At 39.6% G+C, this 112,611-nt stretch overlaps 18 protein-coding genes across 25 annotated transcripts; 12 read left to right on the forward strand and 6 right to left on the reverse strand.

The window, feature by feature from the left end:
- Positions 1 to 631: 631 nt before the first annotated feature.
- Positions 632 to 24,319, reverse strand: LOC145912713 (uncharacterized). 2 transcript variants are annotated; one of them, XM_083000272.1, is made up of 15 exons: positions 24,183 to 24,319; positions 22,823 to 22,920; positions 21,884 to 21,987; positions 11,440 to 11,504; positions 11,003 to 11,193; positions 10,476 to 10,541; positions 9,615 to 9,800; positions 8,877 to 8,994; positions 7,583 to 7,734; positions 6,847 to 7,194; positions 6,226 to 6,451; positions 5,442 to 5,556; positions 4,903 to 5,098; positions 3,192 to 4,188; positions 632 to 3,030 (listed from the first exon to the last, which is right to left on the reverse strand). In XM_083000272.1, exons 1-15 carry the CDS (start codon positions 24,243 to 24,245, stop codon positions 2,167 to 2,169), a joined length of 3,789 nt encoding a protein of 1,262 aa, XP_082856398.1. In that variant the 5' UTR covers positions 24,246 to 24,319; the 3' UTR covers positions 632 to 2,166. The 2 variants fall into 2 exon arrangements, with proteins under 2 accessions (XP_082856398.1, XP_082856399.1); XM_083000273.1 differs by lacking the exons at positions 21,884 to 21,987; positions 22,823 to 22,920; positions 24,183 to 24,319 and adding an exon at positions 15,091 to 15,456.
- Positions 24,320 to 24,857: 538 nt separating this feature from the next.
- On the forward strand, positions 24,858 to 26,934 carry LOC145910319 (small ribosomal subunit protein eS6-like). The gene is made up of 7 exons (XM_082997391.1): positions 24,858 to 24,906; positions 25,083 to 25,214; positions 25,274 to 25,372; positions 25,549 to 25,660; positions 25,873 to 26,022; positions 26,340 to 26,497; positions 26,817 to 26,934. Exons 1-7 carry the CDS (start codon positions 24,901 to 24,903, stop codon positions 26,904 to 26,906), a joined length of 747 nt encoding a protein of 248 aa, XP_082853517.1. The 5' UTR covers positions 24,858 to 24,900; the 3' UTR covers positions 26,907 to 26,934.
- Positions 26,935 to 27,278: 344 nt separating this feature from the next.
- On the forward strand, positions 27,279 to 29,317 carry LOC145911319 (ATP-dependent RNA helicase DHX33-like). The gene has a single exon (XM_082998626.1). It carries the CDS (start codon positions 27,350 to 27,352, stop codon positions 29,315 to 29,317), a length of 1,968 nt encoding a protein of 655 aa, XP_082854752.1. The 5' UTR covers positions 27,279 to 27,349.
- A 41-nt stretch (positions 29,318 to 29,358) lies between these two features.
- LOC145910864 (deubiquitinating protein VCPIP1-like) lies at positions 29,359 to 34,506 on the reverse strand. 2 transcript variants are annotated; one of them, XM_082998076.1, is made up of 12 exons: positions 34,477 to 34,506; positions 33,933 to 34,167; positions 33,747 to 33,869; positions 33,450 to 33,583; positions 33,147 to 33,301; positions 32,883 to 33,058; positions 32,600 to 32,764; positions 32,130 to 32,407; positions 31,862 to 32,045; positions 31,562 to 31,725; positions 31,169 to 31,400; positions 29,359 to 30,889 (listed from the first exon to the last, which is right to left on the reverse strand). In XM_082998076.1, exons 2-12 carry the CDS (start codon positions 33,996 to 33,998, stop codon positions 29,687 to 29,689), a joined length of 2,880 nt encoding a protein of 959 aa, XP_082854202.1. In that variant the 5' UTR covers positions 33,999 to 34,167; positions 34,477 to 34,506; the 3' UTR covers positions 29,359 to 29,686. The 2 variants fall into 2 exon arrangements, with proteins under 2 accessions (XP_082854202.1, XP_082854203.1); XM_082998077.1 differs by lacking the exon at positions 34,477 to 34,506 and having other exon boundaries at positions 33,933 to 34,082; positions 34,141 to 34,163.
- Positions 34,507 to 37,615: 3,109 nt separating this feature from the next.
- LOC145911084 (uncharacterized) lies at positions 37,616 to 41,311 on the forward strand. The gene has a single exon (XM_082998327.1). The coding sequence runs from the start codon at positions 37,819 to 37,821 to the stop codon at positions 41,176 to 41,178; it is 3,360 nt and encodes a 1,119-aa protein (XP_082854453.1). The 5' UTR covers positions 37,616 to 37,818; the 3' UTR covers positions 41,179 to 41,311.
- Positions 41,312 to 45,314: 4,003 nt separating this feature from the next.
- LOC145911222 (uncharacterized) lies at positions 45,315 to 49,569 on the forward strand. Of its 3 annotated transcripts, XM_082998492.1 has the most exons (3): positions 45,315 to 45,408; positions 46,123 to 47,560; positions 47,848 to 47,956. In XM_082998492.1, exons 2-3 carry the CDS (start codon positions 46,139 to 46,141, stop codon positions 47,854 to 47,856), a joined length of 1,431 nt encoding a protein of 476 aa, XP_082854618.1. In that variant the 5' UTR covers positions 45,315 to 45,408; positions 46,123 to 46,138; the 3' UTR covers positions 47,857 to 47,956. The 3 variants fall into 3 exon arrangements, with proteins under 3 accessions (XP_082854618.1, XP_082854616.1, XP_082854617.1); XM_082998490.1 differs by having other exon boundaries at positions 46,123 to 49,569; XM_082998491.1 differs by lacking the exon at positions 45,315 to 45,408 and having other exon boundaries at positions 46,879 to 47,057; positions 47,125 to 49,569.
- A 2,444-nt stretch (positions 49,570 to 52,013) lies between these two features.
- LOC145912469 (anaphase-promoting complex subunit 10-like) lies at positions 52,014 to 53,285 on the forward strand. The gene is made up of 6 exons (XM_082999942.1): positions 52,014 to 52,078; positions 52,366 to 52,542; positions 52,602 to 52,692; positions 52,753 to 52,873; positions 52,933 to 53,037; positions 53,122 to 53,285. Exons 2-6 carry the CDS (start codon positions 52,401 to 52,403, stop codon positions 53,266 to 53,268), a joined length of 606 nt encoding a protein of 201 aa, XP_082856068.1. The 5' UTR covers positions 52,014 to 52,078; positions 52,366 to 52,400; the 3' UTR covers positions 53,269 to 53,285.
- Positions 53,286 to 53,470: 185 nt separating this feature from the next.
- Positions 53,471 to 54,524, forward strand: LOC145912468 (coiled-coil domain-containing protein 134-like). The gene is made up of 5 exons (XM_082999941.1): positions 53,471 to 53,701; positions 53,770 to 53,851; positions 53,908 to 54,089; positions 54,147 to 54,221; positions 54,273 to 54,524. Exons 1-5 carry the CDS (start codon positions 53,471 to 53,473, stop codon positions 54,390 to 54,392), a joined length of 690 nt encoding a protein of 229 aa, XP_082856067.1. The 3' UTR covers positions 54,393 to 54,524.
- Positions 54,516 to 57,399, reverse strand: LOC145912467 (lariat debranching enzyme B-like). The gene is made up of 10 exons (XM_082999940.1): positions 57,069 to 57,399; positions 56,488 to 56,690; positions 56,294 to 56,406; positions 56,020 to 56,174; positions 55,873 to 55,966; positions 55,660 to 55,805; positions 55,416 to 55,595; positions 55,215 to 55,347; positions 55,032 to 55,152; positions 54,516 to 54,952 (listed from the first exon to the last, which is right to left on the reverse strand). Exons 1-10 carry the CDS (start codon positions 57,342 to 57,344, stop codon positions 54,673 to 54,675), a joined length of 1,701 nt encoding a protein of 566 aa, XP_082856066.1. The 5' UTR covers positions 57,345 to 57,399; the 3' UTR covers positions 54,516 to 54,672.
- Positions 57,400 to 57,605: 206 nt separating this feature from the next.
- Positions 57,606 to 63,715, reverse strand: LOC145912425 (ribonucleoside-diphosphate reductase large subunit-like). The gene is made up of 20 exons (XM_082999883.1): positions 63,458 to 63,715; positions 63,241 to 63,329; positions 62,665 to 62,842; positions 62,413 to 62,513; positions 62,284 to 62,343; positions 62,091 to 62,207; positions 61,934 to 62,019; positions 61,437 to 61,578; positions 61,288 to 61,371; positions 61,144 to 61,222; positions 60,900 to 61,062; positions 60,549 to 60,750; positions 60,235 to 60,384; positions 59,921 to 60,142; positions 58,966 to 59,042; positions 58,763 to 58,898; positions 58,595 to 58,690; positions 58,055 to 58,243; positions 57,830 to 57,943; positions 57,606 to 57,771 (listed from the first exon to the last, which is right to left on the reverse strand). Exons 1-20 carry the CDS (start codon positions 63,474 to 63,476, stop codon positions 57,697 to 57,699), a joined length of 2,379 nt encoding a protein of 792 aa, XP_082856009.1. The 5' UTR covers positions 63,477 to 63,715; the 3' UTR covers positions 57,606 to 57,696.
- A 1,364-nt stretch (positions 63,716 to 65,079) lies between these two features.
- LOC145910946 (lysocardiolipin acyltransferase 1-like) lies at positions 65,080 to 69,112 on the forward strand. The gene is made up of 7 exons (XM_082998173.1): positions 65,080 to 65,303; positions 65,401 to 65,410; positions 65,475 to 65,663; positions 65,728 to 65,859; positions 66,077 to 66,208; positions 66,659 to 66,792; positions 67,487 to 69,112. The coding sequence occupies exons 1-7, from the start codon at positions 65,127 to 65,129 to the stop codon at positions 67,916 to 67,918; spliced, it is 1,206 nt and encodes a 401-aa protein (XP_082854299.1). The 5' UTR covers positions 65,080 to 65,126; the 3' UTR covers positions 67,919 to 69,112.
- A 989-nt stretch (positions 69,113 to 70,101) lies between these two features.
- On the forward strand, positions 70,102 to 74,782 carry LOC145910935 (uncharacterized). The gene is made up of 11 exons (XM_082998161.1): positions 70,102 to 70,228; positions 70,354 to 70,447; positions 70,903 to 71,081; positions 71,186 to 71,293; positions 71,488 to 71,649; positions 71,721 to 71,840; positions 72,128 to 72,296; positions 72,615 to 72,766; positions 73,007 to 73,174; positions 73,600 to 73,790; positions 74,296 to 74,782. The coding sequence occupies exons 1-11, from the start codon at positions 70,163 to 70,165 to the stop codon at positions 74,780 to 74,782; spliced, it is 1,896 nt and encodes a 631-aa protein (XP_082854287.1). The 5' UTR covers positions 70,102 to 70,162.
- Positions 74,783 to 75,065: 283 nt separating this feature from the next.
- Positions 75,066 to 77,941, reverse strand: LOC145911202 (amino acid transporter heavy chain SLC3A2-like). Its single transcript, XM_082998466.1, has 11 exons — positions 77,707 to 77,941; positions 77,341 to 77,541; positions 77,118 to 77,258; positions 76,921 to 77,057; positions 76,734 to 76,853; positions 76,529 to 76,668; positions 76,104 to 76,296; positions 75,888 to 76,040; positions 75,693 to 75,831; positions 75,451 to 75,602; positions 75,066 to 75,383 (listed from the first exon to the last, which is right to left on the reverse strand). The coding sequence occupies exons 1-11, from the start codon at positions 77,864 to 77,866 to the stop codon at positions 75,285 to 75,287; spliced, it is 1,635 nt and encodes a 544-aa protein (XP_082854592.1). The 5' UTR covers positions 77,867 to 77,941; the 3' UTR covers positions 75,066 to 75,284.
- Positions 77,942 to 78,791: 850 nt separating this feature from the next.
- Positions 78,792 to 81,445, forward strand: LOC145910142 (ADP-ribosylation factor-like protein 2). The gene is made up of 6 exons (XM_082997165.1): positions 78,792 to 78,942; positions 79,263 to 79,373; positions 79,622 to 79,784; positions 79,904 to 79,984; positions 80,112 to 80,512; positions 81,037 to 81,445. Exons 1-5 carry the CDS (start codon positions 78,878 to 78,880, stop codon positions 80,244 to 80,246), a joined length of 555 nt encoding a protein of 184 aa, XP_082853291.1. The 5' UTR covers positions 78,792 to 78,877; the 3' UTR covers positions 80,247 to 80,512; positions 81,037 to 81,445.
- Positions 81,446 to 81,790: 345 nt separating this feature from the next.
- LOC145910937 (uncharacterized) lies at positions 81,791 to 84,597 on the forward strand. The gene is made up of 7 exons (XM_082998163.1): positions 81,791 to 81,811; positions 82,678 to 82,743; positions 83,005 to 83,026; positions 83,422 to 83,651; positions 83,922 to 84,056; positions 84,236 to 84,376; positions 84,465 to 84,597. Exons 1-7 carry the CDS (start codon positions 81,791 to 81,793, stop codon positions 84,468 to 84,470), a joined length of 621 nt encoding a protein of 206 aa, XP_082854289.1. The 3' UTR covers positions 84,471 to 84,597.
- A 1,978-nt stretch (positions 84,598 to 86,575) lies between these two features.
- Positions 86,576 to 93,375, forward strand: LOC145910435 (uncharacterized). Of its 2 annotated transcripts, XM_082997561.1 has the most exons (23): positions 86,576 to 86,658; positions 86,797 to 86,857; positions 86,953 to 87,001; positions 87,070 to 87,148; positions 87,423 to 87,598; positions 87,662 to 87,715; positions 88,080 to 88,309; positions 88,580 to 88,714; positions 88,894 to 89,034; positions 89,158 to 89,232; positions 89,292 to 89,457; positions 89,528 to 89,760; positions 89,825 to 89,959; positions 90,124 to 90,339; positions 90,608 to 90,652; positions 90,723 to 90,961; positions 91,032 to 91,194; positions 91,433 to 91,589; positions 91,934 to 92,019; positions 92,336 to 92,431; positions 92,689 to 92,800; positions 92,884 to 92,981; positions 93,046 to 93,375. In XM_082997561.1, exons 1-23 carry the CDS (start codon positions 86,621 to 86,623, stop codon positions 93,136 to 93,138), a joined length of 2,877 nt encoding a protein of 958 aa, XP_082853687.1. In that variant the 5' UTR covers positions 86,576 to 86,620; the 3' UTR covers positions 93,139 to 93,375. The 2 variants fall into 2 exon arrangements, 1 of the variants encoding a protein (XP_082853687.1); XR_014403207.1 differs by lacking the exons at positions 91,934 to 92,019; positions 93,046 to 93,375 and having other exon boundaries at positions 92,884 to 92,912.
- On the reverse strand, positions 93,355 to 104,428 carry LOC145910434 (leucine-rich repeat-containing protein 9-like). 3 transcript variants are annotated; one of them, XM_082997560.1, is made up of 34 exons: positions 104,212 to 104,428; positions 103,738 to 103,956; positions 103,393 to 103,533; positions 103,257 to 103,320; positions 103,064 to 103,185; positions 102,631 to 102,762; positions 102,313 to 102,468; positions 102,128 to 102,208; positions 101,924 to 102,072; positions 101,606 to 101,792; positions 101,287 to 101,411; positions 100,936 to 101,050; positions 100,743 to 100,857; positions 100,550 to 100,610; positions 100,387 to 100,475; positions 100,226 to 100,323; positions 99,672 to 99,911; positions 99,207 to 99,386; positions 98,636 to 98,767; positions 98,457 to 98,582; positions 98,009 to 98,140; positions 97,714 to 97,891; positions 97,127 to 97,247; positions 96,584 to 96,683; positions 96,318 to 96,481; positions 96,102 to 96,233; positions 95,792 to 95,921; positions 95,538 to 95,712; positions 95,350 to 95,471; positions 95,097 to 95,192; positions 94,773 to 94,967; positions 94,041 to 94,182; positions 93,707 to 93,830; positions 93,355 to 93,491 (listed from the first exon to the last, which is right to left on the reverse strand). In XM_082997560.1, exons 1-34 carry the CDS (start codon positions 104,284 to 104,286, stop codon positions 93,461 to 93,463), a joined length of 4,449 nt encoding a protein of 1,482 aa, XP_082853686.1. In that variant the 5' UTR covers positions 104,287 to 104,428; the 3' UTR covers positions 93,355 to 93,460. The 3 variants fall into 3 exon arrangements, with proteins under 3 accessions (XP_082853686.1, XP_082853685.1, XP_082853684.1); XM_082997559.1 differs by having other exon boundaries at positions 93,363 to 93,497; positions 100,226 to 100,320; XM_082997558.1 differs by having other exon boundaries at positions 93,363 to 93,497.
- Positions 104,429 to 107,410: 2,982 nt separating this feature from the next.
- On the forward strand, positions 107,411 to 109,926 carry LOC145911370 (gamma-butyrobetaine dioxygenase-like). Its single transcript, XM_082998691.1, has 10 exons — positions 107,411 to 107,521; positions 107,622 to 107,755; positions 107,933 to 108,161; positions 108,300 to 108,375; positions 108,442 to 108,486; positions 108,553 to 108,674; positions 108,885 to 109,086; positions 109,306 to 109,428; positions 109,648 to 109,752; positions 109,819 to 109,926. The coding sequence occupies exons 1-10, from the start codon at positions 107,445 to 107,447 to the stop codon at positions 109,924 to 109,926; spliced, it is 1,221 nt and encodes a 406-aa protein (XP_082854817.1). The 5' UTR covers positions 107,411 to 107,444.
- Positions 109,927 to 112,611: the final 2,685 nt, after the last annotated feature.

Consider the following 112,611-nt stretch of genomic DNA (forward strand, 5'->3'; position numbering starts at 1 on the left):
CAGTTATTGATGGAGCTGCTTACAACAGATATTTACCAGGAAAATTTCGGGCGCTGATCTGTTGAAATACCTTAATTAACAGTAAATTGATAAACAAAGTGGTCCAAGGCTTCGCCGAGGCAATCTGCGCATTTTTTTCTCAGATTTTAACGGACAGTAGGGTAAAGTTCAATACTCAGATGACGAAACTGCATGTTTAGAAACCAAAAATACCCGTCCAAACACTCAGGGGCAATAGGACGTAAACTGACTTTCGGGAAAGGTCGGAGGGCAGTGACATCACGACGCTTTGTCACGCCTGTTCAGGAACATGCCGGCAAAGTATGTCACATAATACGTTAAAGCATGAGAGATTTTCGGCAACGTTATCTAGCAGCTTTTGGCTTTCTGTTGTCTTCAAATGGCCACCGAGAGATTTGCTGTGATACTGCACGTTTGCAGCCGTTTGCATACTGCACACCGACGACCTATTTTTGAATTTCTCACTGCTTGCAAATAAGATTATGGTGCCATGTGGATTTTAGGGCTTCAAATCGATACCTATCAATTTCGAAAATGGAATTTAATTTTTCTGTTTACTCTTATTTTACAGCAAATACCTAAAACTGCGTGAACTTAAGTGACGAACAAACACATTTCTCTATATCGTGTATTAGTAAAGATAGCAGGTCGGGTAATAAGAACGAAAGTAGGCGCAGAGTTGCGCGGGCGATGGCAGCAATAAAAACCAAAACTGTGCAAAATTGCAGTCGGAAGCAAAAAGAAGACAAGGACTGCATTTCACGATGACGGAAATCGAACGAGGCGAGTAAAAATGCACTGTCAGGAAAACCGTAAAGTGGATTTTGTCGAATCATAAATTGTTTCCAATAACACGGGCGATTTTACGCAAATCATGCACTTGACTTCTGAAATTGATTGATTTTGTTCATGAATCTCCGGTTTTGCTGTAACAATATTATGCGTTCTAGACGGATGCGGTTTCACGTAAGTTAATGCACCAGAACCTTTGTGCCTTGCCAGGGACCCCAACGATAATTCCAAGCAAGCAGCTATTGCAGTGCGACATTTGTAAAAAGTTGCAGCTACATCGCGAATACGAACCACGCCTTAAAGCAAAGGGTCCACGTTGTTAAAAGAGGATCTGTCAGGGGAGCTCCGGATATACTCGGAATATCTCGATTTGCATTTCGAGAAACGGCGAGCGTGAAAGGATCGCGAGATCTAAGGTGCGCGGGCAAATGTGCATAAGCGGCAGAAAGTGCAACCGTGAAAATGCGCCCACCCCACTTCGCCGTATAACGCCTCCCACCTGGACAGAATGCAAAGCAGCACCGGGAAACTGCGCTGATAATGCGCGGGCTTTTAAGCTTTTGCTATCCGGCGGTCACGTCGGCTCGTCCTGTGGACATGGCGACCTTTAATGAACGTTCGGGTACCTGGAGCTGAAGGTGGGCGAAGTTCCCAGTAGGCGTACATACGTTGCCGAAAATCACCCCGCGGTGGTGGCACAATGTTTCTATGCATACAGGCGATTAAAAACATATTAGCAATGGCTATTATAACATCTGTTACATTTTAATAATATGTTAGGCATTGGTAACTGTGGTCGCTAATTGTACGAGAGCGAGACGGCATGGAAGGGGAAGATTACAGTGGCTAAAAAACTCCAATAGTCGTCTGTAAACACTCTTGGGTGCTCTTTTGCAAATGAACGTTACACGCACAATCGCTATTGGAGCAAACCGCTGACAATGCGAACAACCAGCGTGAATTTGTTCGCGGGAGGCTCGAAACGCGACGTTTGCGAATGGGAGAACGGCACCACAAGTGTGGAAAAAATTCAACATGCACGGACCGAGAAAATTAAGTGATGTAAGAAAACGTGTTGTTCAAATTCACTTGGAAAAGCGTTCTCACTTGCGTAGAAACAACGAACACACCTACGTTCGGGCAACTTTCTGCATTGTGTTTCGCAGAAGAAGACGAGTGAGTCGTTGTTCAGCGGATTCGGCGCGCGTGGTTTGAAGTATGTAAAATGCGAAGTGCGTTTCTGAAACTGCGCTCGTGACACGATAAAGGGTAGAAAACGAAAGAAGCAAACGACGTGAATTGAAGAAGCACGCACATGGCAACAGGGAAAGGGTAGGGAACAAGAGAGTGCGCTCACGATTGTGAGAAACGAGTCCTGGCCGACTTCACAAGATTCAGAAGCGGCGTTGACCGGGATCTGGACAACTTGAAGCGGGCAGCAGCGGATCGAGCAATTTCGACACGCGAGGTCGACGTCGGAAGCGACGAACTTCTTTGCACAGATTTGTTGGTCTCAATCTCCCGTATCAAGTCGCGAACAGGTCGTGGGGACGGGTACTGGCGTCCGTCGGCGCCCGCGAGTTCGGGATGTGACGCAGTGGCCGACAATCGACGGTACGAGGAACGCATATAAGAGCTGCCCATTCTTTCCGACTGCGTCCGTCTCACGCGGCTTGACACAAAGCTGCGTGGAGACCCGGACAGGTCGGTGCTGGACTTGGGTGCGCGGTAAGGAGTGGCGCTCACCAAAGTGGCGAGGTCTTTAGACGTACCACGCGGCGATGACGTCACAGGGGGTGTCACGACGTCACCCGGGGGTTTTCGCGCAGGCGAGAACTTTCCCACAAGATCGCGCACTCGCGCGTCAGCACCCATATCATGTGTGACGTCATCGGTCTGTTCAAATACGTCACAATCGCCTCTATCTTTTGGTGTTAAACCACCCATAAGGAGTTTGTTTATAACTGCCGTGGGCGTCGAGGATTTCCTCTGTTTGGGCGATTCCGTATCTGATTTGCTGCCGCTCTTTCGTCCGGTAATCTTTCGCACGCGCTTCTCGATCTCTCGCGCCATCTGGCGAACCAGTCCGCGTCGCTTCGGTGGCGGCGCGGTTGTTCGCAAAGGCTCAAAAGACGCGATCGAGTCGGGTTGGTTCGGTGTGGAAAAGGACGATGACCTGCTGCTTTCATCAGAGTCGCTCATCAACTGCATTCCCACCTTCAAATAAAACTACTGTTAAGCGTGTGTATATTGCTTAAAGAAACCGAAATGAGTAACTGTTAAACTATTGACTATGGCACATTACCTGAAAAATGAATTACACACCAACATATTTTAGGTCTTTGACTCTGTGCTATAGTAATGCAAAGATTCTGTACCTCACGAATCACTTGCAATATTTCTGGGGAAAGCGGACCACTCCTTCTTCCCTCCGACCCACAGTTGTCTCCATCCTCTGGGATATTTACGTCGATTCCACCCGATTTGACGGGACTACTTGATAATCCGAAATCCGGAGGCGCGATGGTAAAGCTTTCGGCCGCCAACTCGTTTCCAGGTGAGTTATTGTTATTGTTCGCGTTCGGATTGAGTTTCGGGGACTCTCCGATGTAAAACTCGCCACTAGTCGCGCTATTGACGTCGTCGGTTTCCATGGGAACCTCGGCGACGGGCACAAAGGCGCACGACGAGGCCGACGGCGTGAGGGGGGAGTTTTGGTGACGACGCGAAGTTGGCATAGACATCGTACGCAGGAGAGGTTCGCCTTCGGGCCGGACCTGGGCGTCGGATGAGAGATCGGGAGGATTACGACTTTCGATGGCGGTGACGATTTTTCGTACGGACAGAGCTTGGGTTTCGGAAAAGGATCGGCTCCGAGTAGGCGTTGATCCCGCTGCGCCGTCGTCGGACCGTGGTGAGTCTGTGGAGCCCAACGTCTCCACTTCCATGCTGCTGGGCGGCAATGAGGCAGTCTTGTGGTGACCTTTCACAAACGCAGGTTTTCCGCTTTCTTCCTCGCCAGTCCCTATGAGCTTTCTATCTTCCGATGGGGATTCGATCCCAGCCACGATCGCTTTAACCGGCATCGTCGACTTCAGAGACTTCGGTTTTTCTTCATTCTCAAGGCTGTCAGCCGAGCCATGACCGACAAGACGCGACTTGATCAGGTCGATGTCCACCGCCGTGGCAGTCTTGTATGACGGGCTATTCATTGGCGACTTCATGGACGCGTGCTGCTCCACGATGCTAATCTCAAGGTCAGCGGGTCGTTTCATCGGTTCGCAACCGAGCGCCGCTGGTGACGAACAACGAGCTTTGACTGGTCCACGTTTGCTGTTCGACTTGCTGACTTGAGTGGCCGGGGCGCGGCTGTCCCTGAAAATTGACGTCACATTTAAGAATTCTTTCCGTGAACACAATAAAATTCCTTTTATAAGGAAAAGAATTTCCGTTTCCACATTGTCGACACACAGACATAACACTATTCATGAAACATGTTTTACTAAATTTCTTCTTTTTTGAAATTTTATTTGGCATCAATAAGGAAACAGCGGAGTTGCAAAACAACCACCCGCCCTTCTCTGAAGTTGCAGAAACCACGCGATAAATTGCCCATCCTGTGATCTAAGTGCAAACAAAGAATTTCTGATCCTCGCAAACACTCGTCTTGTGTCAATCTGTTATTTACTTCGATATCACCAAAGACTCGCAGAGCAAACAAATAAATTTAGTGGCAAGTTAAGGTGGGCGGATTCGTTCAAACAAGGTTTTATAGGAAACTCTACTTGTGTGCAGTGTGTCAGTGTCAGATCTTATTTCTTGCTGCTACTGGGAAAGTGAGGAAAGTCTCTGTACCTTGTGACGCTGCTGGACCCATATTGTGTGCGTGTTGTACAGCCTAATTGGGGTGTATTTCGTAAACGAAAAAACAGAATTGAAATGTTAAGTCAATACTGTTTCCTAAACAGATTATTATCGTGCGAAAATGCCCGGCAGTTTTTGCCAAACCTAACACCAAAACCGGCAGTATCTTACGTCATGAACTGGCAATAACAACGTAACGCGCCAAAAATAAGCAAACCAACCCACCCTGTATGGACGAAGACACTGTCCTCGCTGTCGGCTATCTCGGAGAGGTCACTGCTGTTGGCGGCGGTGTGACGTCGGTTTTGTTGCGTTCGCCGTCTTTCGGTGAAAGTCTTGCGCTTTTCCTCCGCCAATCGCAGTCGATCAACGTCGCTGGATTTGGGCAGGAGAAGTTCACCAGGTTCGGATAAGGGCAAACCTGCATTGAGAAAATTCATTTCTTGAGTATTACTTCAATGCTTATCGACCAGCGATTGCTTATCGACCAGTGTTTCTTGTGCACTCATATGAGCCATAGCGAATTTTTTAAGCGGGCAACGGTAAAAAATATTGCAACAACACCGAGCCACTGATATATCGAGTCACGTAATTTAACCAAAATATAACTGGTCCACGTAAAATTGAACGTGAAGATACAATAAACACAAACGGTCGTTTCGTTCCATGGCTTAGTCCGTTATGCTTCTTCGGCGAAAGTTTCCTCTCTGGTTTCGCATGGTTTACTGTTCAAACGCCATGAAGAGTCAAAAAATTCCACTCACCGTTCCTGAAGGAGTCGGTCGGGGTTTCGAGGGGAAGGTGTTGTTCAAACGACTCGTGGTTCGGGTTGTAAGGTCGATATCCCTCGTCCGGAGACCAAGATTTCGGCCTCGACACCTTGAGAAAATGCACGATGACGTTTGACTTTATTCTTATAAGCTTGATATGATCACACACAGAATTTGCATTTTCACAAATCTATATCTCCCCAGTGACATTCAACAACAATTTGTTTTGCGCTTGTACCCAGATTGCATCGTGTCACCATTATTTACACATGATGAAGCGAGAGGAACTCGCGAAAGCACGTGTTTTTGAAAAGAAAAATTCAGTCTTTTAACCGTGCCAAGACCAGGAAAGTCTCTGTTGAGACTGGAACAACGCCTTATCGAAAGGTTGGACTCTCAACCACGGGACTCGGCAGAGACTGAGACTTTGTGAGTCACTAAACGCATCACGATTCCACGGGCACAAAGTGACCAACGGTGATCATTGCCTACTTGTAACAATTTCCTCAATGCGCCGTGTGCAGCAACTGAGGAAGCGAGATTACGCTCGCGAAAGCTCACAGTCAGTGCACCAGCATAAGTACTATAATCATAGACCAGAGACTGACAAGTCGCATTGAAGAAATTGTTACAGGTAGCAACATTTTGCGCTGGATGCATTCGGCAAACGTTCACAGCGGCGTGACTCCATACGCTAGTAAACTTTTTATCACTTTCTAAGCCAACTCCGACAGACAGCAAAACTACCCAGACATACACATGTAGTCCCTCCCACTACCTTAGGTGTCGCCAGAGAGGTGATATCTAGCAGTCGCCGGTTTAGGTCGAAATCCCCGCTGTCATCCATTGTCTGTTCGCTGGGCGTGTTCTCATCCGTTATTCGAATGACCGGAGCCCCAGATCGCGGGGAAACTGCTCCTGTTAGCTGATGATCTTCCGCGATGCTTGGCTCTGAGAGACTTGACTCGGATCGGGATCGGAAGAGTTTGTTGTGACGCTGGGAGCTGCAGATAGAAAATAGGCTATTACACGTGGCTGTTTATTTTTGAAGAGCTTTTTCTGTGTATTGTGTACGATTGCGGCCTGTCGGCTTTTGTGCGGAACAGATATTCAGCTTGAAGTGCAGATGTATCTAAATAACTTCTAACTTTGGGTTTAGGTGTAAACGGCTTTAGGTGTAAACGGAAATGCAAAATCGAAAAATTCGCGAATTGATTTTGTCATTACTCGCAATTTTTCTCCTAAAACACAGAATCACATCACATGTTTTCAGCACATTTCGATTTATCACAAAGAACAAGTTCCATACAATTCGAATACCCACTCAAATCACCCTGCACCATATCAAACATTCATGCACGCCGCTTCATCACGAAGATAACTATAGTAAATCGTATACCTCGCAGCCAGGATACCCTCGTACTCGTGAAGTTGTCGCAGAAAAGCAGGGTTTGGATTGACGATATTACGGCAACCCTGTACGTATTCGAGCGCCACGTCCTTTGACCAATGCTTTTCCTTCATGAGGTAAGCGGCTACAGTTGCACCGGAGCGACTGATTCCCATTTTACAGTGAACAAGGCATTTGCCGCCTGCTTTTCGACACTCGTTGATAAACTTGAAGGTGTTGTTCCAGTACGGGAGGAGATCAGACTCCTCGACGTCGTAAAGTCGGATGTTCTTGTACGTGAAGTCGTCCGGAAAGAAGTTGTCAACCTCAAGGGTGACGTTGAGGATGTGTTTGATGCTGAGCAGAGATTTTTTTGAACGATATTAAACATATTTTGGTCTTGTTTTAAAGTGTTGCTCTGGTTTAATTAAAAGATTTGGAATAAACGTCATTTGTACGCTCAATGGACAAGCTATTAGTATGAAAACAAATCTTATTTTCAGAATTATAAGAAAATCTGTAAATAGTGTTCCTAAATCTTATGATGTTAGATAAATTGTCTTCACGCAAAAACATTTTATGAAAAAAGGTTTGGGAACCACTGAACTAAGGACAACAATAACTAGAAGCTGTGCGTTGCATTGGGACGTTTTTATCCTAGTTTCACCATTTTCAAGTTTAAAGGGGTACTAATATCAGAGTTTGGATCTTGTCCAAGAAAAGACAACTAACACGAAAACCTTACCCCAAATCCGTTAGTTCCTCAAAGTTGGACGCGTTCCACTCTGAACCGAGGTAGAGATAATCGAGTATTTTTGACGAACAATCCATCTGACGGAGGATATTCAGCATTTCAGTGTCAATGTATTCCATGTAGTTGGTGAGATCCATGTCGATCTTAATAGAAAAAGAGGCACAAATTAGAACTTGTTTGTTTTCGTAAAAAAAGGGAAAGATCATATACAACGTAAATCCGAACTAGTTGCCGAACAGTCATGACTGTTAACTGCAGTTAAAATAGCTTGTATGTAATTATTTCAGTTACCTTTCAAGCATTTTCAGTCAAAACAAGTAAAAATGAAGAAATTCCTTTTAATAACTGACTTATATTGAGATCTACCCAAAACTGCAGATGCAGGCCTAGCGATCACTGTAACTTATTTAATAATACTAAAAAACGCAGCAGCAGTAGCTTTTCATTACAGGATCTTTTTAATAAAGGTTTGATTTGTTAATTTTGCAAATAAAAATAAAAAACAAAAAATACCGAAAAGATTATGGGAAATTGTATACACCTCGACAAATAAAACAAACATGTATCGCCGCATGTTTGGTGCCCTTCCGTCACAAACAGTTATCGAACAATCAGTACATTTGTACGAAGAGCTTCTACATGGACTTTAAAATACTTCAGCTAAGTCACGAGTGCCATAAACGGGAGTTCACGAGGGGTTAAACATGGGGTGGCGTGAGATGGCATCAATCGTCAATATCAAGCGGGTATAAATTATTGTAACTGCAGACAGTTGACGATAGCAGTGACAGAGAAAATGGCAGAATCCATCCGGCATTTCCATGTACACGTGTAATTATCGCTTTCGGTGGGTTCACGAAATCAGGGGGCACTTGATGTAAACAGATCCAAAGAGATAAATTAAAGAAGATTAAGGATTTAACAAGTGTGCCTTTGTGTGTTTTGATTTGTTCAGGTAAATAATGCAACCTGGCAGAACTTTAAAATTGCATTATGCCTGACTTGCAGCCACAGTAGCTATAACGGAATGATCCAAAATCAATGTGAATTGAGAAAGAATTTGAATGAGAGGAAAAAAACAGCAAAAATAATCTTTGGAAAAAAACAAAACTTATATCCGAATTTTGCCGAGTTTTTACCACAAAAGGTCCAAGGTTCAACATTAATGTTATGCTTTTTCACAACATAATTCAAAGTTAAACAAATTTACACAAACAAGTTGATGAAAACATTTAAATTTGCCATAGGACAACATACAGCTTGCAAAAACCACAAAACCGCTCACCGTTTTCTCCAAGGTCTTTCTGATCTCTCTGCACGTACAGTTGTCCAGATCGAGGGACATCATCACCTGCTTCAGCTTACTGCGGATCAGATGTTCAACCGATACACGCTCGGGATCTCTGCGTAAAACACGTTCAATGTGACAAAGTGAAACCATTCCACGATACCAGCCAATGGTAGATCAGAATAAAAAAGCATGAAATTGTGGAAATTTTTTCAATGTTTTGCACATTTTTTTTTAGATAAAGGCGCTCCCAAAAATTTAGAAGTGTGGTCGGAGCCTTTGGGCGTGTCGTGCATATATTTATAGGCGTAGCTCCCGCGGTTAGCATTGGCAAACGCACCGAATTTTTTCTGGCAAATTCACCCAAGACAGACGTCATGTAAATTACAAGTCGGTAAACTTGGACGAAGTTTTTTAGTGGGATCAATTACTCTTCTTCAAAAAACGCGTGCGCCGACAAGTTCAGACACACGGGTGGAGTGGTTTGCGACCGCAGACAAGATCGGCGCGAAGCTTTCTTGGGAGTTTCTGCGGCCGCGTAATTACTGTCAGTTTCCATATCAAATCTCAGACACAGCGATTTCAAGAAAAAATAGAGCGTTTCGATGATTGCTGTTATAATAGTGCACTGGAGATCTACCACATCTGGAAAAGAATATACGCAGATGCTCTTTACCAGCGCGACAGTTCCATTGAACTAGGCCTTTATCAAAACTGCTGGCAACAGATACTCACGAATCAGCGTAGTAGTTGGGGCGCGTTGCCCACAAGTCTTCGTTATATTCCCATTCGTTGATGTAAAGCCGGTCGGATGCGATTCGACTCTGGTAGAAGCAGATCCATGTCAGGTAGAGACTCCCCTCGAAGTAGTTGTGTCGCTGAGCGACGTCCACGGCGCGGTGCAAAGTCTGCAGTGCCGACCTACGCGCAAGTCATTGTATTTATTCACATGGGAGGGATGGAAAGCGGTATTGCACCATCGACGAATTAGCAAAAGTTACCGATGTAATCAAACTGATTCCAAACGGAGCATTTCAAATAGCATGTTTGCCATTTCTATACATACCAGTTAACGTTAAAGGAAAAACAGGTCAACTGGTTAGTGTTTTGAAATACAGTGGTTACTTAAAGAAATCAAACAACAGTCGCCTAATGCGCTGAAAGCTTCAAGCGATTTTGGGTGAAGCAATGAATCGCCCGTAATCTCGCGGTTTCGCAAGAACTTGAGACATTGCGCTCACAATAAGATCGTAATATCCCCTGACACACAACAAACCACCAGTCGCTAAGCGGCGAACAAGGCCATGGCGGTTTTATTTGACAAGGCTGATGGCAAACGCGTTTGTTGATGCGAGAAAACGATGATCCCCAACCGAGTTCAACAATCTGGTGATGATATACTGCGGCTGGCGGTAATTACAAAATCCATGCTGCTGAGCCCGGGGGCTGTGACGTTAAGCTTTGCGGCAATGCAAATGATATGCTTTTCACATGAACCTTTAACTTGCGCCCTAACCCCAGGTTTGCGGCAGTCGGTAGGAGCCTAGTAAAAGTTAGGTAATTTCGCTAAACACAGGCTGTACGGGTGGTACTTACCACATGGCCTGGACCGAAACGGGCTTAAAAATGTGCTTGCGTTCATGGCAGATCACCTTGAAACCCCTGTGGAAATAATAATATGGGTTATTGTACACTAAAGTTGGGGTTAGGGGTTATTGTGGGTTGTTTTGGTGCATCAAGAAAGGAGGGTTGGTTCCAGGAAGCTACCATCGCTTCCGACGAACGCGAGCAGTGACGTTAGTTCTAGGCGTCTGACCGTGCTGTGAATGGCCGCATGACGTAGACAGTGGTGGCCGAGGATATTTGATTGTTGGAACGAAAGCCTGCAACCCTGTTGTTTACGCTTTGAGGTTGGTATGAGTGCCGGGTGCAATAATACCCGGTGACGGACTCAGGACGTTGATATCTATCGACGCACAGCTGTTGGTATTGTGCAAACGTACATCACAAAGGTGTACAAGACATTGGAAGGTGTCTTGGTCAATTCCCAACATAAAATCCATCAAGCAAAATGCAAAGAAACGCTATGTCGTATTACCCGAATATCGCAGTAAGTAACTTACCCATCACCGTCGAGCCTTATGCTTGTATCGCACCAGATGGGAAGCACCAGTCCTATAGTGCATGTGGTGCTCTCACGCGTGGCAAAGTCGCAGCCGACGATGATGCTTTCGTCCGTGTCTTGTCTTCCTGTTGTGCTTATTATCACCAGGTAGCGCCTGTGTTCGGGTTTCCAACTCTCCAAACGAACCGCCTGAAAGTTACAAAATGTATTAATAATTTAAAGCTACTATTTCATACAACTGAAACAAATTCCATGACAGGATAAACACAAATTTATTACCAGGGCGCTATGTTTTTAATACGTTTATATATTGCGCACTTAAGGTATAGTCGGTATTCTTACTCCAAATACACTTGAGTTTTTGGATTATTTTTATACAGAATAAATGATACTATTCGCCGCGAACAGACGATAGATGATCACAGTTCATCTCACCAGTTTAATGTTGTCGTGAGGTCGGAGACGGTGGAAAATGGCGCGAAGATGGATTTGAAGTTCGCCTGTTGAAAATGAATTCTTATTTAGTTGTTTGTTCGTTTCTCTGTCTTCAATTATTTCAGCAAACCCGAGACAATAGTGCTAAAATGTATGATGTAAAAACATCATGTGTCTCAATAGGCCTCAGTTGAATTTACTTAAGAAATTGTGATATTGTCGTCTTATAAAACTTCTTTTTCAAAAAAATCGCCAAGGCCCCAGCAACAAAACATCACAACCCTTTCCCGTTTACATGGAACAAGGTCGCCACAACAAGTGGTCATGAAAGTTCACTGTTCATTTAAAACAACGAGTTCCCGCTTTTTACACAGTAAAACTGAGAGGTCGGATTAGGAAGAGCGCGGTTGCGACGGCACACAGTAGAGCAACATGCAATGTGAACACGGAATCGGATTACACAGCCAGTAATCGGCCTCGAACGATAAACCACCATCTCCATCTCCATCTCCATGCACACGATTTAGCCGTAAACGAGCAAAAACCTAAAATGCTTTGGCGAAAAAGGGTACCAGTAAAAAATGTAAAGTTAGTTTCTAGGTCGCATTCCGACGGTGTTGCCGGCATTTCCACTTGTGCGGAAAGCGAGAAACAGTCGTCGAATCGCCCGAGGAAAACGGGGTGGCAACGCGGAAATTCCGGACATTCTTGGCGCTGCTTGTACGAGTGGAAATTTACGGCAGTTTTTAACGCGAGGCCGCGCAGCCCGCTCGATCCCAATGTGGGTTTGGACACGTTTATAACATCCCCGAACAATGTGGTTCAAGATGTGAAGTGGAAAGTGGATAAACGTGTCTCACGTTTCGAATAAAACACGGGGTTAACAGGATTAATCAGAGAAACGGATTGCCTGGTTTCGAACAGATAACACCATTGTAACTTAAACTGGGAGTGCCAAGCGGTGGTAGATATTATTTGTAACAAGGCGTCTACACTCGGCAGTTGCCAATGGAAGATCGCTTTCTGTTTTTTTATACGTTCTATCCAAATAGCATTAGTTTCCTTTTAACACGGCCGCTGCTTGTGCGCACGTGATTTCTTTGTCCAATAATTAAACACAGACCATGACTTCGTCTCAGAAAGCGAAAAACAAAACCTGTAGCAATCAAGTTGGACACATAACCCACTGCGTCAAGCGGCGAGAGTTAATATTTGCTTTCTTCGGAAAAAAAGACAAAGACAGATTTCATAATGCACTGCCTTACGTATGGCAATGTTTGCCAAGAAGGCAGCACGCTATCTTCTGTTTACTAAATGTCCGTTCAAGCTATTGTCCTTTCACCAAACCTGATTGACGCTTTAGTGAGTTTGCGTAAGGCGAAATACGGGAAACGACGCACGGTTACAAACCGGCTAAGATTGAGCCAAAATAAGAAACGATTTCCTACCCTTTCCTCAATTTAAAATTGACCCTTGACAAAAAAAAATAGCAACTGTTCATCAGTGATGTGGCAAAAAAGTCTATCCAGGTAATTGGCGCTGCAATGATTTGCGCCAGCACATTTACGAATCAACCGAACGTGGTTAACGGTGAGACATTTTTTCAGGTTATATCCAGCAGGATGAAATGTAGAACACAAGGCGCAAAGAACAAAGCAAAAATTGAAGCAGGCACGCCTGTGCTCGCCACACATACATACTGTATATGCTCCACACGGGCGCCAGCGGAAAACGTCTATCGGATCGACGAAAGGCCACTAGAAAGGCATTGTAAATCACCCTGCCTGTACGTGACACACGTCCAGCTGCCAAAACCGAAGCTGCCATTGTTTTTGTTCCACGAACTGACGTTTCCACAATTTCGTTTCTTTTTCGAGCGACAACCTCCATCAGTCGGAAACCGCAAGCTTTCATGTATTATTTATGCGCGCCTGATCTCTGCGCACGTGACCGTTCCGTTACACATGAATGCGTACTGCACACTGACCATGGAGAGTAATTTTACAAAAGTTAACACAGCAGTTACAGGTTTGCGTTCATTTGAATCAAATCGAAACACACAACAAGGGTTAAAAGAAGGTTCTTCCGAAACAAAACACACATTTAAAAGCGGGGTCCTTAAATTTTGAGCACAAACGGCATTAACCACTATTTGCAGATGAAGAAGGCTGCAATTGTTGGTGGACGGCCAACGCATGCATAATATCCCACCATTGTGTCGCTCATGATTGGAATGCGATAGCAGACAATCGATTATGATATGAATAGCTCAGATGAGTAAGGCATGACACAGAGAGGTGTTTGCCATCGCTTCGAAGCTCTTGCACAGCACGCCGCGAGGCCTTATAGCATATACAGGGTTGTAGATGCACTAAACTACACTGGTGTATGATTACCACGTTTTGCTAATTACAGTGGGAAAAAGCGAAACATTTTCCATTTCATATTTGCTTGGGACAAAATCAAACGAGAGCTTGATTGCAAACCAAACATAAAAGTCGATTGTGACGCGTCACAAAATTGACCGACAGACAACGCAGTTAAAGGACAAACATACTGAATAAACGATTGCTGTTCGCAGTTACCGCTGTGACCTTCAGTTTTAAAGCAAGCATAATTTCCTGGGGATTTCACGCAGCGCAAATGCATACACACGGGCAATTACACTAATGATGTGTTGTTGAACACACCTAAGAGCATATTCGCCCTGTTAAACGACGGCAGCGATCGTAAACGTATTTTAACGAGCACTACAATTAGCAAACGGGCCGTGAAGTAGAGGGCGCGCTGTGAACCACCAATGATATCGCTTGCAGCGACAGTGGGAATGGAAAAGTTACGCAAACAATCAACATTGGGTCCGTAGGATGGTTTTCGGCTGTCCACGTGTGCAAGTATTTAACTTTCGGGTTTGTTATGTTACATCCCTTGTTTCCATTTATTTTGGGAACTATTACTTAGTTCTTTACAGGTCCAGGTAAATTTACGAAGGGCCCGCAAACTTGATTATTTTATAAAAGCGGTCCGTGATTACTAAGAGGTTGGGAACCACTGCAATAAACCGGCACGCTCCACAGGGATCAACAGATTGCCCCCCAAATCTCACTTTCCTCACAGAAATGATGTTTGGATCGATGTGGAAGCCTGGGAGCATTTACATCTGTGACGTCACAAATCCCCTTGTTGCGTCACGGCTGTAGGTGGGCAAGGTTAATTATTGAAATAACGCCAAGTGCTTTTGCAAGCGTGTTTTACGATGATTACACAGTCGACACTTGGACGTTTTACGTTCGACACAGAAGTGCGTGTTCCCACGACGTTACGCAGATGTTGATTGGAGTTTCATTTTCCACTAAATATTTTTTTGACGCCGCTGTATGGGCCACACTGGCCCTTGGTGCTCGGCACAGTATGGGTCCGTCCTTCATGGTCGACCATGGACTTACATTACTCATCACCACGTTCAGACAAACCGTTTTGCCAAATCGATGAATTTATTAAAAAACAGTACCAGAAGGACCCTTATCACAAGGACCAACTGAAGTCAAACACAGGGCATCAAATTGAGAAGTGGCTTTCAAATGACATTCAAGTTGATAACAAACTTTGGGCAGCACAAGCAGATCCCACTGTATGGTTTGTTCAACTTACCTTGAGGCAATTTAAACTGACTCTCGTATTTTCGTAGCATGGCGCGCTGGGCAACATCATGGCGATCGTGCATGCTGGACATAGAGGTTGCTGTGGACGGAGTCTGGTCGACAGGCGATCCCTTGCGCTTGGTAGCGTTTGAGCCGCTTCTAAAACGGCTCTCAGTAACCACGGGTTGCCGAACGTACGAGCTGGGCGTCGAGACATTGGGCATGGTGGCCACCACGCACGAACACATAATGTTGCTTTTAGAGTACGGGCTCAGCGCCCTTATGTTTGTTCAGCCAATGTATGCGGCCCTCTGACAGGACGCGAAACTTAGTCCCTTGGTCGAAGCCTTACATAGTTCTTAGGTGAGTTGGCACGCCTTCTGCAAGCGAAAACAAAACGCAGAAAGTTGAGTCGGGTGTTCTGGGTGCGTGAGAAGGCTTCGCAAGAGAAAAGCGCCTTACGTAAAGCGGACGCGAGCTGCGCCGGAAACTGGACTGCTCGAATTGATTGGCCACTGTGACGCAACAAAGCCCGCGCTTCGGCCAATACATCGGCAATACAGAAACATTTCCCTGGCTCGTGCAACTGCGCCGGGGCTTTCTGATAAAGCGCCGCAACCGGCTTTCGGACGCGCAGTTCTATTGCTGACCGGAAGAAGGGTGGAGGCAAAGCCATTCTATTACGAACACTTAATTGCATGGTGAATGAGTCATGAAGATTGCCAAAGCAATAGAAATGATATCACTCGGTGCGTGTTAAGCCCATATTACAATGCATAAATGTTCACTGACGAGGCGCAACAACAGATTACATCACACTCACACAACGGCGGATTGCTTTGCAAATGAGCTTGATAAACAACGCGATTTGAGGGTCGATCCACTTCTGAATTATGCACTGATATTTCACGCCAGATTTTACTGTATTCAAATGAGAGCGTGGCGAACACTCTCACTGAGATTTCGATCTCTAAAGTGACTGTGGTGCGTGAAACACAAACACTTCCACGAACTCTGTCGCTGACATTAACCGACATCCGCTGCCAAATAAGTGGCTACATAACCAGCCCGACAACATACAATACGTACTGTTACATTTTGCTTGTAAAGTTATAAACCCGGTTTCAGACAAACCAAAATCATCGGGTTGTCTGTCTCTCTATCCTATTTATTACAGCCGCTCACGGCCAAATAAAAGCCTGTTCTTCCGTGCCTTCCGATAGGTGCTTCCATTGCGGGCTGCCATCGATCGAAACCTATATGGCGCACACTGAACGCAAACTGAACGCACACTGAATGGCAATAGGAGCAGGCGGCCTTATATGGAGCCTGCTTGTCATCGACGCGCTCACATCCCAGTCTTATGCACGTTGCGCTAATTGCGCCTTTCGGTTGGTAAGCCAGAGCGTGGTTGACCTACTTGCCATCCGTTCAGTGAATTGTCGGCGGGTTTGGAGACGAGAGACACTTCATTTGCACACCTGACCGTGACGATCGTTGCTAGTTTTCAATGAACTGTTAATTGGGGTTTTTAAATTGTTGGCATGGCAACAGGTTGGACCCTGGGAAGCAAGATTATAGCAACTAAATTAAACGAGTTGGTCGCCTGGCACCTGTTGGTTTACATCATGGAAACGTATCACAAGTACATGTTATTAGAGCTCCTGTTTTGGGCATTTGCGTCTAAACAAAGACGCATTCATTATGCGGGTCCCGATGTCCTTAGACAGGCTTTCGGTTTAGGTTCATGAAACTGCTTGGCATTAATTCCGGCCAGCCAAAAAACATGAGCTTGAATAAGATAATGAAAGGTATCCAAACTGAACAATTGGGTTCCCACGGCTCCTTACTTGGCTAGAGTCGCCCGACACGTTATCACTATATGGCACCGCATATTCAGCTGTGGGGCAAATTGTTCGTGACATGAATAATACCGCTAGGACAATTTGTTTGGGTGCTGTGATGTCACTATACAGGTAAGAAGGCAATAAACTACACCCCCGCCGCACAGGAAACTCATTTCGTATTTACGAACGGAAATTCAAACAGGCGACATGAAAAAACTTTAAAGTGGAATTAACAATGTCGTATTTAGCCAAGTTTGGAAACATGTCCAATGACGGTTATCGGTGTACTTGCAATAGAAAACAACTCGTGAAGTGACTGATCAACTCCATGATGCGTATTCACAATTACCACACGGGTGAAATTAAAAAAACAATGCCTTCCTACGCATTTTGCATCCAAACCATCCACTGTGGATGGTGTCACGTGTTGTGCGACGGTTTGCATCCAACACAAAACCAAGAAACATGCGGTAACTTGCCAAACGGGGACCTTTCACGTACCTGTGTTAAGTGGAGTGCAACCAGCCGGCGAGCGGTGGCAGTGAAACTTAGGAAAGGTCTCAATGTGTCGAGTATCGGACAACGCGTTTCGCCTGAGTAGGCTGATCGAAAACCCGCGGTTTTGGTTGGCGCCTGCTTTTTGCTACTATATTAGGTGCATGCTGCTTTCATCTCGAGTCCAACAACCACGTAGATAATTGCATAAAACAAAAGCTACACCTGATGCGTGGTCCTCTGTAGGCTCGGTAAAGCGATTGATTAGAGGCAACCTGGCTTAAAGTCTACGAAACGCAAGGTTTACTAAAACCTACTGTCCATGGGAATAAATTTGCTACAAAGTATTCCTTTCTTTTCTGTTTAAGTTTACCAACTCTCCTTTAAACTAAGCTCCAACTTACAGCGGGTCAGACGTTGGTTATTTCCTGGAACTGCCATTGTTTACAACCTGTTAAACTGGCGATCTGAACTTTAACGAGTGTTGCGACACTATTTCTAAACAAAACTGAACCGAAACTGCAATACAATGTGTTAAAAAAAACACCACCGATTCAAAGTGCAACGAAACAAAAGCGCCTCGTCAACAACACACAAAGAGAAAGCGTAACTCGAAGCTAAGCGATCAGACAGAGCCTTCGCTTGCAAGCCACAGAGCGTATTTTAAACCGTCAACGCTGAAGCACCATCGCGACTGCACTTGGGCTGGCGCTGGGGTCGAGCGATGGCGATGGTGAAAGCGTGAGCGTTACGTCACAAGTAGGCTCGTTTGATTGTAGAGCGCAAACTACTCGTCGTCGTTCGACAAACAAGGGATCACGACAAAGGAGCGATCGCGATTCAGAGAGAGCACGCGTGTAGTCTGCCAGTCCATGTTTGTGAGTATTGTTATGAAGGTGAACGACCGCCTGAGAATGCAATCTTTTTACGGAAAATCAATGGCTGCGGTGTACGTTTTTTCACACGGTTTTAAGCGTTGTCCTGCACTGCGTTCAATAAAATGAAAAATAAATGCATCAACTTTCCTGTCTTTGCTGTTTTTTCTAGACCCTGTCACATACTAACTAGCTTGCTCTGGTTTAAAGGCAAACTTATGTAATGCCTCACGGTTTAGCACATACGTTGACATTAAGGCTTGGCGCGTATGGCTTAGTACCTCGTTGACCAGCAGCCAGATGGGCTCACCTCGCAAATCTACAAGCGCTTTTGCTAACCTAGCCTGAAGTGGAGATACGTGTGTACACAAACTAGCGGGAGAGCGCCGGCGATTAAACGACAAACGAGATCTCTGATACGGGAAACGATGTCTTCTGGCACCCGGACGAAGGCACATTACACGCTGTAGGTGAGAGTAAGCGGTGGCCCGAGGGCCGCGTGTCAAGCAATCTCCAGTCATGTCGTAAAATTCGAGCGCTTAATAAGCAGCAATAGCGATGATTCGCCAACATGTACGACTTACATTGTACAGACCCTTGTTGTTGTTGTTACAACAGCAATAGGTCGACCTACTATATATGCGCAAACTGGAGCTAAATTAATTTCCTTCGATGCTGACACTGTATGTCGTATACACGTGTCAGAATGCGCGGTTAATCAGTTGAAGACTATTTATAAGTTGCGTGGGGCCTGGAACGCAGGCGAGTGTAGTATTGATTGCTGCACCAAATCCGTGACGTCATCGGCTGGACGCGGTGTTGAATTTTGGCTTATTGTCATATCTCGGCGACTTGCGCAACAATTCCCCACGCAGTAACTGCGGTCACGTGAGGATGCGGTTATTTCCCTGAAATTTCGCTGCCTCAGTTTCCTGCATTTTCGGGCGGCAAGGCAACGTGCGGTCAATTAGGGTAGTGCGAATCCACAATGACGTGCGGTTTACTGCATTGAGAAAGGTCAGTACCCACTACAGTCATTACATAGAGACTGAGTCGCCCCCGGTTGACTGGCCCCAGAGGAGTTAAAAATGAAGCAATACCTAACCAAAAAAGGCAGGTTGATAGTTGATATGACAGACTCAGCTATAAAGCAAACGCTATCTTTAAACTGGCAGGTAAATATAACAACGCGCTTGTGCTTCTGTGCGACTTTGTAAGTTAATATTTATCATGGGCATGTCGCGTTTGTGCGTCTGTTCGTCTGTTCGTTTGCTCTTTCTGCTGTCAGTTTTTCCTTTAAATCGCGAATTCACCGCTCTCCTATCTGCAGCTGCCACCAACGAACCACGACACAAAGGCACCTTGCAATGCCATGTGTTACTAAACGATAATGTTCTCGCTACGACTGGTAGGAAGCGCACATAGAAATCCCTTGAGACGAGAATGTGCCTCACGGTGTGCTTTCGCCTCGAACTAAACGGAGCGTTTTTTACAGTGACAGTTTCACTGTTCGGTGTGAGAGTGGAGACAACCATTATATTGGCCATTCGTTGCACTGCACACGCTCAAAATCTCTTGAAACATAAAATACTGGCGACTATTGCATCGGTGAAACACGGCAACCCAGATTATATTCCATACATGCTGGCACACACGCAATATCTCGTCCGACACAACTTATTACACTGCCCCAGCCTTGAAACAGGCACGTTAGGACGACGCCACGCAACTAACAATTAACGTGACTTCAATTAAAATCGCGGCACTCGGCCGAACAAAAAAGGCAGGACCGAAAGGTTGTCATGCCAACCAACACTTTCATAAGCATATCGGTATCGAAGCAACGGACGCCGTCACGTGGCTGTGAGGGGCCGCCGAGTGTTCTTCGACCACCTGGGAATATGGGGTGAGGATCGAATATTGATACTTCGCGGTCTTGTTTGTTGTCATGCACAAACCGATTCGGGTGACGTCATACATGAAGCAATAGAAATGGACAGAGATTTGCTATTTTTGCTGTTTCTGTTCGTGTCGCGCTAATGTGTTGCGTCATACCAAAAATCTTCATTAAAAGCATATAAGTTTATTCAAGCGGCTCTCTGTCAAATCAATTAAAGTCAGAACGGGTTGCTTAAAGTCGTTTTCACCCAAATCCACTTCAGTCGTCGCATGGGGGTAAAATTGGAAAACGGAAACTCCAGACGGCAGCAGTATGTTGACATTGATGGGATCGGTGACCTCACGCAGACACAACATTTCGAGCGATTTTCAGTGAGATGTAGCTGCCCGAAAAAGAACATGGACTGCGAGTTTACTCGTTGCAAGTCCCTTTAAGTTACTCTGCAGAAATGAAAAATTGGCCATAGTAGCGTGAAGTAAAGCTTCGATGTAACACACGATTAAAACAGTACAATAATTTCATCAATGTGGAAGTAATTTCAGAGTAGAAGGCTCAAAAGGACAGAAAAGAGGAGCAAGTGAAATTTACATTGGTGGGACAAAAGACAAACCTGAACTTGAACAAGCGAGCATATGTGCTTAAAAGACAAACCGAAAGCTTTCTACGCTGCGTGCGTTTTAATGTGGCGCAAGCGTCGTGACCACCCGCGCCAACAAACGTAATCAACTGCTCATATGTGTGTAAATGGATCAATGACGCAAATATCCGCTGTGATCCGTCAGAACAATATATATAGTAAGGCAATGTCATACACTTATAGTGGTTTCGCCACTGCGCGATTTTTTTTGGTTACATTGAATAAAAGCAGCGACGGAATGCCAATATTTTGTAAAGCTAACTTTAATAACGACCAACACCCGTTAATAATGAAATAGAACAACACCGACTTCTCGTATGCGGATAATTCTCCAACCCATAGCCTTGCATCAACATTTATACATACTGGACTTTTTTGTAGGGTGTTTGCAGAACTGTGTATATGGTACAACCATGTGTTCATGACATATCCGAACATTCAAATCCACTGAATGTAACTTGTTTTTCACTAATTTGACTGGACAGCAATGTGGATTGGTTGGTCCGGTAAAAGAAAGAAAATGAAACTAAAACATCGTATCACATCGGCGTTCACGCAGCCTCGTTAATATTTAATAGCAAGGATTCAATCTGTTGTGGGATATTAGCGTAAGAATGGCCACTGAAATATTTTCTAATTGTGACTTAAAACACACCTATACAAAGAGAAACTAAACTACATGTTAAATATAGGTTTTGTCTTTCTTGTAAATAATTAACAATTTTTTATATCGGAATTCTAAAATCCGTAACCGAGCAATTAAAAAAGTTTATGTGTTTGCACTGTTGTATAAAGGTATAATTTTACCTCAAATAATTGGATCGGATACAAAGGTCATGCCTAAAATTAATGGAATCAGTATCTTTCTTTTGTTTTTAAATGTCATAGGCCATCAAAAACTATCCCAAAAATGCATTTAATTGTAGCCTCCGCTGACGGTTCCAAGCTGTTCGGTTCTCGTAACTTTATTGTACTCGTTTACGGCGTAACTTTACGTGTCATTACGGCGGGAAAAATAAACTTGTGAAATTAAAGCTATTGCCACTGACCGCCAAATTTCTTCACGATGGGAAGGTTGGCTGTGGCGAGGCTCGTCTGTCTGGGAAGAATCAACGCAGCTCCCTTTACCGCAAAGAAGTTCTCGCTGACGCTTCTGCAATGTAAACTATGACGTCATAACCGTGACAGAGACAAGTAGCGAAATCGAGAATAGTGATAGTTCACAAGTTCAGCGACACCCGAACAGGGCGACTTCTTGTGAATGGGTTTTGTGACGTCGAATTAACCGGGTAGCCTAATGTTTCATGAGTAAACCAAGGGTAAGTTCGTATAGATTGTTTTGCAAGTGCTAGTTGTTAGGTAACTTGTTTATGTGTTGCAAACTAATCGACCACAAATTTACGTTGACCAAACACAATAAAAAAAACAAAACAAGGGTGGATAAAAGTTTTCTGCGCGCACGAAACCAAGAACAGGGCCCAGTAGCTGTAGTTCTCATCCATAAAATTCAGGTGAAAGCACTATGACGAACTGCCAAGCACCAAGACCAGACTAAACAAACAACGGTCCGTGCGCGCCATCCAGCGACACAAGAACGATATGCGTCAGCAAAAGTAAACAGGCAGTGCGGGCGACACAGAGGGACCACCAGGAAGTGGGGAGGTATAAGCGGCGCTTGCGAAGAGTCACGAACTGGGCTGGGGCGTAAGCATGTATAGGTTGCTTCCTCATTAGGGCACACTTTAGAAACAATCCCCTAGCAGTCAATGCAAAGACACTGACTATTGCACAAGAACCAGGGTTACATTGGCAATTAATGTGTACTTTTATGTTCCCGCTTTTGTAAAGAATGAATTGAGCTTTGGACAGCCAACAATCATTAGTTTTGCAAAGTTTAAAGATTTTCTATTACAGATTTGTCAGGAAAAACATTACCTGATACTGCTGCACAAACCAAAACTGTAGCAACTGTATTTTATCATACTCACCCCTGTCTGACAAGGCGCCTTGATTTTGCAGGTGATTCAATGCATTCCCCAACAACATCTTCATTCTCCAGATTTTCATTTCCATCATCTTCTGTGTCCTATCACATGCATTATATTTTTCAATTGTTTATGCTGAAAAACGGCATTACATCGAAAAAATGAATTTGCTTTGTCTTGAGGAAAAAATACATTTAAAAGAACAATGTACTAGTCTTTTGTGCATACAAAATCATTTTTTTTTATCTTATGTTGGCATATTTACTCATTTTAGTGTAGGTGGACAACAATTACACGTAATTGATACTAGTTGCTGTAACACTGAAATTCATGCACAGTCAGTGGCTATAATGCATTACACTCATGCCTGGGATGTTGTGAGTAATGCACACTTCATCAATTTTCACCGTCAGTTTAGCTCATGTGAATAGACGGAAGAAAAGTATGCAGCCTTTTCCTGTCCAATGGCTTACATTCATTGCCCGGACTATGAAAACCACATAAAAACACAACCATTTTAATGGCTTTCTTTCAACATTTCATAAAGGCTTTATGGGAAATGTTTTTCATTGCATTATTGTGATGTAGTGACAAAACAAAATAAACAATGTTTCAATCTGTTATTATTATTGCTAATAAGGTGTTGTTATCATGAAGTCTAGTGAATATTCACAATATTTCTGTTGAAACACCATTTACTTAAAATAAAACAATTGTGTATAGAATACTCAAGTGATACATATTTCAATTGTGGTTTATGACCTGCTTATCCCAGCATACATCATGCTTATATTAGTAGTACAAATTATTAGTAAATTAGTATTCCAATAAATATCACAGAATCCAGCTTTGATAGCAACAAAGACATACGCAAAATGTAATTACAATGCATTCTTTTCAATGCCAATGAATTCTTATTAGATGGTTCAGTTGTGTAGTTGGTCTGAAATTTTGGTGGGCATCAAATGTTTTTTGGTTTAAACAAGTAAGGTTTTTGATTAAATACATTGCCCAATAAAACAATAAGAGTACACAAAAATTTACTTCAATGAAAAATTAGCCACAATAAAATACATATTTCAATATAAAAACGAATAAAGGTGATTATGGCCAGTGCTAAATTTGGAATAGATCGTCTAAAAATCTGGCTACGCTAATGAAATGGTTGAACACTAGTGGCCAAAAATTTGGACCAAACATAACTAAAGAATAACCACACTTTTAACAGTTGACAAATCCAATAACAAATGATTCAATGATTTGATTCAATTTTAACCGAAGACTATTGCAGTGGAAACCTTAAACCCCTTGTACAATTGCAAGGACATATGATGTAACATAATGCAAAGAAGTATCAACTTACTGAAATGGATGAGGATTCTGAGCTGGAAACAGATGGACTTCGTTGAACTGTTACTAGTGACATTGTAGCAAACTTTGTTAATGACAATGGTTTCTAAAGATAACTAGTTTTGGTCAGAGCTTCATTGGGCATATTGAATGCCTAAAAATAAATAAAATTACTTTGATTAGCGATTCGAATATCTCCAAGGATGCAACCTGGTTGAAAACTGCAACTGCAAATCTTCATGATGAAATTAACACAAATTATTCATCGAAAGCTGGTCGTCAAGTAAATAAATCATTTGTCCGCTATCAATTACTGTTGCTCATAAAACAGGAAAACAAAGATCGAGCGATTTAAGTCATTTTGCAATGAATCTGTAAGCACCTTTCACATTCTGTTAGCTCGGTTTTTAAAATGATCTTAACAGCACGTAAAATTCCTTTGCCAGTGCAAGTGCATGCAAACAAATCTTTAGCAGCATCTTGTGGACTTTTTACAAAAACAATAAAGCAAAAAATTAGCAAAAAATTAGATGAATAAAATACAGGTTGTATAGCACTAAAACTAAAAGGCTTATTTTTCATGTTTTTTTGACAAAAAATAATAACACTATATTATCCCGGTTTTAAAAATAAACCTCTGTTCCATAACTCATGTTTACCATTGAAAATTTGGGTGCAAGATTCGTTCCTTTTTGTGAGTACGCCGCTGTGGGTGTACAGGTTTAGTGATAATGAAGGTAAGTAACGCGAAATGATCCTTGTTTTGAAGAGCAATAGACAAAAATATAAATTTTGTTTACTGGCACGTTAGCCCCATTGTGTATATAACGCTGAAAGCATACCAAAGTCCTGATTACGTCGGATGTAATATGCTAATCCTTAGCAAAGGTCTTACCTTCGTGTTGTTTTTTAGCTCAACATTGCATACCCGGCAACGGGTTGCCAAAAGGTTTTTGAAGTAGATGATGAAAAGAAACTACGAGTCTTCTACGATCGTCGCATGGCACAAGAAGTGTCAGCAGAAAGCCTTGGAGATGAATGGAAGGTAAGTTTATTTCATTACTCATATTAACCGGTTGACTTAGAATGTTGTTTGATTTCAAGGGATATATTGTTCGCATCACGGGAGGCAATGACAAGCAAGGTTTTCCCATGAAACAAGGAGTACTCACAGCTGGAAGAGTGCGACTTCTTTTGAGCAAGGTTGGTATTTTGTTTTTTGTATGCATAGAAATAGATATATTTGTTTATGCATAACATAGTATGATAGTAAATTTCGGTGCATCACATTGTCCCTTAGTGCAGAGACTGTTTTATTATATACTTAATGATAATCAGTTTTGCATCCCTTTCTGGTAAACTGAATGGCTGCATTTCAGGGCCACTCATGTTACAGACCACGCAGAACTGGTGAACGCAAACGAAAATCTGTCCGTGGCTGTATTGTAGATGCCACTCTTAGTGTTCTCAATCTTGTTATTGTCAAGAGAGGTAAGCTGTCTGTAGTTAAAAAAAATATTTGCTTTAGTTGATTTATTTATACTGATGCAAATTTTTTTTTGCAGATACTATATGTAGCAATCACTGTTTTTTCAATATTTTGTTAAGGTGTACATGTATTGCTTAAAAATTCTGATTCAGTTGTTCTCCTGAGATGGCTGATAAAACAGGTATTGCATCTTACATACCTTCCTTCATTATAGGTGAAAAAGACATTCCTGGCCTCACAGATATAACTGTTCCAAAAAGACTTGGTCCAAAAAGGGCAAGCAAGATACGTAAGCTTTTCATGTTGACAAAAGAAGACGATGTGAGGAGATATGTCATCCGAAAACCTTTGCCAGCCAAGGAAGGTCAGTTTTTGCCTCTAGCCATATTATTAAAGGTGGCTACACGTGAACATATTTTTTTGGTGCTTACCGATAAAATTCTTGACTCTTCGTTACACATTTTTGACTACACAGTTCTCAAGACCCAAAGTATTGCATTATTTCTTGTTACAAAAATCAAACGAAGCAAGATTTAAAGGCAAATGATGGATATATACCTTCTGATCTGACATGATTGGACTGGTGCACTAGATAGTATCTGATGCTGTATTGTAACTCTCTACAGTTAACTTATGTTAAATTAAAAGCTGAAAGAACAAACCATTTGTACCCTGTTGCAGGCAAACCTCCAAAGTCCAAAGCCCCGAAGATCCAGCGCCTTGTCACCCCGCTGACATTGCAGAGAAAGAGACACAGGATGGCCATCAAGCGCAGACGCTCTGAACAAGCTAAGGTCATGGAGGCAGAGTACAAGAAGTTGCTTGCCAAAAAGCAGAAGGTCAGTGATATCAAATTTAATCATAATCAACATGTAGAAGCTTATTTATCCAAATTTACCCAGCTGAATTTAATCCTTTGTTGTGTAGTATTTGAAGCACATGTTTGCCACCGTGGCAGTTTCTCATGCTGTCTTGGTCTTTACCTAATGTGCAAAATCAAAACTATGGTTAATTAGCAGACATTCAGCCATCATGAATTGTCTGCCAGTCACCACCTAACAGTTGCCAAGTTAAAAATGTGGACTGTGTTTATGTATCTTTAGGTCTTTTTGAAAATAATCATGTTTTTGAACTTAAAACAAGCAAATATATTTCCAGGAGCTCAAGGAGAAGCGTCTTCAGGCACACAAGAAGAGGCGTTTGTCCAGCTTGCGTGCATCGCAGTCGCATTCAGTTACATCCCAGTGATTACAAAAATAAAACTATCGCACTGGAATGTTGTGTTTGGTGTTGTTGTCAGATTAGTATTATTTCGAAAGGCGTGTTCATGTGAGAGAGTATCTGTCAAAACTGTATTGGCGTTGTTCCACACCGCAAAGATTAACGTAAGTAACTGAGTCTATTGAAAAGCAGGCGAGATTAAATGTGAAGGCACTGATAGTAGTTAAAATATAAGTAAACTGCTAATTTTTGACGTTCCGGATGACCGCACAAGCGTGGAGCCGATGCAAATTATCAACAAACTTCATCGTGCGGTTAAACTTTTGCTGCGATGATACATGTATTTTGCGTATTTTTTCCTAAGCTTACAGAATGTTTTTTTTACATCAACAGAATAACAAACAAAGTACATTAAACAAGATTCTGTGAAGTATTAGTAAAGGATACAGAAAATTAATTTTCAAATTCAAATGAAGCCCTTGGAAAATGACTGTGCTCGTCGCCCCAGCAGTGAACTGCCACAAGACCAGCTAAACCTTCCAATTCATGGAGCTCGAAAAAAGTTTATTAAAGAATTTAAAAAAGTGGATTCAGCCATTGTAATTGGGGAAACTGCAAGTGGAAAAACTACACAAATTCCACAGTTCATTTTGGGAGAAGGTTTGTGTAAGGGTGGAATAATTGGCTGTACCCAGCCACGGAGGGTAGCAGCTATAACCATTGCTCAAAGAGTGGCAAAAGAATTTGGTAGTGACTTGGGCTCTGATGTTGGGTATTGTGTAAGGTTTGAGGATTGTACAACCCCCAGCACAAAAATTAAGTACATGACTGATGGCATGTTATTGAGGGAGGCTATAGGTGACAAACTACTTTCAAAATACTCCTGCATCATTCTGGATGAAGCTCATGAAAGGACCATACAAACTGATGTGCTATTTGGAATTGTCAAACAGGCTCAAAATCATAGAAACAAGAGCAATGACACATTAAAGCTGATTGTCATGTCAGCAACAATGGATGTGGACCATTTTTCAAAGTATTTTAATCAAGCCCCTGTGCTTTATATTGAAGGAAGGCTTCATTCTATTAAGTTACTTTACACAGCAGACTCACACAAAGACTATTACAACACAGCCTTAAGTACTATTTTCCAATTGCACAAAAGTGAACCAGAACAAGATGACATCTTGGTGTTTCTTACTGGACAGGAAGAAATTGAATCTATGTGCCAAACAGTAAAAGAAATTAGCCAGACAATGCCACAAAACCTGCCCAAGTTGCATGTGTGCCCATTGTTCGCAACGCTTCCACAACACCAACAACTCAAAGCATTTAAAAAAACTGCCAAAGGCTCACGGAAGGTAGTTCTGTCAACAAATATAGCCGAAACATCTGTTACCATAAGAGGAATAAAATTTGTGATTGACCCAGGTAGGGTAAAGGCTAAAACGTTTCACCCTTCCACCGGTTTAGATGTTTTGGCAAGGCAGTGGATTTCACAGGCTCAGGCTTGGCAAAGAGCTGGCAGAGCAGGAAGGGAAAGACCTGGAACTGTCTACAGATTGTACACTGAAGAAGAGTTTGAAAAATTAAGACAAAATGCCATTCCAGAGATTCAGCGTTCTAATGTTAGCAACATTGTGCTCCAGCTTATGGCAATTGGAATCGATGACGTTGCAAACTTTGATTTTATAGACCCGCCAAGTAAAAAATCATTGAATGTTGCCTTTGAAGAATTGAGGATTCTTGGGGGAATACAAGATAAAGAAACCAATGGATATAAACTTACAGAATTAGGAAAGAAGCTTGCAATCTTTCCGCTAGAACCTAAGCTAGCAAAAGCGCTTGTAGCGTCTGTGGCCAACCATTGTGTTGAAGAGATGATAAGCTTAATAGCAATGTTATCAGTGGATAGTGTTATGTACACTCCTCAAGCCAAGAAGGATGAAGCAAATACTGCCAGAAGGAAGTTCACAGCCAGTGAAGGTGACTTTGTCATGTTGTTAAACATCTACCGTGCCTTTAAACAGAATAAAGGGAACAAGACGTGGTGTTTTGACAACTATATTAACTTGCGTAATATGAACACTGTTTTGGACATTCGAAAACAATTGAGAGACTTGTGCTTGAAAGCCAAGATAGTCGTGACTTCTAGTCATCGAGACATAACTGCACTACGAAAAAGTGCTGCAGCCGGTTTGTTTATAAATGCAGCTGAACTGCACCCTGATGGATCATATCGTGCTATCGACTCCAATCAAACAGTATACATTCACCCTTCCTCCTGTTTATTTCAGGCCAAGCCAGCTTATGTTGTGTTTAGAGAATTGGTACATACTACTAAATGCTACATGCGTGATCTATGTGTTGTTGACCCCGACTGGCTTTATGAAAGTGCCCCAGAATATTTCAAAAAAAAACTTAAGGGTCACAAGTAGCACTGGTATCTGAGAAATAAACTAACACATAATCACGGAGTATGTATTTATTTTCAGTTTATATTTGTGAATGAGAGAAAGTATGTAACAGGCAAGTACCACAAATTTTTGTCACAAGAAATGAAAGGAACTTAATAGTTTTTTTAATACTCAGATAATTTTTTTGTCACACAAGATGCATTATCACAGTGTCAGCAGTCATTATGGCAAAGCACAGTTTTTATAACTTGGAAAATGCAATTGCATTTTATGCAGCCTGTCTGACAAGAAAATACAAAACTTCTACAAATACCTTAAATCTTGCAAGGAACATGATTTTTCTTCAGCAGTAAAAAATAAAATAATACACAACAACACAAAGAAATTTGACTACTTCTTTTCATCAGACAACTGCTGAACCCATTTCCTCAATTCATTTCTTTGGGTATTAATTTCTTCTTTAGTCAAAGTGGTCGGTTGATTTCCAACTGTTAAGTAACCGGGAGCCAGTCTTGATTTAGCTGATGAATTGTCTTCATTTTCTGATTCCTTTTCTTTTGTGGATCCATTATTATCACCTTCACCAACATTTGCTGATGCTAACTTTTTAATAACATGCAAAATGTCGTTATCAACAGGAAAGTGTCCAACGGGTTCTAGACACAACTCAATCCGGTCGTGTTTCTCATTAAACTGAAATCTTTTTCCTGGAATTAGGGGAAAGGAACAATGGCTTCCATGTTTAAGTCCAATGTCAATTTCAAATTGTTGGTAAAAAACACCACCTCGGAGAAAAAGTTCCGGCATTTTGCAACAAAAATCCCACATGTCTGACAACTTGCTAAGTTCAAACTCCCGCTTTAACTGTTCAAGTTTGATGTACAAACTGGTGGTATTTGTAATCGGGTCCAAGGGCATCCCAGTGGAAGCTTTAGGAATTGAGTGACTTTTCTTCATTTCAGATTCATCATTTTGCTGAACTTTCTTTTCATCCACCTTGATCTGGTCCCCACTTTTGAGCTCAATTGTTTCCATGTCATCGAGAACTTTAGGAGGAAACCCATATTTTAAAACCTGCTTTTCCTCTGGGATGTGAAAGCAAGAATGAATCAATGCCTTTAGGTCCTTGACTGAAGTAAGCGACTGCAGTTTAAAAGTTTTTTTCTGTCCCTTACAGGTTGATATTTTTACAGTCACTTTGTATTTTACTTGGTTGCTCTGTGTTTGATCCCCAACTATAGGTTGGCCATTCGACTTTCGTTTAAACGCGGACTGCACAATAGGGATATTCTCAACACTGGTGGTAGAGGTAGTGGGAATACTGTTAAATTTGGCAGTGGCCACTGGCTTGTCGGGGTCACTCTTGCTTGCCTCCTGTATGGAATTAAGAAGTTCAGTCTCGTGGCTTGTATCTTCTTGATTAAGAGCCACAACACGGTTGAATTCATTTTGCTTTGCCGTTAAGCAATCAGCAAGTTGTGAAACTAACTCTTCAGTGCCAGTTGATCCAAAATGGTCCTGGACAATACGCTTTGCTTCAATGTGGGGGTTGCTATTTAGGTCTGGGTTTGAATCGCCATAAAACCACAGAACCTTCAAAGACAAAAAAGTTGCAAGGACCAATTTATAGAATTAGTGGTAATGACCAATGTTACTTTTGGGTTATGTTATTAAGAGATGCTTCATGTCAAATATATGTAGATACCAATGTTCAATTGAATTAAGGCTCTAACATATTGAGTGAAATAATTAATGACAATAGATTTTATTTGTTTAAAATGGCAATAACATTATTTCGGTAGGTGTAGTTTATTATTACAGACATGTTATCACTTGCATGCAAGTTACACATTCAGTAACCTTTGAACATACCTCGACCGTGTGCGTTGTGCCTTCCCACTCCAAAGTCATTGAGAAAATTTCTGGCAGGTTATCATATTCTTTGCCATTCCAATAGTGCTTATACTTGCAGTTGCACTTTGTGGGTATTTGAGTAGGATTGTCTGTGGCATCCCCATTATGGTAAATTATGTTTCCATATTTGTCGACCTCTCTTGTTTGATATCTTTTACATGTTATACATTCACTGTTGGACACAGCTAGCCTGCCAAACAAGGGATAATCTATCATAAATCATCATGTCCAATTATTCAGTTCAGAATTCATGTGCCAGTATGGCTGTCATGCAAAGTATCATGTTTTTACTATTATTCAAAAGCCACACAAGAAAATAAATAGTCAAAAATCACCAACCAAAACACTTACATGTTAACTTCATCATCGTAAATGCAAACAATTTTGTGTGACTGAAATGTGTACTGCTTGTTGATCTTTGGGGTTTGGTGACACTCAATTACAAGATTGTAGAGACTTCCACCTGGACGTAGCATCGAAAAGCTGACTGGTAGCTCTTGTAATGCTTTGCAATCCTGCGTAGAGTAACTGTTCATATAGATAGCTTGCATGTGAGAACTAGTCATTTAGTACTACCAAAGCACTAATTATGTTTCTTGCAGCACTGCATTTTGTGGTGCAAACTATATATATATATATATATATACTTACCAAACATTTTCGAATTTTTTTCTCAAGAAACGCTGCTTTTGTCACAGTGGTCATCTGATAGGGCTGAATCAAAAACTTTCTTGGATAGTACACAAACTGGTAAAAGTCCTCAACAAGCATGCAGGAGACCTCATAATGTTGCACAAAAGTTGACTCCATTGCCCGGGCCAGTCTTAACAAGTAGCTGAAAACAATTAAAAATGCATCAAGACCCTTCTTACCACATCCACAATGAAAGAAAACTTGTCACAATTTCAAGACCAAACACCTTGTCTTCAATGGTTTGCCTCTACCAATAGTAATGCTGCCATCTTCATTAAAATCCAAATATTGGTTGGCCTTTTCTGGGGAAACACCCCACACATTTGGCACAAGCTCCCTGGGTATAGTTGGAAGTGGTTTGTCTTGAATTGGAACCAGTGGTACAAAATGATTGTGGGCTGCCCCACTCCATGCAATGCAAATTGGTGACTTTTCAAGACACAACTTTGGGTCGCTCAGAACAGGTACAAACAGTCCAGAATAGTCGCCCACCTTTTGCATGTTCTGCCAAAATAGACATCAGACAGTTTTGTGAAGCGGACAAAGTATCGGGAGACATGACTTTACTTAAAATAGTTAGTGTTAGCGACTCAATTACAACTAACGTTGACCAATTAATCTCAATATCAGGGTTGTATTAAAAATGAGAGAAAGAGAGATATTTAACCTAAAAAAGTTTGTCAAGTGAAGACCCACCTTTGGCATGTCTATTAGCATAATTGGCCTCTGTAGTGTATTGCTCAAAGCAAAAATGTGTATATTGCCCAGACCCCCTGTTATACCACCCGAACTGTTAAATGGGTCAGCTTCATCAATCAATGAATCCCATTCATCTTCGTCATGAAATTCTTTGAACAGATCCTACACATAACGATGCACATTTTTTATATACCTAACATTTTTCCGTTTTAAAATAACATTTTGTCCAGGAAACAATTTTAAACTTTTTTTGCAAACTCGTAAAACTCAGAGTACTCACTTTGTACTCTGATAGATGGGCAATCAGGTGTGATTGCAAGTTTTTTCTCAGACCATGCCAAAACATTTCCCTTCCGATCAGAGCTCTTGACACTGCATGCACTAGGCAATGGCCGTCGCCATCTGCATGCAGTGGTATCAACAGTTCCTCACCATTATGATGTTCTCTCAGAACATCTGCACAGTTCAGAAAAAACCACATGGTGTAGCAGTTTACCAAAATAGCCAGCGAAACACAACAAACACACTATTCATATCATCATACCTAAAAACCCTTCCAAATATTTTAGACTACCAGTTTTGTCCTTCCCATATCCATCAATTTCTATGTGACTGGAATCAATATGAAAGGTTCTATTTCCAATAAGTTTACCACAGTTTATCATTTCTCCATGCCCCAACTCTGTTAGCAACTTTGGCCTGCAACCACAAATCACAGATGAAAATGTAGTTATTATAATTTGCAAATTTGTGTATAGAGCACTGTTCCATAAGCATAATAAAAAAAATAAAAAAGTGTGGCTACTACATAATATCTGAGAAAACTTTTAACATCTTGTAAGCCTACCTGCCCTCTTTGTTCATCCCATAGAGAGTTAACAGAGGTGAAAGAAGTTTGCATTGAAAGTTTGACAAGCCATTAACCTTCACAAATTCAGTACCTTTGTGGGGCATACCAAGGTTTGCCAAGTAACCCTTTACCTACATTTTCACAACAGTAAAATATATTTGTTTATATTAGGTTTTTACCAGAACCGATGCGGCAACACAGTTCTTCATTTAAAATAATTTTCATTGGAAAATTTTAAATAGCATATGAAACTGACATTTTTGCTATACAACAACAATACGAAAGTTATTGTACCATTTTGGCCAAGTCTTTCTTTTTGTCCAAAATACACATATTTATTAAGGCAGCTTTTTTGTGTTCCTGTCCACATGATGGACAAGTGATAATGGTTGTTGTGGAGAAAAAATACAAAGTATTCTGCAAATACATGTTCAGTTAAAAAACAAGAGTCAGGGAAACACAGAAGCATAATGCACTTACATTACACTCTATGTCGGGGCATTGTCCACTTAATGTTTCATAGTGTTCCTGTAATTCAGTCTCCATGGCGAACTTTCAGTCACAGTAGAGTTCCCACAACCATTTATAAGTATCATTGCACATGTAAAAGATGGCAATTGAATCACACCCCTATAGGTAGGTAGTTATATTGTCGAATTTAAGATCAACAGTGAGCATTTATTGTTACCCGTAAGTGAAAGACCATCCATTGGTGCTAAATAGAAAAAAATAAATGGAATTAGACTGTGATTGCACGGTTTACAGGCCATATTTGATTCATTTCAGTTCTTAGGACAGAGTAAACCTTCTCACAGAATGGATAAGCAAAACTTTGTTAAAACGTTACGTTACGACTAATCAGCGGTACAAACATTTGACTAGAAACAGCATTTTAGTAACTGTTAAATCCAATTGTAAACAAATTGTATTTTGAGCATTCCACACAAGACTATCGGGTGTCAATTTAACGTTAATTGTGTTTATTTTATTCTTAAAAATTAATTGAATAAATTTGGCCTTTTACCTTTTTCGTGGTTTTATCTGTGCATCTTTTGATGCCAAAAAAATCTGATTAATCATGCGTAACGTTTTTACAAACATTTCGCTTTTTCTATTGCCAGAAAAACCAGAAAGGGAAAAATTCAATGCGTTGTTGCGTTGGCCCTCCAAAATCGATACGATGGCCCCCAAAAATCGAATTGATTAATTAGATTTATTTAGCAAAGATTCATAACGCGTCTGGTTTAGACGATTTGCCAACACAGAAAAATAAGTATTCGGATTAAAAAAAGACAAAGGGTTATGCAGAAACCACCCTAATTCGACCCGCTTAACTTTAAGCTCGGCTTAAATCCCCGCTTAACTTTTAAGAGCTATGCAGAAACCTCGCTTAACTTTAAGCGCGGCTTAAATCCCCGCTTAATACGTCATAAGTTTCCATCAATTTTCATTTGAAAAAACTTTTTCCCTAAATTCAATTTTTTGAAATTGTAGACTACATAACTTGTAGAAATAGATAACAAAAAAGGCATTTGTTAGGAAAGTTTAAAAGTTAAATTTGTGCGTATTTATTAGTGGAAAATTGTTGAACAATATGGAGTCTGTTTACAGTAGGCCAAACCTCTGTTAATAATCTAGTTTTTGTAGGCCGGATCCAGTGATGATGTACATTGTGGCAACACGCATGTTTTCCCTGGCGTAGTTCTGACAACGCCGCATGTTTTCTGAAACTCACCACTGGAACACCAGACGGAAAGGACGCATGCAGAGTTTAAGCTTTCCTGCAAGACTTTCCACAAGCTTTCTGGCATCTGGACAACACATTATTTTGGACAACACATTATTTTTGACACTTCGTTATAAAACGCCCATTTCCTTATCCTTGGACAATCTAGTCTCTCTCTCTCTCAGACCCTCTCTCGAGCCTGTTATTTCTCACCATCGCGCTGTGACGTTCGCACGTTCTTTTGATAGTAATTCGCTGCAATTCAGGCACGTGATAAACTCTAGTCAAACGCGCTTGGAACAAATTTAACTTTACGCCACATGGCATAGCAAACGTGTGTTTCCATTAATAAATAAGTCTGTTCACGGTATTTTAAATTCATTAGTCTACAGCAAGAACACGCAAGCAGACTTAGCACAGCATGGCAGCAAGCCGACCGGAATCAGTTGGATTGCTGCAATTATAGAAATACTGATTATTATTATTATTATTATTTAGCCGAAACGTTAAACATTTATTTCACCCTGTTAGTGAAGATGTTTGTTATTCACCGATAATACTAATGTGAATGTCAAACAGCGATTCTCTTTCGGACCCACGTACATGCCCTGAAAAAAACATTTAAAATGACTGCAAATGATTTTAAATAAATTTTAGGCCAAACCGAGCATTTTGTAAATCATATTTATTTGGGGCATGCCGCACTTTCGGAGTATTTATTATTTATGATGTTTTCCTCACACAAAGCTTCAGAAGATGATCTTGATTTTTTAATTCGGATCTTCGCTGATACCGGGTAGCATGCAGTTCCTTTATTGTATCATGATCTTCAAAGATTAACCAAGCATGCGAATACTAATTAAAGAACGTTCTGTTCAAGACTACATACATTCTACATCACTTGGCTGCGACTATTCGCTACTATTGAGAATGACGTGTAACAGCAAATTTTATAATTTTCGTACAAATTCTTACGAAATTCTGTTGTTAATATATAAGTCAGGAAGCCTCGCCTACGCATCTTTCGGTATGACGAGCCGCGTTCTCGCTAAACGATTCTCGCTATAAGTTCCTCGCTAACTAACGAGGATCTCAGACCACTCGCTAAACTCATTTTTTGTGGAAATAAAACTGTATTGCGACAGCATATTTTGCAATTATTTGTCATAAAAAGGCCAAATATAACCAAGTATTCATGGGATATGTTAGACTTGGGAGAAATAGTATAATTTTGCTTTTGTTTTAATACTTTTAGAAGATTTGCAAAAGCTATAAAATAAAGGGTATTTAAAAGCAAAACAATAAAGCGATATTAAAATAAGCTATTTTAATATTGCTCAATAACAAACATAACACTATAATCCGCATTTATTCGTGGAAAGATTTCCGATCGTTTAAATTCGAAACGATCAAGAAACGGCCATTTATCGAAATGCCCAACACAACCAAGGCAGTTGCTATCGTCAAAGCAGCAGTTTTTTGCAGTTGCATTAATACTCAGTGTTGTGGAAACGATCGACAGAACTACACCATTCAAAAATATATTAGTGTCAATTTTGCGTGGGTTGTTTTTCATACGTCGCAAGTAAATACAATATAGCCATGCAATTACAAAGTTTTCAAGTGCTCTGACATAACTTGCATACTTTTCCGCCCGAATGAGGGCGAAAAACTTTGACAACATTGATTGGAAGACTATATAGGTATTTTAACACCCATTGTAAGTTTCCCGCGTGTAAAAGATTTTAATAATAGCTCGCAAAGTAGGTGTGGTAAAATTGTAATTTAATTAAAATTTTATAACAATTAAAATGAAATTAATGACTACACTTTTAAGGCATTTCCTCAACTGCTTGAAACCAAAGTAACAATTTGATTTGTGATTTCGGTCTCATATTATCCTAAACTTACCTAAATAATGTAAACAGATAAAAAAGTGGGGTCAATTCAAGATTCTAAACTGCATATGCGCAAGTTATGGCAAATTATGCAACTCGTATTCAGAAACATAGTACTAAAGGCGACGCTAAGTTCCCTTTCTCCTGAAAAGTGACGCATTCTCCAGTTTTCTTTGCGCCCTTGTACGAGGCCCTAACGAGATGTGCTCGGCATACCATTTTCCATACCGAGTTCCTCGCTCGTAAACACCTCGCTAACATCATGGTTCGAAACCGAAGTATTAATTGCAACAGGCCAATTTTTAAAACTCACTGTATTAATGATGTAAAAAGAAAAAAGTGTTCAAAAGAAGGTCCGTAGTAAACTTAAATTCTATATCGTATGAAAAAATATGACGATTTCGTGTGTCCCGACATCTTTACGTTTATATATTATCCTCTGTGCGCAACGTGATTAACTGGCGATGTGAGTGACATCGTGATTCGCGTAGTTGTGCTTTTATATTTTGGCGCACAGATTCCAAATTGTGTGTTTTGGGAACTAAAACTGCCCCATGTGAAAATAAGGCATTAAAACATCTGAATGTAATCTTTGTGCACTGAAACCATTGTAATATGCCAAGGTTGCATGTTGCATTATGTTTAATATATATATAGAAAGTGTTCTAAAACTTTATTTATTCGCAAGAAAAAGACTACTCATAAAATAATTTGCCTACATTTCAGGAAGGAGTCAACAACCATGGCATTTGCAGCTCGTTTTAAAATTCGAGAAATCTTTGTTACCACAAATGCTTGCGCGCAGCATCAACTTGCTCATCCCATGAGAAAACCCCTGAGTTACCAACAAGGTGGAATGGCATTTCTGAAAAGGAAACAGATTTACGATGGTTTTATCCCCATTGGATTATTAACTAGCAATGTGAAAACCATGATTCAGCGTGGAGAGCTTACACCACATACTGCGAAGAATATTTTTTCACTCATGAATTCAGACTGCCTTGCAACGAAAGAAGAAATTAAAGCATTGCTTAGCACAGTTACAGACAATGTAACTAAAAAAAATACCGATTTTTACAATGCCTATGTGCAGGCTTTACTTGACAACGACATAGAGTTTTCATTTGATGAAATTTTGCAAATAATGGAAGCCTCACATGCAGCCCCAAATTCAGAGACTTTTTCAAAATTTATTGGTGATAGCTGCAGAAAAAATGACATAAACAGTGTAAAACACTTTTTTGATTACATGAAGTCAACTGGCATGAACATACCTAGCAAAAGTTTGGGGTATTTGGCCAAAGCTAAATGTGCCCAAGGAGATGCTACAATGGGAATGAAAGTGATTCAGGAAGCAATGGTTAATTTTTATTTCAAATGGTCTGAAGTTGGTATTGTTTGTCAAGGTTTTCTCGATGCAAATGAATTTGAAAGGTTTGAAACTGCTGTTAAACAGTACCATGACAGTGTCAATGTAGCAATGCCAATGGAAGAAGCTACCCCTTTAATCACCAGTCTTTTTCAAAAGAAAAAGTTCACAATTTTGACACATTTTTTGTTTAATCATGTTGATATTAAATCCTATTTTGATTTCCTACAAGTTGTGGATGCATTGGATGGCAAAGGATTCAGTGTAGTTTTAAAACAGTTGTACAGTCATTGTAAGTTCAACTTTGGAACACAGTTTAAGCGTATAGCTGATGCCTATCTCTTTGATGTTGTTAATAGTGCAGAAACTGTAGAAGCTATTCTGGATGAAGTTTCATTTCTTCAAGAATATCACTCTGGTTTGGATGTTGTCATGATGGCTGTGCCACATATTGCACAGTTTAAAAAGTTTCTTTTGCAAGACTACCTGACAAAAAGTGAAACTAACCATGTAATAAAACCTCACTATTTCCTACCACTGTCCGATGTGGATTCTTTTGATTTTAAGGAGGTACAGCAAATAATTTCTTCAGCCTACAGCAATGATATGGAAGAACAAAACTTGCAAAAATCTCTTTCAAAATTGATAACAGATTATTTATTTGATGAGTCTATTGACCCAAACCAGTTGGCTGAAAGTTTATTGGACTCCCTAAAACATGTGGCTGATGACCAGGCCTGGTGCTTATTGTCCAAACAACTACTTTTTGCAGGTTGCATGAAGGTGCGTTCCAAACAACAGCAGGAACGTTTTTTTAAGTTAAGGCATGCCTTAGAAGATGCAGGTTATAAATTTCACACAGGATTTTTCATTTGGTGTTTGCGAAAATTGGATCAAATTGGTCAAAATATGTTGGAGCCACTTTTGAATGATGATTTTCGGTCATATGTTTTGAATAACAAATATGATCTTAGGGATCTTGATAAACCAGCACAGGTAGTCTCCAAAATATGTGCTTCATCAACTCCACATGCTACAAAATTACTTACTTGTGCTTTATACCATTACAGAAATTCTGAGAAGCATTTAAGTCAATTTGAAAATTTGCTAATGGATGAGTGCACACATTTGTATGCTACTAATTTACACACTTTATTTTGGCATTTCGTCAGTACCGGCAATGTCTTTCAACTAGAGAAACACTTTTCAAACTTTGTAATTAAAGGTCATATCTGCATAATACCTCCAAGGTATTTTGCATCATGGTCTGAAAAACTGGAAAACTTTGTAATGGAGCGCCTTGCTCAAACAATTACACAAAACAAAGCCAATTGGATTGTGTACATTTCACTAATCCAGGCCGAAAAATTCACAGCTGCTTCAAACCTTCTAAATTCAGGTAATTTCACCTTTTCTGAGGACACAGCAGGTCTTTTAAAGAGTTGGGTGCATAGTGTCATACAAGAGGAAAATGTTGGGAAAATGTACACACAGGTTTTAAATGACATTGAGTCAATTTTGGATGAGGAATCATATTTGCTTGTGGTTGACGAAATTCTTTTGGCACTATCCAAATGTGATTCCACAAGTGAACTAAGTGATGGTGTTACAACAGTTTATGATAAAATACCAGAGCAAGTTCTTCCCAAAGTACCCTTAGCAACAACTCATGCTTTGGTCAACAACTTGATCCGGAATAACATTAAGACACCTGAGATTTTTTCTGCTAATAAGGCCTTGGGTACTCTTCTCGAAACTGCTTTTGGAAATGAACAGAGCACTTCAAAATATTTGGATCAAGTTAAGTTGGTTGTTCAGGATGACAAAAGTGTCCCATCGGAGCTACTTTGTCTCATGATGAAAAATGTGAAAAGTGATGACTTTGAAAGCTTCGAGACAATGCTGCAAGAAGTTGTACCTGGCTACAAACCTGAAGAAATGCCGACATTGGTGATTGCCCGTATTAAAATGTTGCTTGAAAGGGGTGGTGTTGGGCAGGCTTTGGACTTTGTCAAATCTTTTGATGATTCACACCCTGAACAAAACATGCTTATGTGGAAACAGGTAGTTGATATAATTTGCAATGAGGTACATAATAACAATGACTCACTGGAATTGGTAAAAACTTCATTATCCTTTCCTAAATTGAAGTATGTTATTCATGCCCATGAAGCATACCATGCTTTGAACAACAATGACATGGTAAAATTTGAAGACTCAAAAACCATGGATCATTTGGTCGGGATAATTACAAACAGAAACAATGTGGAAGCAATGAACAAATTAAAGGAACAAGTTGTTCAAAATGAAAAACTGCACAGTAGTTTTGTTGCTGCATTAGTTGTGAGGGATCCTGATCTTGAAAGTATAGATAAGGAGGCTATGTCCATGTCAGTACAAAGTTTGCTGAAAATGATAGAGCATGCATACAAAAATGCAGACAATATTGAAACTCTTTTGAAATGTGATGGTTTGATGAGAAAATTTTACCCACATTTTAAAATTCTAAATCATCATCTAACATGTGCTGGTTTGGATTTGGATTTGTTCAAAAATCCTAAATTTGCACAACATTTTGAAAAAATGTACCATTCTCAACCAAGTATATGCGTCACTCCCCTGGTCCAAAAAACATATACCTGGTATTGTACAACAGTATTGTTTAGGTCAGGTGGATTGTCCTCTAGTGGTAAAGCAATGATGGAAGAGTTTCTTGAAAATATTGATAATTAAAGTGTGCTGTTTGCATTGTCTCTCTCTGTGTTTTTAATTTGAATTGTCATTTTGTTTGTTGGACCTTTGAATATTTTGTACCTGTAAAAAGTGTTCTGTAACAAGTTTCAAACTGTAAACAAAAAATGATTTAGGTTTCTGTTTCCTGTGAGTAAAATATAAGTGAACAGCAGGTAAAACATGTTACGCATGCAGTTGTTAGCTACACCAAAAAAAATGTCTTCTTCCCTGGTGCCGATTTTTAGCGTGTTTGCAGCAGTTTTATTGCATTTTTTTAACCTTTTTAGTCAGCTATTTATTTGGTGTTGGGTGTTTATTTGTTTGGAGTTAAAAAAAGCTGATCAGGGGGATTTTGTTGAAAATTCAACCACAAAAGCATACAGTCATTTTATGGTAGCCCATATTATTTCCGCATTCAGGTCAAAGTTAGTTGCTTGAAGGCCTCCAAGGGGTATTTTGTCCCCTGGTTTGACGTTATTTTGTCTAAAGAGTCTGCAAACAATAGGTAGGTTTTGTCAAAAAATGAATCACAAAAACCTCGTCCAATTTCCAATTGAATGTTGGCCCAAAACTTGTTTTTTTTTTGTGAGGCAGACCGCATTTCGGTATTTCTATTAAAAAAGTTCGCCCGCGGGGAATGCCCGTCTTGTTCTCCTCTGTCGCAGAGAAACTCATTTACGTCACAAGGCAACCGGTGATGCATTGGGGTCAAATTTATAGTTGAATGAGCGGGAAGGCACGTGCTGTTGCCAGGGCGATTTTCAGCATGTTTGGTGAAGTTTTAGTGCATTTTTGTCCTTCTCTGGGTGCTGTGAAAAAGTTAGCTAAAAAGCTTCAAAATGTTCAAGGAGATGTAGCTCAAAATTGATTCACAGAAGTATACCCTAATTTAAGATTTTATATTAGGCCCGCCTCTTGTCTACGCATTCAGGTCAAAATTAGTTACAGGATATGTTGCCTAAATTGCCCCCCACGGGGCATTTCGCCCTCTGGTAGGATATTATTTTAGCTGAATAGGCTGCAAAAACTGTAAGTTGGTTTTGTGAAAAAATGAATCACAAAAAACTCGTCCAATTTGCAATTTAATGTTGGCCCTAACCCTTTTCTATGCAATGGCAAAAGAATTGTCACAGAAAAGTTGCTTTGGTAGCCCCTGGGACTGTTTTTGCTATCCTGTAGGACACAAAGATACTCCTGGAGGTTCTTCAGATCCTTGCTGTGTTTGTCCGTACAGCTGCAATCAATTTATTTTTCTTTTAAAATGGTACCAGTAGATCTTCATGGGTCACCGACCACAGGAATTGTTGTGGCCAAATCACTAATGGGTGTTAATGTCGATAGCCTTCAAAGCTTGATTTTGGGGATTTAATACTGTAGCGAACACAGTGAAATATTAACATGAAAAATATAATATTGGAATTTTTTATATTCGTGACCTATTTCCCAAGTACAAAACGACAACACAAACGTGTGCAAACATAATTACAAACGACTGCCCTGACTCTAAACTGTTGTAACTTGCTGGTCCGCCCTGACTTGCCTTTGACCAGCGGCCACCATATACATAATGATTTGCATAATTGCTTGTGTTGTTGGTGGGGGACGTGAAGATGAATCAACCCATATCTGTGCTGATTCCACACGATTCCATTTCTTGTGGTTTCATTTGAATTGCTGCCGTATACGTATACGTTTAGCCATCTCAATATAAGTTTGTTTACCTGATTGGTGTCGGATATATGGAGTTTAGAGAAGAACACGCGTTAAACGCAACAATACTGATATGTGGCCTTAACTGTTATTAACTAAAGCGCTAAAAAAAAACGCGATTTTAGTTACAGATGTCAAAAAAAATCATTACTTTTTATCACAACTATAATAAATTGAGATGTGTTGTAATAATAGCGAAGCAATTCGAGCTTGCCTTATAGATTGGAAATCCACTGATGCCTACGATACATGTTGTAAGAGGCACCCGTTAAGAAGTGTCAGTAACTAGATTCGGTCCAGCACATCCCTTACTGCACAGTGACAGGCTTGGAACAAACGTCTTCGGACATGCCGATACTCTGCAATGAAAATGAAGGGTTCATCTCACGGGCGTCCGGAGGGTGTGCAAAAAATTGCACAAAGTCGCACAAGCACAGCTCAGGAAAACACCTGCAAATGATTTTAAATAAATTTTAGGCTAAATCCGAGCACTTTGTAAATCATATTTATTTGGGGCATGCCGCACTTTCGGAGTATTTATTATTTATGATGTTTTCCTCACACAAAGCTTCAGAAGATGATCTTGGTTATTGAATTCGGATCTTCGCTGATACCGGGTAACATGCAGTTCCTTTATTATTTATTGTATCATGATTTTCAAAGATTAACCAAGCATGCGAATACTAATTAGAGAACGTTCTGTTCAATACATACTTAACTACACACATTCTATACACCATCACTTGATTGCGGCATTTTTACCCATATCCTACTGTTTCTATAGAGATCAGATAAATCAAATCATGTATTTTTTGCGAAAAAAAAGCAACTACGCGTAAGAACAATTTACAAAGAAATAAAATGACAAGGGCACTGATAAAACTATAAAGGTTATCGAGTCAGGCGCCTATGTAAAGGTGATTTCCTCACGGAGAATCACCGTCTGTCGTAGGATCGCAGCCAGGCGCACTGGGAGGTGATGGGTTGCGACAGATGCATGTGACGAAGGTGGTCACTCGGCCGTGCTGGTCAATGCAAAACCCATCGAAACGCAAACGCCAACTCGGTTCTCAGAGAACGTTTCCTGTGATCCACATCGGTCCCGAGAACAGTCCGATAAAAATGCTAATGGTGCGAGACCGAAGTGTATTAATGATGTATATACAAAGAAAAGGGTGTTCAAAAGAAAGTCTGTAGTAAACTTACGTACCATATCCTACAAAAAATATGACGATTTCGTGTGTTCCGACTTGTGTACGTTTATATATTTTCCTCTGTGCGCAACGTGATTAACTCATGTAGGGCTGTAAGGTTACGGCCAACAAGGGTAAGTGTCCAAGATCAGTAATCTAGCCAAAATCGGTTACCTAAACACGTGACTGCAGCGGCACACAGGGAATTTTCAATCAAGTAAGTTTCTGTTTGTTACGGAGAATATTCAGGTCAACAGCATTTTACGACAGTGTATTTTAGTGTTTGCAAGGAAAGGCCTACGAAGAATTTTTCAATAGTAAGACTGAGAATTGGTTTGATGTGTGTAAGGGTGTGCTGTCGTCAACTTGTTTGTCGAAAGGAATTCATACACACTGCACGCATTGTTTAAAAGTATTTCCGACCAGAAATTGATGCAAGCGCCATTTTAGACAAATTCATCGGTCACGTGCCATTACTATGATGGTAACAAATTTATGTAAAGTTGAAAAACGCCAGCAAAACACCACTGAGGCGCTCAACAAAATTTATGCATTTCCATTCAGCGTTATTGCTGAAAAATGGTACCGTATTTTACGGACCATAAGGCGCAACTTAAATCCTTTTTTTCCCTCATAAATTGATCGTGCGTCTTATAAGCCGGTGCGCCTAATGTATGGATCAAGTAGTGCTTTATTGCCTACACTCAAAACCAGTACCGATACTATTATAAATAAACCATCGTCTTACACAATAAACTACGGTAAAAGCAACTAGCAACTGTGATATTCATACTATTGTGACTTGCTTACATTTATTACGTAACAAGTTTTTGTTTGATGAGCTATACGGTAACCCATACTCCTCAAAATACGTTGCGTTCTATAGCCCGGTGCGCCTTATGTATGAACAAAAAACTAATCAAAGCAATTTATTGACAGTGCGCCTTATAATCGGGTGCGCTTTATGGTCCGTAAAATACGGTAACTGCCTGAACCCAATGATGACTTATAAGGATATATGACCGTGGAAGAGTTCCACCAGTGTGGTGCCAGACAAAAAAACGGTGTAAAAAAACCTTTTTTTTTGTAATATTTACTGGCACGACTGGTGCAGAAGATGAGTTTTTCAACACCGCAGTGCACGAAATGGCTCACGTGCTTTCACTTTTTATCGAAAGAAAGTGGCCAAATGCATGGAAAGGAATATTTACGATTAGGAAGATATGTTTCATTAATTAAAGTGCATTCAGACCAGCAAGTCAGCACCATCGTGGATCCCCAAGAAGAAGGTATAACGTGTAGTTACCCATCGTGGACACAGTGCAAGGTATAGCGCAGTGCTTCCCAACCTTTTTCACGGCCCACTTTTAATGCAAGTTTTATTGTGCGACCCACAATGAGACATGACCAAACAATGTTACGTAATGATAATGCAATAATTTAGTGATCTGATAGAAAACTGTAACATTCAGAAATGCTTCGCGACCCACCTGAAATAGCTTCGCGACCAACCAATTAGTCGCGACCCACTGGTTGGGAAGCACTGGTATAGCGTGACTACCCTAGCGTTTAACAAAGTTACCTATCGTGGACACAGTGCAAAGTATAGGGTAAATGTTTTAAACTACCCCCCTTGGAGGAAAATGAGTAACTCCTTGTGTGCCGCTGCAGTCACATATTTAGGTAACCGATTTGGACAAAATTGCTGAGCTTGGACGCTTACCTATATTGGCCGTAACCTACGTTACAGCCCCTTCTCGATTAACTGGCGATGTGAGTGACATCGCGATTCGCGTAGTTGTGCTTTTATGTTTTGGCGCACAGATTCCAAGTTGTGTGCTTTGGGAACTAAAACTGCCCCATGTGAAATAAGGCATCAAAACATCAGAATGTAATCTTTGTGCACTGAAACCATTTTAATATGCCAAGGTTGCATGTTGCATTATGTTTAATATATGCATTGCTTCTGAGGAAATTGTTCTAAAACTGTATTTATTCGCAAAAAAAGACTACTCATAAAATTAATTTGCCTACATTTCAGGAAGGAGTCAACAACCATGGCATTTGCAGCTCGTAATAAAATTCGAGGAATCTTTGTGACCACAAATGCTTGCGCGCAGCATCAACTTGCTCATCCCATGAGAAAACCCCTGAGTAACCAACAAGGTGGAATGGCAGTTCTGAAAAGGAAAAAGATTTACGATGGTTTTATCCCCATTGGATTATTAACTAGCAATGTGAAAACCATAATCCAGCGTGGAGAGCTTACACCATATACTGCGAAGAATATTTTTTCACTCATGAATTCAGACTGCCTTGCAACGAAAGAAGAAATTAAAGCATTGCTCAGCACAGTTACAGACAATGTAACTAAAAAAAATACCGATTTTTACAATGCCTATGTGCAGGCTTTACTTGACAACGACATAGAGTTTTCATTTGATGAAATTTTGCAAATAATGGAAGCCTCACATGCAGCCCCAAATTCAGAGACTTTTTCAAAATTTATTGGTGATAGCTGCAGAAAAAATGACATAAACAGTGTAAAACACTTTTTTGACTACATGAAGTCAACTGGCATGAACATACCCAGCAAAAGTTTGGGGTATTTGGCCAAAGCTAAATGTGCCCATGGAGATGCTACAATGGGAATGAAAGTGATTCAGGAAGCAATGGTTAATTTTTATTTCAAATGGTCTGAAGTTGGTATTGTTTGTCAAGGTTTTCTCGATGCAAATGAATTTGAAAGGTTTGAAACTGCCGTAAAACAGTACCATGAAAGTGTCAATGTAGCAATGCCAATGGAAGAAGCTACCCCTCTAATCACCAGTCTTTTTCAAAAGAAAAAGTTCACAATTTTGACACATTTTTTGTTTAATCATGTTGATATTAAATCCTATTTTGATTTCCTACAAGTTGTGGATGCAATGGATGGCAAAGAATGCAGTGTAGTTTTAAAACAGTTGTACAGTCATTGTAAGTTCAACTTTGGAACACAGTTTAAGCGTATAGCTGATGCCTATCTCTTTGATGTTGTTAATAGTGCAGAAACTGTAGAAGCTATTCTGGATGAAGTTTCATTTCTTCAAGAATATCACTCTGGTTTGGATGTTGGCATGATGGCTGTGCCACATGTTGCACAGTTTAAAAAGTTTCTTTTGCAAGACTACCTGACAAAAAGTGAAACTAACCATGTAATAAAACCTCACTATTTCCTACCACTCTCCAATGTGGGTTCTTTTGATTTTAAGGAGGTACAGCAAATGATTTCTTCAGCCTACAGCAATGATATGGCATCTGATATAGAAGAACAACACTTGCAAAAATCTCTTTCAAAATTGATAACAGATTATATATCTAATGAGTCTATTGACCCAATCCAGTTGGCTGAAAGTTTATTGGACTCTCTAAAACATATGGCTGATGACCAGGCCTGGTACTTACTGTCCAAACCACTACTTTTTGTTGGTTGCATGAAGGTGAGTTCAAAACAACAGCAGGAACGTTTTCTTATATTAAGGCATGCCTTAGAAGATGCAGGTTTTAAATTTCACACAAGATTTTTCATTTGGTGTTTGCGAAAATTGGATCAAATTGGTCAAAATATGTTGGAGCTACTTTTGAATGATAATTTTCGGTCATATGTTTTGACTTACAAACATGAACTTAATAATCTTGATAAACCAGCACATGTGGTCTCCACAATATGTGCTTCATCAGCTCCACATGCAACCCAATTACTTACTTGTGCTTTATACCATTACAGAAATTCTGAGAAGCATTTAAGTCAATTTGAAAATTTGCTAATGGATGAGTGCACACATTTGCATCCTATGTATTTGCACACTCTATTTTGGCATTTTGTCAGTACCGGCAATGTCTTTCAACTAGAGAAACACTTTTCAAACTTTGTAATTAAAGGTCATATCTGCATAATACCTCCAAGGTATTTTGCATCATGGTCTGAAAAACTGGAAAACTTTGTAATGGAGCGCCTTGCTCAAACAATTACACAAAACAAAGCCAATTGGATTTTGTACATTTCACTAATCCAGGCCGAAAAATTCACAGCTGCTTCAAACCTTCTAAATTCAGGTAATTTTACCTTTTCTGAGGACACAGCAGGTCTTTTAAAGAGTTGGGTGCATAGTGTCATACAAGAGGAAAATGTTGGGAAAATGTACACACAGGTTTTAAATGACATTGAGTCAATTTTGGATGAGGAATCATATTTGCTTGTGGTTGACGAAATTCTTTTGGCACTATCCAAATGTGATTCCACAAGTGAACTAAGTGATAGTGTTACAACAGTTTATGATAAAATACCAGAGCAAGTTCTTCCCAAAGTACCCTTAGCAACAACACATGCTTTGGTCAACAACTTGATCCGGAATAACATTAAGACACCTGAGATTTTTTCTGCTAATAAGGCCTTAGGTACTCTTCTCGAAGCTGCTTTTGGAAATGAACAGAGCACTTCAAAACATTTGGATCAAGTTAAGTTGGTAGTTCAGGATGACAAAAGTGTCCCATCAGAGCTACTTTGTCTCATGATGAAAAATGTGAAAAGTGATGATTTTGAAAGCTTTGAGACAATGCTGCAAGAAGTTGTACCTGGCTACAAACCTGAAGAAATGCCGACATTGGTGATTGCCCGTATTAAAATGTTGCTTGAAAGGGGTGGTGTTGGGCAGGCTTTGGACTTTGTCAAATCTTTTGATGATTCACACCCTGAACAAAACATGCTTATGTGGAAACAGGTAGTTGATATAATTTGCAATGAGGTACATAATAACAATGACTCACTGGAATTGGTAAAAACATCATTATCCTTTCCTAAATTGAAGTATGTTATTCATGCCCATGAAGCATACCATGCTTTGAACAACAATGACATGGTAAAATTTGAAGACTCAAAAACCATGGATCACTTGGTCGGGATAATTACAAACAGAAACAATGTGGAAGCAATGAACAAATTAAAGGAACAAGTTGTTCAAAATAAAAAACTGCACCGTAGTTTTGTTGCTGCATTAGTTGTGAGGGATCCTGATCTTGAAAGTATAGATCAGGAGGCTATGTCCATGTCAGTACAAGGTTTGCTGAATATGATAGAGCATGCATACAGAAATGCAGACAATATTGAAACTCTTTTGAAATGTGATGGTTTGATGAGGAAATTTTACCCACATTTTAAAATTCTAAATCATCATCTAACATGTGCTGGTTTGAATTTGGACTTGTTCAAAAATCCTAAATTTGCACAACATTTTGAAAAAATGTACCATTCTCAACCAAGTATATGCGTCACTCCCCTGGTCCAAAAAACATATATGTGGTATTGTACAACAGTATTGTTCAGGTCAGGTGGATTGTCCTCTAGTGGTAAAGCAATGATGGAAGAGTTACTTGAAAATATTGATAATTGAAGTGTGCTGTTTGCATTGTCTCTCTCTGTGTTTTGAATTTGAATTGTCATTTTTTTGTGTTGGACCTTTGAATATTTTGTACATGTAAAAAGTTTCAAACTGTAAACAAAAAATGATTTAGGTTTCTGTTTCCTGTGAGTAAAATATAAGTGAACAGCAGGTAAAACATGTTACGCATGCAGTTGTTAGTTACAAAAACAAAAATTGTCTTCTTTCCTGGTGCCGATTTTGGGTATGTTTGGTGCAGTGTTAGTGCATTTTTTGCCTTTCTCTGGGTGCTGTGAAAAAGTTAGTTAAAAAAGCTTCAAAATGTTCAAGGAGATGTAGCTCAAAATTGAATCGCAGAAGTATACCCTAATTTATAATTTTATTTTAGGCCCGCCTCTTGTCTAAGCATTCAGGTCAAAATTAGTTACAGGCCGCATCTCTGTATTTCTATGGAAAATACTTTCCCGGTTGGGAAATGCCCTTCTCGAACTCTGTCCTGCGGAACAGAGTAAAATTATGTGTAACAATGCAATGGGTCATGCATGAGCGCAGATGAACAGGCTGTTGCCAGGGCGATTTTCAGCGTGTTTGGGGCAGTTTTACCATGGTTTTCAGGGTTATTAGTCAGGCAGTAAATTGGTAGAGGGTGCTGTTGAACATGTAGCTAAAAAACTACCCAAATATTGAGGTAGATTTTGTGGAAAAATGAATCACAGAAAGTATAGTCAATTTGTGAATTTCTGTTAGTGCCGACCCTTGACTAGGAATTCTGGCCAAATTTATAATCGAGATAACTACTTTAACTGCTCTCTCGGGGGCATTTTGACCCTCTGTTGGCCATTATTTGGGTCAAAAAAGCAGAAAAAAATGTAGGTTTGTTTTGTGAAAAAATGAATCACAGAAAGTACCCTCCATTTGCGATTAAGTGAAGCCACCAACCCTCCTCTACACAATTCATTAAGAATTAGATGTCTTGTAACTGTCTTGCCTCCCCCCCCCCCCCGGGGCTGTTTGTACACCCCCTACGACTGACAATTTAGCAGTTAGCCTTTGCAAAACCCCCCAATGTGCTAGTCTTAATGCAGCTGCAGTCATTTTTTTTTCTGATCAGCAATGTAGTCCCCCTTCATGAGTCATCAGACCCGGCAATTGTTTTTGGCAAACAAGAGAAACTGTAACCAGGTGCACAATGACAAATGACTTCTAAAACTCAATTTTTAGGATTTAATTGTGAGATGCGGCCTACAGGATAGGATAGTTGCCTAACCCATTCTGTGCTGATTCCACACGATTCCATTTCTTGTGGTTTCATTTGGATTGCTGCCGTACGTTAGCCATCTCAACATAAGTTTGTTTACCTGATTGGTGTCGGATATACGGAGTTTAGAGAAGAACACGGGTTAAACGCAACAATACTGATATGTGGCCTTAACTGTTATTAACTGCAGCGTTGTAAAATACGGCGATTTTAGTTACAGATGTAAAAAACTTTAATAAAATGAGATGTGTTGTAATGTAGCGAAGCAATTCGGGCTTGCCTAGATTGGAAATCCACTGATGCCTACGATACATGTTTTTTGAGGCACCCGTTAAGAAGTGTCAGTATAACTAGATTCGGTCCAGCAAATCCCTTACAGCACAGCATAGGCGTCGATTTTTTAACGTTTCGTAAAATATTAAGGGTGACTTTTCCAGGTTTTAGAAACACGCAAAAAACATTTCGTCAGTCGTATCACCTTAAACGTAGGCAAACGACGCAAATTCCGTTTCCCGTCACTTTGTTGCGTAACAATCCACGAGACACTTGTGTTTGTCCTGATTGTGACGATACAATACAAGTCGTTTGAAACTTGCTTAGCGGATAGTATAATGTGTGTGGTTTTTCCGACAATACTTTTTAATTTAACTGAAATCCAGGGGTGACAATACATGCGTTGTCACCCCTAAATCGACGCCTATGCTGCACAGTGATAGGCTTGGAACAATCGTCTTCCAGACGTATAGGCTTATGTTTTACTTCAAGTATTATTCGCACGTTTACTGTGGCGAGAGAACTATGCTGGTGTATTTGAATTCCACCACTGACTATAACCTTTGCAACAGTCATTCACCTGCCATCTGTAATATCGAACACAACGCCGTAGGCCTATATTGCTTAATTCTCTTGTCAGCATCGCCCGCCGAAACTACAGCAAAACAATGGACTTCAGTGTAATTCTTTTTGTGTGTGTAGTGTGTTTGGCGGAATAAACTAAACTGAAACTCATAAATTGCATTTCGATGAGGATTTCCTAAACTGCGGTCCGTGTCGAATGCCCAATGATGTAAAAAAACGTTTTACTTAGTATATACCTAAATAATGTACGGTACATACGCAGTTGCAAACAAATGCTGCAGTTTCAGATATTCGTAGTTTCGAGGATGAATTTCGTTAATGTTGGTTCGCGGTGGGTATGTTTTGTGTATTTGTCTGTGTCGTCGAGCGGAACGAGCTTGCGAACCACGCGCACGCGGCAACAGCGCCACAATCGTGTTTATCTAAATCTTTTCCATATGGAATTGCTGTCAGATTTTAACTCAGTAAGTTTCTTAGTGTCACATTGCTAAAAACCCAAATCACAAAATTGCAAAGCACATTTGGCGGTTATTGACATCATAAAGTCGTCCGTCATCCAACACCTCGATGCGAAGGTGTTTTTTTTTGTAAATTAAGCTTGTCTGTAAATGAGGTGGTTATGTTCAAGTTGTTCGACTGAGTTTTTTTTTGTGTCCAAACTTATGCAATGGCTGTTTCTTGCCCTTTTGCACTTTGAATATTTGTTTCGCAAGAATGGGCAAAAGGCATTCTAAATAACAAAATCCTGTAGGCAGGTTTCAAAAATTTGAGACGCAGGAACGTAGCATGGGAGACACAGATACTGGTGTGGACGAGAATGATCCAGGAAATTATTTTCTTGTATCTGATATCAAGAAACTTATGGAAAATGAGGGGTTAAAAGAAATAGGAGTTCATGCTGTTTGGTCTGTTTCTTCTTGCAAGCAAGGTAAAATGTTGCAGTCTAAATTGCAGAAGATTAATCAAACTATGTAACCATAAATACAGGTTATGGTGTAAATTTACTTCGTGACAACAATCTAGAAACCTACTGGCAGTCCGATGGCTCCCAACCACACATGGTTAACATCCAGTTTCGGTTTGTTCGCATTTCTACTGCATTTGTGACAATATGCAATTGTTAAGAACAATTTTGCAGACAAAAAACAACCTTGCACTGCATTGGCATTTATATGGACCACAAAACAGATGAGAGTTACACACCAAACAAATTATCTGTGCGAGTTGGAAATGATTTTAATGATCTTAATGAAATTGAGGTATGGTGCTCTTAACAGTTTTATTTAAAGGTCTTGTAAATTTGCTTTTTAACATTTAGACACTGGAAATTAACGAACCATCAGGATGGGTATTGATAAAGTTAAACAACTCTGTGCATGGAAAAGCAACAAGGACTTTCATGACCCAGATAGCTGTGCTACAGGTTATTTAGAGTGCTTTATCATATTTTGTACATAGGCAAAACAGTAACTAGCAAAGAAATTATTTCAATGAAATTTCTTTGTAGAATCACCAGAACGGAAGGGACACTCATTTACGGCAAATCAAAATATTTGCTTCATCAAAAGATGGTGCATCAATGGACAATGTCATTTCAGGACGAAGACTGCCCCAGTTTTCCAGTGTGGATGTTGCTATGTACAGCATCAGATAGCAGACAGTTAAAAAAATGGAGTGTTAATGAAACAAGATTAACCATGAAAAGATTACTTTGTGGAAAGTAACTTTTTCATCTTAACTTTCAAACATTCCTGTTATGACTTTGCATTTACTTTTTCATATGCCGTATTTTTGTGAGATTTTGTTGTTTACAGCTTTGTCGCTCTCTTTTTAGATCATTAGCTCTTTACGGGTAAATGACATTCAGAGTTTTAATATGTGTTATGCTACTTGTGTACATGTTGGTAAGTGTGAAAGGTCAAGAAAAAAAGGCAAATGACGAAAGTAATGCTTCTCTCAAACTTTATCAAAAACTTTTCAAAGTGAAGCGCAAAGAGCATATAGTTGCCGTGCAAAAGCTTATTCTGGAAAACAGCATAGAGAAGAAAGCAAAACTGATTAAAATTATGTTGGAAACTATAATACAGGTTTGCATTGCACAACAGGATTTTTTTTAATCTTATCATCCTCAAGTATTTCGTGTTTTTATTGACAGACCACCACATCAGCACTAAAATCTCTTGAATCTAAAAATGTTGATTTGGAACAATTTCCAGAGGATCTACAAGTAAAAGATGGTACCAAACTATTTACCAGAACAAATGTTTTTTATTTGCTTGATTTATTGCCACAGAACTTGGTAATGTACTGGAAAATACAGCTCTTTTTGCTGACATCATTGTAAGATTTCCTAAACTGGCTCAGAGTTTTTACAAAAAACATACAAGGGAGTGGAAACTGGTCATTGAAGATGCCATTGATGTGTGCAATAAAAGTGGTGTATACGATGGTGACAATCAAATGATTATTCGAAGTGTAAGTTTTCTAACCTTGATTCTTGTTTTTTGTTTTGTAATGTAGAGTTTTTTTTAGTTGCAACAAGAGCTTGGGATTGGTGAAGTTGATCCAACATACGAAAACCCATTCAAGCAACAAGAAAGCATTCAGGTGGTAATTGACCTTTCGTAAACATGCATTGTAAAAAACAATATGTTTCAGCACCCAGAACTGACTTCAGAAGAAAGGCAAATGCTGTATAAGGAAGTCAAAATAAAGAAAAAATTACAGAAAAAAATGGCCAAGAGAAAAGGACCTAAGCTTTCCAAGCAAGAACTGTAGGAATGAGAAAGGATTAAATTAAAAGCGTTGATTGAATTCACTTTGTTCTGTGTGCAATAAATCACAATCAAACTGTATGTTACAAGTTGGTGATTAGTTGTTTTTTGCAGTAAATGGCCCATATTACTTTTTCATTTTATTATTATTTGATAAGCACCAAAAAATTGACAGTTTGCTGATGAATTTCAACAAAGAATAAAATAAAAATTGAGATGCACAAAATAATAACAAAGTTTATCGCTTCCCTCAACAATCAAACCCATTTGGCAAAAGAAATGACTTATGTTGTTTCATTCTCACTTGTGGAATAAAGGGATGCATTTCTTCTTTTAAACTTTTTTGCCTTAGCTGATTTTGTGCTGCCTGACTCTTCTGAGTCTGTGTCACTGGAGCGTTTGCCATGAATAGAACTTGTCATCGGGGAGCATGGCTCATTGGACTGTGACTTGGTGTCAGATGAACGGGGAGTGGAAGATAATAAAATCTTAGGTGCAGGTAAGTTCATAGAAAAATTGGCTGCAATTGCTATAGGAGGACCTTTCGGCGTTGATTTTTTTTTACTACAAAAGCAAGAGCACATATTATTAATTATAACTGGGGATTAAATAATTGCCAGGCACATGAAAGACAGAACTTTACCTATCCTGTTCCTCCTCAGTGCTTGACATTGAGGACAAGGAGCTAGCCATGGCAACCTCATCCTCCTCGGTGCTTGGGACTGGACTTTTCTCTCTGTCCTCTGATGCTTCTTGTGGTGTTTCTGCGAATACACAGTTTTATGTTAATCATGAGGGTGTAAGCATTCTGACAAGGTGGACAAACCATCCTCATCATCTTCCACATCTATTTCATCAGGGTTAATTGATGTGTTGCTGATGATGGCACTAGGCATTTCACTTGATTCATCAGCCATCCACGATGAGTTATTGAGGCTGACATTGGCTGCATCACTTTCCTGGACATTATATACATGTTAATGGCCAATCTTTTTGTGTATCATAGGAAGATAGATCGGTGGGTCACCTGAAGAAGCAGCATCAAGGGATCGTTTATCTCTAGCTTTGCACAAAGTTCTGTTGTCTGCTGATTAATCTGACACACGACTTGTCGGTTATGGTAGTGGTGCTCAGGATTGTAAAGGCAAGTGTCATCAGGACGAAAGTTCAGTGGAATCTTAAGATCCTCTCCAAGTAATGCAACAACCTAATAACATATAATAAATGTTTCACTTGGATTGAAATAACAAAAAGAGTTTCAACAAAATTACCTCATCAACTTTTTCTTCGCTGACAGAATAATCCCATTTTTCATGCAAACCCTTAGTTGGAAGTATGACAGATTTGTATGAAGTTGATGTTAAACTGTTGGTCTCTTTTAGCACTGCCAGCCACTCTGGATCATACATTAAATCATCTAAAATAATGAAAATATATACTGTTAAAACTGCAGCTTTAAATTAACACAAGGAGAAAACAAATACTTGAAATGTTGTCAGTTGTTGGTAGGTTTAATACTTGTAGAAAATCTCTTCTTGGCAAGCATTTGTCAAGTGCAAGAAACTTGGTGACTTTTTTCTAAAAATATCCATGTTTGCTCTCTGTGCTTGGTAAAACTAATGGCAACTTACCTCTTCACATGGCACAGGTGGATAGGTGTCAGTTTCATGTTCAATTAAGGCGGCAAACTTCACATGCAAATGGCCTGCGAACCAATATTCTGGTTGCATAGTGGTGAGCAACTGCCATGATGGCAGACTACCTAGTTGGTTCGTTCTGACATCCTCTGAAATACAAGTGATTGTTTTTTAAACTATACAAAAACTAGTTGAAAGTCCAAAAAAACTGTATGACTAATATTTGTTACAATCTTTTTTCCCAGCACTCAATTAGTATGTCAATCACCTTCGAAATGCCATTTTTGCTGCAACAATTTTTCTTTGTCTCCATAATTCACAACCCCTCTTGGCCAATCATGAGACATCATGATGTTGACTGGCTGCTTGAGCTGTTTTAATCTAACACAAACTTACATGGTAAGAAAAGGTCCAGATTTTGCCAAGGTTACAAGCGGAGTTAGTTGGGTTTATTTGCCCCACCTAAAAACATCAAGCTGGCGGACGTGGTACACACTTCGCTTTGATTGTTCCCTGTATGGTGGTTTTTCATATCGGCCCTTGCAATAATCATGTTGTTTAAAAATCCCTGACAAGCCACCAATACGCAGTCCTTTGTAGTTGACCACACCCGCATAACCAAGATAATAAATGTTATGGGCAACCCACCCTCCATATGGTAACTCCTACAGAAAAAGTATCAACATATTGGCATTGTAAGATTATATTTTTGACAAAGTTAAGTAAGAAGCAGGTGTATGTGGTTTAAGTATGCATAAACTAGGATATGTACTTTTGCAAAAGTTTACTGATAATCTGCACAAAAAGCTAATGCATGAACTTATGCAAAACATATTTACTGATAATCTGCGCAATTAGCAATTAATGCTCCCTGAAAAAATCCTCCACGCAAATTAAAAACTTTCCAATCTGGTATGCAACATAAGACTTAGATAAAGTCTGTAAAGGTGAAAACTGAATATATGTTTCTTTTCATGTCTGATTGTACCTTCCAGAACAAAACAATACAAATCTGTTTCCTTATAGGTTTGTGTTTAAAATACCTGTAGATAGTTGGAAGCCTCATGGTTACCACCAATGAAAATGGTTAGAAATGGAGCAGTTTTCTTTCCGGAATAATATTGCCAGAAGTCCTGCATAGATTTGTGTTTATCAGGTACTGACATGCACTGAAGATCCGCTTCATTTCTGACAGCTTGAAAATCACCGCAGCAAAGCAACAGTTCTATTTCGATTGCCTCTCGCTTTTCGATAAATTGCAAGGTCTCGTAGATCTTATCCAGTTCCCCATGGCAACATCCTTCCACGGCAATGTGCATTTCGTCGGCTAACTTAAAGATTTTCTGTTGTTTTTTGCACTACTTGCAACGAAAGAGGAATCATGTGAAGATCTTAATTTGACAATGTAGGGGGAACTACCGACGAAGTTCTTACCATAGAAATCCGCAGTATATCGATGATTTCTATTTTATACAGTAAAGCGACTTCGGTGCGTTTTTTAGGCGCTTTAGATCCTAGTTTGGCATAGCTGCAGATCACAAAAATGTGCTATCGAAAAGTGTTAACTATTTATTGTGGACATATTAGGAATTGAAAATACAGCAATTCGACAAAAATGATACAACACAATAGAAAAAAAGTGGTGATTCGGTGTCCAGCGATGGGAATCATTCAGCCACTACACATGAGGCACTCGTCTTTGTTTTGCAAGGAACACACCATGGCGGCTTCGTTTTTCTTTCGTTCCTTAAAAAAACGGTAATGTCCGAGATTTATCAACGCAAATTCAACGCAGGAGTAATACCTCTTCCTTAGATTGGTTCTCTTCTGTTTGCTGCAACTTTTCCTTGTCCACAGTGAATTGAATTGCTTGGGCAGCTGGTTTCGTTCGCAGATAATACATGCCGGTTTTTAAACCCTGTTAAATTGAATGTTTATTTCGTGAATTTATCGCTGCCTGATGCTACAAAAGCACAGGACAATTCGTGTTAGCCTTATAAGTCAAGCAAACAAAAAAAAAGCAACTTGCCGACTTCCAGCCGTAAAAGTGCATGCTTGTTAGTTTTCCGTAGCTCGGTTCCGCTATGTGGATGTTGAGACTTTGACTTTGGTCGATGAAAGGCGCACGGTCAGCTGCCATTTTAACGATGTTCTTCTGCGAGATTTCCCAAACAGTTCGGTACCTTGCTTTTACGTCATCGGAAATTTCGGAGATGTTCTAACAAATGTTAACATATTACAATACAGTCCTAACGCCAATTTGCCCGTTTATTGCTTGGAAAAATCTTAAAACTAATTGTGTAGAAGGCTTTACGCATTATCATTAAAAATCCAAATTTCGAATGCCCAAACTTTGATTTAATTGTGTATAAGCTGCAGACAGATGGTCACTGTTTCGACCTAAAAGGTCTCATCTGTCTGCAGCTTACACAATTCATATTATTGGCTCCACATTGCTTATCATCTAATTTAATTATTCGACAGGGCCTAAAACTGCATTTTTCTAACAAGCACCAATAGAATTCGCGGCATGCCAAGCCAAACTTGTTTACGTTGAACTGGCGGGTACCTGAACAGATCCATTTGCCGCTATCATTTGTAGTTTTACATTATCGTTCCAAATTCCGTTTTCAGTCAATTCCTTCAACAAATGCTGATTCACAATCTGCAAAGGGTACACACAAACATCGGTATTACGTAGTTTGACCACAGCAAGTTCTATCACATTAATTATCACCTGAAATTCACCCGAGAGCACTCTTCTCGTATAAATGTTACTTGTGTATGGCTCAATCGACTCGTTGTTGCCCAAGATTTGAGCGGTGGAGGCGGTGGGCATTGGAGCCATTAATAGGCTGTTCCGTACGCCGTGTCTGAACAATATAAGCGGTGGTAACACGGGCCAACCAGAAAAACTACATCCCATTTCCAACAACTAACTTTGCAATGTCTTCTTTTAGTTTGCACCAATCCCACAACTCCGTCGGTGTAGCGTTCCACATATCGTATTGCAGTTGCTGCGATGGCGAATCACAGGTTAAAGCGGCATAAAACAAGCAGCTAAACCAGTAGTTCCTAACCGGTGGGAAATTATAGGGTTGTATCGAAATTATTCGGCATCGAAATTTGCAAAAGTAGTTGAAAAAGAAATATTATGTTCTGTATTCACTAAGCCCGTTTACATGAACACTTAAAGCGAATTCGAATGCGCTTCGCTTAATCGCTCCTCCCGTTTTTTGCTCAGGAGGAGCGACGGAGCGCTTAATCCGTTCGAAGGAGGTATATTGAATTCGCTTCCTTTTTAATCCACTTCGAAAACAGAAGAATGCGAAGGGTTTTCGGTGTGCGCTTTTTTTAAGTTAGTCACGTTGCATTAAATAAATAATAAACATTAAAAGATAAGTGCTTGACATTGGTTTTAAAGTTGTTTTAGGTGTAGACCGTCCACATTGCATGCAATATAATGGATTCCAGCACACTTAATCTTTTTAGTTTATTTCTTGTTTTTTTTTCTTCGATTCCATCGAAGCATGTTGTTCAAGTGAATTTCGCGTATTTTTAGATGTTTGTTTATTTTACAACGTTTTTTTAGTCAATAAAAATTACCAAACCACACATGTAAACACAAGCGAATTACGGATTGGATTAAGATGTTCCAATTCGTCTTCCGGCCAATCCGATTCGCTTCCGTCGCACATGTAAACGGGCTTACTGTGTGTCATATACTTATTAAAAAATGCTATCAAAGTACAACATTTATAGCGCAAAAGCAATGATTAAATTCTTACTTTAAAAAGTTAAATACTGGCAAGAAAAGATAATTTCCTTTAACCTGAAAGTGGGAAGTAAGACAAAAAAGGTTCAGAATCACTAAGCCAAACATTGCGAATCTCACCCCTTTGCTAACAGGCGAACCATCGTAAGTCTCGTAGGGACCGAACTCTTTAGAAAGTTCGCACGAAGCAGTGAGGGCGGCGTAGTAGAGGGTTTCGAAAATTTGCTTGTTAAGCAGCATTGCATCCTCGCAGTCAAATGCCATGCGCATGAGAATGAAGGTGTCAGCGAGACCCTGAACACCGATGCCAATTGGACGATGTCGAAAGTTTGATTTTTTAGCCTGAAAAGGTTGCTCGTTAAATTTGCTGTTGAAAAATGAAAATAACTTGTTGTAACATAAATTGAGAAAAACTGTCAGCGGACAGGCCCTACCTGCGGCACAGGGTAATAGTTGACGTCGATTATCTTGTTTAAATTTCTGGTGATAACTTTTGTGACATCGTGAAGTTTCTGGAAGTCGAACACTCCTTCTGGCTTGACAAACATAGGAAGAGCAAGCGACGCTAAGTTGCAAACGGCGACCTAGCGAAAAAAAACAATTGCTACAACATACAAAGCCTATATGTGTATTAAGCAAGACTCCAAAAAAAATTGTACAATCATACACACAGAGTGGACATACTCTTTTTTGCACAAATGAACATTATGTTGACTTGACATAGAGGAACATGAGATGGCTTACACACCTCATCTGGGCTTGTGTATTCTACTATCTCAGTGCACAGGTTGGAACTCTTTATTGTCCCCAGGTTTTGTTGGTTGGACTTTCTGTTGCATGCATCTTTGTAAAGCATGTATGGGGTACCGGTTTCGATCTGCGACTCAATTATTGCATACCAAAGCTTCTGTGCTTTTATTGTCTTTCGAGCCTTGCCATCTTGTTCATATCTGAAAAAAAGTTTAGATTCTGCAGAAGTTGAGAACACCAAGAAATAGTCAAATAAAACTTAAATTACTACTGTAATAAAAGGATAAGTTGAGCCTGGCACCATACCATATACAGCATAAGGAGCACGTAATGTTTGAATTGTTCTTACTGCTCGTAGAGCTTCTCAAACTTTTCTCCCCACGTGTCATACAGATTTCGAGCTTCATCGGGGCAGAACAGAGACCACATGCCATCAGATTCCACTCTCTTCATAAACAAATCTGGTATCCACAGAGCATAGAAAAGGTCTCTTGCACGGGACTCATCTTTGCCTGTGGAATATATTATTGCACTCAATGAGAATCCTTGAATTCAATAGCATAAATTGTGTTTATAATCAACAACAAACATACCCGTGTTTTTCTTTGCTTCCAGAAAGTCAAAAATATCAGCATGCCATGGTTCGAGGTAGATGGCAAATGCCCCCGGTCGCTATATGGACAGACAATCATTTCATTTGACACAAAAATACATAATATATCAAAACAACAATGTACCTTGTTACCACCCTGGTCCACATATCTAGCTGTGTTGTTATATACTCTTAGCATGGGTAAAAGGCCATTGGAATTTCCATTAGTCTACAAGTGATGAAACTAATAAAAAACTGTTTGCAAAGCTTTCAAACACTGTTGTATCAACTTACACCAGCAATGTAACTTCCCGATGCCCTGATGCAATGAATTGCTAGCCCAATTCCCCCAGCAGTTTTTGAAATCAAGGCACACTGTTTCAAGGTTTCGTATATTCCGTCAATGCTATCATCAGACATCGTCAGTAGAAAGCAGCTGGGGAAAAATATTGTTTGTTTGAATTTTACGAATATGCTCACAGATGGGGTTCATTCAGGAAAGATTTAAACATGTACAAAGTTGCAAAAGCCTGTTTCTCATTATGATGGGCATAACCCTGAGATACAGGTGTGAAAACTTTGGATATAATTTTTGATGATTTAAAACCAGTCATTTCAACTGCTTCGAAAGACTGGGGAACATCATCTTAGTCAACATTAGTCATTTATATTCCAGTAGGCCCTTTTAAAGATTATTACAAACTTTTTCAGGATTTAAAAAAGCAGACATAAAATGTAAAGTGACTTAATTGTGACACTAAATAGTGGCCTACAATCACTTTATAAGATACCTAGACATTTGTGGTCTGTTCGTTCCAGCATTAAACAGAGTAGGGGAAGCGTGGGTAAACCATTTCTCAGATAAGAGGGTGTAGGTCTGCAAGAAGAATAAAGCCAGTAACTAAATATGGAAATAAAAGTTGAGCATCAATTTTTTCTCTATTTTACCTCTAAAACTGCGTCAATATTATCCTGATGAATGCCAATAGCAACACGCATTAGCATGTGCTGTGGACGTTCAGCAACTTTACCATTTAATTTCAGAAGGTATGACCGCTCCAATGTCTAAAAGAAAATGTTTTGAAGTAATTTTTTTCAATTGTTTTGAAGGGACGTTCAATACATGTGAAAAGGTATATACCTTGAAACCAAAGAAGTTATAGCTGAAATCCCGGTCGTAAATAATTGCAGAGTTAAGGCGCTGTAAAAAGAAGAAACATTACTTTCATTGTGTGTGGTTTCAGTTTTAACAAAGTGAAGCTGTTCTAACCTCTTTGTGTTGCTGAATAATATCATATGTTTTCTTTGAAATAAGTGGTGAGTGCTTTTCATTCCTGGGATTGATATATTCATACAAGTCTTTCATAACAGCTGTAAAACAATAGCGTATATCTTGCAAGCTTTAGCATCATTGTCGATATTACAACCCACAGCAACATAAGGTACATGGAAAAATTGCTATGATTTTATGCAAATAATACCAGAAAAGGATCCCTGATAAATTTCGGCCAACTGATTTTACCGCTAAAGATCTTTTTGGTCTCCTTGTGTAAGTTAGATACAGCAAGACGAGCTGCAAGAACAGCATAGTCGGGATGGGTGGTGGTCATATGGGCTGCGGTTTCTGCAGCTAATGTATCCAACTCAACTGTGGTAACTCCCTCATAAATTCCATTGATTACTTTCATTGTTATCTTGGCCTAAAAAATAAAGTCGGTCATAACAAAAATACAGAACCAATTGAACAATTCTAGTCAATGGGTAGCTGGAAAAAAGTATCATGTGCAATAGATATTTCCTCAAGCAATAAAATTCCAAATTTTTTCCAGCAATTCGCACAGAAATAAATTGAATAATACATCAACATAAAAAAAAAACATATCCTAAACCATACAATTAATGCCGTCAAAAAATGCTAAACACAAACTAATTGATAGGAGTCAAGGACTACCACACAAACTATATGTAAACTTTCCAATTTGCTCCCATCCACTGTTGCCACATGATAGCTAACATTATTTGAGTATAAAAAACATGTGGTAGGCCTATTTAGAAACAATGCACAAAAAAAGTAAACAAAACTATTTGTTCTACTAACTGGATCAACGAAATCCATGTTGAGTCCATAGCAAAGTTTGGAGACCCTCGATGTTATTTTGTCAAACATAACTCGCTCCTTGCGCCCATCTAAAATGTGATAAGACGTTGTTTTAAAAATTACTTGTCATATCATTTTTGAAACATTATAGGCTTTATTAAAACAATCTTGTATATACAGGACACAGCTACTGATAATAAAATAAATAATGACATACCTCTTTTGTATACAAACATCTTGGCTTAGCAGGGAAATGTCAAGTGATAAACCAAGTGATAACCAGGAAAACAAAACCGACAGTATACGTCTAACAGCCACGAAACGAAATGAAAACACGTGAGGCTCACAGAGAATGAGAAATATCCGAACAAACTTGCCGCCCCTGGTTTAAATTTTTGGATTGTTTTTTCGATTCAACTCGTATTTGGCGCCAAGGAAATTTTGCGCCAAACCCTGTTACATACCTGTCAATCACTCAACCATTTTCAACAATTTTACAGATAAAAAAATCAACAGGGATGGCCTTCAGAAATTTGGTACATTATTTACGATTTTCTAGTCACATCAAAATAAATTCGTGAAAAGACTTGGTAATTTAAATAAGCGCTATTTTAGAATAACACACTTTAAAAAAATAATGCATGTATTTTGTTATTTTTGTAAAAAAAAAATGATGAAATTTCCGATAAAACTGTAATAATATTTATGGTTCCGACTTCGCATCATGAATGGCCTGACGTCACAATGTTGCAGGTAGGTATGCATTGGTTTGGTGAAAAAACAATAAACTGCACCGGATGAACCAAGCCACCCTGGTAGGTTGTCGATCAATAACCGTATCTGTAGTTGCTGAGCAAAACTTTTTTAGTCAATCTTTCAGACAGCTCTTTTAAAAAAGTTTTGCTCAGCAACTGCATGACTTGGATAGGAGTTCTTCAACAAAACGCGTGTAGCGCTACGGTAACTCCTTTTTGGGGAAATTTCAAGTTTAGACAAAACAGAATTTGTCAAAGAATATATGTATCAGGCAGTAAAAACGTAGATACGACCAGGCAAAGAAAAACGTCTGCAATTAACTGCAACTAACGCGCCTGTTAGTCATGTGGGCTTGGTGTGCGCTTTTACTGCCAACAGATAAACTTTAGGGTCCGTCTACTGTTATTTTCTTTGTGATAAGGAATTAATCGCCGCGATAAAAGCGCACACCAAAGCCTGTCAAACGAAGTTGCTGCCAAACGCGCTAGGTGCCGTTACCTCCAGACGTTTTTCCCTTCCCAAACGTTAATTACCGTTTTTAGTGCTTGATACACATATTAATCGACAATTTGTTTTGGCTAAACTTAAAACTTTTCCCGCAAAAGGATGTTTCGCTGCGTTACATATGTTTTATGGCAAAACTCCTATCTTCACCAATGCATTTTCTGTCAATTTTTACCTGCAGCATTGTGACGTCAGACCCATTGATGACTCGAAGTCGGAACCATTAAATTGCAATGTTTTGTATCTAAAATCAAAATTGATATTTACTGATAATTGTTTATGAAATACACTTTTGTCCTTTTACGGTTGACTGCCGGCAATTGATTGACAGCTGAACAGAACCGACATCGACATTCTTGCCATGTTCTGTTTTACTTGTGCTAGGTTTGGAAGTAACTTCAGAAATAGATATTCGTAGCTTAATTATGCATGTTTAGTATTCGGTGTATAAAATAATGCGACATCAAATTATTCTTTGTCATATACTTTGACCAATTATATTATACATGGACATAGATATGGCTGTTAGACCATTGCTGCAATTATAAATAAATGCTTTATTGTGCATTTAAAGGTTTTTTTAACTTAAACTGTCAAAGACATCAGAACTTTGTATAGACGTAGACATGGCCTCAATATTGGGATGGTTACGTGGAGTATCATCAGTGATGTTTCTGATGATAAGTTGCTTTTGTGGGACCATTTTTATTTATGGTCCAATTTATCCATTAATGTTTTTATGGCCTTGGCTTTACAGAAGAGTTGTTGAAATCATAGGATCAATGTGGCAGACCTCAATTGTGGTAAGTGTATGAGCAAATGATTGTTTTAACTTAGTGTTCTTTAAAATTAAACACATGCTTTATAACCTGTTTTTGTTTCATGTTCGGCTCAATAAAGGGTGTTTGTGGTAAGTTTTTTTGTATGTTGCTATGGAACATTTGTTGCTTGTAATGATTCCTCCAATTTTTTAGAAAAGATATGGAACATACGAATGGTGGTTACTGGTGATGCTGTTGATCGTCATGAAAAAACTGTTATTCTAATGAATCATCGAACCAGATTGGACTGGCTTTACTTCTTTTCCTATGTGTTCCATGCTAAAATCTTAAATCGTCACAAAATAGCCCTAAAGTCCATACTGAAGTGGATACCAGGGCTTGGTAAGTAATTGTTTAACAAATGTTTTATCTTAAATAACACTAAAAAAAAATATATATTATGTAGGTTGGGCAATGCAAACTGCAGCTTATATTTTTTTGGATCGCAATTGGGAGGCTGATCAAAAACACATAAACCGAATTTTGAGCTACTTTGTCGAGCTTGATTCCAAACCGAACATTTTGTTCTTTCCAGAAGGTAAAAGATTGAGATTTTGGGCTGCATTAGATTTTTAAAAATAAGTTTGCTGTATTTCTGCTGTAATATTGTTTTATCTTTTTTGCTGCTTATGCCATTGTATTTTTGATGTGAATTGTTCATCTAGTCTACATTGTTGCACGCATATACTAGTGAAGCAGCAACTAATTGTGAAATTAAATAAGATTTAATTTTAGTGAAGTATTTTGACTTGCAGGAACTGATTTAAGTAAAGATAACGTAAGAAAAAGCAAGGAATTTGCGAAGAAAAATGATCTTCCCGAGTTTGACTATGTATTGCAGCCGCGAAAAAAGGGCTTCACTCATTTTGTGAACACCTTGCGTAACAGTAAGTTTATCGTGACGCTATTGCGAGTTGATGAGCTTCTGCTGTTTTTTTCCATGGCTGTGTGTTGTGTGTGTATGTTTTGCATCCACGTAGCATTTCCGTGGTTGTTGCGGCTTATGAGCCTATCCTGAGTAATCAATCCACCCATAACGTCACTTCAGCATGATTAATGCAAAACATATGAAGAGTCGATTTTTCTGTTCGGTTTAATATCGAGCATTTTCGCCCTTGCTGAACATGTTCTGTAGATCAGTTATCCGCATTCGAAAGTAAACCAAACCTATTAATGCTACAGCACCGATTAAAAACTCCTAAGTTGAACTACTAAATTGTGATGAATTCAGTTAGTGAACAGTCATGTTCTCTTTTGCCTATTTTACGCCCCAAACTTAGTAACGTTATAAGCAGCATAACACAAAGGTATGTATTTCACTATTTCTTTGTCTCCAGTTAGCGGCATTCAGGCCGTGCATGATGTAACGATAGCCTTTCCCAAAAACATCCCCCAGAACGAGGTAGATATACTGAAGGGCGATGCACCGAAGGAAGTCCACTTTCATATCAAGCGGTATCCAATTGACAAGGTACTAAGCAAACACTATTACTTGAAATTCTAAATGCGTTTCTAGAAGTTGTTCTACAGACAGTTGCTTAGTTACTGCTAGCCTAGGTACTTATTCAACACTTACGACAGTGTGTTTAGCCACAATTAATTTAGTTCAGTCCAAAGGTTTAAATAAAAACCGTATCCAAAATTTTCAGTTTGTGGTGTTTCAAGATACACTGAACGAACTTGTAGCGCATATTTGTCCCACTGTGTATCAACGAGAACTTGCCCAAACATTTCCCTGTCATATGGCTTCGGGCGCAAATTTAACGTTATTGACTTGGTCATAGGCGTCGATTTTTTAACGTTTTGGAAAATATTAAGGGTGACTTTTCCATGTTTCAAAAACACGCAAAAAACATTTCGTCAGTCGTTTCGCCATAAACATCGGTAAACGACGCAAATTCCGTTTCGTGTCACTTTGTTACGTAACAATCCACTTGTGTTTGTCGTGGTTGTGACGATGATAATGCGTTTAAAACTAGCTTAACGCATAGCATAGTGTATGTTGTTTTTCTGACAATTATTTTTAATTTAAACGAAATTCAGGGGTGACAATGCATACATTGTCATCCCTGTTTGTTTGTGAGGGGTGACCTGTCACCCTAGTTACACCTATGGACTTGGTTTGCTGTGAAAATAGCTCCGTAATCCTATCCACGAATTCGCAGCTTCCAGAGGGCGACGAAGAGCTCGGCGACTGGTGTCAACACCGATGGGGCGAAAAAGAAGAATTACTTCGCGAATACTACGCAGCCGAACCTTCGGCGCGCAAATTCAAGTCCAACAAAACCCCGCCCTTTCATGCGCGAACCTTTCTTCTCTGGTTCGCTCTGTTCGCATGGCTGTTAGTAACGGCATTGTGTATTTACGCCGTCGTGGTAAGCCCGTTTATGCGGTGGTACATGTTTATGACGGTTATGCTCAACCTCGCTCAAGGGATAATGATGGGAGGTTCTGATAAGTTCGAATTGTTCTGGTACGAGCAGATGCACAAACCAGCAAGCAAATGGGGAAAGCATAAATACGGCATTGGGGGCTCTGGTGACGCCTCGGTGTCCGGAAAGCCGTACAGCAACCCATACGACAAATACCTTCGTTAAATTAAATGTGGTTTCGTTTGGTGGCGTTTCCAGATCCAACTGCCGAAATAGGTTGTTTAGTTATTTAATTAATAGCAATATTATACTAAGCCGGAATTGGCCCGGTGAAAATGTACTTGAATCAAGTCCTGTATTTCAAAATAAATTATACTTTCCTAAATTGCTGCAAACACGCATATCTATTTGAAGTTTCACCCTTCTGCTACTGTTTTTTTATTTTTGTCACTGCTACGTTTCGTATATTGTTATCGGTTTGTACTTTCTGTAGGGTGTTTTTTGCTGCTGCTGTATATACCCAGTATTTTTCTCTTGTCAAAAGTGCTGCACGGCTTATCAAACTTCCACAACGGCAAAGGGCGCATTTAAAACGTTCAACCAACAAATAATGAAATGTTGCAAAATTTTTCTGCACGTTTTGGCTGCGACGCGGTCAGCTGTTTTTACTCAGCCCAAAATAACGATTTGATCCGCCATCACACTTGCTTCAGCTCTTGCTCCGGGCGTAGATTTGTCAGAATAGTTGCACGAAAACGCATGCTTTAAAATAACTAAGATCCTCGCTAAGAAATTCTTCACACAGGTTTATCGACCCTTATTCTATGGAGTTGATATTTCCTACAAAACTAAAATGTCTTTTCAAAATTGTGTTCTTGAAATGATGCATTGCCATATGTAGATCTGGGTTAGGACAAAACTTGATTAGCTTTAGTGTGTATCATATTGTTGTATGCGATACCCCGTGGATGTCGAATCGGAGAAGTATTTTTTTCGTTTGTATTTTTTAGCATTTTGTGTCGAAAGTCACATCGACGAATGTTTGAAACTGCACGATCGGATGATTTAATCGTTTTTTCATTTACCATCACTGTTCTTGATTGAAGATGTTTATGCAAGACTGTATAAGTATCGATCTGTGCTGCTTTTTGACGAATCGTAATAGCAGTCTGCAAAACTTGTTCTCCTGTTAAGAAGCTCTGTATGTTTATTGTGGCTATTTTGTTCATGTCAGTTTGCATTACTCCACGCAAAATCACGTCGTTAGCTATATCATGAAGTGCATTCGCTTTTTTAAACTACTCATGCTTGTAATTTTAGTTAAAATTGTTGGCTATGGGCTGTATAGGGCAGTTTGTCGCAACACATTGCCGTTGCACTGTCGCAATAAACTGTTCGATGTCGTTGGTTTCGTGAAACGATCCGACCTTTGTGAGTTAATTGTGTATGGCGCGACAATACGTGTTGATAAAAGCAAGTTAGTTTATTCGTCAGTAAAATTGGCCCAAAATACCCATTGAGTTTCTCATGTGTTGAAACACATCGCAAGTGCTGTTAACCCTTTTAAAATATGTGATTGAAAGACAAGTAATTATTTTTTTCTGGCTGCGTTGGCTACCATACTTAACAGCAGTACACAGCTATGTCATGGGTTACAGATGATTGCACTCATTGTGGGCACTGATAAGCACGTTAAAAACGACTGGCTTTATTGCGGAAATTAGCTCTCAAAATTTTCCATACGACGACAATGGCAACTATTCTATGGCTCAATACCAACCCCATGTTAAAGATATGGAGAGCACCATATCTGGGCAACAGCTGATACCTCTATTGCGCTGTTACCAAGGTAACCGCGGTCCTCATGAAATTAACTGCGCGTTTGCCTTACCCAGTAAATATATGTCGACAGTACGACTTGTTTGCCTAATGAGCTTTCCGGGAGGTCAATATTTGTCGAGAAGTCACAAGGAGATGCCTTTAACAAAGGGAGAATCTGCGCATCTCACAAAACCGCAAGCCAGAAGGGCAACAAAGGTAGCTGTATATAACAAGCTCGTTTTTTAAGGAGTAAATGCCTTCGTGTCCGAAGAGACGTCGTTTTAGTAAACAGTGTTTTGATTATGTTTTCTAAATCGCTTTCTGTTTTTATCCCAGGAACCAGCAATTGCGGTTTGATAGCACCAGATTTCCTGTAAACTCATTTACAACCGTGCGGAGTGTTGAATGGTGCCAGGTTTTGCTTCACAGCAATAAAGTTGTCGTTCGCAGACGTGATAGAATACACGAGGTTTGTTTTTCCTGGTGCAACGTTGAAATTCTAAACACAATAACTGTGTGATACTAGGCGACAAAAGCTTGTTTGTTACGTCACAGTTATAAGGGATGGATATTCAACATACTATTAGAGACCCTTGGCAACATGTTGGAAACATTCACATTGAAGAGCATAACAGGATAAATTTGGACATGGACAAGGAAGAAGAACTTGAGCCACAGCCAAAAAATGAGGATGATGTCGTTGAATCTGAAAAAGTATATTACAATTTCGTGTTGTATATGTATATCAGTTGGCCAGTGTGTACAATCACCACGTAGCTGCTGTTTTCAGCTGTCTTGCGAAAACGTTATTTAACTACACATTGTTTTTATGTGTTTAGGACGATGATGAATCCAGCATCGATGAAACCGAACCCGAACCCGATCCTGAACCGACGGACGAGGAACTGTACGACACGGACTTGGAAGTCGAAGGTATAAAAAACATAAGTATTGAAACATTCAGGATCTTGAAGTATGCGAAACAGTTTTGAATATGTACATGTGACAGTTAGATGCTGGTACGTGCAGTTAACGGCGTTGAAACTTTGTGACAAAGCCTTTTTCGTAACCTGCGCCCGCCGGGCACATGTTAGTTTCGTTTTGTTTTATTATCTAGCCCTAGCCTGTTAGATGCCAAATAGCAACAGGCAGTAAGTGGTGCATATGTAGCGTAATAGTCTTGATAAAACAAGGTATAGTTCAGTCCATGTCGTTTTTTTGCACTTGGTTGTCTGTCCTTTGCATTTCCTGGGCAAAATACAACACGCAGAGAAACGTGTAAAATTTATTTAGCTGTACTGTAAAGTCCTAGGTGATAAAACGTTTGAACAAAATAAAATCCTTTTGAGAATTCAAAACGACGTTAAAACCGTTATATTTCCTTGCAGACTCTGGGAAGCAGACATACCGAGGCATGTCGGCTGAGGATGTTTATTATAAGTCATGTGAGGAGCTCGGGGTTGTTCCCGCTTCTTACTTCATCGCCCACCTCTACGATGATTTGATGAACATGAGTCACCACGGCTTGGGACCGAATGGAGTCAAGGCGATCGCGGCGCCTCTAGTGGTAAGAAGATACAAGTCTTCGTATATGTTTCAGTCTTTTCTGCGATTTTCAACTCTGGTTGGTCAGTGACGGTAATATTTTATTGTGTTTTTGTTTGTTGAAAGATAAACACGTCGATTTTGGAGTTGGACATCAGCGACAATTGGATGATGGCAGAGGGAATAAAGGACATTTCCGACATGTTGATGGAAAACTGCTATATATCATCTTTGGTATACATGAACAACCGTTAAAATGTGAAACTATCCATTTTTGTGAAAAGTAGATGTCCAAATGTCCAACAAACGTTTGCTCATCGTATACTACAGCAGTAATATTTGTTATCCAAAACCAAACTTTTTTCCTATGAAAACAGGAGCTTAGTGCAGGGCTTCCCTTTTGTCAATACGAGTCAATACTTTCACAGAATGTTTCCTGCAACAAACTTGGATCAGAGGGTGCAAGACATTTGTCCGAAATGGTACAGGAAAACACAACACTCCGCACTCTCAACGTTTCGCGTAACGACTTTAAGGACACTGATGCCCAATACTTTGAAGAAGCCATGCGCCTAAACTTCAGATTGAAGGTGAGCGTTTTCATTCACGAAGTAACGGAGTTGTGGGTGTTGTGGTGTGATGTATTTCGCTTGTTGCTCAGGAGCTGGACTTAAGTGGGAACCAGTTTAGTCAAATAGGAGGGGAGTGGTTAGGACAAGCCATCGCAGCCAACGAAGCCATCGAGAACCTGAACCTCAGCTGGAATCACTTGAGGTTAAGGGTACGTTCACTAATATATTGAATCGGGTAATCACACTATATCACTTGCACTTACAACAAATATTCGACGATGTAAAATTAACAGCGCGTTGTCGAACAGCGCATAGTTGCATGGTAAAAGGTTTACATGTAGCCAAAGCAATTCATTGAAAAGTTAAGTTTCTTTGTCCATTATTCTCATACGCTTTTGCAAATGAAATTCGTCGTAAATAAGGTTTACTAATGCTAATGCAGACTTTTATAAGTTGATCAAGTAACGAACCTTAAGCCCTTCGTGTCCCCCTTTAGGGAGCTCTTGCCGTGTGTGCTGGTATGAAATCGAACATTACTATCCGGACGCTGGACCTGTCGTGGAACGGATTCGCCGACGAGGGCGCTATGGCCATGGGTGAGGCGCTGAAGAGCAACAACACACTCACTTGGCTCGATCTGAGCCACAACCGTATTACAGACAGAGGTTAGTAATTATAATTTACACTAAATTACGGAGCGAAATTTAATTATTTGGATGGTTTTATCGTGCATTTCCGCATTGACCGAACAGAAATACACAAGACGTATGTAACTGAACGGCATTTTGAACAGAAGCGTGTACTCAACAAAAAATGAATAATAAAATATTGCTTTGACGGAAAATAGAATTAGCGTTTTCCTAATTGCGAGTTTTGATCATCAGACCCTAATAGATATTAAATTACCTTTGCTGGATTTGCAAAAATTTTCGAATTAGTTGATGTTTTTGACTGTATAGTGAAAAAGCAAACAATGCATACAGGCGCAATGCTGCTCGCCAAAGGGCTCGAACATAACGACACATTAAGGACCTTGAGGATTGGAAATAATCCCATGGGTACTGAAGGCGCACTGGCGCTAATTAGAGCAATCAGAAAAAACGAAAAGTCTGCCATTGAAGAACTTGATTTGGCTGTAAGTAAACTAAAATAAATACATTACTATCATTTACTATGGGAGCTTTAAATTCAGTCAAAAAGTTGCGACGTGTAAACTGATAAAGTAATTTTTTGATGTTGTTTACTCAGTTGCATGAAACTAAGGGATTGCAATGCTATTTTCAATTTTAGTCCTTTTGTATATATACCAACACACACAAGTTGACGAGTGTAATAATCGTCTAACGCCCTAATCGGGTAATCTCCGCTTGTGCAGGGAGTTCGGATAAACAAAGAATTCATGGATCTAGCTGAGCAAGTGCGCCAGCGCATGGCTACGACGGGAAGCAAAACGTCATTCCACTTCACGGTCAACCAGGGAAGTCAAAATATGTCTGTTGCGAAAGCGGCGGACGATGGCAATGATCACATGATGGTCTTACAGGTATAAATGTAACTTTTTGTAGTTGAGGTTTGTAGATGTTTGCCTATTACGTAATGTTTGCGTTTTTTATTAGCTGTGCTTTTCTGTGGAAAACCGCAAAGTTTGCCCCTGGAATATAAAATTGCACACTTTATCACACGCAATGTATTGCAAGTAATCGAAAAACACATTTATGAAAACATGCATAACCAACGTGACCTAAAAACTCGTTTCGTCAAGTTTCGTTACACTCGATAAGATCCGATATATGATTGCCACTGTAGTTAATTTCGACGAAAAGCCATTTTTTGTTTGTTGGAATCGCTGTCGCCAACAATACGCTGCACAGCATTGTATAGTATGGGTCTACATTATTCAACAATGAAAACCAGCATGGTAATGACAGCACGTACATCTGCCTATTGACAAAAAATGTTTCATTCCAGAAATTCCTGGAGGACAAGCGCTTGCGTTTGATCGATTTGTTTCGCAACTTTGACAAAGATCTGAGCTGGAAAATCTCGCCAGCTGAATTTAAAAAAGGTATCATCGAGGCTGGTATTCCCTTCAGTAAAGCTCAAATGCGACAGTTGATGAAAAACTTGGACACCGACAGCGACGGACAAGTCAATTACAAGTATGTTGTGTATAAAATTATGTGACAGTAATCAGACAAGGAGAGTAGCCTAAGTTCCTTTCTGATACATGCAGTAGGAAGAGCAGCGGTCAGAAAGCGAATGAAAATTAGTTTAGTTTTTTTTAATATGCTTCCTGGTATTGTGTTGCAGAAAGTTGGATCAAGCAGTCAGTTGAGGAGAGTATGAAAACTGTGCTGTTGTGTGCCGTTTAGACCCGTCGCAAAGATTCAGGCATTTTGTCTATTTATTGCGCAAATACACAAACATTTTTGTTAAATTTAGAAAAACAGAATACCAGAAACGTTATGGCTGGCAGGTTAGTAAGATTTTATCGGAAAAACTAAATATGTATTTTGAAAGAGAAGAACACACAGGCAAAGGAGGGTAACGCAAGAAAAAATAGGAGAAGGTGATTTTTTTTTATTTTAGATAAGTGCAATAATAAAGGTAGGAAATTATGGACCGAAAAAACTGTTGGTGCAACGTTAACCGAAAAATTTACAGGGAGTTGCTGACCGGGAGACGTACTGCCATCTTGCGGCGGCGTGAAATCCGCAGGAAGGAGCTCATGGCGAAAGAGAAGGAAAAGAAAGAAACCGAAAAATTTCTGGCAGTGTGGCAGGACACGGTTCGACCGAAAACGCCTTCCGGGAGTCCCAAAGACTCGCCCTTGCAAACTCCACTGCGCAGCCGCAGTCTGGTCACGCCAAAAAACAACAGCCCAAGGTCGCCGCGGTCACTCGCCGAAAAGGTAGCGTTACACATGAAGACGCAAGGGGCAGCGTCGAACCTCACTCACAGTTACCCAAGCAGCGCTGCAGAGTCGACTCGTTCAAGCCCGCGTGGAAATTCAGTGAGGAAATCGCCACCCAAAGATCCGGAAAAAGAAAATCATTTGTCTCTCCTCGTGCCCTCTAAGGCAGAAGTTAAAGCCAAACCAATAAAGAGCAAACGAAAGCCTTCGGATAAACAAAGAAACCGTGCTGCATAAATATATCTGCTTAGTAAGTGGTCTACATGCTTTGCGCCGGCGGATTAATTGTTTGTGTATTTTACGCCCGCAATTAAGAAACAAAAATTCCGCCACCGCGTGTTTGGGCCTGGCGTTGTGTTCACGTTGGTGCTGCAACTTCTATATTCATTACAATACAATCACACTTAGCTCGACTGATGACCAACCAGCCTTCTTCCGCGTATACGGCCCCCATGGTTTGTTCGGGCAACAAATTAACAACAATGCTGCAGATGCTTGCTAATGATACCATAACATCCTGTCTGCATAAGCGGTTTTATTTCATTACGTCAGACGCGGCGAGATAACGAAGCATTCGCGCTAATTCATGAAAAAGACTAACAATGACGTTTTTGATCCGCGAAGCTTTAAGCCGACGCCCGAGGCGAACTTCTTGCACACGACCGAATAGAGGTTACTGAGTAATTTGTGGAAAGAGCACAGAAAGCACACAAAAATAAGGGCCTGTCATCGTTGTAGACTAATTTCCAATGACCAATGTAATACCAGAATCCACTTTTAGACTCTCCAGGGAAATAGAAGAGCCAGCTTCAATATTCTTTGTGGAAGCCACAATGACCTGCCAGGAACAAACGAACATTAACAAATATAAACTTGCGTATATTCCCGTCATGAATAGGTATTACCTTCCCCTCCTTCAAAGCAGTACCATCTTTGTCAAGCAACCCTCCAGTGCTTGACACTGATACTGTAGCATTATTTGGGCTCATGTTACTGACAACCAACAGTGCAGGTTTAGTGTCCCATTTGCGGAAGACCGCGAATACGTCGTCGCTTCCTAAAAAGTGCAGACAACCACTATTATTTATTACACAATTCACAACAATAGCAGTTATGTCCAGTTAAGGATTGTACTAAATGCACAAACCTGTTGAAAGGAATGTGAAGGTGGTGTCATTATTTCTAGTATCGAAACGCATTGACTGCATGCTCTGAATTCCTTCAACCTTCCTGACAGTCATCTCTTTCATCAAGTTCAAAAGCTCAGTAGATCCATTGACTTTGTTCTGTAATGTGAAACTTGTTAAATGACAAAAAAACATCACTGCAAGTAAATTTTTACGTCTTCGGTCCATTGGAAGACATCAGTTTTTAGTCCAGCCTCGTCACCAGACCGGATAACTGCCACACCTGGCAGTGCAACAGTCAAAATGTTTAAGCCAGCTGCATACTGGCCTTTTCTAGTTGCAGCCAACTGCTGACCCAAAGGACTTGCCTAAATACAGAAGACAATCAGTTGCTGTTGGTTCAATAAAATAAATAAGATAGGGTAACATACTGTATATGCTCCAACGTTATTAGAAGCTTGGCGCCAGTTGGTAACAATGGTTTCTATTTGTTTGCCTGCTCCGGCATTACCAACCACAGAAGAAACTTCTCCATTAACAATCACAGGGTTGGGCATTGTGTTGTCCACTGAGGTAGAAGTTAAAAGGCCAGTACCAGTGGCACTTGAATATACAAACAGGGCTCTGTGGAAGGGAAGGAATAATTTTATACTATCTGTTCATAATAATGGCATAGAGAAAAAAGTTAAATGTATGAACTAGGATGCAAATCAATATATATATAGTGTATAAATACTCTACATGGTGCCAATCTCCCAACTAGGTGAAAGAAATTTGCTTGGTAATGATGACGTGAATTGGATTACAAACATGAGACAGCATTTCTACAGATGTTTTTGACAAATGGGACACTCACTTTGATGAGTTTTGGTTAGCCACAGTTGTGTTCCACACCTCTTCGAGCAAGCTGTTAGCACCAGCAGTCATTTGGACATGGTTGAAATCTCTCAGTTGAACACCATCATATTGGTACCCGAACCATGCTTTAATCAAATCCTTTTCAGAAAAAAAAAAGAACATTATCATTTTAATATTGAACTATTAGTACACACATGACATACTTTAAGGTAGTTTTTGGCTTCAGCATCATCATAGTTGATAAAAGCTGTGGTGTTGTCACCAGCAACTGCTTTGTAGTACTTTGACCTAGTTGCACTCATCACCCATTGTGTCGATGGGTCCTATAAAACAAAGATTCATTATTTTACAACCTAATTGATGCCAATTGCCAAGTCACAATCTACTTACAGTAGAACTTGCAGTGTCGCTCCAAATAAAGAAGTTACACAAATTTCCAGAGCCTGTGGTACAAGACTCTGATGAAGTGAAGTAGCTGTGTGATGTAGACATGGTTGAAACCACCAAATCCACCATTACTTTCATTTCTGAACAAAACAAATGTTTATAGTTATGTTAAGTTAAAACACCAAACTAATAGTTTTTACTTTTTTCATGGAGCGTCTCAATCAGTGTTTTTTGCTCACTGCTACTTTCCATAATATTTTGATCATTGGGCGAAGCGGCATCGGTTAAAAGAACAGTTTCAGCATTAAGTTCCTTCACATATTCCAAATGATTTTTCATTCCTGAACAGTTAAACAGTTACCAACACAAACTTGGTCATACAAGTTAAACATAAAATTTTATAATTCTCAACTGTCAACTCACCACCAAATCCGCCAGCAAAGTTTTTGGCACTTGCTTCATAAACAACAGTATCCTGGTACCATTCCGGTTTTGGCTCTGGTTTACACCGAGGTGCATTAACCACAATTAGAATGGCAGCTACCAACATTCCAATCCAAGCCAACCAGAAGAGAATAAACAAAACCCAGCGAGCTCTTACCCACTTTGGCTGATTTGAAATTTCTGTATATACATATTGACTAAGTTGAATGTTTAAACACTTAATAGTCAAAGCAATCATTTATACTTTTTTAACTAATAATCATGCTTTGTATGAGACATGATTTAGTTAGTTATATGGCACAGTTTACAAAAAATAAATTAATATACAATAGTTTGCACTCTTACCCAAAAGCTCCTCCTTTTTCAAACCAGTAAAACGATTTTCTTCTTCAGACTCCTCATCCTTGACGCCAGTTTCCACCTTTACCTCAGGAGGGTTAAGCTTGTGCGTCTCGTCGGACATATCGCCCATTTCAACATCAAGAGGTTTCTCTGGACTACCCATAGTAATTGCTAAAATGTTTTAATTTTGACACGATAAACTTCAAAACGTCTCTACGCTTAGATGTTTCAGACAGAATGAAAATCTCCAATGAATTTCGCTGACGCAACGCTTTCGAGATGACGCAATGTCAACCGGTTTGGACTGGTTTAGACCAGTTGATCCGGCAAAATTCACGGTTGACTGCTCAACAGCACAAAACACGAGTCGTCTCGGCAAAGAAACGCTAACAACTAATTAAAATAAACATTCATAACTAGTTCTTTAATTTTAACCTGGTGACAAGATTGCATTCATTATTATTATTTACAACTTAAACTGTATGTTTAAATAAAACAGAACGAGTATAGTTATGTACAATCATAGAATACTTTTAGTATTCTATGGTACAATACAAACTGCAGATTTATTGAAGTCAAACAAAATACTTTAAAATTTAGTGAGTGATCAATCAAAACACCCCTAAAATGGAAACAAAGACTAAAGGACACAAATTGCCTGATTTTACGAGTAAAACAACACTTTATGTCAATTTCCCCGGCCAAATAAGGCAATGCAAATAAGCACAAGATTCTTCTAAGTTGGCACAAAAATGTAGATAACAATACCCTTTACAATTACATGGTTTTATCTGTGAATCCACGCAGTGACTCCCAGTACATTGTTTTCCTTGAGTCGCATCTTCAAAAACTTACTAACCATTCTAATTACCTGCACCACGAAAATTTTTTTATAGTTAATTAAATGTGTGTAAATGTTTTCCTAGTAACAAAAATGTGGAAAACATAATGACCAAGCATTTATTTTACATTTATGTTTATTCCTACTTGCGGCATCAGTTCACTGGCTTACAGTCGGATGAGCATACAGTTTTGTCACGACTATGCGCAGTTGCATGTGTTTCGCTTTACGTCCGTTAATATCATCTTATTAATGTTGCAGAATATGGAATGAAATCAAGATTTTAAAACCTTTCAAGTTTTTTGAATAGTTGCTCAGTACGAGATTTCGAAAATGGGCCTTTTAAGTATATTGAAGAAAATGAAACAAAAGGAAAAGGAAGTTCGGATTTTGATGTTGTATCCTTTTAAGTTGCATATTAAACTGTTGTGTTACGGAGCTTATAAAAGCTTGGCATTGAATACTTTTTTAATAATATTGAAATGCATAAATATAATTTTGAACTGCAGGGTAACTCATGATTTTAAATTCCAAATCGTTTTTTAAGGAATAATTACATGTAGTTTTTCATATGGCCGGCAGTTAAAATATTGTCAGCATTAAAAACTTTTGATTTTTTGCCTTGTGTTGATTAGCTGATGCTTCAAGATATTGTTTTGAATAGAATTGCCTGTACTGTAGTTCACGCATTGTATTCTACTTAATTCGACTTTTAAAGGGGCTTGGACAATGCTGGAAAAACTACAATTTTAAAGAAATTTATAGGTGAAGATATTAACACAATCTCTCCAACACTTGGTTTTAATATTGAAACAATTGAACATCGAGGGTGGGTATTTAGTTAAAGTCAGTCGTGGGATTCAAAATTTTTGTCAGCTGGTTCTATCACGAAAGTCATATTTTTCAGCCGGTTCTGTTACAAAAAGGCATTATTGACAGTAACCAGTAGCCAGTAATGCTAACCGGTTCGCTGATCTGATAAAATTTCGTGCGAACGGGCTGAATCCCACCACTGGTTAAAGTGTTGCACCCTACTGGCAGTTTTGAAAGATGCAGGGCAACAACATATTTATGTAGATTTAAATTGAACATTTGGGATGTTGGTGGACAAAAATCCATTCGGTCATACTGGCGAAACTACTTCGAAAGCACGGATGGTCTTATATGGGTAGTAGATAGTGCAGACAAAAGGCGACTTGAAGATTGTGTCAAAGAACTTCACCAGCTTCTTGTTGAAGAGGTACTTTTATTCCTAAATTTTTGTCTTTTGTAGAAGACAGACTAAATTCTGGTGTTTTGTGCTTTTGAAACCCAAAACATATTGCTCAGAATCTAATCATACAGTTATATTTTGTGTAGAGGTTAGCTGGGGCAACACTGCTTGTGTTTGCAAACAAACAAGATCTGCCTGGTGCATTGTCTGCTCTTGAGATAAAAGAGGTATGTTGGACTTTTCCCAATATTTGTAGTTTTTAGCTTGTATGTTGGTATCAAGCAATATGTAAAAACAACAAACTTGGCACTTAAACCCCTACAACTGCTTGTTGAAAAAACAAAATCTCTTCAGGTTTTAGACTTGGAGAACATAAAGACCCACCACTGGTCAATTTTGCCTTGCAGTGCTGTCACAGGAAAAAACCTGATAGAAGGAATTGATTGGATTGTTGATGATATTTCAAGCAGAATATTTACTTTGGACTAAAAAAATTTCTTTTATTGTGCAACTAGTCTGAACAAATGCAGTTTAAACAAACATTATGGTTGCTCAAGTTCCTTAATCCTGCATCCTGGTGCTATTTATAGTATTTAGTTTTCCTTGTTGTATAAGTTTTTTTTACGTAATTTGTCATGTTTTTTGTTTCATTATTTTACGTCTTATATTTCAGTCTGTGTCATGTGACCTGTTTTAGGGCTTTATAGAGGTACTGAATGAAGTGTGATTCAAAGTGCTTCCTTGGACTGATATAGGCATGGGCGTATCCAGGGGGGGGGTCCGAGGGGTCCGGACCCCCCCCTTTTGTGAAATATTTTGGTCTTTTTTGATAACTAAACAAACGCCACTGTATTTTTTGTCAAAATCCGCGTGAAAACCAGAAATTTTCTTTGACGTTGACCTAAAAAACACATCGTGTTGCATTCGCCATTGTTTCCAAACAGGGAGCATTGTTACCGAACACTTGGCATTGTTACCAAACATGTTGCATTGTTACGAAACAGTTCAGGGACGAAACGTCGTTTTTCAGTGGCCACGTTGTAATGACAAGCGGTTTATTTGCGTGAAAGTCAATTAGTTTAGTTGTTAAACTTTCCATAGCGTTACACAATTGCGCAAGCCACCGTTTATGTGACGATTGGCGCGAACACCGGCGTTCGTATTTTGCGATTCTCGCCTTCAATAGTTTATATTTAGTTTATGCCTGAAAATCGGGGAATTCCCTAAACAAATTTGGACCCCCCCCTTTAAAAATTCCTGGATACGCCCCTGGATATAGGTGTACACAAAGCCATCTCAAGACACATATGCTTGTTGCCTTAAAAGTTGCCAAGCATGGTGATAATATGCCCTTTCATTGATAAAGATACAGTTTACACTTCTAATCACTTGCAACAGTGAATAACTCCCAAACTATTATTATTACTATCATCCTTATAATTGTTGATTGATGTTGTGGTTTCATTATTAAGTATATGTCTTCAATTAAACCACTACTACAAAAGTTCTTGTGTATTTTCAAGTATTGATTATTAGTATTAAGTTTTTGCTTGTGAATTTCAGTCCAAACGTGTAGAATTAATTCCACTGAAAAATCGCTACCCTTGTGTGTGTATACAGTGTGTCCAAAATTTTGTCTATACTGTGATATATTTGTAGCAAAATATACTGATAAGGTATATGTTGTTCCCAGGAGAGATGTATGCTTTGTGTTTTCGGTTGTTCTACACAGAGTTAAAAAATGACTGATGACAGTGCATTACTTCCTTCACTAGTTTTGTTGTCAACAAAATATATTTAAATATATAATAAAATAATAACTGTATGAGAACCATAACAACCTTTATTCATAATACATTTTTTGGTAGCCTACCTAGGCCTGTATCATCTGTAAAATAAGATAGTTCAAGTAGCCTACATACGCCACCTTTTTCAAAAACCATTTCACTCTCGCGTCATGCGCATAAGCCCAAATGAATGAAAATATAAGACATTTACAGGATAACACCGCCTCGGGTTTGCACGTACTCAAAATGAGATCAAAATATATGGATGTAAAATCAACAAGAATTCCATTAGGCCGCTATCTCGACCTTAACACTAATTCGCTTGTGTCTTAATTTCGCATTAGCAAATATACATCGAACACTTCACGCCCAACTAGACAACTTACCACTCTTTGAGTAGGCCTTTAGGATTTTTAGAGCTGCTGTGGTCTACACCTCTATTCTAACATGTGCAAGTACGGTAACCACTGAAAAGCGCAACTTCCAGTTATAATCCCGACTCCATCATTATGTGTATGGAGCCTTCGGGTAACTTAAGTTTGTCGATTTGTATCAAAAGAAACGTTGTGTGAACCAAGCTGGCGTTTTTGTTTTGCTGTGTCTGATATCTGCGGTTATAGGCACAAAATACGATCTGTTGCAACCGACCTCCCAATGCCATCACCCAGTTGCGATCCTATAACAGACGAAACATTTCGAAATACAAACTTGCCAATATTTTATAAAAATAATGTAGCGGTGAAAGCGCCAAAATTCATTTTCTGTTGCGTGGGGCGATGTTTCAAACCAAGAACTTTTACGCGCTCAACCCCACAGGCCATTGAATATTTTTTCGTGAAATGTGTTTTCTATTCTGTCCCAATCGGCGTCATATGTGAGTCACGTGATTCATGCTTCTTGGCGTGGTTTTCATCAAGCGGGACGAGGGTTCTTTTTCATTTCGGAAACATAAAAAATGAGCGGATATTTTGTGCATGGTGGAACCCAGTATCCGTGAGTTAAGCGAATTTATATGTATTAGTCACCAAGTTAACGTAACACTTTATGTAAACTTTATGTTGTATGCATGGAGTAACAAGATTGTCTGACATAGACTTTTAAGCATTGATCAAATATGTGTTTTATAATTTTAGGTAGCCTATAGACAATCACCGCAGTCCCAACAGGGCAATGCTGGAAATTCTGCCTCACCATCAAATGTATGTAGTTTGTTTATGAGATATGTGTGAAATTTAAAGATAAAATGTGATTTTGCAAATAGCAATTTTAAGATAACTTTTTTTTAGAATTCCTTTTTTGCCAACAACAGCTTCTTAGGACACCAATGTTCCAATGGTATTTTTGCTTGTCATGAGCAGTTCGTTTTTTAGATTTTTTATATTATACTTTTATTTTATCTACAGACAGTTTTTCTCAACAATCCAACACCAACTACTCATTCAATCAAACATCTACAATAGGATCTACAGGATTCTCCACTCCGTAAGTTGGAAAAAGAACTAAATTTTTTTAAATTGTGGGATTTAAATTAAAAATGCTATTGTTTGACAATGCTTCTCTTTCTACGAGTAACTATAACAGTGATCATATTAGACAATTCTGTAAAGGTTTACTTAGTTTAAACAAATGACTTCCTTCTTAAAATGCGTCATGAGTTCACATAAGTAAAATCTGCCAGGCATGCCACTCAAGTAAAAGGGCTTCTGTAAAGACAAAAAGGGGCTTCTGCTTGCAATGATGTTTATATATCTGTCAATCCCCTGAAAATTTTTGGAGAAATTTTACCACTGAGCAAGCACCTGTCCAATAAATGATATTTCATAACCGTATGCATTTTTTACGATTCAACCATGACAAGCAGTTTTGTTTTGAAATAGGAGGTCCCTACAGTGGCGGGGGCTCCTTTGACCAGTTTCAGCATACCCAGTCGTCTTACGAAAAAGCACTTTACAATGCTGCCAACCAATACTATGGCAACAAACGCGGAAGGGGCAGAGGTGCTGGTGGGGGTGGAGGAGGAAGAGGTCATGGATCAACAGGCGGAGCAGGGAGAGGAGGAGGGTTTGGAGGCCAGGGATCAACTGGAGGAAAAACTACTTTTCAACAAGTACAAATACCTAAATGTGTTGAATGACTTTTTCAAAGAGGGTTGAGATATTTGAGTTTGCACTAACTAAGCCGGCCTGTGCTTGTTGTTCTGTGAAGTGGGGGCGACGTACGGTGCATGCATTGAATGGATATGGCAGTATTATGAAATGCTCATTGTTATGTGAGCTTGTTGCTGTTTTCCACACAGATTTTTTAAACTACAAAATAATGATATATTTTTGCTTCTATGGCATATTCATTTTTGATAGGATTCTTTAAACTGTTTTAGAACACAGGTCCAAAAGCAATCAAGGCCACAGAGATCAAAGTTTACTTGTATGCATGGTGCGGTCAGAGAAAACTAAAACCAGAATATGAGATTACTCCCAAAGGACAACCACCACATGTTCTGTTCTCATGCAGGGTAATGCCTTATTTATTGGAGCGTTCTGCAATGCAACATATATGTGATGATGCTAAACAAATATCTGTCAATCCACAGAAACGTTTGTGTTGATAATCATTATCCTGAGCATAATACATGTACCATATTTGTACCATATGCTGTTTGCTTTTACTTAATGCACCTTTTATGTACTTTAGCTGCACATCAGTGGTTTAGACAATGTTGCTGAAGTAGATGCTCAAAGCAAGCGGGACTCTCAAACAAAGGCCGCTTGGGACTTTTGTGAAAATCTAGTAAAAGTTGGCTACATGAAGGCTTCAGAACTTCCCCCAAAGCCGGTAATGCTTCGTTTTCATATAGACTGGTTAAAGTGTTGCACCCTACTGGCAGTTTTGAAAGATGCAGGGCAATTACATATTTATGTAGATTTAAATTGAACATTTGGGATGTTGGTGGACAAAAATCCATTTGGTCATACTGGCGAAACTACTTCGAAAGCACGGATGGCCTTATATGGGTAGTAGATAGTGCAGACAAAAGACGACTTGAAGATTGTGTCAAAGAACTTCACCAGCTTCTTGTTGAAGAGGTACTTTTATTCCTAAATTTTTGTCTTTTGTTGGAGACAGACTAAATTCTGGTGTTTTGTGCTTTTGAAACCCAAAACATATTGCTCAGAATCTAATCATACAGTTATATTTTGTGTAGAGGTTAGCTGGGGCAACACTGCTTGTGTTTGCAAACAAACAAGATGTGCCTGGTGCATTGTCTGCTCTTGAGATAAAAGAGGTATGTTGGACTTTTCCCAATATTTGTAGTTTTTAGCTTGTATGTTGGTATCAAGCAACATGTAAAAACAACAAACTTGGCACTTAAACCCCTACAACTGCATGTTCAAAAAACAAAATCTCTTCAGGTTTTAGACTTGGAGAACATAAAGACCCACCACTGGTCAATTTTGCCTTGCAGTGCTGTCACAGGAAAAAATCTGATAGAAGGAATTGATTGGATTGTTGATGATATTTCAAGCAGAATATTTACTTTGGACTAAAAAAATGTCTTTTATTGTGCAACTAGTCTGAACAAATGCAGTTTAAACAAACATTATGGTTGCCCAAGTTCCTTAATCCTGCATCCTGGTGCTATTTATAGTATTTAGTTTTCCTTGTTGTATAAGTTTTTTTTACGTAATTTGTCATGTTTTTTGTTTCATTATTTTATGTCTTATATTTCAGTCTGTGTCATGTGACCTGTTTTAGGGCTTTATAGAGGTACTGAATGAAGTGTGATTCAAAGTGCTTCCTTGGACTGATATAGGTGTACACAAAGCCATCTCAAGACGCATATGCTTGTTGCCTTCAAAGTTGCCAAGCATGGTGATAATGTGCCCTTTCATTGATAAAGATACAGTTTTCTTTACACTTTTAATCACTTGCAACAGTGAATAACTCCCAACTATTATTATTATTATCCTTATGATTGTTGACTGATGTTGTGGTTTCATTATTAAGTATATGTCTTCAATTAAACCACTACTACAAAAGTTCTTGTGTATTTGCAAGTATTGATTATAAGTATTAAGTTTTTGCTTGTGAATTTCAGTCCAAACGTGTAGAATTAATTCCACTGAAAAATCGCTACCCTTGTGTGTGTATACAGTGTGCCCACTTAAAATTTTGTCTATACTGTGATATATTTGTAGCAAAATATACTGATACGGTATGTGTTGTTTCCCAGAGAGATGTATGCTTTGTGTTTCTGGTTGTTCTACACAGAGTTACAAAATGACTGATGACAGTGCATTACTTACTTCGCTAGTTTTGTTGTCAACAATGAAAAAAATAATAACTGCATGAGAAACATAACAACCTTTATTCATAATACATTTTTTGGTAGCCTACCTAGGCCTGTATCATCTGTAAAATAAGATAGTTCAAGTACATACGCCACCTTTTTCAAAAACCATTTCACTCTCGCGTCATGCGCATAAGCCCAAATGAATGAAAATATAGGACATTTACAGTCCTGAGTAGGCCTTTAGGATTTTTAGAGCTGCTGTAGCCTACACCTCTATTCTAACATGTGCAAGTAACCACTAAAAAGCGCAACTTCCAGTTATAATCCCGACTCCATCATTATGTGTATGGAGCCTTCGGGTAACTTAAGTTTGTCCATTTCTATCAAAAGAAACGTTGTGTGAACCAAGTTAGCGTTTTTGTTTTGCTGTGTCTGTTATCTGCGGTTATGGGCACAAAATACGACCTGTTGCAACCAACCTCCCAATGTCATTACCAGTTGCGATCCTGTGACAGACGAAACATTTCGAAATACAAACTTGCCAATATTTTTTAAAAATAATGTAGCGGTAAAAGCGCCAAAATTCATTTTCTGTTGCGTGGGGCGATGTTTCAAACCAAGAACTTTTACGCGCTCAACCCCACATGCCATTGAATATTTTTTCGAGAAATGTGTTTTCTATTTTGTCCCAATCGGCGTCATATGTGAGTCACGTGATTCATGCTTCTTGGCGTGGTTATCATCAAGCGGGACGAGGGTTCTTTTTCATTTCGGAAACACAAAAAATGAGCGGATATTTTGTGCATGGTGGAACCCAGTATCCGTGAGTTAAGCGAATTTATATGTATTAGTCAGTTAAACGTAACACTTTATGTAAACTGTATGTTGTATGCATGGAGTAACAAGATTGTCTGACATAGACTTTTAGCATTGATCAAATATGTGTTTTATATAACTGTAGGTATGGACAATCACCGCAGTCCCAACAGGGCAATGCTGGAAATTCTGCCTCACCATCAAATGTATGTGGTTTGTTTATAGGATATGTGTGAAATTAGAAGATAAAAAGTGATTTTGCACATAGCAATTCAAGTAGGATAAGATGACTTTTTTTTAGAATTCCTTTTTTGCCAACAACAGCTTCTCAGGACACCAATCTTCCAATGGTATTTTTGCTTGTTATGAGCAGTTCGTTTTTTAGATTTTTTATATTATACTTTTATTTTATCTACAGACAGTTTTTCTCAACAATCCAACAACACCAACTACTTCAATCAAACATCTACCATAGGATCTACAGGATTCTCCACTCCGTAAGTTGGAAAAAGAACTTAATTTTATTAAATTGTGGGATTTAAATTAAAAATGCTATTGTTTGACAATGCTTCTCTTTCTATGAGTAACTATAACAGTGATCATATTAGACAGTTCTGTAAAGGTTTACTAAGTTTAAACAAATGACTTCCTCCTTAAAAAATGTGTCATGAGTTCACACAAGTAAAATCTCCCAGGCATGCCACTCAAGTAAAAGGGCTCCTGTAAAGAAAAAAACATCTCCTTTTGTCACAAAAACATCTTTTTTATCAGGTTCACATCTTCATACAACAATGCAGATTCCTCCAACACTGGTTTTGCAAATAATAACAGGAATTCTTCCATGTCCAACTTTGGAGGCGGTAGCAACAACAACAACTTTGGAAACCAAGGCTCACATTCCATGCATTCAGGTGGTGGTGGCTTCTCAGGTGGAAGTGGATATGGTGGTATGTAAATGTCATTGTGGCTGCATGTAGTGCCAGCAAAAACTGTTGTTTTGTGTTTTATAGGCCCAAAAAACTCCAATTATGGGTACAATTTTTCCGGCAGTAAGACTTCATATGGTAAGCACATCTATTGCAAAATACTTTTCATTCGGTGTCATGCTTTTATTTGCAGTTACACATACACAGTTATTTTTATAACCATTATATGCCGATTCAAAGTTTTGCAGTTGAAACTAAAATTCCCTTGAAACTTGGTCATCATTTATTAACGAAAGCATTTAGCAATTAACTTTTTTTCCCAAATCATTCTTGTGTTATTCAAGATTGCTTCTGCTTGCAATGATGTTTATATATCTGTCAATCCCCTGAAAATGTTTGGAGAAATTTTACCACTGAGCAAGCACCTGTCCAATAAATGATATTTCATAACCGTATGCATTTTTACGATTCAACCATGACAAGCAGTTTTGTTTTGAAATAGGAGGTCCCTACAGTGGCGGGGGCTCCTTCGACCAGTTTCAGCATACCCAGTCGTCTTACGAAAAAGCACTTTACAATGCTGCCAACCAATACTATGGCAACAAACGAGGAAGGGGCAGAGGTGCTGGTGGAGGTGGAGGAGGAAGAGGTCGTGGATCAACAGGAGGAGCAGGGAGAGGAGGAGGGTTTGGAGTCCAGGGATCAACTGCAGGAAAAACTACTTTTCAACAAGTACAAATACCTAAATGTGTTGATTGACTTTTTCAATGAGGATTGAGATATTTGAGTTTGCACTAACTAAGCCGGCCTGTGCTTGTTGTTCTGTGAAGTGGGGGCGACGTACGGTGCATTACATTGAATGGATGTGGCAGTATTATGAAATGCTCATTGTTATGTGAGCTTGTTGCTGTTTTCCACACAGTTTTTTAAACTACAAAATAATGATATATTTTTGCTTCTATGGCATATTCATTTTTGATGGATTCTTTTAAACTGTTTCAGAACACTGGTCCAAAAGCAATCAAAGCCACAGAGATCAAAGCTTACTTGTATGCATGGTGCGGTCAGAGAAAACTAAAACCAGAATATGAGATTACTCCCAAAGGACAACCACCACATGTTCTGTTCTCATGCAGGGTAATGCCTTATTTATTGGAGCGTTCTGCAATGCAACATGTATGCGATGATGCTAAACAAATATCTGTCAATCCACAGAATCATTTGTGTTGATAATCATTATACTGAGCATAATACATGTACCATATTTGTACCATATGCTGTTTGCTTTTACTTAATGCACCTTTTATGTACTTTAGCTGCACATCAGTGGTTTAGACTATGTTGCTGAAGTAGACGCTCAAAGCAAGCGGGACTCTCAAACAAAGGCCGCTTGGGACTTTTGTGAAAATCTAGTAAAAGTTGGCTACATGAAGGCTTCAGAACTTCCCCCAAAGCCGGTAATGCTTCTTTTTCATATAGGCTGCTATTGTTGTGGTAAAGCTTTGTTGTTTCTACTGCAGTAAATATCAGCCTAAAACATGTGTTTTTGTTACTGAAAATGCAATGCTATTTTTTTCCAGATGGAACCAACACCCAAGTCACAGATTGCTTCAGTGACATCGACTGGTGAGACACAACCAGAAAGTGAGGAACAGGTGTGTGGCAGGGTATATAAACTTTAAACTATAAAATTACAAATCATATTTTTTACCAGATTGAGAAAAATGGTGCTTGGACACTTACCAACTGCAGGCAGCGTCTCAATCAGTTTTGCCAACGGGAACACATGAGTCCTGACTTCAAACACGATACCACTGGACCCGAACATGCCCGAATTTTTATTTGCCATCTTCAAATTAACGTCAAGTCTCTGGATCAAGGTGCAACATTATTGTGTGCAGTTTTGTGGATAAAAAGGCATGGGAGTTTTAACTTCATCAACGTTTCTAGAGTTTACTGCCAAAGAGCGAGGCAGCAACAAGAAACAGGCAACCGCAGTCTGTGCCCTCTCGATGGTCCGCCAACTGTTTGCTGCGGGTCTGATAGAAAAGTTTGGTGACCCCATTAAACATGTTACTAAAGGCAGCTTGTTGGGAAGCAAGCAACATGCAGTTGATTCAACTGGATCTACTCCTGTTCCCAGCACAGTAGTTGGCCAAAAGCGCAAAGCTGATGACAAGGAGGTATACTATTTTAACCTGTTATGTAACACTGTGAAATACATAATTTATAATTTTTGTCAATTAGGCCAATGATGAAGACATTGATGAGAATGGTAACTGGACAGTGGACAACTGCCGACAGCGTCTTAACCAGTTTTGTCAAGTGCATAACATTCCTTGTGATGTTATTTATGCCGAAGAAGGGGCTCCTGGAAGCAGAGTGTGTATTTCTGTCAAAGTGATTTTAAAATTTAAATGTATTAAATTTAATAAATAACGTGGCCTTCTGACATTGCATTTGTGTCAGTTTTACGTGCTAGCCAGTGAGATAATACAGCGTGGAAATCAACCACATCTTCACTTCATACATGTTTTAAATTCTAGACATACACAGCTTCACTGAATCTTAAAGTGAAACAGGAGGACAAGTTGGACGAAAAGAATCTGAAGGCTGTTTCGACGGCAAACACCAAAAAGGCTGCAGCACAAGGCTGTGCATTGCAACTCCTTTCACAACTTTACAAGCTCACACTGGTTGAAGCAAACTCTGGCGGTGGTGTGGCATCTGGCAAAAAGAAACCTAATAAAGTCAGACCTCTGGTAAACATTTTTTTTGTGTAGAGGTTTACGTGCATACCTGCTGATTGCCCTTGCCACATATTGGCATGGTTTAGGCAAATGTGCTAAAACAAATGACAGAAATGTGTAATTGCCATGCATGCTAATGCATTGGTGATATAAGGGATCTGTCATACATTTTCATAGGGAGAAAAATAAGACTATGAGTCGTGTATTACAGAAGAAATTCTTTAAATTGGTTAAACACCGCTATAAGACAAATAGTAACTCAAAACATTACTTTATTCAGATGGAATCATCACCATATCCAAACTATGGGTTTCCTTCTTATGGTGTAAGTAGTCTAACCTAGAACCCAGATACAGTTTAAAGTGAAACGAAACCATGTCTGCTTTACAATGCAGCACTCTGGCTTCCCGATGGGTCCACCAATGTTCGGTCAGAACATTATGCGAAGAACACCAATCCAGGATGTGCATCTTACTGAAAAGCACAAGATGATATACCCATCCGAATATGATCTGCAAAAAATTCAGCACACAGTTCGCACAATTGAGGTTGCACTCAAGGAAGTGTCTGAAAAACTCTTTGAACCCATTGTAATGGAAAATGTGACAATAAAACCTGACCCAGATGCCGAAATGTAAGGTTCCGACAGTGAGAAAACACTATAAAGTATTCTGATTTGTCTTAATTGAAACTTGCATTTCCAGGACAAAGAAACCAAAGCTGCAGGGTATAATGAGAGTGGGATCACTGGCCAAAGGGCTTTTGTTGAGGGGTGAAACTGATGTGAGCCTAGTGTTGCTGTGTGAGGATTCCCCTACCGCTAAACTGCTTGCCCAAGTTGCTCAAACTCTACCAAAATATTTTCCGGTACACAAAATTGATCACTATGTGTGTGGACTGGGATTCAATGAACTTTCATTGCCACTACGGCAAAAAAAATGTTTTGTTATATCTGTTATTTCAATGAAACATTCTGGGAAATAATGCTGGCAATTTTGAGCACTATTTTTAACTTAAATTTAATTTTATGCATAACAGCAAAAGCTCTGTGCTCTTTTAATTCCACACCAAATATTTTTCCTCTAAAACTTAAACAAACTAACAGACATGTGGCGTGGAGGATAATCTATCCCTTGAAACTGTGACGAAGGACGCTGTTATCATTGTGCAAAACACCATCATAAAAACCGAAGAACAACCCAGTCTAACTGTCACTGTGACTATTCATCTAACATCACCTGTTGTGCGAACTCCGCGAGAAGGTACGCTGACGTCACATTAATGTATGTTCACATAGCAACGGTTGAATAATGTTAAATTAAACTGTGGTGGGATACGAGAGGCTTTTTCTGTAAAGTGTTGTATGTTTTTGTTTCTGTTAAATGTGAACAAGTTTACTTGCACGTAGCTTAACGTATAAACCTAACATACCTACATTAGTGGCTCTCTCATCCCCCCACAACTATTCAACCTTGGCCTTGTTTTTTCTTTTCCTAATCGGCGACATTTTGCCGTCGTCACTGCTCCCTGTGGCATCGACACCGCGGCACGGGCACACGCAACACGCCGACACGTTGCGCGTTTGTGTGTACTCGTCGTCGGACAGAAGCGGCCAAGGATCCGCCCGGCTCCCTCGCCAAGGATAAATGCCTCAACGCACTCGCCGAGCTGCGTCATGCCAAGTGGTTCCAGGTTCGGGCAAGCAAGAACGTTTTCTTCATGGCGTTGGTTGTTTGTCGCCGTTTTGCTTGCTTTGTATTGATTCGGCGCGATTTTGTCGTAGCGCAAGACCTGGTGATTAGATAATGGTGATTGCGTTCTCGTTTTTGTAAATGTAGCCTGACATTGGTGAAAAGCTCTTGTTTTTTGTGATAGGGAGTTGTTAAAATGTCTTAGGATTTGCGCTACGATTACTGATTACGCCGCAATTTAAAGCTTTCATTCGCACTTTCAGTTTCGTTTACACACTCACCCTAATGCACCATGTCTTACATATTGTTTTACGCAGGCTTGTGCAAACGCGATTCCCTCATGCGTAATTGTCATTCGAATTCTTATGGACATCAAACGACGGGATTCAAAATGGGACTCGCTTTCTGATTGGGTGAGTTGCATGGACATTGTAACATACCGCATGGTTTTGCATCCTTGACACAAGCTTGGTCCAATTACGGCCAGCAGTAAGTGGCAAAGATGCTAGAGTAATTTGACGGAAATGTGTAATTGGCCGGCACACAGTTGCAGGTCGATATAAGGGATCTGTCAGACATTTGCTAAAACCTTTTAGTTTTACTCATTCGTGTAAATGTTCTGCAATTGATAACGGACTTTTAAAGTCTAGTGGTCTTTTGATCGTTTCAGGCGATTGAGCTAATTGTGGAAAAGGCGTTGAGAACAAGTCCTGTGCCCATATCTCTCGGGAGTTCATTTCTTCGCGTGTTGGAATGCATCAGTTCCGGAATTTTACTGCCAAGTAAGTAAACATTGCATTGATCCCCCAAATCCCGATGTAATTGGAGAGAAATCGCATTCTACTATTTTTGTTCTCTTTTGCAGCTGGTCGAGGCATCGCGGATCCGTGTGAGCGGGAGGAAGTTGACGTCACTGCGAATCTGACCAATCAGGACCGAGAAAACGTGACTGAAGCTGCACAGGTTTGTGTTTGCAAAACGGCTCCGGGCGGTTTGTGTGAATTTACAAACCCAACTTGTTTGTTAGAATGCGCTGCGTCTCTTTTCCTACCGACAGCCAGAAAAGGTCCTTGGAATGGATCCGCTCGCCAATCAAGATTGGACGTCGAAAAGAGACTAAAAGCGGGCATGTCAGCCAAAGCCACTGTCGCGTGACATTGTTTTCGTGCAAAACTTTTTTATTTCATTCGTTTTAACTACTTAAATAATCGTAAGGCTCAGCGGCACAAAAACGCGCAACGACAATAAAAAAAGAAATTGTAATACCACTGGACCAGCCCAGGCGGACGCTGTGCTCGAAAACAGTGTACAGTTGATGTGTTACGCGTCGTTGTGAAGCAACAATAAATACATAAACGTGAAGCTGTGTTGCGGTATTTGGCGACGTTATGTTCGATGGATCGGACTTTTTCAGTTCATCTGGGGGCAGTTCGCAGCAGTTGCTATCTGTATTGAGCGCCACTGCCGAGAGACCTAGAACTGCAGAACAATGACCCAATGGCATGGAAGTGGATATATGCGTGACAGGCTCTCTCCTATATTTAGTTACTTGAGTTGCTCGTAATATCGATGTAATAACTAAAATCCTATCAATGTTTTTGCAATTATGTATGTAGACTACAAAAAAAGCTCCAGGCAGAAAAACATAATTTACAGAAAGTACCAAAAGCCAACGATGAAACACGAACCTGTTGTGCGACTTGGAGCCGTTATGGTTCGACTGGTACTTGATTCCCGCCAGTTGGTTGTACAGAGCTCCATGTGTTAGCGAGTGGTGGTTCGTCTTTTCCTTGGTTTGGTTTCGTTTTTGAACTGATTAAACGTGAAACATTCATGAAAAAAAGCCACGTCTGGCGACAAATACCAGGTTGTTACAATAACAAAACGAGCAACTCGAGAATGTTTTCCACCAGTGTAGATTCTACAGTCAAAAACCGCCAAACAAATTTTTTCGCAAAACCAAATATAGGACTTAAAAAGTGCAAACTTTGGACAAGATAAGTAAGAGTTTTCATAACTTACCTTTGCCACCATATTCATCGTAATGTCCAGGTGCATATGAGATGGATTGCCGTTCGTTGCCGATTGACATATGAGTAACTTTGATGGGACCCGCCCTGTTGTGGGGGGTGATACCGGGCAGAATGGATTCTGACACAATCGGCTGAAGAGAAAATGTAAGCCTTATTGTCTGGTGATTTTTTTTAGATACTGTGCTCGCAAACAATTTTTGTCATATCAAGATTTATATTCTGTTAAGTCACGATTATAGTCTGCCGGACGGATTTATTGTTGTGTATAAGCTGCAGACAGATGGCCACTGTTTCGACCTAAAAGGTCTCATCAGTGCAGCTGGTGTGACTATAAGACGACTTTGCTGACCAAACGGCCAAGCAAAGACTTCCACTTTGTGGTGACTATACAATCACCGTCATCCGTTGGGCACCAAACTAGGTGCAACCTTACGGAGAAAACAAGGTGGAAACACTACGGCCAAGCAAATTCAACCAATAGTGCCGTCAGGCCCCGTGTCACAATAATCATATGATAAGCAATGTGGATCCAATAATATTGTTGTTTCAGCGATGTACATTTCGGGAAAATCATTTCTACAATAAGTTGATATTTAGCGTTTTCACACATTTTTCACACTCTACAATATCAAATCCATGACTCTACACAGTTAAACCAGTCCAATAACTCTAAATAATGCACGTAACATTTCCAAATACCAAGAAAATCTGAGCTCAATACCTGTTGGTCCATAAAGTAAAGCTCTGCTTTTGTTCTTTCTTCCGGCGTCACCGGAATACCGTCTATCATCTGCAGGTTTGGTTGTTGGTATACTAGCATCGGACGATGGAGAAGACGTCGCGATACCGCGTTGCCGATAACCGATATCTCGATCAAATTGGGAAGCGATTCAAGTTTTTCCAGCTCCATCATATCCTGCAAGACGCAAAAAAATTAGAAAAATGGTTGGGGGTTCTCCCTTAGCAGAGGCGCTTCATCGCTACATTTGCAAACAATTATTTGGTTTACAATGTTAAACACTGAGGACTAAATCAGTTTTCTTGCCTGTATTCTGTTCATGCCCAAGTAGAGGCGCTGTAGATTTTCAAGGTGATGAAAGTTGCTCAAATCCCTCAGCCGGTTTTCCTCCAAGTGAAGTTCCTACAAATGCCACCCCATTAATAATCACTAAATACCCCAAACGCGTTATTTTAAAATTCTATGAAATTTAAGCTATAGCACGGCGTCTATTGTATAGAGATTTTCGCGCAATGGTAAATGTATCGTGTCATTCACTGTCTAACTGAACGCTGCTCACCTGCAAGTTCCATTGACTGGCGAAGGAGGTCTCGGTAACAAGTTTTAATTTGTTGCGATCCAAGACCAGTTCGCGTAGTTCGTGGAGGCCTTCGATACCTTCCACCTTGGTCACCTCATTTCCTGCAGCAATTTGTATTATGTACGTCAGGTCCAACGTCATGTAACTTTTAAAATCCCTTTTTTAACCTTGCATGAAGAGGGCTTTTAGGTTAGAAAGGCGGCTCAGCTGTAAGGCGGCCATATTGCTGATGCGGTTGTAGCCCAGGTGCAGCACCTCGAGATTTTCCATAATCGGCGCCAAATTCTCTGACGTCATCAGCTCAGAGGCCACTTGGTGACTCACTGAGTACTGAGAACGGATCTATACACAAGGGAAACTAACTTAAAACAGTCGACTGCGGTGCGAGAGCAGTGGGAAATGGACGCAAACCGGTTCGAACCTGTTGTTTTTGGTTTCGTGGCCTGGGAACGACACATTCGATGTGATTGTGATTCAGGCAAAGAACACGCAAATGACGCAGATTGATGAGACCACTGAAGGACGTCAGACTGTTGTGTTCCAAGTTCACGCTGCACGGCGACAAAGGATTTTTGCAGGTTTTTTTTATTAGAAATTTAATGATATTCTCTAAAGTTTTATTATTATAGGCTGGGCAATTTCAAAAAATGGTAGGAACCCGAGTAATTCGGTAGGGTCCACTTTAAAGTGTCGCTTGTATACATCACTAGATGTAAAAAAGACCCAGATACCTGCGAAGGTTTTTAAAGACGTCGCCACCACCGATGTCCACTGTTCTCACAGAGGCGTTCGGAAAATCGAGCTCCCGAACTTCGTGGAAATTAGCGTGGCCGATTCTCTCCGCTACGAAGTCGTTCGTCAACCTGTTTTGCAACGGATTTAAGTAGTTCAAACTCCAAGCAGTATTGTGTTGGAAAATTGTTCCAAAACAAATAGTATCACCGCACCTTCCGCCGAAAGCATCCTTGGCCGATCCCTCCTCCGATATTTCAATTGCGTTTCCATCTAGTGCTTTCAGGTATGGAAGGTGGTAGATGATAAACAAACGATAGTTCTCTGACTGCACAACCGGGTTGCCATAGAGATCCAAGATCACGAGTGACGTCAATCCCTGTTGAACGCAAAATGGTCGCAATAAATAGGACAAAAATGGAAATACTTTTATCAAAGCGATATTTTTTTTCAAAGTTAAACAAGAAAGAAGTATTTTTACCTTCAAGTGGAAAATCTCCCTAATGTTGGTGACACGATTATTTCCGAGGTACAACTCCACCAGCGAACTCATGTTATCCAATCCTTTGAAGGAGGATATCCTGAACGATACAAAGCAAGTCTTTACCTGACCGTATGGTTTGCAAAGTCGTATGCAGCTCACAGAAATAATATAAAGGAAGTTTGTGAAACGTTACTTCAATAAGGTTAACATCAGGTGACTTTTTTTGAAGTTGGAGACATATAAAATGTGCAGTTTAATGAGGGAAGGTGGAAATTGTTGCAGCCATTGGCAAATACTGGACATTTTTCCCGTAATATAAGCGAGAACTGTTCGATTCTATTCTATACGCTTGACAAGTGCACTGACAACTGGAAAAGAAGGAAGTTTAACCTTGCCTGCATTGGTCCACATTTAAGGACCGGGGTAAGCAATAATAAAAGAAAGATAATGGTTGATTTGTTTGAAAATTGGTGCCCATCGTTACAATCGAGAAAAGAGGCCACTATGAAACTAAACACTTCCACGACCGGAAATTTGTACCTATTGTTTTCAAGGGATAGGAAAAGCAGCGACGACATTTTCTCCAATCCGACGTTTTCTAGTGTGGAGAGGTAGTTGCTGGTTAGATCCACTCTCCGCAGTTTAGATAACTTTGACATACCTGAAAGGCAGAGTTTTGAGCTGATGTTTGTTAGAAGTCTATGTATATACATATATGCTTGTTGACGTATTTGCGAACAAATGCGCCATAGTAAGAATCCGTTTGAACTGGGCACTGCTTTGTAATCGTTATGGGTTATTCAACAGCGACCGACTGAATTTGATTTTGTTCTTCTATTCTACGGAACAGACAAGTTCTTTTCACTAAACGTGGCCGATCTCTTCATGTGACTTCATAATTTGGTTGTTGTGTCGTATTTGGTTTGTTTGTTAGCTCGAATCGAAGAAATAACTTGTAAAAAAGGGCTGAGTTTCGGTGGAACTTTGGGCGGTGTTTAAAATTTATCTCCTATAGTGAACGTCCGGTGATAATTCACACTTTTAACTTTTTCGAAACACAATAAGCGAAACGCAAAGAACAAAACTGTATTTTCGGAGAATAAAAACACATGCACGAGATTCCTTACCGTCGAGTTTGTAAATGCAATTATCCTGCAGCGAAAGTTCCTCTAATTGAGTGCACCCCTCCAATCCATCCAACTTGGTGATGCAGTTTCTGTTAAAAGACGCCCATCTGAGCCGTTCCAATTTTTCCAAACCCGCCAACTTTCCAATGAACTGACCGTCGAGGTTTAATGACGTCACCTGCAAATAGATCGTTGGAAATACCAAAATTTCTGTTGGGATATAATACAATATTAAACCAACAGACTATATTATACACTAAAATCGTAATTTAAAAAATTATCATGTAGCACTTACCTTGCTCATCCAGCTGCTATCCTTAATGTCTGGTTTGTTTTTGCTTAGTTGACTGAGGATTTGTGCCGGTGAAAGAAGACTTAGTGTGTTCGGAATATCGACGTCTGTACGTGAGTGGGTTGAAAGCGATGCCTTCAAACAAAGGGGGTTTGTCGGGTAAAAATGTAACGAATTTTAAACCACGGTTTTTCAAACTGGGGCGGAGAAAAAAAAGTCAAATTTGATGCATTTTTTACTCTACACGTTGATTGGGCGGGAAAAACTATGTGACATAAGACTTGGGCTTCGAAAAAAGCATTGAAAACCTTGCTCCTATAATACTTCGTCTCATCGAAAATTAGAACCCTTCACAAAAGTCTCCTGGATTGTTCTGGCTTCCACGAATCATACTTTTTTTAAAAAAAGGCTAGCAAGATAGAATTCGTAGGACAATCTTGGAGGCTAATACCTGCGTTATCCTCGTGCCTGAAACTAGCCTCAGTGCAGCCGCAGCATCGGTTTCTGTAACTGCCGTGCTGTTCAGTGACGTCAGAGTCTTTAATCGACCAATCACGCGGAGGAAAAGGTATTCAGCCTGCAACGAAGAGTTGCCGTTCATATTTGCAATGCCTTCCGCACTACACACACCTTTATCCATGGGTTGTTTCTTAGATCGAGCGTCGTGAGTACTGGGGTGTGCTTACGAAGAACCGTTAGATCGTCGCGGAGGCTGGTCAACTGATTCCAGCTTAAGTTCAGATCGCGCAACTTCGACATTCCCTATAGTATGGAGTATGGAGTATTAAACAGGAGGCTTGTTGCTGGAACTGCCTATCAAAACGCAACTAAAACACAATCACAATAGTAATGCCCATTCCTAACTCTGCAAAAGCGGCGTGAATTATTCAACAGATTTCAAAATTATTAGAAGGTGAACCAGGCCCAATTTGTATTATGTACGTCAGGTCCAATGTCATATAATGTTTAAAATGCTTTTTTGAACCTTGCATGAAGAGGGCTTTTAGGTAGAAATAGGGCAAAAATAGTCTAGCGGGGTCCATAAATATCAAGGTGGCCATGAATATCATTATTTGGTTGACAAATCCAAAAAAGTTTAGAGAATCCCACCAAAAATGAATGAGCACCAAAGCAGTAACGTAAATATCTACTCCGTTTTTTACTAAAGCCGTAGTGCTTTGCCTACATCTAGAAAACTAACCCTCATGCCCTCCAAGGAACTGATCTTGTTGAAGCTCGAATCGACCTTCTCCAGCTGGGTCATATGAGCTATATCCTCAAGCCGGGTAAGTTCGTTAAAGCTTACCACCAAATGCTTGAGTTGGGATAGAGAGTTGATCCCTTTCAGACGACCAAGCCCGTTGCCGTGGAGATTTAACACCTAGCAACGGTAAAATTAAGCTTTTTGTTTTGCATAACACTGTAGCGGGTTAATGTGAAAATACGTAGGCTTATTTTGTAAATAACACAGAAATCATGTATTTTTATTGGAGATTTCAGCTATAGCATATGATCATTATGTCCACCACAAAACACCGCATTTATGAGATTGGTCACATATCGAAGAAAAGTTTTCAACTGAAACCTCGAACCTACTTCAAAACGACATGAACAGTTTTCAAGAGCACAAAAGACGAAAAACTATGTAAGCATTCTAACAGCGTACCGTTATTTGGGAAACAGTCATCGCCCTTCCCAGTTTCAGCAGCAATTCCTCGGAAAGTGCAACCAACCGCGGTCGAGGTCGCACGTCAGGCTTCAGACTTTCGGCTCGCGCGTCCGCCGCTTTCTCGTTCGCAAAAAGTGACGTCATGTCGCTGGAGGGCGTCGCGAGGACCGAGCTGGAGCCGGGCGACCCAGCGCTCATCCACTCGCCGACGCGCAATTGGAAAGGTGACGAGGGTTTCTGTCGATTAACGGAAAAATATGGTTGGAGTTTGTAAAGCTTTGGTCGCAAATAGGTATCACAAAATTTACCAGTTGCCAAAGCTGCCTACACACGCCGAAACGTATACTTATTCCAGCGGGGAACAATCCAGCCAGCATTTTTACGGAAACCGGGGATGTACAATTTAAATCGGAATGCGTGTTAAAGCACTTTGTTCTACACCCCTTTATTGTGTTATGATGCACCCTCTACTAAACCTTTCGATTAACACCAATTTGAACTCAAAGATTTCGGCAACTATTTAAAAATCAAGTAATAAAAGATTCGCCCACCTTGGCAAAATACTCGAAGTCGATTATATATTCGGGAAGAATCAGTTCACGGTCGAAGATGAACCACTCGCACTGTCGGGTGCTGCACTCACAGTCTTCTGTAAATAACACCCAATCTGTTCGTTTCAACACATTTTCAAACAACTCAAAAAATTTGATACCTTTGGAGCTTGGGACAGAGGACGACGCGTTCGAGTCTCTTCTAGGTCTGTACACGCTGTCGATTTTGTAATACCTGTCGGTAGTTATTCTGCGGATATACACGTATAGGGGTTTGAGTCACGCTAACTACAATTGAGGTCAAAAACGCAGTGTTTTTCTTACTTGGCGTTTCCCTGGGCCGGGGCGCTCTTTCCTATGTACACTTTGGAAACGATCACTTGCCCTGCGCAAAAGTGAAACGATTTTACTCAGTGATAGTGCACCGTTTAATATAAATACATCATAGTAACAAACACTGTGGGCACATGGTCAAAACTTCAAAGCTACAACAACAACGGACAAGGCACAAACCCACCGTATCTGAAAGGACACGGGTCCGGGTACTGACTTCCTCTAGACTCTTGCAGCAAGTGATCCAAACGCGGCTTCTCGCATATGAAAAGGCTGTTTGATAAAGGAACCGGTCCGTCCTGCAACAATATTTGTATTTTAAGTAAAACCATACAAAGGTTTAGATACTGTTCCAAATGTTTGTGTAAATAGTTTACCTCGTTGTTTGATTTAAGGAATCCCCTTTGCACTATTTTGTGGAGCTCTTGTTTTGCCGCCGGCTGCTTTGGGTTCCATACGTAGAAAAGATAATCCACCAGCTTTTTATAATTTCTATAAAATAAACGTTTTTGAGTTATCAAGCCACAACCAATTTGGACGAAGTGTGAAGCCAGTCTGTTGAGAGTGCTTTTTACCAAAGATAAACGACCACCAAGCGGTTAGGTGAATTCAATTCTGTCACAAACTTGCAAAGTGAGGAAATTAGGACAAAAAATCATACAGAACAGACGTCAAATAACCTATTGTATTTGGTATACGGTTGCAGTATTTGTCAAATGGTTTCTTACTTATTATTGGGAACCCCGCTGTCGTTGCTCCCGATGGAGTGAACTTTGTCGTCGAAGCGAGCGCGTAGAACACGGTTGTGAACTCTCGTTATCCCGTGCATTTTTATTCCGGTCACGTTGTACGACTGTTAAACGCAAATAAGAGCCATTACATCCAAAGCAGTGGTAGAAGCTATCTTAACAGATATAAACAAGGTATCTTGACCAACAAATTTTAGATAACTTTTAGGGAGGTTGGTTGAGCAGATTTTTGAGCAGTTTTTCAGGAGTCAAAATCTTAATGCAGCTCAACGACACTTGAATAGTTAACAAAAGAAACCTTAAAGTCCCATGCACAGAATCGTGAGAGGACGAGGTCGTGACAAGTGGTGTACCAGACGTCGGAAGGTAATCCCTGTTCAAACCTAACATTACCACCACTCTCCAGTTCTTCAGTGAGGCGGTTTGTGGAGACGGACGCCAGACTGTTCAGCAGGTCTACCGACTGGTTGTAGTACGCAGTTATCCTGTGGTAATTCGCATTTTTATGCAAAAGTAACTCGAGATTAGCTCCTATATAAATCAGGCCTCATTTAATGTATATATTTCTTAAGATAGAAATACGTTTAAACACTCAGATGGTTTTAGTAGTACATACTCTTCGGTTTTGGATTTCCAAGAAGAAATCCTGTTTTTGAGTGCTTGTAATTTGTTTAGCACCATTTCAGAATTGGATTTTTCTGGCGAATCGTTATCTGCGTTGTCATTGTCGGCATCTTCCGCATTTTCATTTCTTTCAGCATTTTTCTGTACAAAGCAAAACACGTTACATCGACAAAATTAGATTTTTATTTTCCAGTACCTGCTCGGTATATTCACGCTCTGCTTCTTCTTCTTCCGATTCTGTACCTTCTGCGGCGTCGCTTTGTTGCTGTTGCTCCATCTAAATAGGAGGACATAGCGACATTAGCCTGTGTGTGTGTGTGTGTATAGTGTGAACCTTATACTTTCTAGTCCCTAAGGCTCCTTTCAATGTAAGTAACTTACGGATTTTAGAGCAAAATGAAGTGAACGTAATCTTTCTTCAGGAACTTGTAGCAGCAGTCGTTTTTCTTTGTTAAGGCGATTCAGCAGACTGGTTAAATTGCGACGGACAGTTTTCATTCTCATGTTATAATACATCTTCTTTTTTGTTACTGTTGCCTGGAAAAACAACCTGATTAATAAGGGATCCAGCCTGAAAAATGCTGTGTGCTAAATTTGGACTTTTTTTAACAACAAAATAAAAACAAATCATTTGCAAACACAATTCCTTACCCAGTTATATACAAGTTTTAATTGAAATTAGTAAAACTGGCCACAAACCTCAGCTAACTCCCTCATTTGAGAGCTTGAGACATCAAACGTATCCAGCCTTTCCAATGATGGCAGGTGATACAAAACATGAGTGGAGTAATTGCACAAAAGACACACAGGATTGTTTTGATAAAGGGGATCCTATTCATGAATTGGATGTCACAATACAAGCAGTTTTTTTTACAAACAATAAGCTTCCAGAACCACTATGCATTTTTTAAACACAATCTCAGGAACTTGATTTTGTGATCCTTTTTACTTTGCCATTTTTTAACAAACGACTTTACAAAAAATTTTTTTCTGGTAATACAGACATTGATGTAGACCAATTCAATAACACAAACTTAACAAGTATTCAATCCCTTTTTGGAAATCTCATTTTTTGTTTATCTTTATTAAAAATTTGTTGAAAACTGTACATTCTCCAAAGATCCCTACATACCTTTAGACTCAGGTCTTTCAGTTTTGAAACCCGCGCTAAATTGGTAAGATCCTTTAACAATGATAATTTATTGCCACTTAAATTTAAAGTTTCAAGTCGATGCAAAAGATCAAGAGAAGAACCTAAATGCAAAATACCACAGTAACTGACTGATATGTACATTTAATCTGATTAAAAAAATAACAGAACTAACCTATGAGCTCAATGGAATTTCCAGCAACATTTAACACTTTGAGCCATTTTAAAGTGTTCATGCCCTAGGAGAAGTATACAAAGTTATTTGGAGTGATACTTGTATTATAACAAAAAAACAACGCTAATGCACACACCTCAATTGTAGAAATTTTGTTTCTGGACAAATCCAGTATGTCTAAGTTGTGAAGATGAGATATATTTTCTATTTTTGTCAGCAGGTTGCAGTAAAGGTACAATTTGTTCAGCCTTTTGTTCTTTTCCAAGCCTTGGATGACCTGCAACAATGAATGAACTTTAGTGCAAATTTGTACAACAGACACAACAAACTACAATTAAATTAAATTTCAACCACATTTCAAAGTTTGTTTACAAAAAATGAAGCTAATGCACTGGTACAGTTGCGTAATATGTTACTATAACAACAGTAATTTTATGGCAAAAAAATGCTTTAGAAAGCAAATTTAGGAAACGCTATATACCTTTAACTTGCATTCACAAATCCACAATTCTCTAAGTTCTGTACAGTGTCCTAAACTTTCAATTCGTTCTATTGTTTGCCCAACAATTACTAAAGTTGTCAAGTGAGGAAAGTGTTGAAGGCCAACCATGCTTGGATAACCAGAAAAAAACATCTCCAGCATTTTAATGCATGGGCCTGTGCTTTCAAGTTGGGCATGCTGGATTCCATTGCTAATGCACTAAAATAAGATAAACAAACTACTTAATGAACTAAACAGTATACATTCTGTGATCTAACAGGCATTTCCAGGACAACACTGAGACAGATTTATTGCGATACTTGTGGTATATGGTCCAAGATATAGGCCATATCAAACTTTTTTACATTTTATATAAAATAGATGTACTGGAGTTTGTTTCATACTAAATTTTCTGTTTGTCGAATTACTCACGAAGCACCTTTTATCGTATTTTTTAAAATTAAACACACTAACCAATTCTTTAGTGACAGACTCCTGTTTGTCCAAGGGTAACGAGCTATCGCCCATGTTACCGATCGTTGGTGGCATCAAATAGTTTTCCAAACTATAACATGAGGTTCCCTTTCAAAATTAAAACTTCACAGTGTAACTTTAAATTCTTAGGGTGCGTACACAGCATATCCGACCTAATTTGCTTTGCAACAAAGTTTACTGACTGCAAAAGCTGCCAAGAACCCCAAGCGACATCCATAGTTACAGAAAAACGAGAGTTCAATAATCCAGACCGCCTAGGGCAGAGTTTCTTAACCTTTTTTGGTTCACGAACCCCTAAAACATTCTTTGAAAAGCTATGGACCCCTTTGCAAGAAACTCATTGCAAATGTCTAAAAATTTAAATTCGTGGACAGCGAAACCTTATGGACAGAGGAAAATACGTGGATTCTTGGAATAATTGTATTTCGTTTCATGGACCCCTCCATGAATCTTCTCGGACCCCTTGGGGGTTCATGGACCCCAGGTTAAGAACCCCTGGCCTAGGGTTTCCCACTTTCAATTTAAACGACCGCATAGCTTGACCAACTCGGGACATTGAAACAAACAAAGATTCCGCCGGCGCAAAGCATGAGTGTGGACCCGGCCTTCTATGTGCATCAAGTTTGGCGAAAACTTTGGGACCTGGTTTAGTAGTAGCCTATTTTCCGTATTTTTTGGTGCCAACTTAAGTGGGTAGCCGAAATCACCAGCAATGTGTTCTTTCAAAAAATCTCTGTACGGCACGTCACTTATCATTAAACTTTGACTAACTACACATGAATAAAATCCTATTTATTTTCGTTATTATGTTGCGTTAAGGCCCGTTTACACTACAGACGATTCCGTGTTTGTTTTATTGTGCGCGTGTGCTGAGTTGTGCTGGGATTGGATGTGCCGGTCTGTGCTAGGATGTGCTCGCTTTTGCTCGACGAGCATAAATTCGGGCACAGTTGGGCACATTTCGGCACACATTGATGCGAAAGTGCAGCGCGACTGCCTAAACATGTAGGACATATATTATTTTAGTGGTGGTTATGTGATGTGACCGCGTTTGACATGTGAGCGATTGTTTTGAGCGTATGAAATGGTGCCGTAGCTGCATTACAAAGCGGTATGTGGAATGGCGTCTCAGCGGGATGCTGCTGTGGAAAACCATTGTCCTGGTTCAATTATACCATCTTTGTTTTCATAATGTGTGGTGTTTGGTTCAATAAACTGTAGTGTTACCTTGCGTCGTAAAAAATTATGTAAAACAGTACATGTCTTAACTATGTAAAACAGTACATGCCCCTTTGTTCATAAATATCTACAGCCAGTAGAAACAACTTCAATTTGTACTTATAATATCGCTGGCGAGGCAGAGAAATGCAAGGCAAGAGTGACATCCCTAAAAAATTATCAACGTAACTTGTCACTTGCACTTGTCGTGCTCGATTATTCCAGTAGTGTAAACACCGTGTGTGCCAGACTGTGCTGTGCCGTGCCAAACTGTGTTCGTGTGTAAACGGGCCTTTAGTTCAATTTTGGTGTCAGCGGAAGTCTAGCCATGAACGCTATCTACGTCGTCAAACGGCAAAAGCTCACTACGTTATTTATTTGTTGTTGACTCGCTTAGAAATATGTGAAACTGCCCTAAGTTTAAGTAACATTGCAAAACACCGGAATTACTCACAGAAAACATGTGTGCAAAAGGCAAACTCCTGCAGAGTACGGTGTAGCGTTTTGTGATGTATTTTTCGCGTTTTTAACTGCTGTAACCAACATTCAATCTAGCTTTCCGCCGCTACTTCATCCTTAAGATTTTATGTTATCTACGCTTGTTTTATGGCGCATTGTTACCCAGGCAACACGCCTTAAATGAGTCTATATATTGAACGCCTGAATTGCGAGGCGAATTTCGAATTGTATCAACGACCTTTTGTACTATCTCAATACCTTTACTGGATTTACTTGAACCGCCTTGTTGAAATTTGACATCTTTTTGTTGCGAGTATTCGACTTTTTTTAGCCCAGTAATTACTAATTGCACAGTGTTGAAGTCTTTTATGAGTCATTAGTTAGGTTTTGTGTCATGCCAGAGTTAATATATTATAAATTCTACAAGCATACATAGACCTAACGCAGGAAATCGTTAACCGCCGTTTTCAAATGAAAGAAACAAAGCCTTGCGCTTCGCTGTGCACTGGTGAGATATTATTTTTGTATTTCTCGGGCAGTCAAGCATACATATTTGCCGCTGTTCTGCAGCGCTGAACTGTAGGTCAGCAGTTAAGCCTACTGGTGAGTGTTCGCATATAGCAGCTCCAACGAGGTGCAAAATTGCATGTTAGATGGAAGCTATTTAGCAACTAATAAAGAAGAAAATACATGCACGTCGATCAATAATTTCATAAGTTTTGTTTTATATTGTTTCGGATAGAAATTTTAAAGTTAGTTGCTGTACGTTATTTGCTATAAGTGGTTTGCTGTAATTTGTACAGTTGTTTAGTTACATGTACTACAAAGTATATAACTCTATACATACGCAGTATTAGATGGTTAGCGTAAAATTGAATGTGGTCAAACATCGCTTACGATAGTTAAATTAAGTGTAGAATCATTGTGTTTATGCTGTTAAAAACCGGAAACCAATATTTGTATTGAATTATCTGTTGTAAAACCCATTAAAATCATGCCCCAGATGCCTTAAAAGGTCGTTGCAACGATCCTATAATTACCAAGCTGAAATATTGCTACGTCATTTCCATAAGGGCAAACGCCGAGTTGTGCTGTATGTTCGAAGCATGTGTGTGCAAGTAAATCCTGTTTCCCATATGTTAAGTGCTGGTTCATGATATAGTGTAAACTGTTTTCTCTTCTCTGGGAGATTGCCAAGTTGTAGTCCCAAGGCTAAACCTAAAGCGTTACCAATTGCGGCAAACGTTGTACCGTTTGCAATATAAAAGATTTCAACAAATATGCTGCGAATTTTTTGTTGACGATAGGCTTGTTTTTATGGCAAAGTGACAACACTAACAGGAACTAAACTATTTCCTGGGGTACTTGTTTTCTGTGCGTTTCTGAACATAGTACAATTGTAAACCAACCATACTAAGTAGGCCTGTTAGCGGATTTTGTAGGTCATTCATCCAGCATATCCCATATCCGTGTCCTGAGTATTTGTTTTGTGTTTTCGGAGAGGCAGATAGTTGTTTGTTTAATTAGCAACAAGCATGAAAATTTGCAAAATTCAAGTAAACTTGGATGGCAGCCTGTGTGAATTGCAGTGGACAGATGGACACGTGGGCAGGTATACATCCATAATTTGTTGTTAGCTGCAGCAAATGTGGTGGCGACAAAGCTGATCACGTCAAGTCAAAGAAAATGCATTGGAACATATATTGTTGTAGGTTTCACGCCAAATGGCTGCGTTTCAATTGCCGATGCAACAAATGCCTTTCTCCATTTCCTGGTGTGTACAAAATTAATATTCCATGGTTTCCTAAAACAATGCACATTGTGGAAGCATCAATAATTGGCAAGGGTAGGCAAGTATATATAACCTATGTTATTGTGTTGTTGTGTCAATAGTTGTTCCAGTATTATAGCGATCCGCGGTACATAAGCGTCAACAAAACTGTGTTTTGTTTTTACTTTTTGCGATGCAGGGTGTTTCAAAACAAAGGTTGCTTTAATACTCAAACAGAAAGTTTGTGGTCAGGTGTTGAGCTGTGCACAAAGTACGACGGCGACATTAATGTTGACCATGTTGGCATTCATTCCTCGGAGTGGCTGCGCTCAAAATGCTACTGCGATGAATGCCTTGAGGCAAAAACCATTCGTCGCGATGTCATCCAACGCTACGTCATCAGCGACGACTGCAAACACAAAAAAGTGCCAACGTTGGATTACAGCGAGATTGTGGACGACACCGATCGTGGTGTATTCAAGTAATATTTGAATTTTTACTACCCATAATGTTTAAATCTCTTCAAACCAAACACGATTTGAAAAAAAAAAATACCAAAGAGTCTGCTGTGCAGATATCCATTTTTGCCATTCTCTAATTCACAAAGTTTCTTTTCTAGTTTAACGCGAACAGTCGTGGAAGCGGGCCTTTGTCTTGTACAGAACGCTCCTTGCGAAATGGGTATGGTAGTTCAGGTATACATGCAGAGTTTGTTTAGTTGCTTCGAAGGTTTTCTACGATCTTATTGCTTTGTGTTGCAGTTTGCGAAAAAAATCGCCAACATTGATCCAAGCACTTACGGAGAGGTATACATTTATGTATGATAGTAAGCTGACTATTACTGAAACATGTGTTAATCATACTGTTTTGAGATTTTCGACGTGTTTGCTCGTGATTCGGAGAATATCGCCTACACTGACCTTGAACTGCCCCTTCACCAAGACCAAGTCCATTACGAAGCAGCTCCTGGCATACAAATGCTTCACGTCCTCAGGTGAGGTTTAGAATCAAGTGTTTATAGTTGGTCGGTTCTTATATACTCTGATGTTTCCTTTAATCGGTGTGGGTTTTTGCAGCGGTTTGCAAAATGTCAAAATTTCTTTTATTTCGTCTCATCTAAGAAACAATTTTTCGTTTCCTATTTACATTATACTGCAATATTATTTTAAACAATAAAAAAAAAATATTGAAAATTTGAATTAAGATTTGACGAATGCGTAACCGGCGGGGAGTCCATGCTGGTTGACATGTTCGAAGCGGTTGAAGTCCTCCGCGAAGAATCTTCGGCTGATTTCATGACCTTGGCTGAGGTCCCGGCAACTTTCATAACTGATTACGACACGCCACAAGCGGGAAGGTATTTCGAACACCAGAAGTATCACATTCAACTTGATTACTTTGGAAAGGTTGGAGACAGCATCGCTTATGATATATTTCCATGGAAATTTTTCAGTTTTTAATTTTGCTTTAAAAAAAAAATTTTAGATGACCATTATGTTGTAATTTAATCTCCACCTTCATTCAATTACAAAATGGGAAAGTTTTGATTGAAGTTTTCGGATATAGTAAACAACATATCGCGTCCAGACTTAGCGTATTGCCAATATGCCCTATAATGTGTTTAGGTTGTTGGTGTAAACTGGAATGCAGCTACGATATCCGCGCCCCAGGTGCGTGGAAAAGATGTTGAGAGATATTACAAAGCGTACGTAGCATTTTCCAACATCATAAGGAGGAAGAGCATACAGGTAAATTTTATTTTTATAAATTTATGATGTAAAAGTTTGTGTAGAAACTTATGATATGCAGAAGTTCCTTGACTGCAATACGCCCGAAAGACGCGTTCGTGATATTAGGGCGCCACTATAATATTCCAAGTCGTGGTAGTTTTGTAACCAACGCCTGATGCTTTTGCATATGCTTTGTGCAATGCAAATGTCTTTAAAGGTATCTCTTTATACACACAGTATCGATTTAAAATGAAACAAGGCGACTTGCTCGTGTTCAACAACAGGCGGATGACCCACGCGAGAGAAGCTTTCCAAACCAATGGAGGCGAACGTCACCTACAGGTTCGAGTTTTTGAAAAAACCTCAATCGGTGTTTATTGTCTTTTGATCATTGTTTTCTTTTGCCAGGGTACTTACCAGAAACTCGACGATTTTAAAAGCAAATACATTGTGCTTTGCCGCAAATTCGGATTAAAAGTGGAACCGCCAAAAATGGGAAACAACTCGTCGTTTTGAAAAAACTTGTTTTTCAATATTTTATGCTACCCACAACTTTATTTGCTAAAAAAAAATGTACTAATAAAACTAATATACTAAAAATACTAAAAAACATTCCTTCTTCACTTAGTTAGTGTTGAACTTTACACAAAAATCTTTTGGTTAAAGAAGCGTCGCCAACTGGAAATTTCTGTTACGTGTGAGGAGTAGACTACGCGAACGTTTTTTTATCTATATAGCCAACCGCCTATGTAGCCTATCTGATAAGGCGTAATCCCCGGCCGATTTTGTCAGTAACATTCATTATGTTTGTGTTTCAGACACAGTTGAGGCAAATTGCCATCACTTTGCAATGGTATCTAGAATGCAAGTTAATTTTATTAGTGTGTCACCACGCAACATTAGGGAACCTAGAAAGAACCCTAGACATTAGGTTCTTTTTGACATTGCCTTCTGGCGAAGAGCTAACGTGGATAAACTGGTTTTAATATTCTTCATACAAACGAAATTCTGGCAGAAAATATAAACAGGAAAACAAGACCATAGCTTCCGCTTCGTTAGGGAAGCATGCATGGTTGGCACAGCAGGTTAGTTGGCATACCCTCATTATATTACGTCACACAAACTACTGTACCATCGCTAAACTTGCTCAACAACATCAAATGTTAGTCCCCCTTATCCTATAAAAATCATAATTACTGTAATCAATACAAGTTATTGGCTTTTGCATGTTTAATATTTATACCTTTAATAATTTTTGGAGATGTAAGAACATCCTCCATATCCAATGTGATTAATAAATAAAAACTGGATCAAAAAACCAAAGGCTCCTGGCAGGCTGTCGATCGCACACCGTATCAATAATAATGTATTAAAATCCCAACACAGCGATCTCTCTTGACTCTTTCCTTTCTGTTTTTCCTTTTTGGCAGTTTTGGTTAATGTAGAAACTGATGATGCCGTTTTAGGCGAAATATATTTTTCTCTTAATAAATCCATCTGAGCTGTCTAAAGATCGCTGTGTTGGGATTTTAATACATCCTCCATATCATTAGCATTATAAACTTACAGAAGTGAAAAGTATAAAATAGGGTTGGTGTATTGCATAGTGTAGCGTGTGTAAAAAGATTGCAGGTGTTCCATTTTATTAGCAAGATAGGCGTTTTCTCTTGCGTCGGCTGTGTTGGCACTGCAATGTGTCGAAGTTGGCGCAAGGTGACAACTAGTAACAATCGTTGACATGATATCATTGAACGTAAAGAAAACTTTCCATCAAAGTTATAACTTAGCAGACTGCCTTAACTACAGGTTGGTAATAACTTTTGCGGAGGTGGCCATGAGTAAAATAGTAAAAAATACTCAAAAGGAGAAAGAATTCTCTCGCAGTTTTGTTGTGGTAGTAGATGGTATGTTATGGATTGCCTAAACGTCAGAAAGAAAAAGGAAAATTTTTACCGTTTAAACTCTGTAGCTGACATAATTCAAAACTGTTCCAAAGTTGGATCGAAAACCTAAGAGCTGGTCGAGAGGTTCACTTATTTCATTCAAAGGCCCAACTTATCTTTACAAACTGCCGAGGCCATATCGCTGGAAAGATCAAAGTTATTTTTTGTTTTTTTTTGTGCCAAAACTAAACGGACTTCTGCTGACCGATTTTTAACATTTTTGCAACCAAAAAAACAAAGAATGTGTGACATTTTAATGCTGCGCAAACTCTAAAACGTTGCACGCTAACTTGTCCCCAGCATGTGATGTTGGTTGGCGCAATTTCTAAAAATATTTCAATCGCATGTAACATCAACACATTTGCAATCTAAAAGTGCGTCTGAATCGGCAACATAACACATGCAATTCCTTCTGTAAAACATAGAATGGTTTGTTGTAACAAAAATGCAAAATATACACCAAACTAGACAAGCTTTCCCCTACAACTGTTCATGCAAATGTCGTTTTTTTCTGCTGTCAGGAGCAGGTTATCCCGATATATTGAACATGACGTAGATTCACACGAGGTTATAAAAGTACGAGTTGTCTTTATTGGTTTATGTCTATATTGATCTAATTTTGGAAAGAAATTTCAATCCATTTCGATTACATGTTGCCTAAAACTTAAACGTGATGCAAAGGCGACAACTTGGCACGATTTATTCGAGTGGTTGCGCTCCCACTCGAACTGCGATGCGGTTCCTATAACAACAAAACTACGCGATATGTTTTTTAGCAGTTGATAAACAGTCGTGGGAGCTAATTGTTTGGGTCATGAGCAACATAGAACTGCGGTCTTGCTCTTAGAACCGACTTGAAAAGATTATGCAACAGACAACGAGTTTCTTTGCCGCAAGTAAGATGCTGTCTCTGACACGTATTCCTTCTTCCCCTTTAGTTGAAACATTCCGGGCCTTTTTACAGCGCCCAACGAGTTTTTTTTTAAATATTTTTAAATATTGCCAATGGTTTGCATAAAATTTTTGCAAGGATGAGAAACGTATGCAATTTCCTCTAAATTAACTTTGTGTTTACATTTGCAACTATTTGTCGTTAAATGTGGCTAAAATAAGAAAATAAAACGTTTTATTTTTTGAAAACCTCCAAAATAGGGCTTTGGCTGAAAAAAGTTGTCGATAGTCCACAAAAAAATAGAGAAATGAATCGGGGATTTCAGAATGACGTTTTAAATGTAATTGTTGTTTTACTTCAGCTGAA

The sequence above is a fragment of the Ascidia mentula genome, chromosome 8, assembly GCF_947561715.1.
Source record: "Ascidia mentula chromosome 8, kaAscMent1.1, whole genome shotgun sequence".
NCBI lineage: Eukaryota > Metazoa > Chordata > Ascidiacea > Phlebobranchia > Ascidiidae > Ascidia > Ascidia mentula.

Excerpts from the sequence above, each read along its gene's own strand:
- LOC145912713 (XM_083000272.1), bottom strand. The coding sequence starts at position 24,245 with ATGTCACTAGTAACAGTTCAACGAAGTCCATCTGTTTCCAGCTCAGAA. Across the intron at positions 11,505-21,883 it reads CATCGTGAAGAAATTTGGCG|GCGAACTTCAAATCCATCTT; the intron begins GTCAGTGGCAAT and ends CATTTTCAACAG. Across the intron at positions 7,195-7,582 it reads GAGGAACTAACGGATTTGGG|CATCAAACACATCCTCAACG; the intron begins GTAAGGTTTTCG and ends ATCTCTGCTCAG.
- LOC145910319 (XM_082997391.1), top strand. Across the intron at positions 25,661-25,872 it reads TCTTGTTATTGTCAAGAGAG|GTGAAAAAGACATTCCTGGC; the intron begins GTAAGCTGTCTG and ends CCTTCATTATAG. Across the intron at positions 26,498-26,816 it reads TGCTTGCCAAAAAGCAGAAG|GAGCTCAAGGAGAAGCGTCT; the intron begins GTCAGTGATATC and ends ATATATTTCCAG.
- LOC145911319 (XM_082998626.1), top strand. The coding sequence starts at position 27,350 with ATGAAGCCCTTGGAAAATGACTGTGCTCGTCGCCCCAGCAGTGAACTG.
- LOC145910864 (XM_082998076.1), bottom strand. The coding sequence starts at position 33,998 with ATGGAGACTGAATTACAGGAACACTATGAAACATTAAGTGGACAATGC. Across the intron at positions 33,870-33,932 it reads GCCCCGACATAGAGTGTAAT|AATACTTTGTATTTTTTCTC; the intron begins GTAAGTGCATTA and ends ATGTATTTGCAG. Across the intron at positions 33,302-33,449 it reads GGGATGAACAAAGAGGGCAG|GCCAAAGTTGCTAACAGAGT; the intron begins GTAGGCTTACAA and ends TTGTGGTTGCAG.
- LOC145911084 (XM_082998327.1), top strand. The coding sequence starts at position 37,819 with ATGGCATTTGCAGCTCGTTTTAAAATTCGAGAAATCTTTGTTACCACA.
- LOC145911222 (XM_082998490.1), top strand. The coding sequence starts at position 46,139 with ATGGCATTTGCAGCTCGTAATAAAATTCGAGGAATCTTTGTGACCACA.
- LOC145912469 (XM_082999942.1), top strand. The coding sequence starts at position 52,401 with ATGGGAGACACAGATACTGGTGTGGACGAGAATGATCCAGGAAATTAT. Across the intron at positions 52,693-52,752 it reads ATGGTTAACATCCAGTTTCG|ACAAAAAACAACCTTGCACT; the intron begins GTTTGTTCGCAT and ends ACAATTTTGCAG. Across the intron at positions 52,874-52,932 it reads ATGATCTTAATGAAATTGAG|ACACTGGAAATTAACGAACC; the intron begins GTATGGTGCTCT and ends TTTAACATTTAG.
- LOC145912468 (XM_082999941.1), top strand. The coding sequence starts at position 53,471 with ATGACATTCAGAGTTTTAATATGTGTTATGCTACTTGTGTACATGTTG. Across the intron at positions 53,702-53,769 it reads TGTTGGAAACTATAATACAG|ACCACCACATCAGCACTAAA; the intron begins GTTTGCATTGCA and ends TTTTATTGACAG. Across the intron at positions 54,222-54,272 it reads AGCAACAAGAAAGCATTCAG|CACCCAGAACTGACTTCAGA; the intron begins GTGGTAATTGAC and ends AATATGTTTCAG.
- LOC145912467 (XM_082999940.1), bottom strand. The coding sequence starts at position 57,344 with ATGCACATTGCCGTGGAAGGATGTTGCCATGGGGAACTGGATAAGATC. Across the intron at positions 55,348-55,415 it reads CCTTGATGCTGCTTCTTCAG|GAAAGTGATGCAGCCAATGT; the intron begins GTGACCCACCGA and ends TATAATGTCCAG. Across the intron at positions 54,953-55,031 it reads ACTGAGGAGGAACAGGATAG|TAAAAAAAAATCAACGCCGA; the intron begins GTAAAGTTCTGT and ends TTGCTTTTGTAG.
- LOC145912425 (XM_082999883.1), bottom strand. Across the intron at positions 60,385-60,548 it reads AATACACAAGCCCAGATGAG|GTCGCCGTTTGCAACTTAGC; the intron begins GTGTGTAAGCCA and ends TTTTTTCGCTAG. Across the intron at positions 58,899-58,965 it reads CTAAAAGAAGACATTGCAAA|ACACGGCGTACGGAACAGCC; the intron begins GTTAGTTGTTGG and ends TATATTGTTCAG.
- LOC145910946 (XM_082998173.1), top strand. The coding sequence starts at position 65,127 with ATGGCCTCAATATTGGGATGGTTACGTGGAGTATCATCAGTGATGTTT. Across the intron at positions 65,664-65,727 it reads GAAGTGGATACCAGGGCTTG|GTTGGGCAATGCAAACTGCA; the intron begins GTAAGTAATTGT and ends TATATTATGTAG. Across the intron at positions 66,793-67,486 it reads AGCGGTATCCAATTGACAAG|CTTCCAGAGGGCGACGAAGA; the intron begins GTACTAAGCAAA and ends ACGAATTCGCAG.
- LOC145910935 (XM_082998161.1), top strand. The coding sequence starts at position 70,163 with ATGGACAAGGAAGAAGAACTTGAGCCACAGCCAAAAAATGAGGATGAT. Across the intron at positions 70,229-70,353 it reads ATGTCGTTGAATCTGAAAAA|GACGATGATGAATCCAGCAT; the intron begins GTATATTACAAT and ends TTATGTGTTTAG. Across the intron at positions 72,767-73,006 it reads TTGAAGAACTTGATTTGGCT|GGAGTTCGGATAAACAAAGA; the intron begins GTAAGTAAACTA and ends CCGCTTGTGCAG.
- LOC145911202 (XM_082998466.1), bottom strand. The coding sequence starts at position 77,866 with ATGGGTAGTCCAGAGAAACCTCTTGATGTTGAAATGGGCGATATGTCC. Across the intron at positions 77,259-77,340 it reads CTTTGCTGGCGGATTTGGTG|GAATGAAAAATCATTTGGAA; the intron begins GTGAGTTGACAG and ends TTAACTGTTCAG. Across the intron at positions 75,603-75,692 it reads CTTCACATTCCTTTCAACAG|GAAGCGACGACGTATTCGCG; the intron begins GTTTGTGCATTT and ends TGCACTTTTTAG.
- LOC145910142 (XM_082997165.1), top strand. The coding sequence starts at position 78,878 with ATGGGCCTTTTAAGTATATTGAAGAAAATGAAACAAAAGGAAAAGGAA. Across the intron at positions 78,943-79,262 it reads GAAGTTCGGATTTTGATGTT|GGGCTTGGACAATGCTGGAA; the intron begins GTATCCTTTTAA and ends CGACTTTTAAAG. Across the intron at positions 79,374-79,621 it reads GAAACAATTGAACATCGAGG|ATTTAAATTGAACATTTGGG; the intron begins GTGGGTATTTAG and ends ATATTTATGTAG.
- LOC145910937 (XM_082998163.1), top strand. The coding sequence starts at position 81,791 with ATGAGATCAAAATATATGGAT. Across the intron at positions 81,812-82,677 it reads TGAGATCAAAATATATGGAT|GTAGCCTATAGACAATCACC; the intron begins GTAAAATCAACA and ends TTATAATTTTAG. Across the intron at positions 84,057-84,235 it reads ATGTTCTGTTCTCATGCAGG|CTGCACATCAGTGGTTTAGA; the intron begins GTAATGCCTTAT and ends TATGTACTTTAG.
- LOC145910435 (XM_082997561.1), top strand. The coding sequence starts at position 86,621 with ATGAGCGGATATTTTGTGCATGGTGGAACCCAGTATCC. Across the intron at positions 86,659-86,796 it reads CATGGTGGAACCCAGTATCC|GTATGGACAATCACCGCAGT; the intron begins GTGAGTTAAGCG and ends ATATAACTGTAG. Across the intron at positions 92,801-92,883 it reads TTCCGGAATTTTACTGCCAA|CTGGTCGAGGCATCGCGGAT; the intron begins GTAAGTAAACAT and ends TCTCTTTTGCAG.
- LOC145910434 (XM_082997558.1), bottom strand. The coding sequence starts at position 104,286 with ATGCCACCAACGATCGGTAACATGGGCGATAGCTCGTTACCCTTGGAC. Across the intron at positions 102,763-103,063 it reads TGAAAGACCTGAGTCTAAAG|GATCCCCTTTATCAAAACAA; the intron begins GTATGTAGGGAT and ends ATTCATGAATAG. Across the intron at positions 95,193-95,349 it reads CCAGTCAATGGAACTTGCAG|GAACTTCACTTGGAGGAAAA; the intron begins GTGAGCAGCGTT and ends TGGCATTTGTAG.
- LOC145911370 (XM_082998691.1), top strand. The coding sequence starts at position 107,445 with ATGAAAATTTGCAAAATTCAAGTAAACTTGGATGGCAGCCTGTGTGAA. Across the intron at positions 107,522-107,621 it reads ACAGATGGACACGTGGGCAG|GTTTCACGCCAAATGGCTGC; the intron begins GTATACATCCAT and ends ATATTGTTGTAG. Across the intron at positions 108,162-108,299 it reads ACCGATCGTGGTGTATTCAA|TTTAACGCGAACAGTCGTGG; the intron begins GTAATATTTGAA and ends TTTCTTTTCTAG.